Raw genomic sequence first — 144179 nt, 5'->3', positions numbered from 1 at the left:
TTCACCCTCTGGTGTCAGTAGTTTTTATTTTTTTGGTATTTTAATTGTATTCTTTTTTATCATTTTATTTTTTAATAATGTTACTGACTGTGACTCTGTCCATTCAGAAAAGGAAGGAGCTGATAAATTACATATTTACCGACCCCTTCCTGTTTCTCTATTGTGAACATCCCCTGAAGCAGCCAGCAGGAGGGGGAAGGGAGCACAGTCGGTGGGGGGGTCGACCAGGGGAGTACACAGGGGCCCAGAGACAGCAGAACACAAGTGAACTGGATAGGAAGAGTGGCGGGGGCAGCATACAGAGGAACCAATCTCCTCCATTTTCCTCCTGCAGCTACAGGAGGAAAAAGGAGGACAGTGATTTCTCTACATGCTGCCCCTGCCCCCCCCCCCTCCTATCCAGGTGTACAGGGGAGCTGCCCAGGCCCCCCTGGAGCATGGGGCCCGGTTGCAATTGCACCCCCTGCAACCCCTGTAGTTACGCCCCTGGTCTACCATGCACAGCTGCATCAGATTTTGCACTCTCCAGTTTAAGTAAATCAACCCCAAAGTGAGTAGAACAAAATTGGGACATAATGGCAAGAACAACTCACTTCACACTTTCGGGAACTCAGGAGCTGACCACCTATAACTAAAATCTCATTTTTGGGTGACCTAGCTCTTTAATAGAACAATTCTTCAGGTCTAAGACCTTACAGGTTTTTCCACAAGATGTTTTTTTCTATATTCTGAAGAATATACTTATAGCTTATTATACATAAATTACTTATTATATATATAAAAAAAAAAAAAAACCTTAGAGTCTGTACCACTGTTCTATGTTTATAGATCAAAGAAGTAAAAAAGATTATCCCTTTCAGAATCAAGTGACCATAGAAACAAATATCTATTCACACAGGTTTATGGGGGTGATTTCTTAATGTGTGTAGAGTAATTGTTCGATGTTCCCATGGCAACCAGTTAGGTTTTATATGTCATTGTTTGTCTGTGCTGTAATACTGAAAGAAGACTTCTGATTGAGTGCTCTTTGCACCTCAGTTAACTAAGCCCAACTGAGGCTAACAGGAATTAAGCAGGTTCTGGCCCATTGATCGCTGTGGACAATTGCTGCCATAGAAATATAATTATTATTTTTCAATGGTATATATATATATATATATATTGAGATGTTTCTATTACACCACCTGTGGAATTCTCTATATTATGCAAGGCATACGGTGCCATGTAGCTTGTACTGATTTTGGCCATAGGGAACATATCACAAATGTCGCCTAGAGGGGTATGTAATGGAAACCCAGCCCTGATTCTACCTGTTTTCCACCTAAAATACTGCCAACGCTGTTTGGGAAATGGGGGTTGCAATGCATGCTTTGCAGAAGCAGGGTCCATTAAGCAAACCGCTATTGGTTTTGTAACATTTTTATCATTTCATTTTGTTCCTTTTAATACATATGCCTAATCACCACTATTATATCAATCTGGTTTATTTTGCAAACGGACAACGCATTCAGCTTGATTCAGAAGTCTTTTATTTTCTGCTTGTTTCTCTAATTTGTTTCCACGGCAAAAGGGATTCAATCTGCGAATCTTATTCATGTCTGTACTGTCTGCCTTACCTTCCAAAATAATTAAGTAACTGGAGAGGCTGTCAATTAAACAGTGATACTAATCAAAGCAGAATAGATCCTTTAAGAATCCCCAGGTTTGAACACATTTCCTAACATTGTTAGCATTGACTTCATTCAGTCCAATTCTTGCACAATTGAGTGCTCCACATGTTTATGCGTCATCAAGGCAACATTTGTAACATGGATGACCCTTTCTATAGCAAAGGCAGAATAGAAGTCACCTATTGTGTGTCCATGCTGTATGGCAGAAATAAAATGTGTCTATTTTGATCATTAATTAACGCTAGCTTTTTTAATGAGGACACTGTCAAGGACAGTTAAGAAAATGGCTACAAGTGTCCTTGGCAACTTGAATGTAGCATTGCTGAATTTACCTTACTTCCACTAAGTGTGACATAAATGTCAGTTTCTTTGGTGTATGAGGGGCAGCATTCCTTGGATCACACAATCACAATAAATGGAGGAAGCATCTGTCATCTTTTTCTTCTTAAAAAAAAGATCTTTTGCCATTCTTTTTCAACAAATTAAAACATCGTGTTCTTACATTTTCCTTACACACAGTTTAATTGAGATTTTATAGCAGAATGAGGAGGTAATCTATGATTTGCAACAAAAAAGCAATGAAAATCAACCAATATAATGATTAACAGGTGCATGCACTGGGGAAAAAAAGGAAAAGATAATACAAAGCAAGTATAAAGGATTGCAAGTAATTGGCTATAATAAGTGTTCTGATTTCAAAAGTAACATTTGTACCTAACATGAACAGAATAAAACTGATTGGTTGTGTGACTTATAAGATACCCCAACCCTGTTACATGTTTAATTATTAGTTATATAGCAGATGCCTTGTAATATATGGTCATAAATAATAATAAGTTCTGCAAGGTTGTAATTATTAGGATAAAACTCACTGGGCAATTTAAAATGGTCACATGAAAAGGGTATAAGCAGAGGTTACCTAGATACCTTCAGTGAAAAATGTATGACAATGATCCAGAAAAAAGAGCAGCTGGTGTTATATATAAATCTGGACTTTTCTTGTAAAGTAGAAATTTACCCTAATGCTTCTAGATTTTCAGAGCTGTTCAGAGTACTGCACACAAAAAAGACTGCAATGTGGCTGTATATTGTTTTGAACATGTGTTTAAAGCTAAACTCCGAAGTAAAAGTAAAGCTACCCTAGCAGTGGGCTTCCTCCGCACTGCAAAAGTTAAGCCCCGTGCATGCAGGCTGAATGTCCGGGGACATCGGACGGTTAACAAAAAAACTGGCCAACATTCGGCCGTGTGTATGCCAGCCGGTCCAACAGAAGCCGGCCATTTGTCCGGCCTCTGTTGAATGGGCATGCAAGAAAACCAGCAGTCGACCGACTCCCAATCAGCGCTTTCAGCCAATGGGGGAGGCGGGCATCCCCGTGTCAAAACACATAATCTCAGTGGGGGGGGGGTGTTGATCACTGTACTAACATTGGATTGCTAGTACAGCAGCTCAAACCGGAGCTGACAGTTTTAGTATGTACCAGGCTTTAATCCCTCATGTTTTTCTATAGTAGCTCTAAAATCAAGTTTTCCTTGATTGCATTATCACTTGCAGGCTTCCTCCTCTTGATGTGAATAGTCCCCCAAAGTGACTTGTCCTCATGCACCATCAGTCCTGCATTGTCCTGCCAATAACTGGGGGATTAAGGGATGGGGTAAATAAAATTCAAAGCTATCCCAGACAAAAAAAGGAGCACTGCAAAACCCACCGCGAGGGTAGTTAACATTTTCTCCTTGGGTTCAACTTAAAGAATATTCTTACAGAGAAAAAAGCATATGCAGCCATTGTGGACCTCCTTCTGAAAATTCTAGGTCTCTGGCTCTAATTCTTTCTGAATCACTAATCTAGAACACATTTGTAAAAGTAATATCAAAGCAGTGTCAGAAGTGTTTTACCTGCACATGAGCTCTGTGTCAGAAACTGTAAAAACTCAGAAAAGTCTTTGGATAAGCATGACAGTCAGGCATTAAATGTTTTCAGATGGAGAGATAAGTAATGGCAGTCTACATCGATTCTCTCATTGCTTCACTATATACAGTAAAAAAGTGAGTACACCCCCTTCAACAGGCAGGCATTCTGAACTTGGACAAGCTACAGGCTTGTTTCTGCCTGGCGGTCTATGGATTGGCCCTTGTTACAAGCTAACCAGCTTGAACACATTGAGAGTATACCTGCCTCATGATTTGACTAAGACTATTTGCAGCTGTAATCTCCAGCTGTATATACAGGACACAGGATATACGGATACACCTGTTCCAATAAGATGTCCCCATGCACCTTGACTACATGTTGCCATTATAATAGATCAAGTAGCCATTCAGGCCTTTATGTTTCAAGATAGTGGGAGTCTCAATATAGATGTGAATATGCATATATGCATGTCTCCTCATTGAAACCCACAGAATTATTGTGCCAATCTGGTCGTATACTGAGTACTGCATCATCACTGGTCTTGGATAATTTGGTTGCTTGGCCCATTTTTTTCTGCTTTGCCTGCCATGATCTGATTCGCATTGGGAAATATCGGTCTGTCTTGGTCTCTCTGGCCCTGAGGAAGCCTTGTGCGAAACACGTCGGCTTGCTGGGGACCCTTAGACCGTGCTCCATCAGAGACCTTAACATCATCTCCTGATACTAAGTTATCAGCATTCCCATCTGGGAAGTATTTCTACATTTGCATTTCTGTTGTGTTTGATTTTATATATGTCAAACATGGGAACTATTCCTGTGTGTTGTACTATTTTTAACTATGTACAATAAAGTTATATTTTAGACAAATTCTGTGTTGTATATGATCCTCCTCCTCCCATTGGCCCGCAAAGCCCCATCATTTCTAAATTTGGTTGTATACAATAGTCAGGGGTATGGGCCCCCCAACACGGTTATCTGTTGTTTACACCCCCTTCAACAGTTTGACTTTTTCAACATATTAACCGGTTGCAGACCGCCGCACGACTATATACTGCGGCGGTCAGCCCCGGCCAGGCAGAGTGACGTATCGGTACGTCACTCGCCTGTCACTGACTTGCGAGCCTATCGCGGGCGCGCACCCACCGCGGCTCGTTCACAGACAAGTCAGTGCGTGTGACCGGCGGACTCAATGTCCGCCAGTCACACTGCGATCGCTCCTGTGAAGGGAGAAAGACAGAGCGGCTTGTGTAAACAAGCTGCCTGTCAGTTCTCCCTGTGTAAAAGTGAAGATCTGACCGTTCTACTATGTAGAACGGTTGATCTTTGCTTTTACACCAATAGGAATGTCCCTACACAGTTAGAATCACGCCCCTAGGACACACTTAAACCCTCCCTGTCCAATAAATGTAACCCCTTCCCTGCCAGTGTCATTTTTGCAGTAACAGTGCATATGTATAGCACTGATTACTGCAGTAATGTCACTGGTACCCCCAAAAGTGTCAAAAATGTCAGTCAAGGGTCCGATCTGTCCGCCGCAATGTCGCAGTACCGAAAAAAAATCGCAGATCGCCGCCATTATGCGTTAAAAAAAAAAACACCAAAAATGACAAAAATCTTTCCCTTTGTTAGTAAACGCGATAACTTTTGCGCAAACCAATCAAAATACGCTTTTTGCGATTTTTTTTACCAAACATAGGTAGCATAAAACAAATTGGCCGAAAAATGTTAAAAAATTTTGATTTTTACTTTTTTTTTGGGGGAATTTCATATAAAAAAATGTGAAAAATATTGTTATTTTTGCAAAATTTACGCTCTTTTTTTGTTTATAGCGCGTGATCAAAAAATCGCACAGGTGATCAAATACCACCAAAAGAAAGCTCTGTTTGTGGGAAAAAAAGGACGTCAAATTCGTTTAGGTACAGCGTCGCACGACCGCGCAATTGTCCGTTAAAGTCACGCAGTAAAAAATCGCAAAAAAACCCCTGGTCCTTTAGCAGCCAAATCCTCCAGGGCTTAAGTGGTTAAAAGTAAAAATTTAGTAAAAAAAGATAAAAAGGCAACATTTCTAATGCAGAAGAGACATACTTTGTCTCAGAGGCGTAACTAGAACCTTCAGGGTCCTGGTGCAACAAACCATGAAGGGCCCCCCTGGCTCGCGCCCCTGGCCCATCCCACTGATCCCGGGGCCCTCTACTCTCATTGTGGGACCCTTTATTATGGTCCCACAGTGGGCCACCTTCCTGATGTCTTGGGGTCTCCCCACAGTGGTGGAACACCAGAGTCCAGTCACAAGTTTGACCTTTGTGACCCTAGTAGTTCCAAAACTGGTGTCAGTAGTTGTAAGAGGAGGTTTGCTGTTCACATGCAAAGACGTGCTCCTGTTAAATCCCGCAGAGTCTTGGCAAATGCACATGCACGAACGCAAACACGCAATGTGTGACAGATGCTGGCGCCAAATGGGCTATTTAAACCCAGCCTTTGCTCAGCTCCAGTGCTGCTTTGTCTTCAGCCTTGGTTACCTGTTACCTGCTAAATCTGCATCTTGCTTCCTAGTTCCAGACCTGGCTTGTCCTGACCATCCTCTGCTCTCCACCTGCACCGGCCTCGGCTTGTCTTGTGACCTCCGCTTCTGTCTGCTCCCACTGGCTTCTACATCACCGATTGGCTCCTGACTTGGCTTGTCTTACCACGGTCTTGTCTTCCCCAGATCCATCCATCTTGCCTAAGGAGGCTCATCCAGCTCCTCCTGCTATCCTGGCTACTGCCTCCAGCATCTGTTGCCTGCTCATCTTCCTGCTCATTAGACCTTCCAGGCAATCCCTGCTTGTGGCCACCTGTCCACTTCCAGCAACCCTCAGGCACTCGTGCTACTCTCCACTCCGGTGCCTCCTGTCTGCACTATCAGGGGCCCTGAGTCAGACGCGTAAGAGAGGCCTTCCTCACCATATCAGGCTCACCTCCAGGTACATGATAGTAGATTTTTATTTTTGTTGTTTTATTTTTTATTATTTTTTTACCATTTTATTTTATATTTTTTACAATTTTATATTTTATTACTTTTGAAAATATTTTTAAGACCCCCATTGGGGGCTTTGGTGAAGATATCAGGGATCTAAACAGACCCCTGATGTCTCACTTTTGAGACAGAGAAAGGGACTGAGGACAGATTTATCAGTCCCTTTCTCTCCAGCCTCAGCTGCACAGAATGAATGAACAGGAATACCTCTGTACAGAGATTACCGTTCATTCATAAACTGAAGCAAAGTAAGCACAGTTTACTATACCTCAGCTATGATTGAATTAAAAATAAAAAATAAAAACAAAATAGAGTCAGTGATAGGTACCGATCACTGACTCTGTTTATTAAGATGCTCTACATCCTGACAGATCCCCTGCAGCAGCTGGCGGCAGGTGGAAGGGGGAAACCCGGCAGCGCTGGGGGGCAGGGGGGCCAGTAAAGCAAACAGGGGCCCACGATAGCAAGACAGGTAAAGGGAGGTGGCGGAAGCAGCATGTAGAGGAAACAATGCCCCCCATTTCCCTCCTGCAACTGCTGGTTGTCTTTGGGAGGGAGAGGAGGAGAACTAGGCATTCAGCGGCTACATGGAGGGATTGGTTCCTCTACAAGCCACCACCCCTGCCGCCCTCCTATCTAGGTGTAAAGGGGGACACACTTGTGTTAGTGAGCAAACAAGGCTGAAAAAATGCATTTAGAGGAAGCTGCTCCCCCTCTGCTGTGAAAAAATGTTGTTATTGGGCTTCTAGAAGGCTTCAGATTGTACAGTACATTTTAGATAGCATGGTGGAAAATTAGAAGGAGAGTTATACAGAAAAAGATGTTTGATAACAATATCTCTAAATCTGTCTTTTTTTCCTTTTTTTGTTACATTTTGTCAGTGATGGATGGGACATTATTCCTCCCTCTGACACTAATGATGTAATTTTTTTACTCTCAATGACCATTAAGCCTATGGAATTTTCTACTTTCACCTGCCCCTAACGTTTGAAGGGCAGTAAACTGGCCTTTTGTTTCAAAAGTTTGGAGCACCCTGGTTAAGATTATTGAACCAAGGGAGTTACCACTGCAGTACAACCTGAACCATGAGACCATTTCCTAGCTGGGTTCATTTTTCAGCCAGAGAAAGGATAAGCATGTACTCCATCTTTACCTGCCTGAAATTTTGGGAGCTTACTGTGAAGAAACTGGTGATAAATGCAGTGTCAATTTTGACTTCAAATTTTGGTTTCAATTTATTCATAGTCTTTTGACTAAAATGCCATTTTAGTTTTAGACATATTTTAGTCATCTGAATTGTTTTAGTTTTAGTTTTTTTTTAGTGTAAAGGGCTGGTTGGGGGAATATGGAGTTAATTAGTAAGACCGCATCTCGGAACATAGATACAAAGAGGAAAACCCCCAATGGGACTTTTTAGGTCTTTAATAGTGATTCACTGCTATTTGAAGCAATGAAAAATAATAATAGTAGTTTTTATAAAAAATTAAATTTTATTTTACAAAGATATAAAAAAGATAGGGTATACAAAAAATGACATAAATGGACAAGACAACATTTGGATGGCTAGCATTAAAATTACCATTAACATTATCATATAAGTATATAGGTACATAGGCAAGAAGACATATGAATCATGATAATGAATACACCCGACACGTTTCTGGAGGTTATCTGTCTTTTTTTCATGTCTTCATTACCTAGCCGGCGTCGCCGGGCAACGTGACGCTCGCTGCCTGTGACGCTTGTTGCGACCGCACCGCCTCCCTGCTTTGAATGCGGATCCACTTTTGTGACATGGCCGGTGTCGCTGGGCAACGTGGCGTTCGTTGCCTCCCAAGCCGGCCAGTATCTTTCGCCCTCATGCATTCTGGCCTTCCCACCTTATACACTGACCTGCCTCTTTGACGTACGGCGTTGCTATGCAACACGACGCACATCGCTTCCTGAGCTGGCCACCATCTCCTGCTCTGTTAACTTTGGCCCTTTGTGCAACCCATAGTCCTACAAGGCTGGGCGTACTATTTAAGCAGCATAGTAAACACACAATTTAGTCTCACTTTCGGGCTGGTTATGGTTCACATCTTGAGGGAGGACTATACATTTGTTTTTCCATGAGGGAGGTTTTTCCTCTATGGACTTTTCCATGGCTGCTTTTTCCTGGCCACTTTACCATAGGTAAGCTCTCCATTTATTGACTCTTTTTGCAGCTAATCTATTTTGTTGAGTAAAAAAGGGGGGAAGTACCGCGCTTCAGGGGATATATGTATATGATAAAAATACAGAAATTGCGTGAAATAAATAGAATAAGATTTAAAAAAATATATATAAATAGCCAGATAATATATTGGTCTTAATAGATGAACAATAAAATATATAAATATATAAACCAATGCATACAGTGCCTTGCAAAAGTATTCGGCCCCCTTAAACTTTGCGACCTTTTGCCACATTTCAGGCTTCAAACATAAAGATATAAAACTGTCATTTTTTGTGAAGAATTAACAACATGTGGGACACAATCATGAAGTGGAATGAAATTTATTGCATATTTCAAACAAATAAAAAACTGAAAAATTGGGCGTGCAAAATTATTCAGCCCCTTTACTTTCAGTGCAGCAAACTCTCTCCAGAAGTTTAGTGAGGATCCTGAATGATCCAATGTTGACCTAAATAACTAATGATGATAAATAGAAACCACCTGTGTGTAATCAAGTCTCCATATAAATTCACCTGCACTGTGATAGTCTCAGAGGTCCGTTTAAAGCGCAGAGAGCATCATGAAGAACAAGGAACACACCAGGCAGGTCCGAGATACTGTTGTGGAGAAGTTTAAAGCCGGATTTGGATACAAAAAGATTTCCCAAGCTTTAAACATCTCAAGGAGCACTGTGCAAGCGATAATATTGAAATGGAAGGAGTATCAGACCACTGCAAATCTACGAAGACCTGGCCGTCCCTCTAAACTTTCAGCTCATACAAGGAGAAGACTGAACAGAGATGCAGCCAAGAGGCCCATGATCACATTATAAACATAATAAACATATCCAGGTGTTAGAATAGCCAAGTCAAAGTCCAGACCTGAATCCAATCGAGAATCTGTGGAAAGAACTGAAAACTGCTGTTCACAAACGCTCTCCATCCAACCTCACTGAGCTCGAGCTGTTTTGCAAGGAGGAATGGGCAAAAATTTCAGTCTCTCGATGTGCAAAACTAATAGAGACATACCCCAAGCGACTTACAGCTATAATCGCAGCAAAAGGTGGCGCTACAAAGTATTAACTTAAGGGGGATGAATCATTTTGCACGCCCAATTTTTCAGTTTTTTATTTGTTAACAAAGTTTGAAATATCCAATAAATTTCGTTCCACTTCATGATTGTGTCCCACTTGTTGTTGATTCTTCACAAAAAATTACAGTTTTATATCTTTATGTTTGAAGCCTGAAATGTGGCAAAAGGTCGCAAAGTTCAAGGGGGCCGAATACTTTCGCAAGGCACTGTACATTAAGATATATAAAGTGCATAAAGTGATTATGTGATAAAATGTCTAGAAAGTAAATAAATAAATATAAAGTGCACTTGCTTGTCAGTGTATAAATATGCAATGAATTAATTCATAAATCTCAAAATAATCATAAATAGGTGATAATCTTAATAAAATCCTGGTGATGTAAAAACGGTGCTTATGGTGTATATATAAAAATTATAAATCTATATTCCAGTGCTGTTAGTGATCAAGTGCTTCGTGTCAATCTATAAATTATCCCAGCATTTCTTCATTTAAATTAAATCAGGTATAAATTGAAAAAAAAACTCTATAGGTGTAAAGTCCATTTAAAGTGACCAAGTGTCCAAATAAACAATGAATCTTCTTCAGTGTAACAAACGATAATTCCTTCCACCTGTACACCTGGGGCAGTATAGTGATCTTCTGTGTTCAACACATCTAGGTGTGCTAACTGCTCACCTCAATGCTACTAGCAATGTGCCTTTTAGATTTATGTGTTGTGCCTTGCTTCTATATCCTCTCCTCTCTCAGGCTCTCTCAGGTTCAGAGTGTGGTGTACGCTTTCCAGGATCAGCTCCAGGTATAGCGCCCCGATCGCTCCTCGGATCTCAAAATGATAGGGCCCACATAGTGTAGTATTTTCAAGTACTTCTCTTCCGTGTCCCGCAACGTCACTTCCAGTGCTCTGTCTCCCTACGCATTACGTCACGCTACCACGTGACTTCTTCGCTTGGCGTTTAGTCTTTGTACATGAGACTATGATGTTTAGGTGCAGTGGAGGGCACAGGTATACCATCCAGCCCCACTGACTGACAGCTTCTGCAACTGGACTGGGCTGGACAAGGAATTGGGTGTTACTAACATTTAGAGCAGTATGCGAACCCAGGGTCAAATGCCCGGCATGCAAGAAGTCTACATCCTTGTGCACATACTGCCCTATATGTTAGTACCACTAGGTGCATCATCCAGCTTGGTCCAGCCACAGCAGCAGTCAGCCTCTCATAAGGATTTACAGGCTGTCGGCAGCAGGACTTTACGGTGCGCCTTTGCCTTCCACCAACACCTTAACGCTGAAGTCTCATGCATCAGTGCTAAAAGCCAACCATGCAAGTGGCCTTAGGCATTTTGCATCCAGCTTTACTGAAACTGAATACATTTTATTTACAAAATGTGATTAAAAACATTAAGTGCATTATTACAACCACATATTGGTATGCAACAGGCAAGAAGAGTCTCCCATCATGCTTGTAATTCTACATGTTTCGCCATTCTAGCTTCTTCAGAAAAAGCGTGATTGAAATGCTGGCAAGCTCAAGTTCCCTGGAAAAAACCCTGTCCCCAAATGTATTTGGAAATGATAGGGAAAATGATTTGTATGTGTACTGAACAGAGTTTGTCCTATGGCACCACACAGGCCCACCGCCCAGGATATCAAGACCAAACGCCATGACCTCCTGTAGAAGGAAGTAACATGTCACAAGAGTTAGATTGGGTGTGCTATTCTAATCCTCCAGAATAGATGGCGTTATAATGGCTGGATGTTTTCCCAAATACTTTAGGCTTTCTAATAAAGGTGTGCAGATCCTAGGCAGCCACACTGGGAAAAATGACCTGGGCTTGCATGTTTTGACATGTGAAGATTAGGCTCCCTTGGACTCCGGCCACTATAACTCTCAATTCTCTGATGTAGCCTTTTATGGGGAAACACGTCGGAAGGAGATAGGAGCTGTGACATCACTATGTTCCACGCTGAGTGATGTAACCTGCAGTTGGACCCCTCTCTACCACTTGTATCTATTTGTTTTGCTGTAAGTGCATATATATTTTTTTATTAAAAGAACACTCTTTGGAACATGCTGCACGATGAGTTTTCTTTTTATCTATGCATATAACATGGCCCAAGATTAAAGATAGCTGATCCGAGGCTCCTAAAAAGAGCTCTGGAGTGGTGGTTGAGACATCTATGGTGGAACATAAGATCTTACTCCCACACAGTGCCGGTATACACATAAAGTATAGTAATAAGTTATTGGTTCATAAAAGATTATTAGTGGCCTTTCATGAATTAAGCTATCAAAACTTGTCAAGAGCCAAAATGGCCATGGGAATCCTGTACACACTACCTATTTAGTAACAATATTATAAGAAAAATCCAGTTGGAAAAACCAAAATAATAAGGGATGTAACATTTTTTAAATCTACACCTGCAGGCATCATCTCCGTGTTAAAATGTTCAGCCGGCAATGGACTTTCTATTATACAGTAAGTGATATAAGTGTCTATACAGCTGCTCGGATCACTTCTACGGGGCATGGAACGGGGCCCCCCAAAACCGAACACCGCCTTTACCAGGCTCTCCTGAGTGATCGAGGAACCCATTACTGCCAATGCTCGGTGTCTGTGTACTCTCAGAGGGGAGGAAGGTACATCCATACCCGCGACCCTCTGTGATATAAGAAACCAGAAGTGAAGAGAATTTTGTCACCTCCAGGATTAAGTTTGATGTTTTCAAGCTGTTACTGTCTTGTTAAGCATTTGATCAAACTGATGACCTGTCATGCCTATTTCTATCACAAGGTATTTTGTTTATCCCTTGCGATAGAAATAAAGTTGATAATTGCAGTGACAGTGTAACATTTTTTAAATAAAATAAAAAATAAAATAAAAAGAATGAAATCACCCCTGTCCTCCTGAACTCACACGTAAGTCCACGTAAGTCCCACATGCATATGTAAACAGTGATCGCACCAGAGAGCAATAATCCTAGTTTCAGACCTCCTCTGTAACTCTAAAGTGGTAACCTATAAATACTTTTAAATCATTGAGTATGGATAGGCACTGTAGTTTGGCACTGTTCAGGTGTATGAAATTTTAAAGCTTATTTTAGGTATCTATTTACTCAGCGTAACCTCATATTTTATATTTTGCCAAGAAATTGTGTATTATATTGTGTTTGCGTGCACTAAAGTTCATTAAAATGTATTTTTTTCCTAAAAATTAGCATTTTAAAAATGGCTGCGCAAATATTGTGCAAAATAAAACATTGCAACAATTACCATTTTATTCTCCAGTGTGTCTGATTTAAAAATATATATATATATATATATATATATATATATATATAATGTTTGTGAGTTCTAAATAATTTTCCTAGCAAACAAAAACCTGATTTTACATGTACGACAGAAATGTCAGAATTGGCCTGGGATAAAGAGGTTAAATGCTGACTAAAAAAGACACGACATATGTCATGAGTGCTCAACCTGTGGCCCTCCAGCTGTTGCGGAACTTCAAGTCCCATCATGCCTCTGCTTTTGGGAGTTATGCTTGTATCTGTCAGCCTTGCAATGCCTTAATGTAATAAATATTACCTTGAATATTGAATATTATTTTTTAATTCTATGGTTTCACTTTTAAATCATTTACCAATTGGTGCAAAACAAGGGTAGTAGTGCCTCGTTATACTTCATAAATATTACCTTGTTCAGCTTTAATATAACACACCAGAAAAAAAAAATATTTATATATGTTATGCACTATATAAGTCCTGTATAATAAAAATAATCAGTGGTGAAGCTAGGCATTCCTTCATCCAGGGCAAAGACTCAGTTTGGCACCCCCCACCCCAGAGAGAAGTTCTCCATCCATACACTCCCAGCCCCCTGCCCAGAGAGGCAAGTGTAATCAATACGTAGAAAAGCTATTGGATGGTAATAATATTAACATTTTGGTAATAGTGCTTTCAATCCTCTTAGTGGATTAGGATGGGCACCACCAAGAAAGAAGAAGTGAGCCAAGAAGCTGGTCTTCATTAAGTTCTGCTTCTGTGTGGTCTTCTTCCTTCCCAGCAGTGCCCCTCCCATTCCACTGGGGAGGGGAGCCTTGAAATCTCCACATAAAGCGCTGCTTCTTTCTGCTTTCTTTTGGCGTAGCGGCAAGGTTTGCCACCTTTTCTTCAAGCCAACCTTGAACACTTAAGTGGCACACACCAATTTCAATTTTTTTGTATTATACACTAAAGGATGCCCCAAGGAGAGCAGCAATGTGGCGTTCAAAATTGCGTTAAGAATTGCAGGGCTTAAATGGGCATGGTTATATAAAACAAAAGAATTCCTGTACCCATAAAATATACTAAGATTACTAAAACAAATATCACTGTAAAAATATACTTGGCCTACCTTATAAATTGACAGTGTCACTCAGTAGAGCAGTGGACGATGTGTGGACAGTGTCTGTTGGGTAGCGTATTTTGTGTGGACAGTGTCAATTAGGCACAGAATTTGGCACAGATTGGTGTCCATTGGGGAGAGGTTGATGTCAGTAGGGCAGTTGACGGTTTCAGTATAGTAGTGGATGATATCAGAAGAGCAGTGGAAGGGGTCAGTAGGGGTGAAGATGGAGTCAGTAGGGCAGTAAATGGTGTCAGTAGGTCAGTGGACGGTGTCAGTAAATCAGTGCACGGTGTCAGTAGGGCAGGGTACGGTATCTGAAGAGCAGCAGATGATGTCAGTAAGGGAGAGTTTGGTGTCAGTAGGGTGAGAGATTGGTGTCAGTAGGGGAGCGGTTAGTGTCAGTAGGGCAGTGGACAATGTCAGTAGAGCAGTGAACAGTGTCAGTAGGGAAGAGGTTGCCGTCAGTAAGGCAGTGGATTGTGTCTGTAGTTTTTTATTATAATGTTAATTATTTTTTACAATTCATTTTTTTTTTTGTAGCCTGTTGGGGGGATTCAGTGAAATATCAGGGGTCTAAACAGACCCCTGATGCCCTGACTTTTAATACAGAGAAAGGAATTGAGAACACTGGTTCTTCAATTCCTTTCTCTGCAGCTTGAGCTAAGTGAATGGAAAGTGCGGATAAGGGATCGGGGGGGGGGGGGGGGGGATACAGGGTCCCAGGCAGCAGAAAGAGAGGCAGAGGGGTGGCATTTACCTGAACCAATTGCCGTCAGATGTATTTTCCTTCTGCATCCACTGAATCTGGCTTTCAGCGGCTGCAGGAGGAAAATACAGCCAATACAGCAAATGCCACCCCCACGCCATTCCATTCCAGGTCTGGCTTCAAGGTAACAGGCTGAATCCCCCGGGTCCAGATCCTGGTTCCTCTGCGATCAGCAGCAGTGCAGGCTCACAGAACAGCCGGCAGTGTGAATGCAGCTCAGTGGCTCAGCCAGGTCTGTCCAGCCTGTTCCAACCTCCCAATCCCAGCTAGTGTCAGCACTGCAGACAATTTGCCCCCCCCCCCATCTTAAGTTGGTGCCCCTACCTGCCCCCCCCCCCTAGTTTCAACCCTGATCATAATTAAAATAATATCTTATATTCTTATATTCCTGAAAATACAAACAAATGCAAAACCAATACAATAGAAAATCAAGCTAAAAAGAAAAACGTATTAAGGATCCAGCTTTGGGGGCACTGAAACTCTCCCCAAACTAATTGAGGTTCCATCTCACTTGTCAACAGCTAAATAGAGCAGATCCTAAATTTGTCCAAAATGACCAAATCTGAATTCAGTGTTTTTTTGGGTGTTTGAATTCTGAAAACGCTTCTGAGAGAAAGAGAATAGCTTCTTCAAAGGTCGTTTCTGCCTTTTATCACCTTATGTTATTGTCTAACAATCTTTAGCTTGACTGCCTGGGCCACTAGGTCCCACTCTTCTATAATAGTTTCCCTGGTTGAATTTTTAATGGAAATGGCTCATGTTTTTATTCCTCATCATCTTGTCAGAAAGTGCTGGCAGGAGCTTCCTAATCATTCTGTATGCTTTTGCATCACTTTCTACCATAATACTGTATGCACTTTTTGGAGTCTGGAATCCTCATTGACTTCAATTGGACATACAGTTCCGTAATTCTGAAATTTGCAAATGTTTTAAAAGTTTGACTGCACCACAACTATTTAGTCTTTTGATTAATTAATTAACATTTGATTAAATGTTACCACCTCTCCACACAAAAAAATCTATAAACGTACCTTTTTTTTTTTTTAGGCTGGAAATGTAACCACTTGTAACCACTTGCACTCTGGAAGATTTTACCCTCTTCATGACCAGGTCATATTTTGCAATATGGCACTGCGTTAATTTAACTGACAATTGTGTGGTCGTGCGACACTGTACCCAAATAAAAAATCTGTCCTTTTTTTCCAACAAATAGAGCTTTCTTTTGGTGCTATTTGATCACCCCTGTGATTTTTATTTTTTGCGCCATAAACAAAAAAAGACAATTTTGAAAAAATAAAAACACATTTTTTGTTTTACTTTCTGCTACAATGTAAAACATACCCAGTAAAAAAATGTAAAAATCGAATTTCTTCATCAATTTAGGTCAATATGTATTCTGCTACATATTTTTTTTAGGTAAAGCGTATATTCTTTGGTTTGCGCAAAAGGTATAGTCTACAAACTATGGGATATTTTTTTTTTTTACTAGCAATGGCGGCAAACAGCGTGACTGTAATATTGAGGTGGACAAATCAGACACCTATCTGACACTTTTAACACTTTTTGGGGACCTGTGACACTAATACAGTGCTAAACAATGTGCACTGTCACTGAACTAAAATCAGGGGCGATCAAAGGGTTCACTGTGTGCCTAGCTAGTGTTTACTCACTGTGGAGGAGATGCTTTGACTTTGCAGAAACACAGAAACAAAGACATCAACACTGACAGAACGACAATCAGTTTTGTTTAGGATGGTACCGGCGGCTGGGCTCCTGCTGTGTGTGTGATCACAGCGGAGCGGGTCGCCAGCAGCGCGCGTGCACCCCAGGCCCAGAGGTGTCAGATCATGTGCTAGGTACATGATCTGTCTCAGAGCAGCCGCCTTGCCACAGTAAATGTACAGTGAGCGGTCCATAAGTGGTTAATGAGCATCACCAATAGGCTCCCATGGCCCAGTCGTTGTTGGCACTCCTTCGTCTTCCCTGCAGCAGTCGCTCATTGACCCATGGAAACAGAAGCTGCAGGATGATGTGACTGGACTGCAGCAGACTAAAACAAAGGCAAGTATACAGATCTTATTTACACAGGGTAGATTAGAGGAGAGGGGAGGTAGTGTTTTTTTAAATAGTTAGTGTTAGGCCTTAATTTCACGTTAACCAGTCTAGAAGTGGTTGTACTGGGGAGATGCCTGCAGCTGCAGGCATCAATCTGGTATTATTTTTTAGAGCTGGCAGTCGGCTTTCTGGTGATAACAACCGATGCGGCTCAGCAGCCACTCGGCCATTATCCCAGGGAGCAGGAGGGGACCCCCCCCCTTGATCAAGTAACCCGGAAGCGACGTCACAACAATCGGTTGCTAACAGCGCCGATTTAAAAAAACTGACGGTAGTCAAAAATGCCAATTTTGCCATTTTGAATACTTTGAAGTGCATTGGAGGGGTTTAAAGTGCCCCTTCCCTTGGAGCTTGCGCACCAAAGAAAATGCATTCGTAAGTCGCGCCCGCAAATGTAAATGGTGTTCAAATCACACATGTGAGGTATTGCCACGATCGTCAAAGCAAGAGAAATAATTCTAGCAAAAGACCTCCTCTGTAAACTGGTAGCCGCTAAAATCTTTTAAAGCTTTGCCTATAGAGAATTTTAAGTATCGTAGTTTGTCGCCATTTCACAAGTGTGTGCAATTTTAAACTGTAACATGTTAGGTATCTATTTACTTGGCATGACATCATCTTTCATGATATACAAAAAAGTTGGGCAAACTTTACTGTTTTGTTTTTGTTTTGTTTTTTACAATTATGAATTTTTATTAAGGAATTGTGATGAGACTATACAGCGAGGAGAAAAATAAGGAAACACAAACAGTATTCACATATGATCTTACACCAGAACAGAAAAAGACAAATTATAATTTCTTTTATCAACACATAGAACATAATAATCCAATAAATCTTCTCCCCTCTTATCTTATCTAGATCTTCCTATTCTTATCTTCTCGCTGTAATATCATCCTCGTAGTATAGCTACAGGAGGGGAGGGGGGGGGGAGGAAGGGGGAGGGAAATAGGGGGGTTAATCTATTCCCTTTCCTGCCGAGTTATCATTCTAATAAACATAAGTTCCTCATGTTTTCAGCTAACAAAGCTATCCCTTGACTCGAAAGAATAAACGAGTTCCATGCACCCCACGTTTCTGTATATCTTTCTCTTTTGTGTTGGGCTGTCAAGACCAAGTCCTCCATTTTGTTTATTTCCTCTATTTTACGTATCCAACACGCTATTGTTGGAGATGTTTGTTTTTTCCAGTTAAGAGGAATGCAGGATCTAGCAGGATCTAGTACTGTTTTGTTTATCTTTAATTCAGTGAAGTGTATTTTTTCCAAAAAAATTGCGCTTGAAAGACCGCTGCACAAATACCACGTGACAAAAAATATTTCAACAACCGCCATTTTATTTTCCAGAAAGAAAAATATATATAATGCTAAAAAATATATATATATATATTGTTTGGGGGTTTTTTCAAGTAATTTTCAAGCAAAAAATACTGATTTTAACCTGTAAACAACGTGTCAGAAATAGGCTTGGTCCTTAAGTCCTTAAGCAAAATGTTACCTTCTGTCAGCAGAGGAAATTCAGCTATCTTGCTTTTGTCCCTAAAAACATCTCAAATTCAATAATACATCAGTTGCACGTGGCATGTTTTTGCTAAGCTCATACCAATAGGCAAAAGCAAATTCATGTTCACTTGCATTTCACATGCAATAACTCTACACCTAACATCTTGAATAGGCGAAACTGTTAGTGTGTGACAATGTTCGCTCACTGTATTGTATTTATGGAGGTGCAGTATTGTTACCCTAGGACAAGAAATGTGTTAGGACTACAAAACAACCCCTCCTCTTCACGTCCTTCTCTTCTCCCATAACATAAGTGGGTATTGTTCTGTAGTTATAGAGGAGATTTTAGTGCAGCAGAGGTACTGTGTTATCAGCTTAGAACAGGAAGTAGTTTACTGGATTTCTGCCAGGGATAGCTGTTATTTATTATGTAGCACCCTACAGGTAGGTGCTAGGTAAAAGTATAGTGGGGCTTGTCTGCCTAACAACAGGGCTGTGATTTATTTTGTTAGGGTGTCAGGGCTTCCAGATGTGCCTGCTGAGGGGAGAAGTATCCCCACTGGCTCCTGTGAGAGGCTTCTCATAGGGCAGTGTGGGAAGCCCAATCAGGGGACACATCCAAGCTTGTAACTACCCCAGAAGGCAGAGTTTGCTGCAAAGGATTCTGGGAGTGGGTATAAGTTTGGGGGAAGTGCGTGACCCGGTGTCTTTGGCCGGAGCCACTCTGCAAGAGGTTCTGGGATTCAGTGCCAGCTAGCTGAAAGGGGGTACCTAGGTTGAGGATCCTGAAGTTACAGAGGGGGGGTACATAGTCAGTGAACCCCGAAGAGTTCAAGGTTAAAGGGGGCACCTGCATATAGGCCCTGAATTGAACAGAGTGTGACAGTTGAAAGTTGCAGCTTTACAGAAATCTACAGCGTACTACCTTAAGCCAGTGCAAGGCGGAGGGGAGTATTCAGTGACTTTGCAGTACAGCAGTGTCAGTAATTCTACAATTCACAGTCTTGGGTCTTCTGGACTTATTGATGAGGATCCAGCACTTCTATCAAGCTACAGTGTGTTCTCAGTGTTAGTGAGTGTTGGCTGGAGTTGGCTGGCGTCAAGGAAGTGCCAACGGGCATTTTTCTAGGATTGAGTCCCAAGTGTAATTAGTTAAGCCTAAAGGAGTATCCCACTCATTCCCTTCTCCCATCCCCTTTTCTACAATAAAAACCACAAAATCAAGATGCCGGGGTTACATAGTTACATAGTTACATAGTAGGTGAGGTTGAATAAAGACAACAGTCCATCCAGTTGAACCTGTGTAGGTGTGTGTGGCTGCAATCATCTCACATACCCCTGTATGTTCTGATCCTTGAGATGTACGTCTAAGAGTCTTTTGAAAGCCACCACACTACCCGCAGAAACCACCTCTTGTGGTAGAGAATTCCACAATCTTGTAGCCCTAACCGTAAAGAACCCCCCACGTTGCCTGAGGTTAAAACGCTTCTCCTCTAATCACATTGTATGCCCCCGAGTCCTCATGCAATCCCTTCGACTGAACAGCTTTTTTTCTAAGCTGAGATCCCCATTGAGATATTTAAAAATTGCTATCATGTCCCCCCTCAGGCGTCTCTTCTCCAGGGAGAATAAATCAAGCGATTGCAGACGCTCTTCATAATTAAGGTCCTCCAATCCCCTAATTAGTTTAGTTGCCCTTCTCTGGACTCTCTCCAGCTCCAACACATCCCTCCTGAGGACTGGCGTCCAGAACTGGACAGAATACTCCAGATATGGTCGGACCAGAGTTTTATAAAGTGGAAGGATTATAGACTTATCTCTGGAATACATCCCTTTCTTTATGCATGTTAATATTCTGCTGGCCTTGGCAGCTGCCGCTTGACATTGCATGCTGTTGCCTAGTCTATCATCAACCAAGACTCCCAGATCTTTCTCCATTTTTGATTCCCCCAAGGGTTCCCCTCCTAATGTGTATTGTGCTTTTATGTTTCTAATCCCCAAGTGCAAAACCTTACACTTCTCCATGGAGTTATCCATGTCTCAGTCCTCACACCCAGGGTCACAGCTCACATGGGCTGGAGGGCTAACCGGTAACAATGGCAGACCCACATCAGGCCACAGGCCTGGAAACCTGCTACATTTATTTATTACAGGTACTTATATAGCGCTTGAGACATCACGGGCATCTCCCGAGGAGTCTGGTTGTCTGTTACCCTGATCGGCACTGCATTCAGTATACCTGGACATAAGAGGAGACACACACATTCAAGTCCCTCCTTAACCAATATAAACCCTGAGTGAATATGTGAATTTATTGATGAGGAAACAGAGGATATTCACGGCTCCTGCTACCATAACTCCACAGAATTGCCTGAGGAAGCTACGATGCGAAACACGTAGCGATTCTTTGGTCATTATTCCGTTACAAGCGAACCCTGTATATCCAACAAAATTGATAAAAAAGTTTGACCATTTTTATGGTCTGGATATCATGTATTTAATGTTACACTCTTCATTGCAGAAGGGTTCCCTCTGACGGAGGAGCATATTATTTTATGATTGTCTTTGTATCATGATTTTGTATTCTATGATACTTATGTGTCTTTTGTATCAAATAAATTTGGTTTTATCTATATGTTAGTATTAATTCCTTTTGGGATCAGCCAGCAAGATGCCTTAAAAGTCCTGTTATCTTGATATGGGGATGAGGATGATTCTTCTTTCCCCTTTCAATCCTTCAGTACACATTTATTTGGGATGTGGCATCAATACATTGAGAGTATGTCACTTATTCTTCTCTTTACTTATATAGCGCTGTCAATTTACTCAGCACTTCACATATATATTGTACATTCACATTAGTCCTGCCCTCAAGGAGCTTACAATCTATGATCCCGAACTCACATTCAAACATACACATACTAGGGCCAACTTAGACAGGAGCCAATTAACCTACCAGCAGGTCTTTGGAGTGTGGGAGAAAACTGGAGTACCTGGAGGAAACCCATGCAGGCACAGGGAGAACATCCAAACTCCAGGCAGATAGTGTCAGGGTTGGGATTTTTTTCTTTTTTTTAATCAAACAAATATTACAAAATGCTTTCCATGATATAATTAAATACCAAGAGGGAACAAAATAAGACAATTTAATTGTTAGGATTTACATAGACTTTAGCTTTAGCCTACAATAAATAGGCAACAAATGTGTTAAATATGAATATGTTCATAAACCTAATATAAATATAGATAACATATGTGTCCTGTTATCAAAAGAACATTTTTAGTTTGTGATGATGGACAGAAAATAAAATGTTTTTTCAAGCATGCTCTATGATGATTTGTTGACTTGGATGTTTTATTGTGTTTGAATAGCTATGTTTATTACAAGTGCTACTTTCATGTCAGGATACAAGTGAATGCGTTTTTACTGTGCCAAAAATGTAGTGAGATTTCTTAGATATTTGCCACCAATGAGAGAAATGCCTTCAATGTCTGTTAGAGGAGTCCACACACAGTATTACATTGACCTTTTGCTCCATGGAAGTTAAGAGGCATGCACTTGTGGAATTCAATGCCTTGGCAATAGCAAAGGTTCATGAAACGATGGTCATGTTCTTTGGAATATTACGTCTTTCCCTGTAAGATGGAGAAATTTGTACTGTGACTGCATGTTCAGGCAATAATACTGTGGATGATAAATGCATTGTCAGTAATCATTTTATTATTGTGAAAAGCCAGAAACCTCTTTATGAGGGTATTTATTAACTGAACTCAATGGAGATAAAGGCCATGGCAACAATTGTTCGTGTCTTCTACCTTGCTGCCATGCTAAAATAGGCTTTAAAATAACAATGATGAAAGGTCTGCCCTGAAGGTCAGGTTTGAATATATAATCTACTTCTATAATTTCTTTTAACATATTAAACAATTTCAAGGGAGATGTTGGAGGCTTAATATTAGTAGGATTCTCACTTGTACACTACTTTTTCAAAGGTTCAAAAAACAGTTATATTAAAACGTGGTATCTTTAATAAATCATAGTCTATGTTGTGTACATTTCTAAAACTGCTCTTTAATAAATCCTGTACTTCTTGTAAACCAAGAAAACAGGAAGTACAATTGAATTTTAGTTTACCCTTAGTTGCAGCCTGATATAGAGATTACACATGCAAAATAATAATATAGAGCAGGGATCTTCAAACTACGGCCCGCCAGCTGTTGGGGAACTACACGTCCCATGAGGCATTGTAAAACTCCAACATTCACAGACATGACTAGGCATGATGGGAATTGTAGTTCCTGAACAACTGGAGGGCCATAGTTTGGAAACCCCTGATAGAGAGGGTTCAATAATTTGGCGTGATAAAAACTTGTGTTGTAATTTAAATAAAACACTTTGTATAAAATAACTCTGCACACAAGTTATATAAATTTAACATAAACAGAATTCTCCCAGGAAAAACGAATTAGGACTTTTAAGAATTCTTCTCATTATGCATGAAACTTCAAAAATATTTATAATTTGAACAAATAAAACCCAACAGCATCATTTCTCAAACATGTTACCATTGTTACAGATCTTATGTTGGATTTTATATGTTACAATAATAAATTTTTTTGAAGTTTTATACATAATGTGAACAATTTGTGGTACCTTAAAACTCCTAACTAGTTTTCCTCTGATGGATTTTTTGTTTATGTATAAATTACTTAGAGGACAGGTGCGCATTATGACCTTTATTATGGGGGTCATTTTTATAAGATGAAAGTATGCCCAATGGGGAACAATGGTGTAGGTTTTTTTTTACTGCACATATTTTCACTGGATATAACATCATGATGGACTTGATCACGGACTCGTATTTTTATTTAATGATTTTATATTCATTTTATTTATGATTTTGATCACGATTTATGCACGTTAGTATAGATGTAGCACCCTCCTAGGTAGGTGCTAGGAAAAAGCATATATGTGGCCCTGTCTGCTTATCAGTGGGGTCTGATCAGTTAGGTAATCTGTCACATGCTTCCAGGTGTGGTCTGTTGTGTCTGGGGAGTCTCCCCACTGTATCCAATGAGGGATCTTGTTGGACAGTGGAGAAAACCTGGCCAATAGCGCATTAGGGTTTACAGTCAGGTCCATTAATATATTGGGACACAATCGACACGATCCAAATCTTTTTGGCTCTATACAACACCACGATGGATTTGAAATTAAACAAACAAGATATGTTTTAACTGTAGACTTTCAGCTTTAATTTGAGGGTATTTACATCCAAATGAGGTAAACGGTGTAGGAATTACAACAGTTTGTATAGGTGCCTCCCACTTTTTAAGGGACCAAAAGTTGTGGGACAGATTACCAATCATAAATCAAACTTACACTTTTTAATACTTGGTTGCAAATCCTTTGCAGTCAGTTACAGCCTGAAGTCTGGAAAACATAGACATCATCACCAGACGCTGGGTTTCATCCCTGGTGATTCTCTGCCAGGCCTCTACTGCAACTGTCTTCAGTTCCTGCTTGTTCTTGGGGCATTATCCCTTCAGTTTTGTCTTCAACAAGTGAAATGCATGCTCAATCAGATTCAGGTCAGGTGATTGACTTGGCTATTGCATAACATTCGACTTCTTTCCCTTAAAAAACTCTTTGGTTGCTTTCGCAGTATGCTTCGGGTCATTGTCCATCTGCACTGTGAAGCGCCGTTCAATGAGTTCTAAAGCATGTGGCTGAATATGAGCAGATAATATTGCCCAAAACACTTCAGAATTCATCCTGCTGCTTTTGTCAGCAGTCACATCATCAATAAATACAAGAGAACCAGTTCCATTAGCAGCCATAAATGCCCACGCCATGACACTACCACCACCATGCTTCACTGATGAGGTGGTATGCTTTGGATCATGAGCAGTTCCTTTCCTTCTCCATACTCTTCTCTCCCCATCACTCTGGTACAAGTTGATCTTAGTCTCATCTGTCCATAGGATGTTGTTCCAGAACTGTGAAGGCTTTTTTAGATGTTGTTTGGCAAACTCCAATCTAGCCTTTCTGTTTTTGAGGCTCACCAATGGTTTACATATTGTGGTGAACCCTCTGTATTCACTCTGGTGAAGTCTTCTCTTGATTGTTGACTTTGACACACATACACCTACCTCCTGGAGAGTGTTCTTGATCTGGCCAACTGTTGTGAAGGGTGTTTTCTTCACCAGGGAAATAATTCTTTGGTCATCCGCCACAGTTGTTTTCCGTGGTCTTCTGGGTCTTTTGGTGTTGCTGAGCTCAGCGGTGCGTTCTTTCTTTTTAAGGATGTTCCAAAACAGTTGATTTGGCCACACCTAATGTGTTTACTATCTTTCTGATGGGTTTGTTTTATTTTTTTCAGCCTAATGATGGCTTGCTTCATTGATAGTGACAGCTCTTTGGATCTCATATTGAGAGTTGACAGCAACAGATTCCAAATGCAAATAGCACACTTGAAATGAACTCTTTTATATGCTCCTTGTAAATGGGATAATGAGGGAATAACACACACCTGGCCATGGAACAGCTAAGCAGCCAATTGTCCCATTACTTTTGGTCCCTTAAAAACTGGGAGGCACATATACAAACTGTTGTAATTCCTACACCTTTCACCTGATTTGGATGTAGATACCCTCTGATTAAAACTGAATGTCTGCAGTTAAAGCACATCTTGTTTGTTTCATTTCAAATCCATTGTGGTGGTGTATAGAGCCAAAAATATTAGAATTGTGTCGATGTCCCAATATTTATGGACCTGACTGTATGACTGTCCCAGTGGGCGGTGATTGCCGCAGTGCACCTTGGGATTGGAAATAAATCCTGACGGAGCATGTGACAGAGTGTCTTTTGGCAGGAGCATCAGTCCCAGGAGGAGGTGACGGCTGTCTCTCCTCCTGTAAAAGTGAGAAGGTGGTCCAGGCAGTCGGCCTAGGGACCGGAGGTTGAGCTGGGCTGCAAGGGATCCAGAGTTGCTGACTGAGTGGAGCTGCTGGGCAGAGATCTTCAGAAAAAACAGTGTTGTGAGTACTTGAGATCTGCCCAGGGGTCTGCCTAGGAGAAGGGACCACTCCAGTGAGGTCAAAGGGGATCCAGGAGCCAGCTACCCAGGAGTGTACAGTAAAGGGGGTGCCAAGTAATAAAGCCCTGAAGTTTGGAGAGTAAAAGGGCGCCAGGAAGGGCCTTGAAGTGTTTAGCAATACAGTTTGCATTAAAGTCAGCAGTCTACATTGGTAAGACAAAACGCCAACCGAAGGTTAGAATAATGAACACATAACCAGCATCAAAAAGAAGGATGATGATAAAACTATACCTTTACATTTTCTTGAGCATCACAATGCGGACCCAAAAGGCCTAAAGGTGAGGGGCATTGATGCACTCAAACTTCCTCTGCGTAGAGGGGATTTCGACACAATTCTACTACAAAAAGAAAAACTTTCATTCTATAAAATGGGTTCTCTTGCCCATGAGGCTGGAATACGGAGCTTAGCTTACAACCTTTCTTGGAGCAGTAAAGGCACATTTTTGGAGTCATGGCACTTTAAGCAATGGATTTTATATAGGTCCATCTTTCCATCGCTTACTGTAATGTATAATATAGATTACAAGTGACTGATATCCTATAAACCCTATTATGTGACTCCTTTTTCCTCTTCAATTATTATGCATTTGTAATCTATTATGCGTGGTTGTGCACAGATAGGTTGATTAACTAGGAGTAATAAATCAAGTGAAAGTGGGTGATGTGCTTTGCTCCATAGTGGTTGGTTTCATTTTTTCATATTTTCATTTTTTTATTTTTATTTTTTGGTGTCAATAAAATTTTGGTCATCATATACCTCTGTGGATAATGGGGCACTGTTTGGAGTCCTTCTCTATGGGACTAGATCCGGAATGTGGTCACAGATTTATGTATATCCTGTATTTAATATTTTAATTTTAATTGGAGGTTAAAGAGGTTGTAAACCCTTTTATTTTTTATTTTTTTTTCTTTTTGACCCTGCAAGAGAAACACATAATGAGCTAGTATGCATCACATACTAGGTCATTATGATATACTTACCTTAGAATGAGCCCCCGCCGTGCCGCCCGCTTAGCTGGATGACGGGCGACATGTCCAGTCGCCCGTCTTCCGGGATCGCGGCATCCGGGCCATCTGATTGGCTGGATCCGCGGTGACGTCACTCCTGCGCACGCGCGCGGGAGCCGACAGTCACGGCACGGGTCTCTGAAGAAACGGCACCAGCGGCCGTTCCTTCAGAGCGCATGCGCCAGTGACGTCACTGGATGCATCTAAGGTAAATATCTCCTAAACGGTACATGTTTTAGAAAACATTTTAGGAAAAATTTTGGTCATCATATACCTCTGTGGATAATGGGGCACTGTTTGGAGTCCTTCTCTATGGGACTAGATCCGGAATGTGGTCACAGATTTATGTATATCCTGTATTTAATATTTTAATTTTAATTGGAGGTTAAAGAGGTTGTAAACCCTTTTATTTTTTCTTTTTTTTTTCTTTTTGACCCTGCAAGAGAAACACATAATGAGCTAGTATGCATCACATACTAGCTCATTATGAAATACTTACCTTAGAATGAGCCCCCGCCGTGCCGCCCGCTTAGCTGGATGACGGGCGACATGTCCAGTCGCCCGTCTTCCGGGATCGCGGCATCCGGGCCATCTGATTGGCTGGATCCGCGGTGACGTCACTCCTGCGCACGCGCGCGGGAGCCGACAGTCACGGCACGGGTCTCTGAAGAAACGGCACCAGCGGCCGTTCCTTCAGAGCGCATGCGCCAGTGACGTCACTGGATGCATCTAAGGTAAATATCTCCTAAACGGTACATGTTTAGGAGATATTTACAGTACCTATAGGTAAGCCTTATTATATGCTTACCTATAGGTACAAGTGTCAGAGGAGGGTTTACTTCCTCCTAGTATGGCTCCTTCTGGGTGCTCTGATTTGAATGCTGAGAAGTGATCTGCTTTAACTCTCTGAGGGCATCTTGTGGCCATTAAAAGGTATTGCAAGATTATTTTTCCCAAAATTCTCAAAGGTGTTGCCCATCAAGGGCCTATAAAGAGAGGTATCACAGAACTCTCCCCTAGCTCTGATGAAACCAGCGCTCATTGGCTGGTGAAACGCGTCAGAAATTGCATCATTCCGACGGCACCAACCAGGGACACCAGTGTAATTAAGCCTATCTGCTTCGGAGGCCGCAAGCACGGAGTCACGCTGTAGTGACGGCTTGCCGCAAGCCCGCCCCCTCCCATACACGCTCAGTGGAGCCTAGGAGGCAGCGAGGAACTTTCAGGCTGGGCAACAAACACCGATACGCTGCAGACCGATGCTGAATACTCGGATCACTAACAGTGCCGTACCAGATGGAACAGTCCTACTTTTCAAGGAGGTATCGTATTTCTCTCTTAAAATATTCAGAGTCTCTGTGATATCTTATAAATAACTGACCAACATAGCCTCCTATATACCGGACTGCCTATACTCTTACATCTATGGACTGCCGTTCCTAGGACGCTACCACTGGTCAGTCAAGGGGAGGATTCCCTTATATAGTTCATTTGAACTCTGTCTATTGATTCTGGACTGATCTTTGATGTTCTAAGGATCCTTGTTTGTTCAAAAATCAAGCTATCCATGAAGTGCAATATTTACCAGGGACTGTATGTTTTCCCAATGATGAAAAAATATTAATATTTGTGCACATTTTTCAAATATGCTTGGTCGCTGCAGCAACGTCTTTGTTTTTAACAATGTTTTTTATATGAGTTTGTGGTTTGTACTGGGAGTTCACTCAATACATTTTGTGTCATTTTTCAATAAAGTATATTTCATTAATTTTTTTGTGTCCCTAGTTGACCTCTTTGAGGAGAGTTCTTTCTTTTCTCCTCTTTGTGTTTATTCATGCATCTGGAGTTACAGTCTACAGCTCTATGGCATCACTCACCACACCTGGATCACAAAGAAAAATACAGCATCCCATATTTATTCAATACAAGATGAGTTCGTCCTGCATTGTTTTGCATGTCTTTCCAGCCTTCTCATAGTAAATAATTCAAATCTGTAAAGAAAAGCGCACGCAACCTCGGGCAATAACGCTTTAATAAAGGACAATAACACAGTACATTGGAATTGCACTCACACTTTTCCTTTAAGACAATCGCTTTACAGCATTCCAACAGGAGCTACTCGCTCCTCCTGTCCCTCCAGATGGTGACTCTGCGGTCTCCTCATTCGCGGCTGCCGCCGCTGTATCCCCACTCTCCTTCACTTCCTGTGTTGCCTGGTCACCGGATGCCGGTCCCAGTGCGCCTACACACTATACCGACGTGATCTACGGCGCCTCAGGAGAGCCTCAGCCAAAGCCGGAGCCACAAGTTGTTCGGAGCTACGAGGTGGGGGATTCAAGACACAGGTGCACTGCCTCTGCTGTTACTACGGACAAAGCGTTTCGGAGGTAGAGCCTCCTTCTTCAGGTCCCACCTTGCTTCCTGCTAACGCCCCTCCCTATATACCCGGGATACCATCGGCCCTAATTATTTAATTGTGTATTCTTAAAGGGGCCAGTAACCAATAATCCTTATCCACCTTGGCTGGGACGGGAGAAGCAAGGGGCTATCCACTTTTAAAAACATATATTAAAAATACAGTTTAAGATACAATTTAAAATACAATTTAAAACAGTACAATACCAGCGCAGATATTAACCAGAGCTATTATAGATACATGTTTGGATATCACATTCCCTACATAGCAATGGTTGTCTCCTGCTAAAAATACATAAATGTATCCTAAAAGTATATATGTATATAAGACTCTAAGCTACATCAGCAAAGAGTCTGGTTGCTCCAAGCAAAATAAAAAGTATGAAATGCCATAATAGAGCATCCACTATCCCAGTTCTCTTTAATATGGTAGGCTCCTACAAATGCAAGCAGAGCAGATGTAAGGCTTGTGCATTTATGCAACATGGCAAAAGTAGCTTTACATCAGTTGCAGGGCGCTCCTATAATATCAAACAATTCATTAGCTGTGGTACACAGTTTGTGGTCTATGGCTTGAGGTGCCCATGTGGCTTAATTTATGTTGGCAGGAGAGTTAGAGCAAAAAGTGTGAGTGCAATTCCAATGTACTGTGTTATTGTCCTTTATTAAAGCGTTATTGCCCGAGGTTGCGTGCGCTTTTCTTTACAGATTTGAATTGTTTTGATCCGACACCCCCCCCCCCCCAGTGGAGTGAGAGAGGAGCAGCAGCAACCAGGCCATTTCAGCTAAAAAACATACAAACAAAGGAGGTGAACACATGGACAGCGCCATGGGCTGGTGAAGTACTCCTCTTTGTACTTGTTGTATATCAGCATGTGCAGGATCTGTCCTTTTTGATTCTCATAGTAAATAAGCTGGTTTGAACTTGGGCGATCCCAAGTGACATCAGGATTAAAAGGGACCTGCAAGAAGAACTGTTCAGGGCAAAGGTTTAAAAAGCACAACTGTGATCACATTGTTTGTATATATATATATTCCAGGAGACGGCATCCATTCCATCATACTATGCAGCGAGATCATTGGGCCATAGTTCTGTGAACTTTCAGCTCTTATGGATCTCGGTGTTTAGATGGGAATTTTCAATTTGTATTGTTGATTATACAGCTACCAAATTCTGGGATCTGGCTATTGTTTTTACTGGAGGAGGCAAATTCCCTTCTTGGTTGGATTGTATTTTTTGACATCTGCATTGAGGGTTTCAAGTCGCAATTGAGGCTACCAGAACCTCTCCCTAATATATCCCTTATTATATCCCATATGGTATTTTCATCCATACATATATATATAATATCTATATTAGGCTTTTGTGCCTATGCTAATATTACATCACCACCTTTTATGATCCACATATATTGGCCTCCCGGTGCCTGCAGAGGAGATATCCATTCATCTTGTCCATCCTATTTTGAGTGCAGTACCTATTTGGTCTTGGCAATGCCCTGATGAAGCAATGAATGTGAAACGCGTCGACTTATCCAGGGACCAATAGTCTACAAAATACATATTAGGATCCAGTAGTGTGGTATTTTTGGTACACAGTTATCATACACACACGGACCGGTATATCTTTTATGTACTGTATGTCTTGTTGTCATGTTTTTTATTCTTTTGTAATAAAATGAATATATTTTTTTTACATATATGAGTGTTGTATTTGTATTCCTACAACCACCAGTTATGCCGGTATAGTCCCGCTTTCTTGGGTCCTCTCTTGGCCCCTACTACCCCTTGTTTTTTGTTCACATTTTCACAGCTCTTACTGTGAAGAAACTTTCCGTATTTGGAGATGAAAAATCTTTTCCTCTAGATGTACTTACAGTGATTAACTCAACACCAAGTTCTCTATATGGATGTATTTGTACATGTTGATCATATTTCCCCTTAATCTCTTCTCAATAAATTCAGTTCCTCTAATCTATCCTCATAGCTGAGCTCCTCCATGCCTCTTATCAGTTTGGATGCCCTTCTCTGCACTTTCTCCAGTTCCCCCATATCCTTTTTGAGAATTGGTGCCCTAAACTGAACTACATATTCCAAATGAGGTCTTACTAATGATTTGTACAGGGGCAAACTTCTCTCTCTCTCTCTCTCTCGCTCTCTCTGAAGTCTATACCTCTCTTAATATAAGGACTTTGCTTGCTTTGGAAACCGCAGCTTGGCATTGAATGCTATTATTAAGCTTAGGATCTTCCACAACCCCCAGATCCTTCTCCACCATTGATTCCCTGAGTTGAACTCCCCCTAGTATGTATGATGCATGCATATTCTTAGCCCCCAAGTGAATAACTTTACATTTATCAACATTAAACCTCATTTGCCACATAGTTGCCCAATTAAACAGTGCATTGAGGTTGGCTTGTAATTTGGAGACATCCTGTATAGAAGTTATTCCACTGCATAGCTTGGTGTCATCTGCAAAGACTGAAATGGTAATTTTAATCCCAGACCCTATATCATTTATAAACATATTAAAGAGTAAGGGTCCCAACACTGAGCCTTGGGGTACACCACTGATAACCTTAGACCATTCAGAGTAAGAATCATTAACCACTACTCTTTGAATACAGTCTTTTATCCAGTTATCTATCCATTTACAAACTGATTTTTCCAAGCCTGTAGACTTTACCTTAGATCTTCTACTCATCTTCTTACCACCATACCTGATACCTTCCCACCACTGTGTCTTCATGCCAATCCCTGTACTCTCCCACCACCACAGTTCACCCCCATTCTCCACTTCTCGAACTACACCTGCACTTCAACCCCCACTCTAACCACTGTATTTGAACCCCTTTTCTCACCCCCTGCTCTCACCACTTCTACATGCCCACACTCACCTCTACTGCATCAATGCATGCCTCAGCAGTCACTTAGGAGTGTTGATGCACTTAACAACAGTCTCAGTTACTCTGCATGCAGTATAGGAACAGTAAAGGTACGGCATAGTCTTTGCACAGGTGCAAGGTAGATCTGGTTCCGATGCAGTAAAAGTTTACTATAATGTATTATATGTTCAGTCTAGGGAGGCTCAGTCCCTGGTAGCAGTATTAGCAATGGGTGAACAGCCCTCTCACCAGTCCCCAGGATGCTGCGGTGACCTTGTGGTCTCCAGTGATCAGCAGTGGGAAGTAGGAGGGTGAGTTGATGTACCAGTGTCCCTGCGGCAGCAGTGCATGGTGCTGCATTGCCCTTGGGTGTCCTCACTCCCATTATTGGGCTCTGATCTCCACTGGTATAGTCTCCCTTTGGCAGGTGAATATTCAGACAGATGTGATCTCTCTTTCTAACTCCCTCAGTGTGAAGATAAAGAACTCTAGTAGTGTACAATTAAGTAACTTCTAAAAAAAAAAAAGGTAATTTTATTTTACTTTCCGGTATCCTATGTCTTAAAATGCTGCTGCTATGCTGCTCAATTTTTTCCACACTTCCAGGTCTGTAGAACACCCAATGGTGGGAAGAACCCCAGCCAGCAGCTGGGGAAACAGGTATTTGACCAAACCAAAATGATGAATACTTGCAGCAGCAAGTAGGTAGCAGCATTAAAGATATGAGCTACCCAGATGGTGAGTATATTCGCTTTTCCTTTAGCAGGTATGCATCTTCTTTATACAATTTCATTTTTTCAATCCTCCTTTACATGACAAGATTTTAAATATGTGTATGCTTGCAATCTATACAGTGTATGAGTATATATATATTTATAACAGATTTTTTTTTTTTTTTTACCTTGCAGCTGTAATTAGGCTGCAGGTTTTATAGGTTTACACTGAGGTTTCAGTTAGAATTTTCTTGGATGTCTGGCCCAGTTTAGAAGCATTGTCCTACCTTTTGGGTTTACCAGTTCTCCCCTAGTTACACTTCTGCTGCATCACTGAGTGGCACAAGACAAGGTCTAAAATCATGGAATGTAACTTCACTCTACTTAATGCCACTGCAGCTAGCCACAACAGCAACCTAGTTCCCCATCCAGGCACTACAAAACCACTTCACATTAGCTCTAATGCAACCTAGTGCTCTAACCTGGCACTAAAAAAACACTCCAGTCCTTTGCCAATGAAGAAGGTGCATCACTGCATTGTAACATCACAGCCAGCAAGCTTGGAAACGCGTCGCATATGAGAGACAACATCCGCTCTCCAGTCACGGTGTTCCGTGAGAATTTAGGTAATTCTCATGTTACAACGGCTCTTCAGCGCTTCAAGCCTCGTTTTCAGCTAACGTGCATGCCAGTGTATAGTGGGGTCACGGGTCTACACCATATCAAGCCGGCTCTCTTCCATCATGGTGTTAGACCCCGTTGACAGTGCCTAAGTCCACCAAGGAGAATCACGGATGACTCACCCCAGGACATCGATCCACAAGCATTCAACTCATTGTTTGTGAGTTTTTTTATACATTGTCTAAATAAAGCATCCTGATTAGTACACTTCGAGGCACCTCCTGTTCTTTTTCTTTTTCCCAGTGTATTTGGGACTTCACTCCTGGTCCCTATGGATGGCTGCCCTTAGTCATATGCTTTTATTCTGTGGACTCCTGTATTTATATTTATGTTTATATATTTATATTTTATATTCCATATCAGTCGTTATTAGATATGTGCATGGACATTATCTATTGGACCTCTATTTTATCCTTTATCATCCCTTGTTATCATTGTTCCACATTCTAACAACATTTGGGTTAATGCTGAGTTCTGGACAGCTGCACCCTTCTCTTGTATGCGTAACAAAACACTCCACACTACCCCTACTGGAACCTAGTGCCCCATCCTGGCACTACCAAATGACTCCACACTACCTATACTGCAACCTAGCACCCCAGGTTTCACAACTAAACCACCCCACACTCCCATCACTGCAACCTAGTACCCAACCTGTCACTCCTAAATCACTTCATACTGCCTCTACTGCAATGTAGTGCCTCAGTCTTGCACTACTAAATCACTCCACACTCCTTTGACTGCAACCCAGTACCCTGGCACAAACAAATCACTCCACAGTAAATAAACTTTTAAAATGAAAACCTAGGGCACCCGACACCCACAATAACAAAATCACACCCCCATTCGTACACACACCCACAAAATCTTGCTCCATTTGTAACGACAACCACCCTTGTTTTGAACAATTGTTCACAATCTTTTGGAACAAGAAGTGAACATTCAAGGTATAAAGACAAAAACAAAAAAGAGGGTTCAAATAGAAGGCACCAAGATATGCATGCATAGTTAGGATGGACACCTTGCAAGTATAAAAAGAATATATGGCACAGATGGCGCACTGCCCATTGAACAACTGGAGGCATGGCCAATAAAGTGGGTGCCACTTTTACTGTGTATGGCTTGTAGCATGTGAGTAAAATAAGCCCACTCAGTCACTTAGCAGACATACCATATTAATAAATGCTTGGTCAGATCAGAAATTGGTGTCTGTCACTGCATTGATAAACCATATATTGGTGTCATTGACCTTAATAATCCCCACATTGATGTAAATAATTACAATAGTAACATGTTGGTGTCAGTAACTGTAGCAATAAACCCCACATTGGTGTATGTGACAGTAATAATAAACCCCACATTGATGTCAGTGATAGCAATAAAAACAACAACAAAAATGGTATTGGTGACTGCAAGCATACACCCCACATTGGTGTCAGTGACCACAATAATAAATGCCAGATTGATGTCACCTCAATGGTGATCGTAGCATAAGTGATCCCAGCGTAAGTAGGAAACTATTCAGTCTCAGGGAGTGTAAGAAGACATGGGGGCACACAATGTGATTGAAGGAGAAGCGGTTAAACCTTAAGCTGCGTAGGGGGTTTTTCAATGCCAGGGCGTAAAGGATGTGGAACTCTCTTCCATTCCTGGTGGTGTCATCAGGAAATATTGATAGTTTTAAAAGACTCTTGGATGTGCATCTTAGCAAAAACAATATACAAAGATATGGGAAATGATTATCAATACGAACACACACACACAGGTTGAACTGGATGGACTAGTGTCTTTATTAAACCTTACCAACTATGAAACTAAGAAACTATGTCAGTGACTACAATAATAATCCCACATTAGTGTCAGTGACCGCAATAATAACTGAGAATTTGCTGTCATTGAACACAGTAATTAGCCCCACATTGGTGTCAGTGACTGCAGTAATAAACCCTACATTGATTTCAGTCACCACAGTATTACAATTTTTAACTCCCACTTTGGTGTCAGTAAAATGTACCCCCGCACTGGTGTCAGTGGCAGTAAAATATTTACCCCACATGGGTGTGAGTGAATTTTTTTACCTTCCACATTAGTGTCGGTGGCAGTAAAATATAACCCCTCACATTGGTGAAATTTTAACCCCCCGCATTTATGTCAGCGGCAGTGACATTTTTTCTATTTTTTATTGAGCAGAGGATATCTTTTGTAGAAAATGCATGGAAAAATAATCAGTCCATCCAGGAACACTGACAGCTGAATATAAATAAAAATCCTAACTTTTTTTTTTTAGGTCAAGCTTGGCCCTGACTCCAATTGGATAGTGAGACCAACTTTAACATTAAAAGACCAATTGATAGACTTGTAAAACAGGTCCAACCTTGGCTTTTAGAGAAAAAATAAAGATTTGTATGCTTATTTAGCTGCCAATACCTCTGGATCTCTTAAAGGTCCTTCCAAGTGGTTTTCACTGAAGGTAATCTTTGTATAAGCATATTTTCATTGAATGCACAGACTGAATTGCCTACATTTGCTTTCAGTTAAAGGACGCCACATGTATTTTTTGAATGCCCTCCAGTGTTCCATTACTTGACGTATTCAGTCTGTCTGCTTTTTTTCTGTAACTCATGGTGTTGTCTGACATCTAGAGGTAAATAACAGAAATCACATGAAACAAAAAAACGAAATGAAGTTTATATAAGGTAACCATATAAATACGACGTACTTCCAAAAGCTGTGCATAACTTAAATGACTATAGTAATTGCTAACCTAAATGCATATTCGGCCCAGTTTATATTTAGATAAAATACCCTTAAATATTAAAAATGTTCCAGTGTGGATTACAAAATGTAACCAAGGCATGCACGAAAAAATAAAAATTACAATTATCTAGCTGTTTATGCTATTTTTTTTTTTTTTTTTTTGCATTGTCTATTTTATCCTTTTTGTCATGTGTTTAATCTACTTGATTATTACAAGTAAATAGCTAATTCCAACCAATATTGTTGGAAATACAATTAGACTAAAACTCTTATGCATTTCTTAAGCTGTACGGCTACTAAATATTGTTCTCCTATAGTTCACCTTAAAACAATACCTCATCTTCCAGGACCATGTTCTTGGAAATAATGTGCTTGGTGCAAAATGTGTTTAAACTGTTTCCAATGACTCCTCTGTGTCTTTCAAGAATTGCTTACCACACTGCACAACCTAAGGTATAAGCACTCACCAGATAGTGTTGACCACTTATCTCTAAGTTTAGCTTAGCTCGTTCAATTCTCTATTTAACATAAACCTTTCAAAACTTTATTTAAATCAATATATAAAGAATCACATTACCATGTGCTATACAGCACTATTAAACAAACTCCTTACTGGACACCACTACCCCTATGAGAATATTGGATAAATGATCAGCCGTTTTTTTTTTTCTTTGCATGCTAGTCTGATATTGAAAATGAATAGGTTACTAAAGTTACATAAATTCCTGTAAGACAGAATACAACTTCCTGCGATAATGCAATATATTGTTTTGTATTGTAATGTATTATTTGTTTTTTTTGACCATGCACGGGCTTGGTCACACGATTTTTTACTTTTTAAATACTGGTGAAAATTGTTCGCCTGTTATGGTAAGACTAAAATGTTATGCTTGCCCCTTTGGATAACTTTGTATGAACTGTCATGATCAGCACTCAAAAGCTGTGTACTAGCGATCAGATTATCAGACGATCACTCCAAAAGGGGTATTTTTCATCTGATTTTCTCATCGTGTGTACTAGGCATTAGGTTGTGCAGCATAGTGAGAGTTTTATGAAATTGGTGGAAAACAAAGAAGAGTCATTGGAAACTATTTAAACACATTTTGCATTAAGTACATTATTTTCAAGGACATGATCCTGGAAGATGAGGAATTGTTAGACAAAGCCCAATCACACTGCTACTCCCGTTTTTTTTTTTTTTTTTTTTTTTTATCACATCATGGATAATCCAACCTACAGTCTTGATTCACTGTCCCTCTACAGTGACTTGATCACCTCCTACTACCTCTTACCCTCATCAGTACCTTGCCTCACTTTGGGCCTAATTGTTTTTTCCTGCAACATGTCTTTTCAAAGTTGCTCAGAAGACAGCCTGCTGAAATGGGTGACCTTGACCCATACCCTCTACTGTTTATGGGGAAGATTCATTGGTATCCAATGAAAAAGAGCCAACATGTGTCATCTGAATCTAGGGACTCTTGTTTCTATAAGCTTGTCCTCCTTAGCAGCTTCTTTAACCCCACTGAGTGAGCCTAAGACCTCTATTGCAGCAGAGACTTGGTCTGGCCTTACATGGATCAACCTGCTGTACCAGCTATAGGTTCTTTTAGGTTCTTTTAGGGCTTGTGCTGCTGTAAAGATATTCCCAACACACTCAGTATTAAAAATGTCCCTCTGCGAGGACTGGGAACAACCCATCCTCTTTTGGCCTCCTCCTGACAATGTCATGCAGATTTTTCCCTTCGCTAAGGAATTTACTGCTAAATGGTCCCTTTGTTCTTACCTTTAGGGATTTCACAGACAGATAGCTCTCCAATGAAGTCTCAGATTGACTTAACAGGAGTTGCTGTCCGTACGCTGTTGGCAGCAACCTTGATTTGTAAAACATGTCACAATGTATCATATCCCTTAAAGGGGATGCTTCCAACATTAGGCCAAACCTCCGCGTCTTGGAATTTAATGAGCATATATCTTGACCCCTAATGGGGTGGCCTTTATAGGCATCTAAGGTTGCCTCCTGCTTGGGGATGATGTCTGTTCTAATGTGTAGAATGCTTTGATTGTGTTCATGCACTATAGTGGATACATTTAAATAACTCTTTATTCACTTACCACTTAAAAGGGAAGCTATTTCTTCAGTCATGTTCTTAACAGTGGCATTTCCAGTCCTGCTAGTGCCTGCACTGCATGCCTATTTTAATGCAGAAGATCTGTACATGGGGCAGAAGTATCCCAATCTTCATCTACAATCAGGCATCTGGTTTGTTGTCTTTTCCTGCTCTTCTGAGGTTATTTTGAGCCTATCCTTGGGAAAACTATCCAACTCTTGCTCTCAATCTTGCTCTGGTTGTAAACCTGCATCCAAATACATAAAGTCTCTAGCACTATTTAACAGATTATACTACAATAACCCAAACTGCATTGTTTTTATTATTGAAAATTCTTCTTCAGATTTTCTCAGCATTTATAAAGTCACCAGTCTGTAGGTGTGGCTAAGGACAGAAGATTTAGGAGGCGGAGCAATGATGTCACAAGATCCCCTCTACCTTTATCTGCCCTCCTCAAAAGAGACATGTGCCACCTCAGGAGAGTACACAACACAGCTACCTGGTGTCTGCATCACTATGGGCATGTCAGCTAAGTCCAGGGAAATACACAGCTTTGCTTACTGTACTGTACTTATAGCACTCACACACACACACACACACACACACAGCATTACTGGGAGACTCATGGATGTGTCTCAGCTACACAGCCTGTTTACTCACAAGAGAAGAGGAATGCCGCCCCTATATATTTCCTTGTGTTGGCTTTAATCTGTTCAGAAGAGCAGGGGCAATAGCTGGAGAACGGGAGTGCTTCAAGATGCCACAAAAGCTCAAATGCTTAGAACAGGTGACTTTTATTCCATTCAATTGGATTGTTTTTTGTTTTCCAGATTTATTACCACTTTAAAGATGATTGCACTTCTTGCGGTACTCATTTCCCCTCAGCCCTGTCTCATTCCTAGGGGAATGGTTGACCTACTGTGTCTATGAATATCAGTTGCTGCTAATTCTTTCATGAACAAGGACCTGACTATACTGATTCCTGAAGTGGATCTGGACACAATTTACAGCACTGATCATTATGACCACCCTTTTTAACTAATTTTATCTGTGTGAAGCTCTTAGAAATGTTTGCACTTCACATGATATGAGGATCCTGTCCCGAGAGCCTCAAAAACAAGTCCACTCTCTGAACTGTTGGCCCTTACTAAAATCCGTAGATTATTTTCCCAATTACCTCTTCATGGTTTATGAGGTTATTGGTATTACAAAATATTTTTCTACACTTAAATTGGCAATTCTAGTTTTTGAATCAGTCATCTACCTGATCTTTTTAGATTATAAAATCGTATTTATTAATGCTGGACTTTTCAGGGTTGCACGTTCTCTCTATCTGAATAGACTCCCATATTCAGAAGTTTCTTTAACTATGATTCTGTAAACAGACAGTTCTTGTGTCATCAGAAATTTCTTCATGGTCATTCTTTTAACATGACTTTTCCTGCACGTTCGGTTTCCCTCAAAGTTTTTATTTTTTTTAGAACTACCTCTGCAGTACACAGGCTGAACGTTTTCCTTATTTAGTCTCTCTGCAGTCTGTTCTTCATGTCTACATTTTTTTATAGGGACCAGGTAATATTTTCCACTCTCATTGTTTGATCAGTATCTCTCTAGTCAGTGAGGGGTCTTCATTTCTGCACCCCTCTTCTCAATTCCAAGAAAGCATACATCCGTTTCAGATCCCACACTTCTCCGACAGCCAACAAACATGTAATTTTGTTACCCTGCTATGGTTCTCCTAAGGGGACAGGGTAATTCCAAAGGCCCTTTGTGGGACATGCTTATAGAAGAATTTGTTTCTACTGTACTGTGCTACAATCCTGTAAGGAAGACTCCTTAGATTTTTTTCCCTTCTAACTTCTACATGAACCTTCCTAGTGTTGTTTCCCTCCACTCCTCAGCAAAGGTCTTAGCCTGGAGGATTCTGGAATCCTAGTATTAATATTATTAATTCATAGGCAACTGGCTTTGAAGACAGATTTGTTGTGTAACTACCACACACCAGAACACCCTTAGGTGTTCTCTGTTCTCGTCCTTCTACTTCTTTCTTTACCCCCTTTTTATACAAGGGTTCTTTCTCACTCTACCCTCCCTTTCCAAAGGGCTCAGGGGTAGTATGATTAAACGTTGTTTCTCTTTTCAAGTGTACCTTTTTTTAGAATGGCATCCTTTCGTCCCATGGATTTTCTACTCCCTGAAATCAAGGGTTAGGTATATTCTACTGAAGCTTAGCAGTTCCCTCATTGATCTTTCATCTGATCATATCCTGTTCATCCCAGCTTCCGTTCCCTGAACAAAGGTTATTTAAGCTAGGCTTGGCCTCCTTTTGTAGTTATCCAAACGATTTTTCACTATTGCCCACATTTTCTATTTTTTGCTGCTGTCCTTTATAGTATGTATATTAGGGTTTCCACATTGGATAGCTCTCTAATTGTCTATTGATCGTCCCTCAGTTTGACTGCTTTTCGATATCCCATCCCATGTTTAAGGTAATCCACAATTCCAGTGTCCCTCAATGGATGCTAAAAGTTTTTTTCTTGAAGTACAGTAGTCCGGTCCCTCTATATTATTGACCTGCCTGCTGATATGGCATAATAGTTGGTGGCGTGGTTATACATAAAATTTAATTTTCTTGCCCCCACTGGCAGTAATACACCACACACTACTCTCTTCTGTTTGCTTATAGCAGTTTATGTAAGGACACAGAATTTAGAGTTAAACAGAGGTAATTAAAAAGCCAATCCATGTGTGGAGAAGATGACATTGCTGGTGTATTAATTTTATTTTTTTTTTTAAATCTATGAGATTCACGCTATTTATTAATATTTACAACTAGCTTTAAATCAAGCAAAATGCATTTGTAATTTTGTCATGGCTTGAGATTTGAAAAAATTAAAATAGAGAAAACCGGGGGCTATTCTTGTTCATTCAGAGACTTCCCAGGTAAAATGTAATGATACATCTCCCATTTTCTCTTGGAATAGTTTGTCAAATGTTTCACTCTGTGCCACAGTCATTATGTTTTTCCAGTCTCCAACTTGGCCTGAAGAGAAAGTAACACAAATCCACCTTACATTATTTAGCTCAAATACTGTACATTATAAAGTAATTCAGCGTTTTAATGGCTTTCAAGTGAGTCAAAGGAAATATCAATAGATTAGTTGTTATCAAGCGATGCCCACAGATGACAGACCTTATAGACATGGACATTATCTGGGTCTATCCTCAGATCATGAAGACTGGTACTCTTATTTATATTTACAGTAATGCTACTTGAGAGTGTTCGAAGTGATATAGATACATTTTATAGATGATAGTGATAAATCTAAAATCTAACATTAAACATAATCACATACCTGAAGGTGACAGCCCAGTCCAGTCCAGCAAAGAGACAGCCACAGCCCAGTCCAGCAAAGAGACAGCCACAGCCCAGTCCAGCAAAGAGACAGCCCAGTCTAGCACATCAAAAAGACAGTGCAGTCCAGCAAAGAGACAGCCACAGCCCAGTACATCAAAGAAACAGCCACAGTACAGCTCATCGAAGAGACAGCCCAGCCCAGTCCAGTAAAGAGACAGCCACAGTCCAGTGCATCAAGGAGACAGCCCAGTCCAGTACATCAAGGAGACAGCCCAGTCCAATCCAGAAAAGAGACAGCCACAGCCCAGTACATAAAAGAGACAGCACAGTCCAGTCCAGCAAAGAGACAGCCAATCACATCAAAGAGGCAGCCCAGTCCAGCAAAGAGACAGCCACAGCCAAGCACATCAAAGAGACAGCCACAGCCAAGCACATCAAAGAGACAGCCCAGCCCAGTAAAGAGACAGCCACAGTCCAGTGCATCAAGGAGACAGCCCAGTCCAGTACATCAAGGAGACAGCCCAGTCCAATCCAGAAAAGAGACAGCCACAGCCCAGTACATAAAAGAGACAGCCCAGTCCAGTAAGGAGACAGCCCAGTCCAGCACATCAAAAAGGCAGCCCAGTAAAGCACATCAAAAAGACAGCCCAGTCCAGCAAAGAGATGGCAACAGCCAAGCACAAGAAGGAGACAGCCCAGTCCAGTCCAGCAAAGAGACAGCCACAGCCCAGCACATTGAAGAGATATCCCAATCCAGTCCAACAAAGAGACAGCCCAGTCCAGCAAAGAGACAGCCACAGCCCAGTCCAGCAAGGAGACAGCCCAGTCTAGCACATCAAAGAGACAGCCCAGTACATCAAAGATACAGCCACAGCCCAGCACAACAAGGAGACAGCCCAGTCCAGTCCAGCAAAGAGACAGCCACAGCCAAGCACATCAAATAGCCAGTCCAGTCCAGCAAAGAGACAGCCACAGCCCAGTCCAGTACATCAAGGAGACAGTCCAGTCCAGTACATCAAGAAGACAGCCCAGTCCAGTACATCAAGAAGACAGCCCAGTCCAGTACATCAAGAAGACAGCCCAGTCCAGTACATCAAGAAGACAGCCCAGCCCAGTACATCAAGAAGACAGCCCAGCCCAGTACATCAAGAAGACAGCCCAGCCCAGTACATCAAGAAGACAGCCCAGCCCAGTACATCAAGAAGACAGCCCAGCCCAGTACATCAAGAAGACAGCCCAGCCCAGTACATCAAGAAGACAGCCCAATCCAGTACATCAAGGAGACAGCCCAGTCCAGTACATCAAGGAGACAGCCCAGTCCAGTACATCAAGGAGACAGCCCAGTCCAATCCAGCAAAGAGACAGCCACAGCCCAGTACATTAAAGAGACAGCCACAGCCCAGTCCAGCACATCAAAAAGACAGCCCAGTCCAGTACATAAAAGAGACAGCCCAGTACATCAAAGAGACAGCCCAGTCCAGCAAAGAGAAAGCCCAGTCCAGCAAAGAGAAAGCCCAGTCCAGCAAATCAAAAAGACAGGCCAATCCAGTACATCAAAGAGACAGCCCAGTCATGCAAAGACCGCCACAGCCCAGTACATCAAAAAGACAGCCCAGTCCAGTACATCAGAGACAGCCCAGCCCAGTCCAGTACCTCAAAGAGACAGCCCAGTCCAGTACCTCAAAGAGACAGCCCAGCCTAGTCCAGTACATCAAAGAGACAGCCCAGTCCAGTCCAGCAAAGAGACACAGCACAGACCCATTCAGCAGCATTGTTATTTTGTTACCAGAATACTTGTTTCCACAGTCTCCAGCACTGAGGAGGAGGACAGGTTACCTACCCACACCATCTATGATCATCTGTGCGGCCACGCCACACCTCGCTCTTACACATCGAGTAGACTGGCACCAAAAAGACCTTCCGGTCGCTCTGCGGAGCACAGATCACTCCACCTTCCGCTCTCACAAGCTGCAGAGGTTTAATCCCTCAGTGACCACCAGTTTTTTTTTTTGTTATGGGCAGCGCAGCAGTACAGGATATGGGGGGAGTGCTCTGGCAGAGGTGCCTCCACGTTTGATCCCTCCGTGGCTGCTAGGGCTTTTTTACAGGCAGGCTACACAGATTAGGACACAGGGAGTGCTTCGGCAGAGGTGCCGAAACACTGTTCGGGCTTGTTCCGCCAGAAAAAAAAGCCCTCTATATATATATATATATTATATATTATATATATGTAAAATAACTAAATGTAAGCAGCATACTGTGGGAGATGGGGAGATGGGGAGATATCAAATTCTATGTGCCCTCCATTTTGTATGTTCCTACTCCATTTTCTATTTCAATCTTAGTTATACAAGCTATGTAAGTGTGTACGGGTCAAGGTCTAAGTGTGTACGTGTTATAAGACATGGCAAGTTTATGCTGTTCCTGATGAAATCATGTCAGGTGATTCTAGTCACACGATATATGCCCTATATGGTATTATTCCCCGAAGTGATCTTTGGTCTCCTTAAACTGTTTAACCAATAAGAACGTAACAAGTATCCTATATTCATGACATATTTCCTTATCTTTTACTATATAACCCACAACGAGCCTATAATAAACTGAGAGCTTGGTTTCACTATACATCTGTCTCCGTCTGTGTTATTTCCAGAAACCAGCCTCCCAGGCCTGCAGACACAAAACGAGCAAAGAAGTTATAGATAGTCCGGGACTATCATTGGGACCAGGGGTCTCATCTACCTTCAGTTTTGGGGGCTCGTCCGGGATATGAGAATCACTCCCCGCGGACACCCACTCACTCGGTAAGTAGAAAAATCCTTTTCTATGTAACCGATTGTAGTGAGGCTCCGGGGGACCCTGATTAAACTCATATCCAATTGAACCACAGGGGTTGGTGTGTTCCGGGAACACACGCAACATACCTATAATTGAAATATTTCAGGGAAATATTTAGTCTCAGGGAGACTTAAGAAGTGTTAGAAAATTGCTCGTTTTGTGTCTGAAAAATCTTTAAGCTTTCCTTCTCTGTCGCATAGAAGTATAAGATAATCTGTTTGTATGATTCAATGAGTCTGGGTGGTAAGTGAACAGACCTGAGTCATTTACTGAATGTTCTTTCTCTGATGAGAATGCCAGAGTAGTCACGCTGCATTCGAAACGCTCCGTATTGTCAGCACGGCTGAAATACACTGTGACTAGTTCACGTTTTGGGAAGACGCACACAGGGCAACCTGGGTGGCAGTCGAGCACTGTGAACGTTCCATGACTCTGTGATAGATTGTAGCAGATGCCCTGTCCAATCTGCACCCATTGTTTAGATTTTGATATAACTCACCATAACTTAGACTCTGCTAAATTAGTCTGTATTTTGCCACTGAAGAGAAAAAGATTTTTAGGAAGTCAGTTTGTTTCTAGTAACCCTGAATGTAAAATTGTGCATCATAGAGTCAACTTTCACGGACAGATAGATTTTGACCTAGTAGGGGTAACATATAGACAACTTAAAAATATTTACCAGACGCAGACAACAATCTTTTATAATAAATAAAATTGCCAGTTATAAATAGACAGGGAACTTAGAATTAGATTGCTTTAGTCTAATAAGCGCTCGGTCCGTGAACCCCGTTGTCTGCAGCAATGGGTCACGGAGGCAGCAAGCCACCCCCACCTCCCCAAGCAGGAGAAAACTGTAAGGAATATGTAGCGAGAGTCTGCGGTACTGACTATTATTTAATCAACCCATGGATAGATAAAATGGCAGAATGAACTGAGACAATGAAGAGTTCCAGTCCTTTCCCACGAGAGAGCGATGCAACTGGTTTTTTGGATCTGTCTAAAGAAAAACAGCCTGTCAGCGCACATTTCCAAGGACCTTATCAGAAGAGGCAAATCAAAGAGTAGGACATAGGTCCCCCTATAATAATAATATTACCTTACAAATACCCCTGACCACACCTGCACCCCACGGTGTCATTCTCCAAGGCAGGTGTAGTTTTCTTCGTAATGTCAGACGAGCAGAAAATGTTTATATGTCAGATACATTTAAAACTACTACATTTCCTTACACGAGGGGAAAAGAGGGGGGGTCACTGCTGCAAATGCACTTCTGCATTAGTTCCCTAATTCAGAACAGTTGGGAGGACAAACGGTCTCAGCATTCCCATACATATGCAATTATTTATATAGAATTTTTTGAAGTTTTGCCATTTATACATTTGTGCTTATCTCATAAGATAAGGGAGAATAATAGCAATGAACAAACACACTGTTTTATTAGGCAAAACATAGATCGCCATAAATGGCAAGGATACTTTGAGTGATATTTTAGGGGTATCCTCTATTGAAGGAGGGGAACCTCTGGTCAAGATTTTTGATAGATTGGCACAAGGCCAAAAGTTTTTTTTGTAAGACTGGCACCGAGCCAAAAAGTTTTTTTTATCTGATCATAGCATGCAAGTGGTATCTGATATGCCATCTCTACTGACAGCCATACCATCCGATGTTACCCACTTTACAGTGATTGGTTTAAGTAGTGTGTTTTTTTTAAGGTGTCCTATTGGACGAGGAGACACAGCCATCTTTGTTTCTTATTTTTCAGTCCAGGTAACTTACCTGGTGTAGAAATGCCTTAGGGTCAAGTAGACAATTCAATTGTCCGCTCTATAGTTCTCCAGACCATTCAAGAGGGGATGGACACCTGCTCATGGGTCAGTCCCGCTACAATATGTGGATAACATATGTAGTCACTCTGTGGAGGCCAGTCAGAGCGAGTGAGTTTATTGAAATGTACATGTATGTGGACACAAAGTGTCACAGGAATTATGACAGTGGTGTCAGGAAAGTGTTGTTTACCTTGGTTTTGTTCTCACAGGTGATAGTAGAGTCAGTCATATAAGAAGTGGGTCTTGCCAGCCCACAGTGGGTCTTGCCCGCCCACAGGATCATTGATTGTTATGGATCCGGACTGCTCCTATCTATAATAACATTTTGAGACAAACCACAGGTCCAGAAATGTCACAAGTAATGTTGAATGCGTTCATATATCTGAAAAATGCTATGGTTGTAGCGCCTGCACTGGGCCTCCCAAATCATGGAAAAATGTTTTGTGTTTATGCAAGGGACAATTGTAAGACCATGACAGGTGTACTTGCCCAGGAGTATGGTGGTAAACTTTGCCCTATAGTTTTTGTCCAAAGATGGTCGCAGTCCAGGTCTAAGGCATGCCTGAAGTGACTCCGAACATAGTACATAGCATCTTGTGAGATGGTAATAGGGATGGCCACATCATTTACCCTAGGTAGGCCCCAGTTTTAAATGGGCTACTGGTATTAAAGGTTGTGTTACACCACAACATGATTTATAGGCAGCCATAGAAGGAGCAAGAGATGTTTTTGTAGTTCATTTCTTGCTCCAGGCCAAAATATCACATATTGTTAGAAGCCATAAACGCATGCTACAGAACAAGTTTTAAGGAATTGGGTGATGATTTAGAAAAAGTTGAAAATGGCCTTTTTTCTAAAAGAGGGGAGCTCTTGTATGTATCCCCGCAGCTAGTGCCCCACTATTTATTGCCTAGTATTGTGGAATAGGACACAGGGGGTGGGAAAGAACATATACAGTATTACTGGCAGTTTTTTTTATTTGCAAGCCCATCTAAATTCATGAAAGCATATGTTGCTAGATGCATCACCTGTATTAGGTACAAACAATCCAAACATATAAGGCCAAACATGAGCATCTCCAATACCCAACAACCCCATTCACACATCTACAAATAGGTTTTTACATATAGGCCCAAAGCAGGGAAGAAATAAGAGTTCCTTTTAGTCAATAGTAGATGGATTCAGCAGATGATATGGGCCAAGAACCACATGACTGCCTGGAAACTATTGAAAGTGTCACTTAACTCCGTGCAGACATGATGAAAGAGCTCATCACCAACCTTCTTCAGGCTATGTTGTTACCCTCAGAGTTAGCTATCATTCAATGTAGGGCACATACCAGAGGTACTGATGACATCTCCAAGGGCAACGCACTAGCAGACAAAATAGCAAAGGCAGCTGCACAACAGTTACCTTTAGGAGCCCTAAAACAAATGCCTGTCCTAACCCACATCCTCCCCGATGATGCCCAGTTGATCACAGATCTACAAGCCTCAGCCACTGCTGAGGAATTGGAGGACTGGGGTTATCCTGTCTTGCAAAAGAATCCTATAACAGGATTAATTTGCAAAGAGGGGAAACCGTGTATACCCCGTAATAGTGCTCCTATTTGCATTGCCCACTACCATGGAATAGGACACATAGGATGGAAGGCCACTTTAAAACAGATTCAGAAAGATTTTTACATCACGGGCACAGCTCGATTAGTTGAAAATATGTAAAAAAAAAATGCCTTACCTGCATTAGGAGTAATCCGCACATGAACACTTGCCCTATCCCACAACACAATTCACGCATCTGCAGATTGATTTTATACACATCCCTCTCCCAAGAGGGGGAACACAACCAGCATGTGTCATCACTGACATGTTTTCTCGATGGCCGGAAATGTTCCCCACCAAAAAAGAAGATGCCAGAAACTAGTCAAAATCCTGAAAATAGAGCTCAGGAATAGTGGAAAGGATGAAAAGGACAAGTTGAGAAAAGAGTAATTGAAATTTTGAATCAAGTAGAACGAAAAGTTGCTCGCACCTTTTCTTTTCTTTTCACAGATACCAACCCATTCCCTGAAGGAAGGAGATGAAGTGGTGATCAAACTGTACCCCAAAGGAAAGAAACCACAGGATTTCGCCTATGGCCCTCCCACTACCGTTGTTGCAGTAACCAGAACAGCAGTCCTGACTGAAGACAGCCCCACCTGGATCCACGCTACTCGAGTAAAATTGGTGAAGGAGGCTCCACCCCCAGAAGCAAGTCCAGATCCAGACCCAAGAGAGGTACTAACGGGGGCGGACGGCCCTGACCTTGAACAGGAAGGTCCAGAAGCAAGAGAGGTACTAACGGGAGTGGACGACTCTGACCTCGAACAGGATAGTCAAGAAAAGGGGGTTTTTCAGAGGCAGGCGGCCCTGACCCTGTAGAAAAATGACATTCCTAATAGCACCAGATTCTGGAAAACTTTGGCTACTTATAGGACTCGTATCATTTTCAGTCTTCTCTGTAGTATGGGTTACCACTAACTGTATTTATTATCCAGAAGACCTGGTAGGGCTACAGGCCATTTGCAGAGCTTCCAACACCCCAACACAGAGTAATGCACATAACAGACAAAAGAGAGATGAAAGCTCAAAAAGTCTTACAGATAAAATGTCATTGTTGCAATTTAAATATGCCTATGCCCAGAAATCCGGATATGAAAAATGTTGGATATGTAGTAAACTCTATCCTAGCACCGCTAGAATCCCCCTAATAGCGATACCTTTAAACTTCACCCCTTTCCTAAATGGTACACCTCCTGTTGTCCTCACCAATGTCACGAGAACACTCTCAAATGATACCCTCACTTTCCAAATTATTGGTAGGAGTCATTCCCCAGACTGGCGTTTTAGGTTGGGAAACTCCACCAAGGGAGCTGAAGTGTGCCGGCAAACTAAGATTAATTTCTCAATGACCTCGATGGACAGCTCCTTCTGGCACACCTCAGAACCAGCCCTAAACGCCACTCTAATGAACTTTCTTAACTCCAGTTCCACTTCCTCTTCCCCAATAGGACAGTTGTTGTCAAATTTAGCTTGGTCCAGTTATGATGATCAATTAATGGCACTACTTCACAAACATCCCCTAGCTTTGGGAAACAGTACTTATATTTGTTGTGGAAAGATTTGTCACCCTTGGATCCCCATTGAACCCCAAGGGTGGTGTTACCTCGCATCCCTAGTTCCCATCATGGGTGTAGTGGGAGACAACGAAGGAGGACATCTCCTCGAAGCTAGTATGTATCCTAGGTACCCCCTCAAACACCGCAATAAAAGGGAATTATTCCTTGAAAAGGATATGGTATGGGCCTGGTTCCCCTCATGGACCGGATGGGGAATAGACATGATGAAAAGGTTGAATAATTACTCTAAAATTCTCGATGACATCCTAGATAAGAACTCAGGGGACATTACCAAATTAAATATAGAAGTGAGGGCAATTAAGAAACAACTTGAGCTCCATGACCTAGCCATAGAAAGCATGAGTGCTGCTCTTACTGGGTTATGTGAAGTTACGGAGGATTATGAATGTTGCACATGGATACACAATACATCTGTTGAGATACCCGATTATTATGATATTATTGCACAGCACCAGAAAGAAGTAGACAAGTTGCAACAGGAAGCTAGGAATATTGCTAAGACATGGAGTCCTTTTAGTAGTGGGAATTTTGAATTTGGAGGAATATCCTCATGGTTGAAAAATATCGCTATGACTGTTATAATGGTTTTGCTTTTTTTATTATTCCTATATGCATGCTTCAAACTCGTAATGTGTATTATTGCTAGAGTTTCCCGACCAAAAGTGAAAAATGTCTCTATGCTATCCCACCAAGTCCCAGGCTACCAGACCCCCTCGACTAATAACCCTAAAGAATATACTGAGTACATTAAGAGGTATAAACAGAAAGAAAAAAAGAACCTTATTGTTTAAAGCAGGGGTAATGAATTAAAATTCAAGGAGGTCCGGTTGCTAAAATTTTCTTTGGGCCGAGGTCCGAATCTGAAGTCTGAGCTATGACTCAGAAAGATGGGCAAAACAAAAACGTGTCCATCAGCGTTGCTCTTAACATAAAATATGCCCATTTGAGTGCCCCCTAACATAAAATGTGTCCATCAGCGTGCCCCTTAACATAAAATAAGGAGCACGCTGATGGGCACATTTTATGTTAGGGGGCACTCTGATGGGCACATTTTATGTTAGGGGGCACGCTGATGGGCACATTTTATGTTAGGGGGCACTCTGATGGGCACATTTTGTTAGGGGGCACACTGATGGGCAAAACAAAACGTGTCCATCAGTGTTGCTCTTAACATAAAATGTGCCCATCAGAGTGCCCCCTAACATAAAATGTGCCCATCAGCGTGACCCTTAGCATAAAATTTGCCCATCAGCGTGCCCCCTAGCATAAAATTTGCCCATCGGCGTGACCCTTAGCATAAAATTTGCTCATCAGCGTGCCTCCTAGCATAAAATGTGCCCATCGGCGTGACCCTTAGCATAAAATTTGCCCATCAGCATGCCCCTTAACATAAAATATGCCCATCAGTGTGACCCTAACATAAAATAAGGGGAACGCTGATGGGCACATTTTATGTTAGGGGGCACTTTGATGGGCACATTTTATGTTAGGGGGCATTCTGATGGGCACATTTTATGTTAGGGGCACTTTGATGGGCACATTTTATGTTAGGCGGCATTCTGATGGGCATATTTTATGTTAAGGCGAACTCTAATGGGCATATTTTATGTTAAGGGGAACTCTAATGGGCATATTTTATGTTAAGGGGAACTCTAATGGGCATATTTTATGTTAAGGGGCACTCTAATGGGAACATTTTATGTTAAGGGGCACGCTGATGGGCAGAGCGTTGCTCTTAACATAAAATATGCCCATTAGAGTTCCCCTTAACATAAAATATGCCCATTAGAGTTCCCCTTAACATAAAATATGCCCATTAGAGTTCCCCTTAACATAAAATGTGCCCATCAGCGTTCCCCTTATTTTATGTTAGGGTCACACTGATGGGCATATTTTATGTTAAGGGGCATGCTGATGGGCAAATTTTATGCTAAGGGTCACGCCGATGGGCACATTTTATGCTAGGAGGCACGCTGATGAGCAAATTTTATGCTAGGGGGGACTCTAATAGGCATATTTTATGGGGCACTCTAATGGACACAAATGTGTGCCCCTTAACAAAATATGCCCATCAGTCTGCATTTTATAAAAATGTGCCCCACATACCTTTGGGAGCAGAAAATGCGGGAGCCAGGAGCAGCGAACATCAGAGGGGCAGGGCGTGCTCGCGGCTAGGCTGAGTGTGAGAGTCAGGAGCCGCAGTTAGGAGCAGGGGGGCGGGGCCCGCTCGTGACGTCACGCCCCAACTCGCGGCTGGCTGGGAGGGAGCCGAAGAAAGAAGCAGGGGGCGGGGCCCGCTCGTGACGTCTCGCCCCAACTCGCGGCTGGCTGGGAGGGAGCCGAAGAAAGAAGCAGGGGGCGGGACCCGCTCGTGACGTCTCGCCCCAACTCGCGGCTGGCTGGGAGGGAGCCGAAGAAAGAAGCAGGGGGCGGGGCGCACACCCGTAATGTCACTGGTTGCTGGGACACCCGCGGTCCCAGCAAACTAATAACTACTTACAGTGGCGGCCTGACGGGTCCGGGCGGAAGCATCGTGCGGGCCGCTCCTGGACCGCGGGCCGCCATTTAGTGACGGCTGGTTTAAAGGATGATATATGATCTGGTCTTTCAAGCAGCAGGGATATAGAAAATAAATCTGCCAATCGTGGTACTATATTCCTAGGAGGTTTAGGACCCCTGATAATATCCCTAAGAATTATATATTCCAATGACATACAGGGTGACAAGGGAAAATCAATTAAGGGTTAATGATTTTAAGAGGGGCTTGTGGGAGATGGGGAGATATCAAATTCTATGTGCCCTCCATTTTGTATGTTCCTACTCCATTTTCTATTTCAATCTTAGTTATACAAGCTATGTAAGTGTGTACGGGTCAAGGTCTAAGTGTGTACGTGTTATAAGACATGGCAAGTTTATGCTGTTCCTGATGAAATCATGTCAGGTGATTCTAGTCACACGATATATGCCCTATATGGTATTATTCCCCGAAGTGATCTTTGGTCTCCTTAAACTGTTTAACCAATAAGAACGTAACAAGTATCCTATATTCATGACATATTTCCTTATCTTTTACTATATAACCCACAACGAGCCTATAATAAACTGAGAGCTTGGTTTCACTATACATCTGTCTCCGTCTGTGTTATTTCCAGAAACCAGCCTCCCAGGCCTGCAGACACAAAATGAGCAAAGAAGTTATAGATAGTCCGGGACTATCATTGGGACCAGGGGTCTCATCTACCTTCACATACAATATTATAATTTTGAAGCACACTATATATAAGAACAAAACACCTTTACAATATAACTGAATTATTTTACCTTTACGCATAAAAGACCCAAATTTTTTATCTATAATGTGGTCAGGCACGGATTCTTTATTTGCAAGAGGATCCTTTTTCATCTCTTTGAAAGATGCCTTTTTTACCACAATATCTATTGCCTCATCATCTAATTTTTTTCCTAAAAATGTGGAGATTTGCTTGACAACCGACCGAAGGTCCTACAAACATGAGAAAAACAATTTTAACAGAAAAAAAAAAAGTTAATATTATCTGATAAATTAGTTTTGGCACCTTTGAAAAATAAGTTTCAAAGCTAGTTGTTATCTCTTTAAAATATTTAAATATACCATACTGACATACAGAAACATTCATTTTGAGGCAGGGAAAATTATAGTTATAATTAGGGGCAAACATTATAATTTTTCATCACTTCCAGTGCAGTAACATGCGCTTCTGGCTCCTCCTCTTCAGCAATGGGGGGGGGGGGCACCCATGCAGGCTCGATCCATAAACACAGTGAGGCTTAGCTCCACACCCTGCTCCCTCGTCACAGGATTTGATTGGCTCCTGATGCTGCCTCTCTGTCCTGTGCGGAGAGAGCCGCTGCTTCTGAGCACAGCACTGGATCAAGATTGGGCTCAGGTGAGTATTTAAGGGAGCTAGAGGGGATCCTGATCACAGAAGGTTTTTTACCTTAACCACTTTAATACAGGGCACTTCCCTCCCTTCCTGCCCAGGCCAATTTTCCCCTTTTAGCGCTGTTGCAATTTGAATGACAATTGCGCGGTCATGCAACACTGTACCTACACCAAATTTATGTCATTTTCCCCCCACAAATAGAGCTTTCTTTTGGTGGTATTTGATCACCTGTGCGATTTTTACTTTTTGCTAAACAAATAAAAAAAGACCGAAAAGTTTGAAAAAAAAAAAAAGTTTTTTTGTTTATGTTATACAATTTTGTAAATAAATATGTTTTTTCCTGCACTGATGAGACTGCACTGACAGGCACTGATGAGGAGGCACTGATGAGGAGGCACTGATGGGGTGGCACTGATAGGCGGCACTGATAGGCGGCACTGATTGGCACTGATATGCGGCACTGATAGGTAGCACAGATATGCAGCATTGGTGGGCACTGATAGGCGGCACTGCTGGGCACTGATAGGCGGCATTGATGGACACTGATAGGTGGCACTGATGGGCACTGATAGGTGGCACTGACGGGCACTAATGGGCACTGATAGGCGGCACTGGTGGGCACTGATGGGCACTGATGGGTGGCACCGGTGGGCGGCACTGATGGGCACTAATGGGCACTGATAGGCGGCACTGGTGGGCACTGATGGGCACTGATGGGTGGCACTGGTGGGCGGCACTGATGGGCACTAATGGGCACTGATAGGCGGCACTGGTGGGCAATAATGGGCACTGGTGGGCGACACTAAAGGATGGCAATGATGGGCACTTGTGGGCAGCACTGATAGGGAGGACACTGGTGGGCATCACTGATGGGGAGGGCAATGTGGGGCTCCCTGAGCCCTGACTGCCATCCCTGGTGGCCATAGTGGGCATCCCTGGGGTCATAGTGGGCATCCCTGGGGTCATAGTGGGCATCCCTGGTGGATCTAGTGGCATCCCCCCCGAGGGTCTGCACTGGTAATCAATGATCTGATTACCAGTGCCGACCCCCCCCCCCCCTGTCAGGGGAGCCGGCGATCGGCGCTCCTTTGCTCGTGCCTGTCAGGCACGAACTAAGGAAAGCCGATCAGCGGCTGTTCCTATTTACTATGTGACCAGCCGTGATTGGACACGGCTGATCACATGGTAAAGAGCCTCCGTCAGAGGCTCTTTACCGAGATCGGAGATGCAGGGTGTCAGACTGACACCTCGCATCACCGATCGCCGCTCTGCGCGCCCCCGGGGGGCGCCCAGAGCTGTGTTATCCTGCCGCCGTCATATGACGTCCGGTCAGGATAACACAACCACATTCCCGCCATCATTTTGTAATAGGGCGGGCGGGAAGTGGTTAATCAAGAAAATGCATTAAGATAAGAAAAACCTTAAATTGGATGTAAACCCTCTCCTATACCCAGTGAAGCGAATAGACTCAGATGATACACAGAGATGAAAGAAATCTCCATATATAAGTTTTATTTGTATATCTGCTATCTTCAGTTTTATATACTGTTTAGAAAGTATACAGCTGTGGGAGTGTTTCAGCTGTGGGAGTGCAGTCTTGGCATACACTGTGCGACAGCTGTTTGGAGGAAAGGCACACCCCCCCCCCCCCTCCTCCACGTAGGCAGAGGAAAGAATGTTCAGAGCTGTGCTGATAACAGAAGAACGGAGTAGGGATGGGCTCTGTGTTCGTTTCGAATGTAAGTACGACTCGAACATCAGCTGTTCATGTGTTCAGTTAACACACGAACAAATGGGGCACTCGGTGGGTAGTTTGCCCGCCGATGAGCACCTCAAAATGCACTGCGCTGTTGCATTGCATTGATTTCTGATGATTGGCCAAAGCATGCACCTGACCTGTATGCTTTGGCCAATCACAGCACAATGTCCTGTCAGAGCCATGATTGGCCAAAGGCAGGGTGCGTTTAGCCAATCATGGCTCAGGGGCGAAGTCCACGCCCCACACTATATGGGCCTGCTGCTTATACGGCAGCAATGTATAGTGCTTTATAATAGAGATTAGGCAGGTAGTTAGTGGATAGTGTGTTGAGTTAGTTTAGTGCAGTCAGTGTAGTGTACAGGCATTCTCCACTTTTAAAATGTATGGATATGTTGTAGTCCTGGGTCCCCTCTCATTGCTCCCTAAGTTTTGAGTCCCTGTCACTTTGTGAGCAGTGCCATGCCAAGCTGGCCAAAATCTCCTATAGACGCCAATGTTAAAGACAGGGAGCAGTGCCATGTCAAGCTGTCCAATACTTCCCATAAACACCTAGGGTAAAGACGGGGAGCAGTGCCATGCCAAGCTGACCAATATTTCCCATAGACGCCAATTCAAAAGACTGGGAGCTGTGCCATGTCAAGCTTACCAATATTTCCCATAGATGCCAATGCGCACCCGAAAATTGAAAAGTTGAAAATTGGACTGGGCAGAAGGAGGGTGAAAGTGCCCTGTATTTAAGTGGAACCCTATGACAGAATTTTAAAAACAAAATTGCATGGGGTCCCCCAAAATCTATACCATGCCCTTTGAGTCTGGTACAGATTTTAAGGGGAACTCCACGCCAAAATAAATAAAAAAAAAAAAAATGACGAGGGGTCTCCCCAAAATCCATACCAAAGGCCTCTTCACGACGGCCCTGGGCTGTGGTTGTGGGGGGTCTGCAGGTGGGGGGCTTATCGGAATCTGGAAGCCCCCGTTAACAAGGAGGCCCCCAGATCCCGCCCCCCCCATGTGAATGGGTATCGGGTACATTGTACCACTCAAATTAACTACAGGTCCTGTCTGCCACCGTGGCAGTTTTCAATAGAATACAAGCAAAAGTGCATTCATCGCTGCTCTCGTAGTCCATTGACACCTCCTACAGTTTTTTAACTGAAAATCCATATCTAATTTTGAGCTTAGAGCTGGAGAAATTGTCTGCAGAAGCCTGGAATTGCACCTGCCATCCACAGTTGCAATGCTTTTGGGTTGAAAAAAAAACTGGGGGGGGGGGGGGGTCAAACAAGGCAATGTACTTCACCACTGCAATTCACAGAAGTAAACTACAATATGCGGTTTGTGGGGGGTCCCGCTATCATTTCTGTACAGCTTTGATACACTGACTAGAGATGTATAGAACTGTTCGCCGGCGAACAGTTCCCGGCGAACTTAGCATGTTCGCGTTCGCCGCTGCCGGCGAACATATGCGATGTTCGGTCCGCCCCCCATAAGACATCATTGAGGCAAACTTTGACCCTGAACTTTACAGTCAGCAGACACATTTCCAGCCAATCAGCGTACCTCCCTCCCACACCCTCCCACCTCCTATAAATAAGCAAGGGCAGCATCCATCTTAGATCATTCTGAAGCAGTGTGTGTAGTGAGAGTAGGGAGAGCTGCTGCTGCTGCTGCTGCTGCTGTTAAGCTAGGGACAGTTAGTCAGTGTTCCTGGTCTTGCAGTGTTCTTGGTCCACTACTGCTGTAATATCAGCACCCCAAAAAGCCCTTCTAAGGGCTGGTATTTGTGGTTTTTTTTTTTTTATATATATATATATATATATATATATATATATATATATATATATATATATATATATATATATATACCTAGCGTCCCCAAAAGCCCTTTTAAGGGCTGGTAATTGAGTTGTTTCTTCATATATATATATATCTATATCTATCTAGTGTCCCCAAAAGCCCTTTTAAGGGCTGGTAATTGAGGATTTTTTTATTTATATATATACATATATATATATATATATATAGTGTCCCCAAAAGCCCTTTTAAGGGCTGGTAAGGTAATAGATTTTTTTCTTTATATATATATATATTGTACAGGACGCCAAGGTTGGGTCCTGGACAATCGCTATATATCTCCTGTGTTTGGGTTGTGGTCTCTTTAAGGGAAGTTGGGAAATGTTCAGGGGGTCACCCAAGACGGGTGAGAAATTCCTGGAAATAGCTAAAATCAGGAGGACTGAATCGCAGTGCTCTCTGTGTTGAATAGAGCGATATTTGGGACCCGGAATTTGGGGGGCTCTGTAGTGATATTCGGGTGGGAAAGAGCCCCCACCCCTGACCATAAGGGATTCCAGCACATACAGGGTTAAGACCCATGAGAAGCAGTCCTTAAGAGACAGGAAGCAGCAATAGGTGAGTGTGGGGGAGGAGTAGTTTGGTGGTTGCACCTGTCTGAAGGAGCTGCAAGTTTGCTGGAAGCTGCTGAGAGGTCTATTAAGGACTGTTTCAAACCTTGGGGTGAAGACCCATCCACAAAACCGTATGTGCCTTTTTTCTTGCTTTATTCCTTTGTGCTGAAGAAAAGCGGACTTTATTTTGTGTTTGATTTATGCACTGCTGGAAGCCTGTTTAAGTTTGCTGAAATAAAGCCTTTTTGTTTATGTTTTAAACGGTTGTGCACTCAATCCGGTGGAGCTAGAACCCCCAAACTTTACAACTGGTGTCTCGGATGCGGGCAGAGTGCATTTTGCAGCCGCAAAAGCCGTTTAAAACCAAAAACTGACATTTAAAGAGACAGTATACCTATGGCATGTTAAAACAGCTCAGACACTACAAACAGCAGGCATGGAGGAAGTTATTAAAGCACTGGTGCAAGCCACTGTGACCCAGCAGCAAGCCTCAGTAGAGGCAAACCGTCGCCATGAGGAAGCAATGGCTCAGCAGCAGCAAGCCCTGGCACAGGCTGTAAAGGCACAACAGGAAAGCACACGGTTGCTAGCTGCTCAGTTTACTGCCCAGCAGGAGTCCACTCAAGCACAGGTGGCTGCCTTGCAGGAGGCAGTACAGCGTTTGGCTCAGGGACGAGAGCAAGCAGTCATTGCCGATGGCAACCCAGTATCTGTGAGAGCCAGTCATTACTTGCAAAAACTGACCCCCAGTGATGATGTGGAGGCTTTTCTCACAACTTTTGAGAGGATAGCGGAGAGAGAGGGGTGGCCCCGTGACCAATGGGCTGGCATTATCTCCCCTTTCCTTACTGGTGACCCGCAAAAAGCCTACTTTGACCTTCCAACTGAGCACATCAGCGACTATGAGCGTCTGAAGGCAGAGATCTTGGCCCGCCTGGGGGTGACCACAGCTGTCCGGGCTCAGAGGGTGCACCGCTGGAGGTACAAACCTAATCGGCCACCCAGGTCCCAGATGCACGAACTGGTACAGCTGGTGAAAAAATGGCTGCAACCAGAGAAGCTGACAGGCCCGCAAATGGTGGAACGGGTAGTGATGGACTGGTACCTGCGGTCCCTACCAGATGACCTACAGCGCTGGGTAAGCCATGGTGACCCTGCAACCGCTGACCAGCTGGTAGAGTTGGTCGAAAGATACACTGTGGTGGAAGACCTGCTCGGGCCTGCCAAGCATCGGGAACCCACACATAGGGCAACCAGGCCAGCCACAGCACCTAGGAGAGAAGCTCCGCCAGACGTTGTCACCCACAAACCGGTATCTTCTACAGCAGAACCACGGAGGTTGGTTCCTGTCCCAAGGATGGGAGACATACAGTGCTGGCGATGTCGGTCCTGGGGGCATACCCGGGCACAATGCCCACTTCAGGAGGAGCCTATGGAGTGTGGGACTGTTCGGAGAAGCTCTTTTTATGTGCAAAGAGCATGTGTCACCCATCTTGATATAGCGACCGGACAGTTTGAATGTGAACTATGGGTGAACCACCTTCCTGCCAAGGCTCTGCTGGACTCTGGTAGCATGGTAACGCTGGTACATACCAGGGTGATCGGAAGACTCGGCCCAGTAAGTAAGACTCTACGGGTAGTATGTATCCATGGGGACACCAGAGAGTACCCCCTGGTGCCAGTGACTGTTGCCTATGGTGGTACCTCTGTGACACAAGAAGTCGGGGTGGTAAGAAATTTGATACATGATGTCATAGTGGGGCGGGACTGCCCACTGTTTTTTGAACTATGGAACCAGGTACAGTGTGAACAGCCTGGACAACCAAGGGGACTGGGGACCCTCGGCCTCGAAGGAACAGAGTCTGAGGGGTCCGGGCCTGAAATCCCCACAACACAACCCCCTGATGGGGAGGTACCTGTCACTAACAATGACATTGCAGCAAATGTTAAAGTGGACGATATTGTTTCTGTTTCAGGTCGCAAGACCGAGCTGACCTCTGAGGGGGGGGAAGTCTCCCCGTTACAGGTTATGCTGGGAGAGGATGATGAGGAACTCTCCCCACCACAGTCCCAGGTTGAGGAGAGTGAAGGGGAAACCTCCTCAAGGCCAGTGCATCCAGACCTGGACGTATCCAGGGGTGCGTTTGGCACCGCTCAATTGCAGGATCTTACCTTGGTCAATGCTAGAGAGCAGGTTTCTGTTATTGATGGGATCCCACAAATACCAGGTGCAGACCAGAGGTTTCCTCATTTTGCATTGAAAGATAACTTGGTTTATCGAGTGGCTGAAAGCCGAGGGGAAACTGTCGAGCAGTTGCTGGTTCCCCAGCCTTATAGGCGGATGCTTCTCGATCTAGCCCACAATGATGCACTGGGAGGACACCTGGGGGCAGAAAAAACAGAGGCCAGGGTAACTGACCGGTTTTACTGGCCAGGGGTAAAGGCCGAGGTTAAAAGGTATTGTGCGTCCTGTCCGACTTGCCAGTTAACTGCCCCGGTGTCCCATTACAGAAACCCCCTGGTACCCTTGCCAATTATCGAGGTACCATTTGAACGAATTGCAATGGATCTCGTAGGACCCCTGGTGAAGTCAGCAAGGGGGTACCAATATATACTAGTCATCCTAGACTATGCCACTAGATATCCAGAAGCAGTCCCTTTAAGGAAAACTTCCTCTAAGGCCATTGCCAGGGAACTGTTTCAAATGTTTTCCCGAACGGGGTTCCCCAAAGAAATATTGACGGACCAGGGCACCCCTTTTATGTCCAAAGTGATGGCGGACTTGTGCAAACTGTTCCAGATTAAACAGTTGCGGACGTCCGTCTATCACCCGCAGACTGATGGCCTAGTCGAGAGGTTCAATAAAACTTTAAAATGCATGTTAAAAAGAGTGGTCCAGAAAGATGGGAAGGATTGGGATATGTTACTCCCTGCCCTGTTGTTTGCCATCCGGGAGGTTCCACAAGCATCAACGGGTTTCTCACCGTTTGAGTTAGTGTATGGGCGAAGGCCCCGGGGGTTGCTAGATCTAGTAAAGGAGACATGGGAAAGTGAGTCTTCCCCACACAAAACTGTGGTAGAGCATATCTCCCAAATGCGAGAGAGAGTGGCTAAGGTAATGCCGTTGGTGAGGGAGCATCTGCAGAAGGCTCAAGATGCCCAAAGAAGGGTGTACAACCGGTCGGCTAAAATCAGACAATTTCAAATAGGAGACCGGGTGGCCGTCCTAATACCAACGGTGGAGAGCAAGTTCTTGGCCAAGTGGCAAGGTCCGTTTGAGATAGTGGAAAAAATGGGGGAAGTGAACTACAAGGTACACCAGCCTGGGAGAAGAAAGCCATACCAGATCTACCACATAAATTTGTTGAAACCCTGGAGAGATAGAGAACAGGTGTCTGCAGTGATAGGTGTCCAGTCAGGGGACCCTGCAGGGATTGACCTAGTGCAGGTTGCTGCTACCCTGTCTAGGCCCCAGACCCAACAGGCAAAAGAATTTCTGCAAAGAAATAGGGACATGTTTTCAGGGTTACCTGGTCTCACCAATGTCATCGAGCATGACATTGTAACCGAGCCCAATGAAAAAATCCGGTTAAAGCCGTATCGTATCCCAGAAGCTCATAGGGTGGCAGTGTCTGAGGAGGTAAAAAGAATGCTTGAGCTTGATGTCATTGAAGAGTCGCAGAGCGAGTGGTCGAGTCCAATTGTGTTGGTGCCTAAACCCAACGGCACTCTTCGCTTCTGCAATGACTTCAGAAAGCTTAATGAAATCTCCAAGTTCGATGCATATCCTATGCCCCGGATAGACGAGTTAATTGAGAGGTTGGGTCCAGCCAGGTATATCACCACGCTTGACCTCACAAAAGGGTACTGGCAGATTCCCCTAACCAAGGAGGCCAGGGAGAAAACAGCCTTCTCCACCCCGGAAGGCCACTTCCAGTACAAAAGGATGCCATTTGGTCTGCACTCTGCCCCTGCCACATTCCAAAGGGCCATGGATAAAACTTTACGTCCACATCAAAGATATGCTTCCGTCTACCTGGATGACATAGTCGTCTTCAGCACTGATTGGGAGTCCCATCTTCCCCGGGTTCAGGCAGTCGTAGACTCCTTGAGAAGAGCAGGGTTCACCATCAATCCAGAGAAATGTGCAATCGGGATGGAGGAAGCCAAGTACCTAGGGTACATTGTGGGTAGAGGGCTGGTTAAACCCCAAATGAATAAGGTAGAAGCCATACAGGGCTGGCCCCGTCCCCTAACCAAAAAGCAGGTCAGAGCATTTTTGGGCATAGTTGGCTACTACCGGAGGTTTGTCCCCAACTTTGCCACCATTGCTGCACCATTGACTGACTTGACCAAAGGTAGAAAGTCAGTGATGATAAAGTGGAGCGCGAATGCCGAAGAAGCTTTTCAGAAGCTTAAGGCGGCATTATGCCAACATCCGGTGCTCGTAGCTCCCGATTTCTCCAAGGATTTTGTAGTGCAGACAGATGCTTCAAGTGAAGGATTAGGAGCGGTCCTCTCTCAAGTGGTCAATGGGGAAGAACACCCCGTGGTTTTTCTGAGTAGGAAGCTAACGACAGCAGAGAGAAACTACGCTGTGGTGGAGCGGGAGTGTCTTGCCATCAAGTGGGCTTTGGACTCCCTACGGTATTTTCTCCTAGGTAGGAGGTTTCGCCTGGTGTCAGACCATGCCCCATTGACCTGGATGAGACAGAACAAGTACACCAATGCCAGGGTGACAAGGTGGTTCCTTTCTCTCCAGGAGTTCAATTTTGTGGTAGAACACAGACCCGGGAGACAGCATCAGAATGCCGATGCCCTCTCCCGAGTCCACTGTATGCTGTCGTGTGGTGCCTCCAACACCTCCGCGTTGAGGCAGAGGGGGGGGATATGTACAGGACGCCAAGGTTGGGTCCTGGACAATCGCTATATATCTCCTGTGTTTGGGTTGTGGTCTCTTTAAGGGAAGTTGGGAAATGTTCAGGGGGTCACCCAAGACGGGTGAGAAATTCCTGGAAATAGCTAAAATCAGGAGGACTGAATCGCAGTGCTCTCTGTGTTGAATAGAGCGATATTTGGGACCCGGAATTTGGGGGGCTCTGTAGTGATATTCGGGTGGGAAAGAGCCCCCACCCCTGACCATAAGGGATTCCAGCACATACAGGGTTAAGACCCATGAGAAGCAGTCCTTAAGAGACAGGAAGCAGCAATAGGTGAGTGTGGGGGAGGAGTAGTTTGGTGGTTGCACCTGTCTGAAGGAGCTGCAAGTTTGCTGGAAGCTGCTGAGAGGTCTATTAAGGACTGTTTCAAACCTTGGGGTGAAGACCCATCCACAAAACCGTATGTGCCTTTTTTCTTGCTTTATTCCTTTGTGCTGAAGAAAAGCGGACTTTATTTTGTGTTTGATTTATGCACTGCTGGAAGCCTGTTTAAGTTTGCTGAAATAAAGCCTTTTTGTTTATGTTTTAAACGGTTGTGCACTCAATCCGGTGGAGCTAGAACCCCCAAACTTTACAATATATATATATATATATATATCTATTGTACACTGCAGTTGCCTGCCCGCTGTGTGTGAGAGGCCACAGACCTACCACAGACTGTACTGTGTGCACACCACACTCATTTCGGGTGGCACAGGCACAGTACCTGGCATTTTAAAAAATATATTTTTTTCCTCTGTCATAATTGCAGTGAGTGCTGTGTCAGGTCCACAGAGTGCACTGTACCCACTGCAGTGCACTGCCCACCACTGATATATATACGTTGGCACAGCATCTTGTTGCAATAAATTGAAAAAAAAAATATTTTTTATTATTGCAGTTGCCTGGGCTGCCAGTGACTGTCAGGTCCACAGAGTGTACTGTGCCCACTGCAGTGCCACTGTGTGCCCACCCACCACTGATATATAAGGTGGCACAGCAGCTTGCAAAGTAAAAAAAATATATATATTTTTTTAAATTGCAGTTGCCTGGGTGCCAGTGACTGCTGTCAGGTCCACAGAGAGTGTACTGTGCCACTGCCCACCCACCACTGATATATAAGGTGGCACAGCAGCTTGCAAAGTAAAAAAAATATATATATATTTTTTAAATTGCAGTTGCCTGGGTGCCAGTGACTGCTGTCAGGTCCACAGAGAGTGTACTGTGCCACTGCCCACCCACCACTGATATATAAGGTGGCACAGCAGCTTGCAAAGTAAAAAAAATATATATATTTTTTTAAATTGCAGTTGCCTGGGTGCCAGTGACTGCTGTCAGGTCCACAGAGAGTGTACTGTGCCACTGCCCACCCACCACTGATATATAAGGTGGCACAGCAGCTTGCAAAGTAAAAAAAAATATATATTTTTTTAAATTGCAGTTGCCTGGGTGCCAGTGACTGCTGTCAGGTCCACAGAGAGTGTACTGTGCCACTGCCCACCCACCACTGATATATAAAGTGGCACAGCAGCTTGCAAAGTAAAAAAATATATATATATTTTTTAAATTGCAGTTGCCTGGGTGCCAGTGACTGCTGTCAGGTCCACAGAGTGTACTGTGCCACTGCCCACCCACCACTGATATATAAAGTGGCACAGCAGCTTGCAAAGTAAAAAATATATATATATATTTTTTAAATTGCAGTTGCCTGGGTGCCAGTGACTGCTGCCAGGTCCACAGAGAGTGTACTGTGCCACTGCCCACCCACCACTGATATATATGCCTGCAAGAGAAAAAGCCAGCCGCAGAGAAGCCGTATTCCTGAAAATATAAGAAAAATGCTTTTTTTTAGGGGTTCTGGACATGCTACAGAGCTGAAACTTGACAGGTACACTTTTTAGACCCCCCAGACACTAAATACAAAAAATGAGATGCCTGCCTAAAAAAATGCCCGATAAATGCCTGCAAGAGAAAAAGACAGCCGCAGAGAAGCCGTATTCCTGAAAATATAAGAAAAATGCTGTTTTTTAGGGGTTCTGGACATGCTACAGAGCTGAAACTTGACAGGTAAACTTTTGTGACCCCCCAGACACTAAATACAAAAAATGACATGCCTGCCTAAAAAAATGCCCGATAAATGCCTGCAAGAGAAAAAGACAGCCGCAGAGAAGCCGTATTCCTGAAAATATAAGAAAAATGCTGTTTTTTAGGGGTTCTGGACATGCTACAGAGCTGAAACTTGACAGGTACACTTTTGTGACCCCCCAGACACTAAATACAAAAAATGACATGCCTGCCTAAAAAAATGCCCGATAAATGCCTGCAAGAGAAAAAGACAGCCGCAGAGAAGCCGTATTCCTGAAAATATAAGAAAAATGCTGTTTTTTAGGGGTTCTGGACATGCTACAGAGCTGAAACTTGACAGGTACACTTTTTAGACCCCCCAGACACTAAATACAAAAAATGACATGCCTGCCTAAAAAAATGCCCGCTAAATGCCTGCAAGAGAAAAAGCCAGCCGCAGAGAAGCCATATTCCTGAAAATATAAGAAAAATGCTGTTTTTTAGGGGTTCTGGACATGCTACAGAGCTGAAAATTGACAGGTACACTTTTTAGACCCCCCAGACACTAAATACAAAAAATGACATGCCTGCCTAAAAAAATGCCCGATAAATGCCTGCAAGAGAAAAAGACAGCCGCAGAGAAGCCGTATTCCTGAAAATATAAGAAAAATGCTGTTTTTTAGGGGTTCTGGACATGCTACAGAGCTGAAACTTGACAGGTACACTTTTGTGACCCCCCAGACACTAAATACAAAAAATGACATGCCTGCCTAAAAAAATGCCCGATAAATGCCTGCAAGAGAAAAAGACAGCCGCAGAGAAGCCGTATTCCTGAAAATATAAGAAAAATGCTGTTTTTTAGGGGTTCTGGACATGCTACAGAGCTGAAACTTGACAGGTACACTTTTGTGACCCCCCAGACACTAAATACAAAAAATGACATGCCTGCCTAAAAAAATGCCCGCTAAATGCCTGCAAGAGTAAAAGCCAGCCGCAGAGAAGCCATATTCCTGAAAATATAAGAAAAATGCTGTTTTTTAGGGGTTCTGGACATGCTACAGAGCTGAAACTTCACAGGTACACTTTTTAGACCCCCCAGATGCTAAATCCAAAGAAATTTTTTATTTTTATTTTTTTTTAATTTTTCCAATAATTGGCTCTCTATCAAAAAATTATAATTTTTAAGAACTTTTTTTTGCGTGATCCCTCTCCGGCATGCCACAGTCCAGGTGTTAGTCCCCTTGAAACAACTTTTCCATCACTATTGTGGCCAGAAAGAGTCCCTGTGTGTTTTAAAATTCGCCTGCCTATTGAAGTCTATGGCGGTTCGCCCGGTTCGCCGGTTCGCGAACATTTGCCGATGTTCGCGTTCGCCGTTCGCGAACCGCGAATTTTAGGTTCGCGACATCACTAACACTGACACTATGGGGTTGATTTACCAAAAAACTGGAGAGTGCAAAATCTAGTGAAGCTGCACATGATAGACAATCAGCTACTAACTAACTTGTTAAATTAATTTTTGACCAAAAAAAAAAAAACTGGAAGCGGATTGGTTTCTATGCAGAGCTGCACCAGATTTTGCACTTTCTAGTTTTAGCAAATCAACTTCTATGGCTGCAAGTTGTAATGTTTATATGCAAGTGGCAGAATCCACTATGAATTTCACTACTTGAAGAGAAATGTCCAAAGCACAATCTTATAACCATTCATAATTACCGTGCCTAGGTTATCAAATTTTTTAGTTATCTAAAAGACCTCTATAAACAATTGTTTTTGTATTAAATCTCAGATCCTTTACCTTTATCATGTCTTCATATTTTAAGAAAAGGATATTGTATGCATCCTTATGATTGTACCATCCTCGAATGTGATCAAACCATTTGCCTGCAAAAACTGTGAAAATAACAAATCACAATGCATATAACATAATAAGCAACATAAGTATTATAAAAATATTTTTCTAATGCCTCTTAGATGATGATAGATAATAGATATATGGCTAAACTATATCAGGAATATCCAACAAACTGTACTGTATTGAAGCATGAACTTCACCCAGGTAGACCTGAGGTGAGTCCTTAGGGTTCTTTGCTGAGGAATCTTCTACCAACTACCATCATACTTTTACCTCTGTAATCTGTACATTTTGAGGTACATAGTTCCAGGCCTGTTATAGTATGCTTTACAGCAGGGGTGTCAAACTCAATTTCATTGCGGGCCGCATCAGCATTATGGTTGCCCTCAAAGGGCCGGGTGTATCTGTAAATATAAATGTATCTACTGCCAGTCTGAAAAGGAGGGTCGCAAACCGCTGGTATCATCCACAAGAAACTTTACTGGAGACTGCTCAGAGAGAACATGGTTCTGCCATGGTGTTCTGTCTGAAGTCTCCAATAAAGTTTCTTGTGGATGATACCAGCGATGTGCGACCATCCTTTTCACCTGGCATAGAATCATAGTATTCTCATAATATTTATAAGCAGATGTCTAGAGCACCCCCCCCTTTATATCAAATGTCAAGAGCCCCCCCACCACCAGAAGTCAAGAGTCCTCCACCCTCCCTTACACAGTGCACCCACTTACCTTGTGCTGCTGCCAGGAAGAAGTTGGGGGCGTAGCTGCAGAAGAGGTGTGAGAGCCACATGAATTGACCTGGAGGGACGCATTCGGCCCCCGGGCCTTGTGTTTGACACGTGCTTTACAGGAACCAAGTTAGACACTTGCTGCTTTGAAAATAACATATTTAGGAAATCTTAGTCTTTTCCAAGAAGGAATAGTACCACAGAGAAAAGGACTAGATAGAAGAAGGCAAGTGCAGTTTGTTTCCTCCACTGCAGGTGGTGCTCAACTGTAGCAACTCTGCAGCTGGTGAGGAAGTCGGCAGGAAACTGGTTCCTCTATGGTTTTCTGGGTCACTTGGGAAGAGATCCGGTGTTCCGTGAAAAAACCACACCCGTGAGAAAACCATACCCTCGTCACTTCCGGTTCACCTACGGAGGGTATAGATTTATCACGGTAGTGTGTGTGTAACGTTACACTTGCGGCGGTTACATTAAAACAGCTGTGCTGCAATATGAGTCATCTCCGCTCCTATCCCTGACACTTCCCTGATCTTGGCTAATATCTCCGTCATTTACATTTACTACACCCGCCGCTACATCGTTTTCTTATTTTATTTTTTTCCGAATAGGGTTGAGTTATTGAAATATTAGGAAAAGAAAAAAGGAAGATTATGGCATGGTATTTTCATCAACAGTATAAGGCCATGGAGAATATTATTAAAAAACACTGGTACATACTCGTGAAGGACAATACACTTAAAAAATACTCCCTAAAAAACCCAGATTTGTGTACAGAAAACCCCCCACACTGAGGAACAAAACTTGTAAAGAATGTACCATAATCCAAGAAGGTCATGTTTTTAGATTTGGTTGGATTCTGCAGATGCAGGAGAGGTTTACCCTGCAGAACAGTAAAATGGAAAGAAAGAAAGAAAGAAAGAAAGAAAGAAAGAAAGAAAGAAAGAAAGATTTGCATCTTTTTACTCCAAGAAGCAATACAAAATAGAGAAATGTATTACATAACACTACCCACGTGACATATTTACTGGGTTCTCCATGCAAAATTCAATATGTAGGTATAACTACCAGACAATTAAGAGTTAGGCTATTTATGATATTAAAAAGGGCTTCCGCAACCATAGTGTAGCCTGGCCGCAGGATTCATCTAAATTTGTTCGGGGTTGTTCTGTCTTTCACTATTAAAGTTTCTGCAAAGTAACAGAACATTGGATTATGGGCAATGTAGTCCCGGAAGGAATGGAGACTGTGGATCACCTGTCTGATTGGACTATCCTCCCAGGGAGCATTGAGACTCGCAGAGGCAGATGGGAGTGTCTATAAAAAGGGGGCGGGACCAGGATTCGGTCTCTTGCCTCGAGGACAGCGCGCTGTGAGGAGGGAAAGAGCTGATGTGGAGTGCAGAGGAGGATAGGCCAGAGGCCTAACGGAGAGACACCAGGGAGAGAGAGTAGTGTGCGGACGGAGCTCGGTGAGGGACCGGGCGGAAGGATACTCAGAGAGACTGCGGATGCTTCTGAGGAGAGATGGACGCTGGTGATACGGACAGCGGGACGCATAGTTCATCATATTGGGTGAGAGAGATCCAATTTGAAGTATATACAATAGTTACTGGACGGAGCCAGGGTGGGCCTGTGACACAGTCTAGTTTGAACAGAGAGCTGCACTTGTCATACAACGGTTGCCACTGGATACTGCAGTGCTGAATAGTGTTTGGCAGATTAGAAGACCTCACCCCACCTCTTCAGTTTCCCAAGATTGGGTACCAGTTGATTGGGCACAGAAGCTTATTTTCCTTTCTAGTTGGATTACAGTTGATCATTACCTTTATTGTGGATTACAATTGATCATTAACTTTACATTGGATTACAAATATTATTTTTTGGATGACTAAGGATTCCTTTGCCGGCGAAGACTAGCAAGGCCTTGCTCATTCAGGAGACTCTTGCAATCTAAAGTAAAGGGGGCCCCCTATAGGCTACAGAGTGCATTCTGATATATATATAGCCTAGATTCAGGTTAATAGAGTCACTGATATAAGTTAGAAAAATTGTGGTGTTACTCCTTATTACAGTTAAGCACTATTTTCTGTGGTCACTCCCACACTCCCACATTGCATTTGAGGAAGGATCTATTGACAGATTATTAATACATTAATCCTCAACTATATAGCATAATATATATGTGCATTTGTGTTGCTCTATTAGATCCTGAGTGTTGAATCCTATACAACTCTGGGATGAGGATTCAGGATTAGAGTTGAGCGGACACCTGGATGTTCGGGTTCAAGAAGTTCAGCCGAACTTCACGAAAATGTTCGGGTTTGGGATCTGAGATTGACCCCAAACCCCATTGAAGTCAATGGGGACCCAGACTTTTGGGCACTAAAAAGGCTGTTAAATAGCCCTGGAAAGGGCTAGAGGGCTGCAAAAGGCATCAAAATGTAGGTAAATCCCCTGCAAACAAATGTGGATAGGGAAATGACTTAAAATAAAATAAAAATGAACCAATATCAATTGGCAACTTGGAGGAGGAGGTGGAATAGGAGGTTGGGGTGGCGTCAGGTGGGAATGCTATGGGAGTTGAAGTTAACATCACAGCCAAGAAGGATTCATGTCTGCCAGCAGTGTCACAGGCCTCACTCACAGAGTCAGGCCAATGGCAACTAGAGATGGCCTTTCGGTTTGCCCGGCGGTCGGTTAGCGGCAAATTTTGCTTGTTCGCTACCCGCCAAATTTTCGGACACATGGCGTCGTTCGTGGCGGCCATATTTGTTTACATTGGGGAGAACTTTGACCCGTGACACAGCCGTCAGGTGGAACGGGACAGCCAATTGAAACATTCCAGCACATGGACAGTCCCCCTACCCTATAAATAGACCCGATCTGGCGGCCATTTCACATTCCGCTTTTTGCCAGTGTAGGGAGAGGTCTGCTGTGCTCATCAGGGAGAGTTTGCTAGACACATATAGCACTGTGAAGATCCACAAAAGTCATTTTCAGGGCTGGTATTGTTCGGTATAGGTCTACTAGTATCTTTTGAGCTTAGGGAGAGGTATCCAGTGGTTGCTTTAGGGGCAGTTAGAGATTGGCTGCAATGACACAAATCGCTCTGTTAATGTCCACAAAAGTCATTTAAAGTGCTCCAATTTCGTTATAGGATCTATTACAGTCTCTTTACTATAGGGAGAGGTATCCAGTGGTTGCTTTAGGGGCAGTTAGATCTCATCAGCAGTGACACATATGGCTCTGTTAATGTCCACAAAAGTCATTTAAAGTGCTCCAATGTTGTTATAGGATCTATTACAGTCTCTTTACTATAGGGAGAGGTATCCAGTGGTTGCTGTAGGGGCAGTTAGAGATCGTCAGCAGTGACACAAATCGCTGTGTTAATGTCCACAAAAGTAATTTAAAGGGCTGCAAATTTTTTGGTATTGCTGTGCAGTGCACTAAAAAGGGGGGGGGGGGTAATCCACAGTATAATATACTTTGTAGAAAGCATATTATAGTGGATTAGTAGTATTGTGCACTGTGCAGCATTGTGACAGGTTTGGTGGTGAGAATGAGCGTTTCTGCAGCAACACTACACACAGTGACAAAAGCACTTATAATGTATTATAACTGGTGTGATAGACCAATTGCCCCCCCAATGCCACATATTGAAGTGGGGTGTTATTTAACAGTATAATTTTCTAAGAGTGTATTTTAGTCCTGCAAAAATTTGGCCTCTTGCTGTGTAAACAGTGCTACACAGCGCCAAACTCACTGGCCGATTTTTTGAACTGGCGTGCTACACCAATGCCCCCCTCCCCCCCCAATGCCACATATTTAAGTGGGGTGTTATCTGAGTAAACTTTTTCAAGTGTATTTGTGTCATGCAACAATATTGCCTCATTTGCTGAGTGAATTCTTGTACACACAGCAACAAACTCACTGGCCAATTTTTTGAACTGGTGTGCTACACCAATGCCCCTCCCCCCCCCAATGCCACAAATTGAAGTGGGGTGTTATTTAGCAGTTTCATTTTATAAGAGTGTATTTTAGTCCTGCAAAAATTTGGCCTCTCGCTGTGTAAACAGTGCTACACACAGTGACAACAGTTACTGGCCAATTATTTGTAGAACTGGTGTAATAAACCTGTGCCCCCCCCCCCCCCCCATACCACATATTGAATTGAGGTGTTATTTAACAGTATACTTTTCTAAGATTGTATTTTAGTCCTGCAAACATTTGTGATAATATTTTGCTGTGTTAACTGTGCTACACACAGTGACAACAGTTACTGGCCAATTATTTGTAGAACTGGCGGACTGACGGACGGGCAGAACGTAGTATATTATGGCTAGCCATCAACCATGTACAGTCACATCTGGCACTCTCAGGACGCCGGCACATGGCTCCGCAGTGTGGGCTTTTTTTGATGTGTCTGTTGCTGACAACAGTGTTGCCATCTGCAGCCTTTGCAGTCAACGCATAAGTCGCGGTAAGCCCAACACTCACCTAGGGACAACCGCCTTAAGAAGGCACCTGAAATCCCATCACCAAGCCCAGTGGAAGCAACACTGTCAGAACCCACAAAGCCACACTCCATGCTCTCACCGTCCAGCCTCTTCTCCTTCTTCTCCTTCTCCTGTCTCCTCACAGTTGTCCAACACTCCACCTTCCATGATGCCGTTGTCACGTTGTTTTGGAAAAAGGCAGGCTTCTGTGGCTCAAATGTTGGGAGCATAAAAAAAGGTGTCCCGACTACATCGGGTTAACGGCCGATGTGGACGCTCTGAGGAGTGATGAACCCCTGGACTACTGGGTGGGCAGGCTTGACCTCTGGCCAGAGCTTGCACAATTTGCAATGGAACTGTTGGCTTGCCCCCCCTCCAGTGTCCTGTCCGAAAGGACGTTGAGCGCAGCAGGGGGGATCGTGACCGATAAGCGAACTCGCCTAGCTCATGACAGTGTAGACTACCTCACATTTATAAAAATTAATGAGGCATGGATTTCTGAGGAATTCAACACGTGACCAGTAGATCAGGTTTCATCGAAATTCCTCATGCCAGGCCACAAGTATCCGAAAGACCGCCATCCACCCACAAGAATTCCTGGTCCTTGGCTTCGCTAAATACAACGGCATAAAAGGCATTTCATGTCCATTGAATGGCTAATTTTTGCAGCCTATACAGGCCGACACTTACCGTTCTGTGTACTGTGAATGCCTACTGTACCTCTAGCCATAATATACTACGTTCTTTGCTGTAAGTTCAACCCATGTGAGCTAATTTTTGCAGCCTATACAGGCCAACACTTACTGTTCTGTGTACTGTGAATGCCTACTGTACCTCTAGCCATCATATGCTACGTTCTTTGCTGTCAGTTCAACCCATGTGAGCTAATTTTTGGAGCCTATACAGGCCGCTCCTTACTTGTGTATACTGTGAACACCTACTGTACCTCTAGCCATCATATGCTACGTTCTTTGCTGTCAGTTCAACCCATGTGAGATAATTTTTGCGGCCTATATAGGTCGCCACTTACTCGTGTATACTGTGAATGCCTACTGTACCTTTAGCCATCATATACTACGTTCTTTGCTGTCAGTTCAACCCATGTGAGCTAATTTTTGCTGCCTATACAGGTCGCCACTTACTTGTGTATACTGTGAATGCCTACTGTACCTCTAGCCATCATATACTACGTTCTTTGCTGTCAGTTCAACCCATGTGAGCTAAGTTTTGCGGCCTATATAGGTCGCCACTTACTCGTGTATACTGTGAATGCCTACTGTACCTTTAGCCATCATATACTACGTTCTTTGCTGTCAGTTCAACCCATGTGAGCTAATTTTTGCGGCCTATACAGGTCGCCACTTACTCGTGTATACTGTGAATGCCTACTGTACCTCTAGCCATCATATACTGTACCTCTAGCCATCATATACTACGTTCTTTGCTGTCAGTTCAACCCATGTGAGCTAATTTTTGGAGCCTATACAGGCCGCCACTTATTTGTGTATACTGTGAACGCCTACTGTACCTCTAGCCATCATATACTATGTTCTTTGCTGTCAGTTCAACCCATGTGAGCTAATTTTTGCGGCCTATACAGGTCACCACTTACTCGTGTATACTGTGAATGCCTACTGTACCTCTAGGCATCATATACTACGTTCTATGCTGTCAGTTCAACCCATGTGAGCTAATTTTTGCGGCCTATACAGGCCGCACTTATTCCTGTATACTGTGAATGCCTACTGTACCTCTAGCCATCAAAAACGAAGTTCTTTGCTGTCAGTTCAACCTATGTGAGCTAGTTTTTGGAGCCTATACAGGCCGCCACTTATTTGTGTATACTGTGAACGCCTACTGTACCTCTAGCCATCATATACTACGTTCTTTGCTGTCAGTTCAACCCATGTGAGCTAATTTTTGCGGCCTATACAGGTCACCACTTACTCGTGTATACTGTGAATGCCTACTGTACCTCTAGGCATCATATACTACGTTCTATGCTGTCAGTTCAACCCATGTGAGCTAATTTTTGCGGCCTATACAGGCCGCACTTATTCCTGTATACTGTGAATGCCTACTGTACCTCTAGCCATCAAAAACGAAGTTCTTTGCGGTCAGTTCAACCCATGTGAGCTCATTTTTGGAGCCTATACAGGCCGCCACTTACTTGTGTATACTGTGAATGCCTACTGTACCTCTAGCCATCATATACTATGTTCTTTGCGTTCAGTTCAACCCATGTGAGCTACTTTTTGCAGCCTATACAGGCCGACACTTACTTGTGTATACTGTGAATGCCTACTGTACCTCTAGCCATCATATACTACGTTCTTTGCTGTCAGTTCAACCCATGTGAGCTCATTTTTGCAGCCTATACAGGTCGCCACTTACTTCTGTATACTGTGAACGCCTACTGTACCTCTAGCCATCATATACTACGTTCTTTGCTGTCAGTTCAACCCATGTGAGCTAATTTTTGGAGCCTATACAGGCCGCCACTTACTTGTGTATACTGTGAACGCCTACTGTACCTCTAGCCATCATATACTACGTTCTTTGCTGTCAGTTCAACCCATGTGAGGCATTTTTTGGAGCCTATACAGGTCGCCACTTACTTGTGTATACTGTGAACGCCTACTGTACCTCTAGCCATCAAAAACGAAGTTCTTTGCTGTCAGTTCAACCCATGTGAGCTAATTTTTGCCGCCTATACAGGCCGCCACTTCTGTATACTCTGTGAATGCCTAATGTACCTTCAGCCACAGAATACCACGTTCTTAGCTGTCAGGTAAACGCATGTGGGCTAATTTTTGGGGCCTGGAATTGCTGACACTTACTTCTTTATCCTGTGAATGCCTAATTTTTCAGACTGGAAATGAAAAACAATGGGTCTGGAAAGGTTCCGCCAAATTGTGGAATGGATGCGGACCCATTTTACAGATGTGTGAATGGACCCTATATGTATTAGCAGGCAGTAAATACATTGTCTGTCAGCTCTGGCTGACTTATGAAAAAAAAAAACTCGGGGATCGAGTGAGGAAATCCGCCCACTTGTGTAAACAAAGCGGGCGGATTGCCTCTGTGACAGACAGGTAGCATAGCTGAACCTGTGATCTGTGTCTGTGTTACACGATCCCCTCCCCCCACACACGTCAGTAAGCATGAGGCATACATTTAACCCCTTGATCACCAATAAATTTAACCCCTTCCCTGCCAGTGTCATTATTACAGTAACAGTGCATATTTATAGCACAGATTACTGTAGTAATGTCACTGGTACTCCCAAAAGTGTCAAAAATGTCAGTTAGGGGTCCGATCTGTCCGCCGCAATGTCGCAGTCCCGCCAAAAAAAAAAAAAAAAAATCGCAGATCGCCGCCATTACTAGTAAAAAAATAAAAAATAAAAATGACAAATCTTTCCCGTAGTTAGTAAACGCAATAACTTTTGCGCAAACTAATCAAAATACACTTATTTTTACCAAAAATATGTAGCATAAAACAAAATGCCCTCAAAATGTTAAAAAATTTTGATTTTTAATTTTGGGAATGTTATATATCAGAATGTAAAAAATATTGTTTTTTTTTTCAAAATTGTCGCTCTTTTTTTTCAAAAATTAAAAATCGCACAGGTGATCAAATCTTCCCAAAATAAAGCTCTATTTGTGGGAAAAAGACATAAATTTAATTTGGGTACAGCGTCGCACGACCACGCAATTGTCCGTTAAAGTAACGCAGTGCCGAATCGCGAAATATTGCCTGGTCAGGAATAGGGTAAAATCTTCCGGTCTTAAATCGGTTAAAAATACGCTCATTGAGGATTTTTTTGTCAAAGACATGTAGATAAATACATTTTGGCCTAAATATATGACAAAAATTTAATATATTGGATATTTTTTAACTGTCAAAGTAGAAAATGTCAATTTTTTCGCTTTTTTTTTTTTTTTTTTTTTTTAATATCGCAAAAAATGAAAAGCGCATCAAATACCACCAAAAGGAAGCTCTGTGGGGAAAAAAGGACGTCAATTTAGTTTGGGTACAGGGTTGCATGACCGCGCAATTGTCAGTTAAAGTCGTGCAGTGTCAAGTTGCAAAAAGTGGCCTGGACATAAAGCAGGAAAATCCTCCGGTGGTAAAGTGGTTAATGAACGCGAGCTTGTCCACGTTGGCTGCGTCTGTCTGTAATGATGCCCCCTGACGTGCTAAATACACGTTCAGACAATACACTTGCCGCAGGGCAGGCCAGCACTTCCAAGGCATAAAGGGCAAGCTCTGGCCATGTGGACAATTTGGAGACCCAGAAGTTGAATGGGGCAGAACCATCAGTCAGTACGTGGAGGCATGTGCACACGTACTGTTCCACCATGTTGTTGAAATGCTGCCTCCTGCTAACACATTCCCTATCAGCTGGTGGTGCAGTTTGCTGTGGCATGCTGACAAACCGTTTCCACATCTCGGCCATGCTAACCCTGCTGTCTGAGGAGCTGGCCGTGACACAGCTGCGTTGGCGACCTCTTCCTCCTCCTCCTCCGCCTTCGCCTTGCACTTGTCCCCTCGTGTCAGTTGGGAATGCCCTCAGGAGCGCGTCTACCAGCGTGCGCTGGTAGTCGCGCATCTTCCTATCACGCTCCAGTGTGGGAATTAAGGTGGGCACATTGTCCTTGTACCGGGGATCCAGCAGGGTGGCAACCCAGTAGTCAGCACTAGTAAAAATGTGGGCAACTCTGCTGTCGTTGCGCAGGCACTGCAGCTTGTAGTCACTCATGTGTGCCAGGCTGCCCAGAGGGAACGATAAGCTGTCCTCTGTAGGTGGTGTATCATCTGTGTCCTCCGTGTCCCCCCAGCCATGCTCCAGTGATGGCCCTGAGCTGCATAGGGTGCCACCCTGCAGTGAAACCGGTTCCTCCTCCTCTACCTCATGCTCCTCCTCCTCGTCCTCCAGAAGTGTGCCCTGGCTGTCCACATGTGTACCTGGCCTCTGCTGGTGCAGGAACCCACCCTCTGAGCCACTTCTGTATGACCTGCCTGAAACCCTGTGAAATAGCCCCTCTTCCTCCTCCTCCCGTGCCGCATCCTCTTCCATCATCGCCGTAATATTTTTTTCAAGGAAACATAGAAGGGGTATTGTCATGCTAACAATGGCGTCATCAGCACTGGCCATGTTGGTTGAGTATTCCAAAGACCGCAACAAGGTACACAGGTGTCGCATGCAGGCCCAGTCACTGGTGGTGAAGTGGTGCTGATCTGCAGAGCGACTGACCCGTACTTACTGCATCTGAAACTCCACTATCGCCCACTGCTGCTCGCACAGTCCCTCCAGCATATGTAAGGTGGAGTTCCACCTGGTGGGCATGTCGCATATGAGGCGGTGAGCAGGAAGGCCGAAGTTACGCTGCAGCGCAGACAGGTGAGCAGCAGCAGGGTGAGAATGCTGAAAGCGTGCACATACGGACCGCACTTTTATCAGCAGCTCTGACACGTCTGGGTAGTTTTTAAGAAACTTCTGCACCACCAGATTCAGCACATGCGCCAAACAAGGGATGTGCATCAAACCAGATAGCCCCAGAGTTGCAACGAGATTTCGCCCATTATCAAACACCACCAGGCCGGGCTTGAGGCACACCAGCAGTAACCAGTCATCAGTCTGCTGTTCTATGCCCCTCCAAAGCTCCTGTGCGGTGTGGGGTTTGTCACCCAAACACATGAGTTTTAAAATTGCCTGCTGACGTTTACCCTGGGCTGTGCTGAAGTTGGGGATGAGGTTCTTTCGATGACCGGTTGTGGGGGTGGTAGAAGAGGAGTAGGAGGAGGAGGAGGATGATGTGGAGTAGGAGGAGGAAGCAACAGGAGGCAACGAATAATGCCCTGCGATCCTCGGTGGTGGAAGGACATTCGCCAAACCGCTATCCGCCTCAGGCCCAGCCACCACTACGTTTACCCAGTGTGCAGTTAGGGAGATATAGCGACCCTGGCCGTGCTTACTGGTCCATGTATGTGTGGTTATGTGGACCTTACCACAGATTGCGTTGCGCAGCGCACACTTGATTTTATCCTCCACTTGTTTGTGCAGGGAAGGGACGGTTCGCCTGGAAAAGTAGTGGCGGCTGGGAACAACGTACTGGGGGATAGCCACCGTCATCAGCTGTTTGAAACAGTCCGTCTCCACCAGACGGAATGACAGCATTTCAAAGGCCAGTAATTTTGAAATGCTGGCTTTCAGGGCCAGGGCTCGAGGGTAGGTAGGTGGGCATTTCCTCCTTCTCTCCAATGTTTGGGAGATTGACAGCTGAATGCTGCCGCGTGACATGTTGGAGATGCTTGGTGATGGTGTCTTATGTGGTGGTGTTGGTGGAACATCCTCTGTTTGCTGGTCGCCAGGTGCCACGGTGACGCCAGCGGTGGAGGGAGAGGCCGGGGCAGCAGCAGAAGAGGGAGCAAGTGGAGCATGAGAGAGTTCCTTGTTTTTAATGTATTTACTCCAATGCAGTTCATGCTTTGCATGAAGATCCCTGGTCATGCAGGTTGTGCTCAGGTTAAGAACGTTTATGCCTCGATTCAGGCTCTGATGTTACAACATGCAAACCACTCATCTCTTGTCGTCAGGACATTGGGTGGAGAACTGCCACGCCAATGAACTCCTTGGAGCAGGCCTTGGTGTGCTCGGTGCCTGGGTGTGGTGGACAGTAGCAGGCGTACTGTCTCTGGAATGGCCGCTGCGCTTTTGCACCCTGCTCCCTCTTTTGCTGTGCTGTTGCCTCTGTGCGACCACCGCCTCTTCCTCATAACTGCACGCCTCACTAGCACGACCTTCTTTCCAGTCTGGGTCTAGGACTTCATCATCCTCCACATCATCTTCCACCCATTCATGACCCCTCCCCTCCTCGTTGGTCTGCACATTGCAGAAAGCCACAGCAGTTGGCACCTGTGTTTCGTCATCATCAGAGACGTTTTGTGGCGATATTTCCATGTTCTCATCCTGCAACAAAAGTGGTTGAGCATCAGTGCATTGAAGGTCTTCCTCTTCTGGGGCAGGGCAAGGTGGATGGGCCATAAGACTTTCCTGCATGATTCGGGGCTCTGACTGCTTGGCTGATTTGCAAGGGGGTGAGGTGGAAGACTGATGGGCATGGGCTGCAGGTGCCAACTCTGAGCTTTCTGCAGAGGACTGGGTGTTAGATACTGTGAAGGAACTCGAGGCACTGCCAGCCACCCAATCTACTATCACGTGTACATGTTCTGGCTTTACCATCCGTAGAGCGGCATTTGGGCCTATCAAATAACGCTGCAGATTCTGTCACCTACTCGCACCAGAGGAAGGTGTTTGACTTGGAGCGGTAGTTGGCGCTGAATGGCCACTTCCTCTACCAGCAACAGGAGCTCCACCAACACCACCACGACCATGCCCACGTCCCTTATTTGATGTTTCTCCTCATTATTTGCGTTCACCCACCAAGCTGAAAGATTGGTCTCTCTCCGGTGTCAATTTACCTGGCAGTAGTCGAAAATACGTTCGCTAAGGCAGTGCCCGTGTCATAAAAATGCTCTGTGGACCCAAAATAATGTTTTTAGTGCCCAAAATACACTGATTCTCAATTTCTATGCGGAAATGTAAAAAAAAAATTTGGTACGCTGTATGCACAAGTGGTTTGTGGAACAAGAACAAGTATTTTTGTAATAACATACAGAAAATTTGTATTTCACTGCCGTAAATTGAAATTAATTATTTATACGCCGGATGCACAACTGTTTGATCGGCCTAAAATGCGTCTTTTTTCAATAACACCCCAAAATGCAGCTTTTAACTGCTGTACATTAACAGTATATAGTTATACTATGTATGGACACCAGATTTGGGGACCCAGAGCACAGATTTGGTCACCAAAATTCATAAATGCAATAGTGAACTGCTATGTCTTGGAAATAATTATTTAAACGCCGGATGCACAACTGTTTTTACGGCCAAAAGCGCAGCTTTTTTTAAATAACACCCCAAAATGCAGCTTTTTTAAATAACACCCCAAAATGCAGCTTTTACCTGCTGTACATTAACTATAGTACTATACATAGTATAACTATATGTACTATTTGATAGCTGAAATGGAATATACGGTTTAGTGCATTGTATACACAAATGCTCTGTGGCACCACAGATCCCAGGCTAGACAAATGGACTATGTCACCCCTTAAACATACAAAAGGCAATATAGGGGACTTGAGCAGCCAGAAAAAAAAGGTGTTTTTCCTTCACTGAGCTACAAAATAGGATTAGGCTGATGTCCCTGCCTGGCTGGCACACATGCAGTACACTGCAGTGACTAATATGGCCGCCGAGCACCACCTCAGTAACAGATGGATTACAAAAAAACAGATTTCCCTTGCTGTGGCTGGGTACAGAAATGTTGGATTGCTTAAGCTCCCTCCTTCCCTCTCTATTTGCTGTATCTTGTGGATTAAAGTAGCACAGGTTGTTCTCATATGTGCCCTATTCTGTCCCTAATCGCGTGCCACCATCATTTCCCTATGTTCGCAGCAGCAGAGTGACGTGCGGCAGGACGTGACTGCAGCTTATAAAGAGGCTGGGTCACATGCTGCACTCAGCCAATCACAGCCATGCCATTAGTCATTAGTAGGCATGGCTGTGATGGCTTCTTAGGGCAAGAAGTAAAACGCTTGCTGATTGGCTGCTGTGCAGCCCCTCAGAACGCGGGAAAAAAAAAATCACAGAATAACGGACCCGAACCCGGACTTTTTTCAAAATGTCCAGGTTTGGGTCCGTGTACGTGACACCCCGAAATCCGGTACGAACCCAAACTATACAGTTCGGGTATGCTCAACTCTATTCAGGATCTCTCTTGTATTTCTGATCTTTTATACTATTTGTTTTATTGAAATTGTTTGTTCATTCTTCTAACTACAGTTAAAGACAGTAAACCTGATCTTTTATTGAAACCTGGTAGTGTCTAATTATTCAACATGTCTGAGCCTATAGTGTCAAGTGGGTTGGACAATGTGCAGGGCAACAGAAGTGAGGAGGATGTGTATACACTTGGCCACTCCCCAGGGGGCAGGGCTACATTTGGGGGCTCGTCCGGGATCCTCGGTGCCACTTCAGCCCTGAATATCCTTCCCCAGGGACCAGTCATGGGAGAAGATATGAGCCTAACTCTTGCCTGGTCTTGGGCAGGGCCCCAAGGAGATAACTTGGACTGAAGTGTAGTCTTTGAGATAACCGGAAATGAATGCACAGAAGTTGAAATTTGATAGTGGTTGTGGGCCCTAGCCCTAGATCAAGGAGTCTATATCCTGGATGCTCGGGCTGATTATAGCCTAGACACGGTTCAAGCACTTGTGGAATGGAGGGAAAATGTGCCTGAAGTATTTCAAATAGAAGAAGTGATGCTGGATGAGAAGGTTCAGGCTAAGGTGTTCTTCCCTTTAAAGAGGTTGTAAACCGAGAAAAAAAATTTTTCTCTTCTTTACATCCTGAAAGAGAAACACATAATGAGCTAGTATGCATCGCATACTAGCTCATTATGAAATACTTACCTTAGAACGAGCCCCCGCCGTGCCGTCCGCTTACCTGTATGACGGGCGACATGTATAGTCGCCCGTCTTCCGGGATCGCGGCATCCGGCCATCTGATTGGCCGGAGCCGCGGTGACGTCACTCCCGCGCACGCGCGCGGGAGCCGACGGTCACGGCACGGGGCTCTGAAGGAACGGCACGATCTGCCGTTCCTTCAGAGCGCATGCGCCAGTGACGTCACTGGCTGCATTAAAGGTAAATATCTCCTAAACGGTGCATGTTTAGGAGATATTTACAGTACCTATAGGTAAGCCTTAATATAGGCTTACCTATAGGTACAACTTCCTGAGGAGGGTTTACTTCCTCTTTAAAGAAGAAGGAGAACAGGAAAGGGAGATCACCCTCCCCTCTAACCAGCCCTAGTCCAGGACCCAGCCCTATGAGCAAGGAGGGGGGATAAAGCAGTCATACTCCCTGCCTCTTTCTATGCTGATATGAGTAGATTGGTGGATAGTCGTGTGCCAGTGGAGCTGGGCAAAATAAAAAAAAAAAAAATGGAGCCAGTGGAGCTGGGCAAAATTACCGCAAGTTGCATTTCTTTTCTGGGCAGCTGCCCACTACTGTAGAAGAAGAGGACTTTGAAAGCTGGATGAGACAGGCCACTCAGGCAGTGGATTAGTGGAGCATCTCCGAAGCGGTGAAGAGGCAGAGGCTGGGTGAGAGTCTGAGAGGTCCTGCCGCTGAAGTGATGCCCTTTTTGACTTATTTGGACGGGTGGAAAAGACTACTGACTGCTGTACAAATTTAACCACACCCATCAACAGAAGGGAAAGAGATTGTCAGAATACATCTCTCGGGTCGATAAGATGTTGCATTAGATTCTCCTATAGAAGGGCGTTGACCCTAAAGTGGCCGAACAGGTACGGTTGGATCGGGTGCTACAGGGAGCTCAGCCCAATCATCCCATCATCCTGAAGCTGTTGTTGAAGGGAGTCAAGGACACTCCCATCTACCCTGAACTCATGAGGGAGGGGAGGGAGCAAGAAGGCCTGTTGGAAGAGAAAAGCCAAGGGGTAAAGGAGTTGCTGAATAATGAAGGGAAAAGAGAGCGCCACAGCTTGGTTGGTGAGGGTAGAAAATAGCCTCTCGGAAGAAGAAAGTGAAGCAAAGTTGAAAGTGACTCACCAGGAAGACACTGTAGAGAAAAGGAAGTCAGATGATGGCTCTCACTCTGCAGATTTGATGCTTCAGGTAGCCCAGGCACAGACTCAGATGTGCCAGACCCTCATGCAAGTGATGGAAGCCCAAGTGAAGGACTTTTAAAGGATCCAACCTTTTCCCTTCTCGAGAAAGGGGATGCTTTGCTTGTGGAGAAATGGGACACTTTTGGGCCCAGTGCCCAAAACAGGGGCTAAGTCCTGAAATGATGGAGGAACTGTTGAAAGCCTTAACCACTTCAATACAGGGCACTTTCACCCCCTTCCTGCCCAGGCCAATTTTCCCCTTTTAGCACTGTTGCATTTTGAATGACAATTGCGCGGTCATGCAACACTGTACCTACACCAAATTTATGTCATTTTCCCCCCACAAATAGAGCTTTCTTTTGGTGGTATTTGATCACCTCTGGGTTTTTTCCTTTTTGCTAAACAAATAAAAAAAAAACGAAAAGTTTGAAAAAAAAAAACATTTTTTTGTTTATGTTATACAATTTTGTAAATAAATAAGTTTTTTCCTGTACTGATGAGACTGCACTGACAGGCACTGATGAGGAGGCACTGATGGAGTGGCACTGACCGGGTGGCACTGATAGGCGGCACTGATAGGTAGCACAGATATGCAGCATTGGTGGGCACTGATAAGCAGCATTGATGGGCACTGACGGGCACTGATAGGTGGCACTGATGGGCACTAATGGGCAATTATAGGCGGCACTGGTGGGCACTGATAGGTGGCACTGATCGGCACTGACGGGCGGCACTGATGGGCACTAATGGGCACTGATAGGCGGCACTGGTGGGCAATAATGGGCACTGGTGGGCGACATTGAAAGATGGCAATGATGGGCACTGGTGGGCAGCACTGATAGGGAGGGCAATGGGGGGCTCCCTGAGCCCTGATTGCCATCCCTGGTGGCCATAGTGGGCATCCCTGGGGTCATAGGTGGGCATCCCTGGGGTCAGGGGTGGGCATCCCTGGTGGTTCTAGTTGCACCCCCCCGAGGGTCTGCACTGGTAATCAATGATCTGATTACCAGTGCCGACCCCCCCCCCCCCGTCAGGGGAGCCGCCGATCGGCGCTCCTTTACTCGTGCCTGTCAGGCACGAACTAAGGAAAGCTGATCAACGGCTGTTCCTGTTTACTATGTGACCAGCCGTGATTGGACATGGCTGGTCACATGGTAAAGAGCCTACGTCAGAGGCTCTTTACCGAGATCGGAGATGCAGGGTATCAGGCTGACACCTCGCATCACCGATCGCTGCTCTGCGCGCCCCCGGGGGCGTGCAGAGCTGTATTATCCTGCCGCCGTCATATGACGTCCGGTCAGGATAATACAACCACATTCCCGCCGTCAATCTGCAATAGGGCGGGCGGGAAGTGGTTAAAGAAATTTTTCTTCACTAAGAAGGCGGAAAACTTCAGGGAACCTCAGTGAAGGAGCCAATTGAAAGTCCCTCTGAAAGCCTGAGCTCCAGTAGTTATGACAATGGTCACAGTCACTGCGGGGCGGGGTTGGCTCCCCTGTCCCTCCCCAATGCCTCCATAAATTTGTGGGGATCACCTGAGTTTGGCAGAGAGACACAGGGGGTCGATACCTCCACTCCAGCCCCGGAGAAGATATGGAGAACCCCGAGAACCAAGTCGGTCAAGGTACAGACAGTAGAATTTTGTCAGGAAACTGAACCCAGGAGGGTGAGAGACCCCCAAGTCTAAGGCCCATCGGAAGTTATTTCAGTCCACTAAAAAAGCTGTGGCCAAGAAGTTAGTGGGGCCATCTCCTGTGGTGCCGCTCCAAGTGGAAGGCATTTATACCAAGGCCCTGTTAGACACTGGTGCACAAGTGACATTGCTTTATCAAGATTTTTACCTGAAGCATATCCCTCTGTGCAAGCTGGTGGAATTAGAAATCTGGGGTCTGGGCCCTAAAAAAATTCCCTTATGATGGGTACATTCCTGTGAAGATTTCCTTTCAGCCTGCTGCAGGGGCGAAGATGGAAGTGTTTGACACCCTAGCAGTGGTGCGCCCCGCGACCCCCTGGTGCTAAGCAGAACTCGCTGATTATTGGGACCAATACAGACTTGGTCCGGAGAATGCTCACTCCATTAGCAGCAAAGTGTTCATCGGAGGAAGAGGTGCATCCCAAATTGAGGCAAGCCTTTCAGCGAGTTTTGCAAGAGCAAAGGACCCCTGCTGAGGGGGTAGGGAAACTCTGGTGGCTGGACACCAGAGAACGGGTGTTACAACCAGGAGAAAAGGCTTTCATGAAGGCTTTGGTGAAGCTGTCCTGGGACCAGCCAGGCCCCTTTATGATGTTGGAAGGAGATCTGCTAGAAGAAGACAGCGGGACTGAGCTAGTCCCAGAAATAGTCCCGACAAAGGTTCTAAGGAAGAACGGTGGGAAGATTCCCGTTAGTGTCCCAAATGTCACGACCCAGCCTGTCAGTTTGAAACCTACGATGATGTTGAGACCTACGATGATGTTGAGACATGCGAGTGCTGCCTCACCGTTAACTCTGTCGGAATTGGAGGAAGAGAAAGACAAGATGAAAGGGTCAGAAGGTACTTCCCCCTCGCCGCCCGGCTGTTCCCTTCAAGTGGAGGGAGAGGGTGAAGACCCAGTTGTCCAGATGGGGGGAAGCTGTTCTCTAAAAATGATTATGATGTGGGTTGTGCTAAGAGTGCCCACCATTGGATTTGTCTTAGTGAAGACAAACCCTTTAGAGAAAGAGCTTGGAGGCTACCCCTGAGTGACTTGGGAGGATCTTCGGGAGCAATTGGCTGAGCTGAAGAGATTGGGCGTCATTCGGGAGTCTCACAGCCCTTATGCTTCACCCATAGTGGTGGTCTGCAAGAAGAATGGGACTATTCGAATGTGTATTGACTATCGCACTCTGAATCGCAAGACTATCCCTGATCAGTACACTACTCCTCGGATAGAGGATGCCTTGCAGTGCCTGTCTGGGGCCAAATGGTTCAGTGTGTTAGACCTTTAGAGTGGATATTATCAAATACCCATGCACTCGGATAATCGAGAAAAGACTGCCTTCATTAGCCCGTTGGGGTTTTTCGAGTTTAATTGCATGCCGCAAGGATTGGCAGCAGCACCAGCGACCTTCCAGTGGAAAACACTGTGGATGACATGCACTTGGTTGAGGTCCTTGTGTATTTAGACGACATTATGGTCTTTGGAAGGACATTGGAAGAACATGAGGCCCGCTTGGAGAAGGTTTTCCAAAGGCTCTATGAGGAGGGGTTGAAGTTATCCCTAGAAAAATTTCAGTTCTACCAGACTTCTGTTACATATTTGGGCCATGTGGTGTCTGCGGCAGGAGTGTCCACTGACCCAAAGAAGTTGGAGGCCGTCACCACTTGGCCAAGGCCCACGAATCTTACTGAATTGCGATCCTTCTTGGGATTTTGCTGTTATTACAGAAGGTTTGTGAACAATTTCTCACAGATCGCCAGGCCCTTGAATGAATTTCTGAAGAGGGAAACTGAAGAAGAAGATAGTTTGCCCCCCAGAAAGCCAAAGTTTTCAAGCTTTTTGGAAGCTAAAGGAGAATCTCACAAAAGCTCCTGTCTTGGCCTATGCAAGCCGTACGAGTTGCATGTAGACGCTAGTAGAGATGGACTGGGCAGGGTGTTGTACCAAGAAGCCAAATGGAGGCTGCGCCCCATTGCCTACATCAGTCGCAGTTTGTCCCCATCCGAGAAGAATTACCCCATTCATAAGTTGGAATTTCTGGCCCTTAAGTGGGCTGTGGTGGACAAATTGAGAGATTATCTCTATGAAGCGTACTTCATGGTCAAGACTGACAATAACCCTTTAACCTACTTAGTAACCATGGCCAAGTTGGATGCTACAGGGCATAGATGGCTGTCAGCGCTTTCAGAAATCCAATTCAGCTTAAAGTACCGGCCTGGGAAAGGAAACTTGGATGCAGATGCATTATCTAGTATTTGATGGCTGGAGGTACATTAGGCATTCACAGTATACAGAAGTAAGTGTCGGCCTGTATAGGCCCCAAAAATTAGCCCACATGGGTTGACCTGACAGCTAAGAACGTAGCATTTGGTGGCTGGAGGTACATTAGGCATTCACAATATACAGAAGTAAGTGTCGGCCTGTATAGGCCCCAAAAATTAGCCCACATGGGTTCAACTGACAGCTAAGAACGTAGTATTTGGTGGCTGGAGGTACATTAGGCATTCACAGTATACAGAAGTAAGTGTCGGCCTGTATAGGCCCCAAAAATTAGCCCACATGGGTTTAACTGACAGCCAAGAAAGTAGTATTTTGTGGCTGGAGGTACATTAGGCATTCACAGAAAAAATAATTGTCGGCCCTGAAAGGCCCCAAAAATTTGCCATTTAATGGTCATGAAATGCCTTTTATGCCGCTGTATGCAGCAAAGCCAAGAACCAGGAATTGCTGTGGGTGGATGGCGGTCTGGCGGATAATTGTGGCCTGGCATGAGGAATTTCAATGAAACATGGTCTACTGCTCACATGTGTAGAATTCCTCAGAGATCCATGCCTCATTAATTTTTATAAATGTGAGGTAGTCTACACCGTCATGAGCTAGGCGAGTTCGCTTGTCAGTCACGATACCCCCTGCTTCACTGAACGTCCTTTCGGACAGGACACTGGATGGGGGGCAAGCCAACATTTCCATGGCAAATTGTGCAAGCTCTGGCCAGAGGTCAAGCCTGCCCACCCAGTAGTCCAGGGGTTCATCACTGCTCAGAGCGTCCACATCGACCGTTAACCCGATGTAGTCGGACACCTGTCGGACACCTTTTTTTTACGCTCCAACATTTGGGCCACAGAAGCCTGCCTTTTTCCAGAACAACGTGACGACGGCATCATGGAAGGTGGAGTAAAGGACAAATGTGAGGAGAGAGGAGAAGAGGCTGGACGGTGAAGGCCTGGAGTGTGGCTTTGTGGGTTCTGACGGTGTTGCTCCCACTGGGCTCGGTGATGGGATTTCAGGTGCCTTCTTAAGGCGGTTGTCCCTAGGTGAGTGTTGGGCTTTCCGCGACTTATGCGTTGACTGCAAAAGCTGCAGATGGCAACACTGGAGCGCCCGATGTGACTTTACATGGTTGATGGCTCGCTCCTGATACATTTGCAGTCTGCTTTATACCTCTTGTGCAATGCAAGTTCTGCTTGCCTCTCCTCCCTATCTGCCGGTCCGTCTCTCCCTCTGAACTCCCCTCCTCTTCCTCTCTTGTGGCCACCCACGTGACGTCCATAGACACGTCATCATCCACATCACCTTCCCCACTACTAACATTCAAGATCTTGGAGTAGGCAGCAACAGTGGGGACATACCTCCTTGGGCTGATCTGGGTACTGTCGTCAGACTGCTGAGTGGCGGCTGTTGCTACCTCCTATTCCTGATCCGATGCCAACAATGGCTGCGCATCGCAAATGTCTTGTGATGGATCGGAAAATAATTCCAATGACTCAAGCGGAGGGTATGTGGTGGTGGTGGTGATGGTGTTTGTGGTGGTGTCTTTGGTGGTGCACACAGCAGAGAGTGAAGAGGGTGCAGATAGAGAGGATGAGGAGGGTGCAGAAGAGGAAGGCTGAGTGAGCCACTCAAGCTAGTCTGGTGTGTCGGCTTTTGAAACTTTACACTTTGGCTCCGGCCTACTGCTTCTGCCCTACCCCTACCACCCCTGCGTAAGTGTCTCCCTCTTCCTCTGCCTGTCATGTTTTTTAATTACCCTGTGACAAAATCTCTAGAGAATCGCAGTATATCTGGAAAAAGGTATATAACACCCCACTTCCATCTGTGGTATTGGAGGGGGGGGGGGCACAGGTTTATCACACCAGTTCTACAAATAATTGGCCAGTAACTGTTGTCACTGTGTTAACACAGCAAAAGAGGCCAAATTTTTGCAGGACTAAAATACAATCTTAGAAAACTATACTGTTAAATAACACCTCAGTCAGGACATCTATGGAGTGGACAGAGGAAGAAGATACTCCTAGAACTCCTAAGTTGTGGCCTCGGCCTTCACAGGATTCCCAGACTTCTGGTTCACTGGAAGAGGAGGAAGATAGTGAAGATGAAGGAGTTATCTTTGATTGGTTGTGGCCATCACTTGAAAAGGATTCCTCTCCAAATGTTTTTCCATCAACCGTTGATTGGCCTCCTGCCCCACTTCCTGAGTGGAAACCAATTCAGGGACCCAGTGTGCCTGTAACTTTAATGGGGCCGGATCCTTCAGAAGAGGAGATAGTATTGGTTTCTGAGAGTCAGCCACCTGGTGGAGATGTTCCTGCTGATCTCATTTCTCCTGAGGAAGAAGAACCTGTTAGCGGAGAGTTAAAGCGGAGTTCCACCCTGGAATTTTTTTTTTTTTTTAAATACCCCCGGGACAGTCAGGGCTAGTGCATTCCACAATGGCTAGCCTCTGATCTGTCCCGGGTTGCACTTACCTGTTAGGACACATACTTACCTTGAAAAAGTCTTGTCCAGAGCTGCCATCTCAGATGTGGGCAGCTTGAAGACAGCGCAATCCTCTTCGGCATCCTCTTCCGTCCTCTTCGGTCCCACGATGCCCTGCGCCGGCCCCGCCGTCACTTCCGGGGCGCGGGCGTCATCCCTCCACAGCTTCTGGGCATGCCCAGAAGCTGTTTAGAAGGGGATGACGTGCGCGCCCCGGGAACTGACGTCGGGGCCGGTGCAGGCGCAATGATTCCTGGGAGCGATGACGTTCAGCTCCCAGGAATCATTGCAGAGCCAGGAAGTGACGACGGGCCGCGGCCGAGGAAGGAGGAAGAAGGAAGTAAGGTAAGTATTTTTTCTTCGCTACAAGGCAAGTAAAAATTATGACAGCAATATGTGTGACAGGCAATTTTAAACCGTAACATGTTGGGTATCTATTTACTCGGCGTGACATCATCTTTCACAATATACAAAAAAAATGGGCTAACTTTACTGTTTAGTATTTTTTAAATGCAGTGAAATGTGATTTTTCAATTTTTTTCCAAAAAAATGGCGTTTTAAAGACCGCTGCGCAAATACCGCTTGACAAAAAGTTTTGCAATGACCGACATTTTATTCTCCAGAGTCTTTGCTAAAAAAATATACATAATGTTTGGGGGTTCTAAGTAGTTTTCTAGGAAAAAATACTGCTTTTAACTTGTAAACAAAAAGTGTCTGAAATAGGGCTGGGGCTTAAGTGGTTAAGAGGTTGTGCTGGATCCATCCATCCATCCAGGGGACATTGTGTCTGTTCAAGGCTTGCTTTTTTCCTAGATTTGGTGAGTGCATCCCCATAGGGGGATTTTCTTCCTGAGAGCACCCGGGCACATTTGTGGATTATTTAAACACCTTCCAGCACTTTAGTTCCACTGAAGGGAATCATCTTTTGGACTGCACTTTATCTATTTTTTGCACTATTGCATATGGTTGCACAATGGACATATGATTGCACTTTACTTATGCACCTTAATATTTATGAATTTTGTAACTTTTGAGCACATTGTGCACTTTATTTTGTATATAATTTTTATCACAGTATACACGGATTTACTATCTATATATACCTGTTAGCGCTGCCTTCTGATCGATTTTAGTTATTCTGGTGTTTTTACCTAGTGAGTAGCAGCTCCAGGATACACAAAAAAAAAATTATTTATTACCTTTATTCTTATCGATTTATATATTTTTTCTTTTAGTTTTACAAATCATATATATATATATATATATATATATATATATATATATATATATAATATATACGGAGCCCATGAGCCAGTACATAGATTTGATTCTAGGGGAACATGTCATATCTCTCCCATCATATATTCAGGACACACCTGATCTCCTTAAACGTCTGGATGGGCTCACTGTCCCACAGAATACAATTCTAGCAGCTATAGATATTGAAGCCCTCTAGAGTAGCATCCCACATACTAAAGGCTTATCGGTCATGAGAAAATTCCTCTTAGAACGTCCTTTAAGACATCTTGGACACAGTGAATTCATTTTGGAAGCTCTCCAATTTGTTTTAACTGGAAACGCCTTTGTCTTTGACCACTCCCACTACCTCCAGGTGCAGGGGGTAGTGATAGGGACATCATGTGCCCCATCTTATGCCAACCTGTACCTGGGGGGGTGGGAGCGGACTCTTTTTTTTGGACGACAGCCTTTTCTCCTTCTTTCCACATGTCCTCCTCTGGCTCCGCTACATAGACAATGTGTTTATGTTGTGGTCGGGGCCAGAGGAGGACTTGTTAAAGTTTTTTGCATTATTGGACACTAATGATTATAATCTCAAATTTACTACACAATGGGACTATGTCTCCATACCTTTTTTGGACACTAAAATAACTATTACAGATATGGGCAAAATTGAAACAATATTATATTGTAAACCTACGGCAGGAAATACCGTACTTCATGCGACAAGCTTTCATCCCAAACCGCTGCTCCAAAGCATACCATATTCACAATATTTACGCTTGCGATGCATCTTCTCCAATGAGGAGCAATTTGCGATTGAGGCTAACCATCTTCGTACTAGATTACTTGCTAGAGGCTACACAAAAAACACTTTACGAAAAGCATACAATAGGGCTTGCCAGAAAATTAGGGAAGAGATCCTATTTAATAAAAGACAAAAGAACTCCTCAGACAGTGTCCGAATTATTACCCCCTATCACAGACAACACCACATCGTCCGCAGCATCCTGCAACAACATTGGTACTTACTCAAAAATGAAACAATCCTCAGTAAATACCTAAAGGATTTTCCGGAGATAACTTTTAAAAAAGCGAAATCAATTAAGGATAATGTCACTAGAAGTCATTTTGATAATTAAAGAGTTATACAGGATGAGGATATAGCAGGCACTTGGCGCTGTGCGAGTTGTAAATTCTGTGATTGGATATATGTTAACCAATCATTGTACTTGCCAAATGGCCATCTATATTCGATCAAACATTATGTCGATTGCCAAACAATAGGCATCCTATACATTATGTTTTGTGAATGCGGTGTCTTTTACATAGGCAAGACAAAGCGCCAGTTTTGGTGCCGTATCAAAGATCATATAGGTTATGGCAAGAACAATTTATTATCAACACCTATTGGTAGACATCTAGGTTTATCTCATAAAAATAATACAAAAGTGGTCAAATTCGCAGCGCTAGAGAGAATTTGGGAGGATCCTAGGGGTGGTGAGTTTGATAAGATCATACTCCAGCGTGAAGCACACTGGATTTATACCCTTCAAGCCACCTCTAATCCAGGCCTCAACGAGGCCCTAAGCTTTAAACCCTTTCTCTAGCAATTTTCTAGTACCAAACACTCAATAAACACTGTTTCAATTTAATCCCAGATATAAAGAATTCATTCCACCTCTAACTCCCCCATGACATATACCTATCTGGGTATCTAATTAGAATTTCCACCATTCCTCCTTTATTATCCACGCCTGTGTGTCCTTTCCTTTCCCCCTTTTTCATACAGAAATAATATAATAACAAAATTCTTTATATAAATTGTCCGTCAGGAAAATACTCTATTCCAGGGTATTACTATTTTGATTATACATTATGTTGTAACAATTATTGATGTTGATATATAGGCAGATAATTTTAATAGTTGTATGATCATGTATATATACACACAGCATTTTCTGGTCTGTGGACCTTTTCACAATGGCATCACGGATATGTCGCCAGTGTCAGGTAAACATCACATGCACACCACTAAATTGGAGGTTTCCAGTTGGAAGTGTATCTGGGGGTGATGACTCACCCCTTGTGGTTGCTGATGAGAGTCTGTCACTTCCGGAATACCTCCTCTTTTCCGGTCGCCAGCGATGCGTTCCACCGAACGTCATTTCCGGCGGCGGTATATATATATATATACACACACACACACATATACACACACACACAAAAAATACACAAACCGATTCCAAAAAAGTTTGGACACTGTACAAATTGTGAATAAAACTGAATGCAATGATGTGAAAGTTTCAAATTTCAATATTTTATTCAGAATACAACATAGATGACATATCAAATGTTTAAACTGAGAAAATGTATAATTTTAAGGGAAAAATAAGTTGATTTTAAAATTTCATGGCATCAACACATCTCAAAAAAGTTGGGACAAGGCCAAGTTTACCACTGTGTGGCATCCCCTCTTCTTTTTATAACAGTCTGCAAATGTCTGGGGACTGAGGAGACAAGTTTAGGAATAGGAATGTTGTCCCATTCTCGTCAAATACAGGCTTCTAGTTGCTCAACTGTCTTAGGTCTTCTTTATCGCATCTTCTTCTTTATGATGCACCAAATGTTTTCTATGGGTGAAAGATCTCGACTGCAGGCTGGCCATTTCAGTACCCAGGATCTTCTTCTACGCAGCCATGATGTTGTAAATGATGCAGTATATGGTCTGGCATTGTCATTGGAAAATGCAAGGTCTTCCCTGAAAGAGACGACGTCTGGATGGGAGCATATGTTGTTCTAGAACTTGGATATACCTTTCAGCATTGATGGTGCCTTTCCAGATGTGTAAGCTGCCCATGCCACACGCACCCATGCCACACGCACCCATTCCATCAGAGATGCAGTCTTCTGGACTGAGCGCTGATAACAACTTGGGTTGTCCTTGTCCTCTTTAGTCCGGATGACATGGCGTCCCAGTTTTCCAAAGAGAACTTCAAATTTTGATTCGTCTGGCCACAGAACAGTTTTCCACTTTGCCACAGTCCATTTTAAATGAGCCTTGGCCCAGAGAAAACGCCTGCGCTTCTGAATCATGTTTAGAAATGGCTTCTTTTTTGGCCTATATAGTTTTAGCCGGCAATGGCGAATGGCACGGTGGATTATGTTCACCAACAACATTTTCTGGAAGTATTCCTGAGCCCATGTTGTGATTTCCATTACAGTAGCATTCCTGTATGTGATGCAGTGCCGTCTAAGGGCCCGAAGATCACGGGCATCCAGTATGGTTTTCTGGCCTTGACCCTTACACACAGAGATTGTTCCAGATTCTCACAATCTTTGGATGATATTATGCACTGTAGATGATGATACCTTCAAACTTTTTGCAATTTTTCTGAGAAACTCCTTTCTGATATTGCTCCACTATTTTTCGCCGCAGCATTGGGGGAATTGGTGATCCTCTGCCCATCTTGACTTCTGAGAGACACTGCCACTCTGAGCGGCTCTTTTTTATACCCAATCATGTTGCCAATTGACCTAATAAGTTTTCAAATTGGTCCACCAGCTGTTCCTTATATGTACGTTTAACTTTTCCGGCCTCTTATTGCTACCTGTCCCAACTTTTTTGGAATGCGTAACTCTCATGAAATCCAAAAGGAGCATTTCAAAATGTCTCAAGTTTATTAGATTTGTAAATTAATCCGTTTTACTCACAATTTGTACAGTGTCCCAACTTTTTTGGAATTGGGTTTGTATATACAGTACATACACACACATTATATATATATATATATATATATATATATATATATATATATATATATATATATATACATATGTGTGTGTGTGTGTGTCTGTGTATACGAACCCAATTCCAAAAAAGTTGGGACACTGTACAAATTGTGAGTAAAAAAAGGACGGACTAATTTATAAATCTCATAAACTTGTATTTTGTACTTTATCATACCCGAGATGTTATAAAGAACGCACAGTAAAAAAAAAAAAAAAAATCATATGTAAATACTTGGTTTGGGCTGCTCATTCTTAAGAATTACATGCAAAATAATGGTACCGCTTTCAGCACCTAAAATCGGAAAGAATAATACCGCCAGGGAGGTTAAAGTTTCTGCAAAGTAACAGGGGGGCAGGGCCAGGATTCGATCTCTTGCCTCGAGGACAGCGCGCTGTGAGGAGGGAAAGAGCTGCTGCAGAGTGCAGAGGAGGATAGGCTGGAGGCCTAGTGGAGAGACACCAGGGAGAGAGAGCGGTGTACGGACGGAGCTCGATGATGGACTGGGCGGAAGGACACTCAGAGAGACGGCGGGTGCTTCTGAGGAGAGTTGGATGCTGGTGATACGGACAGCGGGATGCAGAGTTCATCATATTGGGTGAGAGAGATCCAATTTGAAGTATATACAGTAGTTACTGGACGGAGCCAGGGTGGGCCTGTGATGCAGTCTAGTATGAACAGAGAGCTGCACTTGTCATACAATGGTTGCCACTGGACACTGCAGTGCTGAATAGTGCGTGACAGATTAGAAGGCCTCACCCCACCTCTTCAGTTTCCCTAGATTGGGTACCAGTTGATTGGGCACGGAAGCCTATTTTCCTTTCTAGTTGGATTACAGTTGATCATTACCTTTATTGTGGATTACAATTGATCATTACCTTTACCGTGGATTACAAATACTATTTCTTGAATGACTAAGGATTCCTTTGCCGGCAAAGACTAGCAAGGCCTTGCTCATTCAGGAGACTCTTGCAATCTAAAGTAAAGGGGGCCCCCTATAGGCTACAGAGTGAACTCTGATATATATAGCCTAGCTTCAGGTTAATAGAGTCACTGATATAAGTTAGACAAATTGTGGTGTTATTCCTTATTACAGTTAAGCACTATTTTCTGTAGTCACTCTCACATTGCATTTGAGAAATGATCTACTGACAGATTATTGATACATTAATCCTCAACTATATAGCATAATATATATGTGCATTTGTTTTGCTCTATTAGATCCTGAGTGTAGAATCCTATACAACTCTGGGTTGAGGATTCAGGATCTCTCGTGTATTTCTGATCTTTTATACTATTTTTTTATTGAAATTGTTTGTTCATTCTTCTAACTATAGTTAAAGACAGTAACAACAAAAATAAAATATACTGGCACAAATAGGATCTGTGCTGGCACCTGTAGGTAATGGGACAGGGCGGGTTGCCAAGAGCAAATATTATCATACATTAATGCATATGAGACCATTTAAGCATAACAAGTCTGATGCAATGGGTATGTCATACATAAGGGAAAAGTGCATAAAAATCCATCAATGTATGGCAAGTCTAATGCAAATTAGAATTTGTGTGTTGATAGGAGATGGGTGCTGGCTCGTGTGACGGCTGCTCTATGTTCAAGCAAGAAGGGGCTTGTTCAGTAACTGGAGAGAAACAAAAAAAGTGCCATCTGAGTGCAGCATAACGCGTTTATTGTAGCAGAAGAAACATAGTTAATCACACTTAACCACTTGCCGACCGCCGCACGACTATTTACTGCGGCGGTCAGCCCCGTACAGGCAAAGTGACGTAGGACTACATCGCTAGCAAATTAATGGAAACCCTATTAAAGGATAGGATTGTGGAACATCTTAAATCCCATGGATTGCAAGATGAAAAACAACATGGGTTTACTTCAGGGAGATCATGTCAAACAAATCTTATAGACTTTTTTGACTGGGTGACTAAAATAATAGACGGTGGAGGTGCAGTAGACATTGCATATCTAGATTTTAGTAAGGCTTTTGACACTGTCCCACATAGAAGACTTATCAATAAACTGCAGTCATTGAGCATGGACTCCCATATTGTTGAGTGGATTAGGCAGTGGCTGAGTGACAGACAACAGAGGGTTGTAGTCAATGGAGAACATTCAGAACAAGGTCATGTTACCAGTGGGGTACCTCAGGGATCTGTACTGGGACCAATTTTGTTTAAGATCTTAAGAAGTGATATTGCAAAAGGCCTCGATGGTAAGGTTTGTCTTTTTGCTGATGACACAAAGATATGTAACAGGGTTGATGTTCCTGGAGGGAAACGCCAAATGGAAAAGGATTTAGGAAAACTAGAAGAATGGTCAGAACTCTGGCAACTGAAATTTAATGTGGATAAGTGCAAGATAATGCACCTGGGACGTAAAAACCCAAGGGCAGAATATAGAATATTTGACACAGTCCTGACCTCAGTATCTGAGGAAAGGGATTTAGGAGTAATTATTTCAGAAGACTTAAAGGTGGGAAGACAATGTAATAGAGCAGCACGAAATGCCAGCAGAATGCTTGGATGTATAGGGAGAGGTATAAGCAGTAGAAAGAGAGAAGTGCTTATGCCGCTGTACAGAACACTGGTGAGACCTCACTTGGAGTATTGTGCGCAGTACTGGAGGCCATATCTCCAGAAGGATATAGATACTCTAGAGAGAGTTCAGAGAAGAGCTACTAAACTAGTACATGGATTGCAGGAAAAAACTTACCAGGAAAGGTTAAAGGACCTTAACATGTATAGCTTGGAAGAAAGAAGAGACAGAGGGGATATGATAGAAACTTTTAAATACATAAAGGGAATCAACTCGGTAAAGGAGGAGAGCATATTTAAAAGAAGAAAAACTACCACAAGAGGACACAGTTTTAAATTAGAGGGGCAAAGGTTTAAAAGTAATATGAGGAAGTATTACTTTACTGAGAGAGTAGTGGATGCATGGAATAACCTTCCTGCAGAAGTGGTAGCTGCAAATACAGTGAAGGAGTTTAAGCATGCATGGGATAGGCATAAGGCTATCCTTCATATAAGATAGGGCCAGGGACTATTCATAGGATTCAGATATATTGGGCAGACTAGATGGGCCAAATGGTTCTTATCTGCCGACACATTCTATGTTTCTATGTTTCTATGTTTCTATGCTAGCCTGTGAGCCTCTAGGGGGCGAGCGAGCACGCGCCGCCGGAGGAGCGCTCCCGCCCCCGCTCATTCCCTAACAAGTCCACGCGTGTGACCGGCGGACCCGATGTCTGCCGGTCACTCGCGATTGTCCGGTGCAGAGGGAGAAAGGTAGGTGGCTAATGTAAACAAAGCTGCCTGTCATTCTCCCTTGTGTAACTGCAGAGATCATATGGTCCTGCTATGTAGGATCGTATATCTCTGTGGTTACACGAAAAGCCACGCCCCTTTACAGTTAGACGCACGCCCCTTGGGACACATTTAACCCCTGCCTCTCCAATAAAGTTAACCCCTTCCCTGCCAGTGTAATTTTTACAGTAACAGTACATATGTATAGCACTGATTACTGTAGTAATGTCACTGGTACCCCCAAAAGTGTAAAAAATGTCAGTCAAGGGTCCGATCTGTCCGTCGCAATGTCGCAGTCCCGCAAAAAAAAAAAAAAAACACAGATCGCCGCCATTACTCGTTAAAAAAACCCCACCAAAAATGACAGAAATATTTCCCTTAGTTAGTAAACGCAATAACTTTTGCGCAAACCAATCAAAATACGCTTATTGTGATTTTTTTTTTACCAAACATATGTAGCAGAAAAAAAATTGGCCAAAAATTTTAAAATATTTTGATTTTTACATTTTTTTTTGGACTTTATGATAAAAAAAATGTGAAAAATTCAAGTTAGACTTACCGGTAACTTGTTTTCCAATAGTCTTTCAGGACAGCACCTTAGAGAGATGGCTCCTCCCTCTCCTCATCAGGAAACACCCCATCCACCAGATTTTAAAAGGAGGCTTCTCCCACCATTCATCAGTTTGTAGAAGAGTACCTCCGGCCCATGCTGGAACACATAAACAGATATGGTTAATCACAGCAATACATTTTATACAATAGGGCGGGATCCTCCTGCTGTCCTGAAAGACTATTGGAAAACAAGTTACCGGTAAGTCTAACTTGAATTTTCCCTAAAACGTCTTTCAGGACAGCACCTTAGAGAGGATTATCGAGACTTACTCAATTTAGGGAGGGACCACAGCTTGCAGGACCTTTCTGCCAAAAGCCTGATCTTCAGCTGCCAAAAGGTCCAACCTATAGTGTCTTGCAAATGTAAAGTAGCTTGACCACGTAGCCGCTTTGCAGATCTGATCTGGAGTGGCACCAGCTTTCTCTGCCCATGTAGTGGCTAACGCTCTAGTAGAGTGAGCTCTGATCCCCTGTGGGGGAGACAATTTCATTTGGGAGTAAGCCTCTGAAATAGCGGATCTGAGCCATCTGGCTATTGATCCTTTTGATGCCTGGCGACCTTTTTTGTTGCCAGAGAAAAGAACAAAAAGAGAGTTTGATGATCTAAACTCTTTAGTAACCTCCAAGTAGTGTATAAGAACCCTTCTTACATCTAGGTAGTGAAAGCTTTCTTCCTTATCTCCTGATGGATTAGGGCAGAAGGTAGGTAACATAATTTCTTGTGAGCGGTTTCTCGTTGAAGCTACTTTTGGGAGAAACCCTGGATCCGTCTTGAGAATTATCCTGTCTGGATATATGGACAAGAAAGGTTCGATAGCTGATAAAGCATGTAATTCACTGATTCTTCTTGCTGATGTTATTGCCACCAAGAAGACCGTCTTGAGGGTAAGGTTTTTTCGTGTAACCGTTTCTAGTGGTTCAAAAGGTTCCTTTGTGAAGGCCTGAAGGACCACCGACAAGTCCCATTTGGGGAAGCTTCTGACAGGCACTGGTCTGGAGCGGGTAAGGGCCCTGAAGAATCTGATGATTAAAGATTCTGAAGAAATGGGCCTTTCCAAGAATACCCCCAGGGCTGTAACTTGTACCTTGAGGGTACTTACTGCCAAACCTTTTCCTGCGCCCTCCTGTAGGAACTCCAAAATTGAAGTAATACTGTTCAATTTTTGATCTTTCGATTCACACCAGGTATTATAGGTTTTCCAAACCTTTGCATATATATTCCTTGTGACTTTTTTCCTACTGGAAAGTAGAGTAGCAATTAATGCGTCTGAAAATCCTTTCCTTTTCAGCAGTTGCTCCTCAGATACCAGGCGGTGAGCTTTAGCTTTTCCACTTCTGGATGATAGACTGGACCTTGAAGCAGTAGGTCTTGACGAAGAGGGAGCTGAAAAGCAGGTTTGACTGATAGTTGAAGGACAGTCGAAAACCAAACCCTTTTGGGCCAATAAGGTGTGATCAGGATCACTGAGGCTCTTTCCATTTGGATTTTTCTCAATACCAACGGAATGAGCTGGAAGGGGGGGAAGGCATACCCCAACCTGAACCTCCAGGGATGTGCCAGGGAATCTACTCCCAGAGAGTTGTCGTTTCTGTGGAGTGAGAAGTAAAGTGGAAGTTTTGCATTTTCTTTCGTTGCAAACAGATCCACCTCTGGCTTTCCCCAAGTCTTGGTTATCAACATGAAGACTTCTGGGTTCAAGCTCCATTCTGCTTCTCGGATCTTCTGCCTGCTTAAATAATCCGCCACACTGTTTAGTGTACCTTTTAGGTGGATTGCTGACAAGGAAAGTAACTGCCTTTCCGCCCATTGCAGAATTTCCGTTGCCAAAAGCTGTAGGGTTTTGCTTCTTGTGCCCCCTTGCTTGTTTAGATATGCCACTGTAGTGGCGTTGTCTGAAAGGACTTGAACATGAGTCCCCTGAAGATTTTGAGAGAAGGCAGTTAGGGCTAGGCCGACTGCCTTTAATTCCTTCCAATTTGAGGATTTTCTTCTCGGTCTGAGACCAAACCCCCTGTGCCAGGTTTTGGTTCCAGTGGGCTCCCCACCCCCACCTGCTGGCATCCGTTGTTAACCTCTGGTCTGCCGGGAAGGACCAGGCCAAACCCTGAGACAAGGTTATCCGATTTCTCCACCACCAAAGGGACCTCTTGACCTTGGTGGGGATTTTTACCTTTAAGTCCAAAGTCTCTGGATTGTGATCCCAGATTCTGAGGAGGAAATATTGGAGTGGTCGAAAATGCAGCCTTGCCCATTGGACAGCTGGAATTGACGCAGTCAGGTTTCCAAGGACTGACATGATCTCTCTGATCGACCACCACTGATTTGTTTGTAGCCTTGCTACCAAATTCTGTATTTTGACCTGTTTGTCTTCTGGTAGGAAGATTCTTTGTTCCACAGAGCATAATTGAAACCCTAGGAACTGAACCCGCTGAGCCGGTGTGAGATTCGATTTCTTGATGTTCACTATCCATCCCAGAGCTTCTAGATGACCTCTTGCCTTGTGCAGGTCCTCTTGAAGTTTTTCCTTTGACGGGGCAAAGAAAAGCAGGTCGTCCAGGTAAGGCACCACAGAGATTCCCTGAAGGCGGAGGGGAGCTAGACACTCTGCCATTACCTTCGTAAAAATACGAGGGGAGGATGATAGCCCGAAAGGGAGTGCTTTGAATTGGATATGGAGCATTTCCTTTCCCAGATTTACTGCCAACCTTAGGAATCTCTGTGAGTGAGGGGCAATAGGGATATGTAGGTAAGCATCCCTTAAGTCGATTGATGCCATGAAGCATCCTTTTGTTAACAGGGTTCTGACTGTAAGAATTGAGTCCATTCGAAACTTTTTGTACAGAACTGACCTGTTTAATGGTTTCAGATTCAGTATAAGACGAAAATCCCCCGATGGTTTCTTTATCAAAAATATGTGGGAATAAAATCCCTGATGTTGTTCCTCCACTGGAACTGGACAGACAACTCCCTGTCGCCTCAGGTCCTTTAACAGGTCCATCATAGCCAGGGCTTTTTCTGCATCTCTTGGGAGGTTTGTGACAAAGAACCTTTCGGGTGGCGTCTCTGAAAACTCTATGTTGTAGCCTTGGGACAGCATACCCAGAATGTATTGATTTTCTGTTATGGCTGCCCAATAGGGGAGGAATTCCCTCAATCTTCCTCCCACCGGCAATGTCTTGTCATTGTGTTTTGTTGGTTGACACAGGAGGATGGAAGAGAACACCTCCTTTCCCTTTGGGTTTTTGTGTCGACCAGTTTCTTCTCTTCTCCTGGGGTCTGCTATTTTGCTGAGCTTTTTGAGGTCGAAAAAGCTTCTTTGCTGCCTGTTTCTTCTTCACAGGAAAAGACTTCTTTTTGTCTGCTGTTCTATCTAGAACAGAGTCTAGCCCAGGCCCGAATAGTAGATCCCCTTAAAAAGGAAGTCCACACAGCTTATTTTTAGAAGCTGTATCTCCAGGCCATGTCTTTAACCAAAGAGCCCTTCTGGCTGAGTTGGATAAAGCTGCAGATCTTGCTGTCATCTTCACTGACTCTGCTGAAGCGTCAGCAATGAAGGCTATGGCCGTGGAGAGCGTGGAAAAGGAATCCAAAATTTCCTGTTTAGGTGAGTCTGCTGTGATGTGTGCTTTTAGCTGGCTAAGCCAGTATTCCAAATTCCTGGACACACAGGTTACTGCCATGGCAGGTTTCAGACTCCCCATGATGGATTGCCAGGATCTCTTAAGTTGCTGGTCCATCTTCTTATCCATGGGATCCCTCAGTATTCCCATGTCTTCAAATGCTAGGTCTGTTGACCTAGAAACCTGGGAGAAGGCTGCATCAATCTTTGGCATCTTATTCCAGGGAGCTCCTGGGTCCTCATCAAAAGGAAATCGCCTTTTAAAGGCTTTAGGGAAGAAGGTTTTCTTTTCCGGATCAGTCCACTCATGTTTAATTGCATCTGAGATGGTCTGATGCACTGGGAAGATACGGCCCTTAGGCTCTTCCAAGCCTGCATACATTTTGTCATGTAGGGACAGTTCCTTCTTTTCCTCCTCTAGACCCAGGGTGATGTAAACTGCCCTCAGGAGACCATCCACTTGCTCTAAGGATAGTTTGTATTTAGTGGGCCTGCTTTGTGCCCCTCCCTCCTCTTCTTCCTCTGAATCCTCCTTGGAATGTGAGGGGGAATTATCTCCTTGGGTGGAAGGAACCCCTTCTGTCCCCACCGAAGGAAGCAATTGTGAACCCTGAGAGGACAGTGAGGCTGATGGCTGACTCAGGGCAGGGTCCTGTAGGGATGACCGAAAAGATTGGATGGTAGCATCCAATTCCTTCCTCACAGATGCGACTAAATCGCCACAAACTGTAGATGCTTCTTCCTTTACTAGTGCATCAATACATCCCTGGCAAAGTGTCTTTTTCCAACTTTCCGACAACTTTGCTTTGCATGAAGGACACTTTCTCTTGAAAACAGTTTCAGAGCTTTTAGCCTGGAAGACATGAATGGGAAAACATACACATGCTTCTTAAAAGTCAGCCTGATTCTCAGGGCCACCAAAGGTGCACAGAAAGACATTTAAAGGGAAGTCCCATGTGCCCTGACAGGCCCCCAGCCACCGGGGGGAAAGATAAAAGGGATGGAGAGAGACCCCACAGTAAGATAGGCCATATAAAGATACCCCTTACCTGGGCCTTACTGGTGCCTGTGCCTGTCCCACTCGCTGAAGAAGCTTCCATCGCTTGGCAGCGGTATCACCCGTGGCTTCGGTACCGGTTCCGGAGACCAAAGCGCACCTGCACTGGACCAGATCCGGAATAAGGCACCAGCTTGCTCCTCCCTTCTTCCTCTGCGTCCGGCGGAAATGACGCCATACGCCCCCTGCAGAACGCTGCCCTTTCCGGAACCTCACTTCCGGTCCGGACGAGCGTCACTCGATCCGGAGAAATGGCGGCAAATTTGAAAAAAAGGCGGCGGACCTAAGAAAAAAACGTTCCGCTCCTCCAAGATGCCTTCCCAGGGCTGTGCTCTGCGGGGTCTTGACTCAGCCTAGAGCACTGAAGAGGAAGAAGGAGCCCATGCACTGCAGTCGGTCGCGTGAATGGGAGAAGCAATCGTCTCCAAAAAAGGGTAGGTGGACGTAGGAAGCCCGGTCTCTCAGGATAGCACCTTAAGAGCCCAGCTCCCCACAGAGGTGTTCCTCGGCCGGAGGAAACACAAAAACTGATGAATGGTGGGAGAAGCCTCCTTTTAAAATCTGGTGGATGGGGTGTTTCCTGATGAGGAGAGGGAGGAGCCATCTCTCTAAGGTGCTGTCCTGAAAGACGTTTTAGGGAAAATATTGTTATTTTTTCAAAATTGTCGCTCTTTTTTTGTTTATAGCACAAAAAGCAAAAATTGCACAGGGGATCAAATACCACCAAAAGAAAGCTCTGTTTGTGGGGGAAAAAAAGACGTCAATTTCATTTGGGTACAGCGTCGCACGACCGCGCAATTGTGCCAAATGAATTGTGCACAGTGCCAAATCGCAAAATAGGGCCTGGTCAGGAAGGGGGTAAAATCTTCCGGGGATTAAGTGGTTAAGTAAAGAGTGTGCTTCCTTGCTCAAATAATCATTCCTAATGTAAAAAGCCTTCCTTCCTCCCAGGGGATTCTTACATTAGGAATGATTCTTTGAGCCAGAAGCACACTCTTTACTTAAGTTTGAGTAACTATGTTTCTTCTGCCAAAATAAACATGTTATGCTGCACTCGGATGGCGCTTTTTGTGTTTCTCCAGTTAAAGACAGTAAACCTGATCTTTTATTGAAACCTGGCAGTGTCTAATTATTTAACATGTCTGAGCCTATAGTGTCAAGTGGGTTGGACAATGCTCAGGGCAACAGAAGTGAGAAGGATGTGTATACACTTGGCCACTCCCCAGGGGGCAGGGCTACAATAGTTTTTCCAACCATTTCTGTCTCCATCATAACAGGGTCCCATCATTGCTTACATTTTGTGGTATTGATAGAGTGGAGAAACATTGGAGAGATACAAACTTAAAACAAGCAATTTCACGTAATGAAACAGGGTGAATATATGCATTCAATACCTTTGGTACTGAAGGGGTTAAATGTAGAAATAGATTTAAATTGCTTTATTACCAACTTCTAATTACATTTTTTTTCTTGTCATAGTTGTAGGGTTAGAACACATTAATATATCACTCTTACCCTACAGTGTATACTAATAATAATAATAATATTTTTATCTAGAGTAGAGTTTATCAATTAATAACAAAAAGATATTGGGGAGCACACCCTAAACACACAATTCTAAGGTTGGTGCTGCTATAAAGACCATACAAATTGAACCATATAATAGCGCACACATACACACACAAAAAAAAAAAGTTCCTTTTAAATCTTGCAAGGCTACTTAAAAACACCTGCTCTTATTAAATAAATATGGGGATTTAGTCACACCATATGGCCATATTGTGCTTACGCCCACCACTACGTCAAAGTACCCCATTTTCAGTGGGTCCTACACTATTCATAGAAAAGATAAATCCAACTTCTCAGAACTATAGGGCATACTCACTCCTTGTGTGGGAGAAGTTTGCTAGCTGCAGATTCCTCTGCTAAAACTGCAATGAAGGGACCCCTCCTATAACTACTCACAGGTGGACAATGATAATGAGGTATTGGTATGGGAGAGTGGGGTGTTCCACCCAGAAGTCTGGTCAGGAGTGAGCATGCCCTATGGTTCTGAGAAGTGGGATTTATCTTTTCTATGAATAGTGTAGGACCCACTGAAAATGGGGTACTTTGACGTAGTGGTGGGCTTAAGCACAATATGGCCATATGGTGTGATTAAATCCCCATATTTACTTAATAAGAGCAGGTGTTTTTAGGTAGCCTTGCAAGATTTGAAATCAACCTTTTTTTTTGTATGTGTGTGCTATTATATGGTTCAATTTATCAATTAATAGTCTTACAGCAGGGACAATAGGATTCAGAGTAACATTTGTTATAGTAACAGCAATATATTATATGAACACAAGAGGGCGCTTAGTGTGCATAACAGTGTATTTGCATAACAGTCCATTTGAAGGTATAACCTAAGAAAATACTAATGGGTTTACTAGCTTAGTAAAGTAAGGCTGGCCATACATTATACCATTTTCTTATTCGATTTTCCTTTAGATTTACCAAAACCATATAATATGAGGTCAAACCTAAACACTTTCAATGTGTATTTAATCAGGCAGGCCCTTCCACTACATAGTTGAAGGTAAAGCCCCGTACACACGTAGCGATTGTCGGCCGAACGATCGGCCGTCTTTTGTCCAGGGCTGTCGTGTCTGTTGAAAAATGCAAAAGACTGCACACGAATTTTGTCGGCCAACAACAGCCTACTGCAGAAGTGATGTCATGTGATGGTTAACTTTCCTTGTCTTTTTTCTTTTCTGAGCATGCCCAGTCTTGCTAATCTGCTGTCTGTCGGCCGAAATCTGTACTGACTGGCGAACAATCGGCCGTTCTGGTGACGGCCAACAAAAATTTTAATGCCTGCACGACAGATTCTGTTCGGCCGAAAATGCGCTGTCGGCTGTCGGAAGCATCATACTAACAAGCCTACAATCGGCCGATCGTGCGGCGGCCGAATATTTACGGCCGACAATCGCTACGTGTGTACGGGGCTTTAATCTAAAGAAAATTGAATAAGAAAATTGTATAGTGTATGGCTAGCCGAAGATTAATAGTTTAGCCTAAAAGTTTTACTTTTAATTTTAGCAGATACCATAATAGATTTATTTTAATTTCCACAAATATAATTATAGGAGTAAAAATAGTCCAGCAAAGTCAGGGCGGAAATGCCCTGTTAAATACAGCACTGAAGCCGAGATGCCCAAACAGGAAGTGAGGTAGGCAGAAGTCTTTTGTAAGTTTATTTTACAAATGGCATTTATCTTATGTATATTTAACTTTAAACAAACATCATAACATATATACTGCAGTTCTTTCTACTTTATTCGCCTAAACATTGTAAATGTAGGAAGATAGACACCGTAGCAAAGTCAGGGCGCCCTAGTAAACATAGCACTGAAGCATACCTCCGAACTGTCCCGGAATCCGCGGGACTGTCCCGCAATTTGGAGTGAGTCCCGAGGTCCCGCGGAGCCGGGCTGAAGTCCCGGTAAATCATCTGGCCGGCCATCTCTTCTCCCCCCTCCTCCTCTCAGCTCCGCCCCCGTCTTTGGCTCCCGATCCTGCCTCTCAGCGCGGGGATCGCTGCAGCGGGGAACAATCAGAGGAACCTGTCTGTCAGGGAAAGATAACTCTGCAGCCGCCTGACACAGACTGTAGTTAAAAAGTACTTTCAGCTGCTGGAGATACAGGGCATGGTTACTGTAAGTGTTCCACCATGCTGCAGCGGGCTGTCCAATTCACTCCTGCACTTTTAAACTAACGTCTGTGTCAGGCGGCCGCGGAGTTATCTTTCCCTGACACATTACATGAGAAGTGCTGAGTGAGAACAGCACCTGCGGGCTGCGGGCGGGACTCGGGAGCAGCCCTGGAAGAGGTACATGCCCTGTGAGTAGACGGCTGTATGTGAGAGAGGCAGAGGCTGGGCGGGATGGCCGTGTGCCCCATTGTAGAGGGGAGGTTGTGAGACTACAATATCCAGCATGCCTATGGAGGAGGAGCTCCCCCCTTTCTCTTCTCTCCTCCCCTCCCCACTTTTTCTCTTCTCTTCTCCCCCCTTTTTCTTCTCTCCTCCCTCCCTTCCATCCTTTACCCCCTCTGTCCTCACTTCCTCTCTGTCCTCCCCCCTCCCTCTCTCTGTACCCTCCCTCCCTCTGCCCCCTCTCTCTCCCACCCTTTCCTCTCCCCTCCTTCCTCTCTCTGTCCTCTCTCTCCCCCCCCCTCTCTCTGTCCTCTCTCCCCCTCTCTCTGTCCTCTCCCCCTCTCTCTGTCCTCTCCCCCCCTCTCTGTCCTCTCTCCCCCCTCTCTGTCCTCTCTCCCCCCCCCTCTCTCTGTCCTCTCTCCCCCCTATCTCTGTCCTCTCTCCCCTCCTCTCTCTGTCCTCTCTCCCCTCCTCTCTCTGTCCTCTCTCCCCTCCTCTTTCTGTCCTCTCCCCCCCTCTCTGTCTTCTCTCCCTCTCCCTCTCTCCGCCCTCTCCCCCCCTCCCACCCCATCTCTGTCCTCTCTCCCTCCATCCCTCCCTCTCTCTGTCCTCTCTCGGTCCTCTCCCCCCCCTCTCCCCCTCCCCCCTCTCTCTCTCTCTGTCCTCTCTCCCCCTCCCTCTCTCCCCCCTTCCTCCCTCGCTCTGTCCTCTCTCCGTTCTCCCTCCCTCTCTGTCCTCTCTCCCCTCCTCCCTCCCTCTGTCTTCTATCCCCCCTCCCCCCCTGTTCTGCATTAAAGGGATCACGCTGGTCATTCTGCATTAAAGGGATCACGCTGGTCATTCTGCATTAAAGGGGTCACGTTGGTTATTCTGCATTGAAAGGGGTCACTCTGGTTATTCTGCTTTAAAGGGGTCACGCTGGTTATTTCCCATTAAAGGGTTCACGCTGGCCATTCTGCATTAAAGGGGTTACGCTGGTTATTCTGCATTGAAAGGGGTCATGCTGGTTATTCTGCATTGAAAGGGATCACGCTGGTTATTCTGCATTGAAAGGGGTCACTCTGGTTATTCTGCATTGAAAGGGGACATGCTGGTTATTCTGAATTAAAGGGGTCATGCTGGTCATTCTGCATTGAAAGGGGTCACGCTGGTTATTCTGAATTAAAGGGGTCAGGCTGGTTATTCTGCATTAAAAGGGGTCACGCTGGTCATTCTGCATTGAAAGGGGTCACGCTGGTTATTCTGCATTAAAGGAGTCATGCTGGTTATTCTGCATTGAAAGGGGTCACGCTGGTTATTCTGCATTGAAAGGGGTCACGTTGGTTATTCTGCATTGAAAGGGGTCACGCTGGCCATCCTGCATTAAAGGGATCTGGGGGGGGGGGTGTATCCTACGTCCCGATGCGTTTAGTCAGCTTGTAATCTGATGTCAGATTACGAGCTGACGAAACGCGTCCGGACGTAGGACCTGTGACTGCGCCAATAGATCACTTCCGGCTCCCGGTGGAACGCAGATGGAACACAGAAGGCGTTTCTGAATCGGAGACCGTGAGTCTATCCTTTATGCCCTGATTTATCTACACATTGTAAGTGCATCCGTCTCTTAATAAACATTATTATTTGGTTAAACGTACTTCACTATCGAGACCCTTCTTTTTTCTCCCAGGTGTATTGTATGGGAGCCCTATCCCCAGGTTAACATTGGAAGTGGAATAATTTTGGAGTACTTTGAGCCGGTGGCTCATCTGATGCCTGGTGTCTGTTCATATATCTGCTTTACTGACCCCCTGTAATTGAAGGGGTCCACGTTTTCCGGTAAGCATATATACACTCTGGGTGATCTGGTGGAGGTGTATATTGCTACCAATTATATTGTCACCAAGTGTCTTCTATCGTTCCTATTCGGATATCCGCTGTCACTTACCACTTCATGGACTGATTTGTTATATACACATTTATGGACACTTTGGAATGATTTTGTACAAGTTTTGAACACACTGCACTTTATTGTTATACTAGATGCGATTTTTGGATTTATTTATTTATTTTGCACCAATTGTTCCTATTTGCATCATTTGCACTTTATTGCATCATCTGTACTTTATTTGCATCATTTTGCACTTTATTGCTTATAATTTAGTCAAGCGCAATCTTTTATTTAGTAATAAGTATTTATTTTGCCATTTTTCACGATCACGTGTTGATTGCTGCTTCTAATTTGGGTTGTCCCACACTAACAATTACTTAATTTTACACATTCCTTGTTTTTTCACCATTCAGCTTTTGTTCTTCCTTTATTCCATTTGCGCGGGTATTTGGTTCATTATCATATTTCATATTTTTAATCTATGTCCTTAGTCTGCTTGTCTTCAGCAAACTGTTTGCAGGCTTTCTTGTGCATCGTCTTTAGAAGAGGCTTCCCTCTGGGACGACAGCCATGCAGACCATTTTGATGCAGAGTGCGGCGTATGGTCTGAGCACTCACAGGCTGACCCCTCACCCCCTTCACCCTCTGCAGCAAAGCTGGCAGCACTCATACGCCTATTTCCCAAAGACAACCTCTGGTCACTTTGCATAAGCATTTCTTGACATTTACTGGGACTTAGAATTTTTTGTTTTTCGTTGTTTACATTTACTGCATAAATGTATATATGATAAGGATATGTGTGATATTAATGCTGTGATATTGTTAGCATGAGAAAGGACAGCCCTGTATATACAGATTAACAGTACAAACAACTGCCTAAGGTTTTCTGGGTATTTGATGAGCAAACAGTCCAAGGTTAATACTCATTCTCTTAAAGTGACAGCGCTGTGGTAACCTTTGTAAGCTGTCTGTAAACAACTGTGCTAAGGAAGCATAAAGACCTCAATAATGGGTGGGACTTTAAGGCACCACAGAAAATTGTTCACAAATTAAAATACATACATTTTATTGTACAAAATTTCAAAAGAAACAAATGGTTCCATTACTAATGGAGGGTTTCCATTGGTAATGAAACCCTTTGGTTCTTTTTAATTTTTGTACAATAAAGTTTGTGTATTTAAATTTGTGAACGTTTTTCTGTGGTGCCGACTCCCACCTATTATTGAGGTCTGGATGCTATAGTACATTTGGGGACGTGGCACTCCTACAAAAAAGGAAGCTGCATGGCTAACATACAGTGCATTGCGAAAGTATTCGGCCCCCTTGAACTTTTCGACCTTTTGCCACCATTCAGGCTTCAAACATAAAGATATAAAACTGTAATTTTTTGTGAAGAATCAACAACAAGTGGGACACAATCAAGAAGTGGAACGAAATTTATTGGATATTTAAAATTTTTTTAACAAATAAAAAACTGAAAAATTAGGCGTGCAAAATTATTCAGCCCACTTAAGTTAATACTTTGTAGCGCCACCTTTTGCTGCGATTACAGCTGTAAGTCGCTTGGGGTATGTCTCTATCAGTTTTGCACATCGAGAGACTGACATTTTTGCCCATTCCTCCTTGCAAAACAGCTCGAGCTCAGTGAGGTTGGATGGAGAACGTTTGTGAACAGCAGTTTTCAGTTCTTTCCACAGATTCTCGATTGGATTCAGGTCTGGACTTTGAATTGGCCATTCTAACACCTGGATATGTTTATTTGTGAACCATTCCATTGTAGATTTTGCTTTATGTTTTGGATCATTGTCTTGTTGAAAGACAAATCTCTGTCCCAGTCTAAGGTCTTTTGCAGACTCCATCAGGTTTTCTTCCAGAATGGTCCTGTATTTGGCTCCATCCATCTTCCCATCAATTTTAACCATCTTCCCTGTCCCTGCTGAAGAAAAGCAGGCCCGAACCATGATGCTGCCACCACCATGTTTGACAGTGGGGATGGTGTGTTCAGGGTGATGAGCTGTGTTGCTTTTAAGCCAAACATAACGTTTTGCATTGTTGCCAAAAAGTTCGATTTTGGTTTCATCTGACCAGAGCACCTTCTTCCACATGTTTGGCGTGTCTCCCAGGTGGCTTGTGGCAAACTTTAAATGACACTTTTTATGGATATCTTTAAGAAATGGCTTCCTTCTTGCCACTCTTCCATAAAGGCCAGATTTGTGCAGTATACGACTGATTGTTGTCCTGTGGACATAGTCTCCCACCTCAGCTGTAGATCTCTGCAGTTCATCCAGAGTGATCATGGGCCTCTTGGCTGCATCTCTGATCAGTCTTCTCCTTGTACGAGCTGAAAGTTTAAAGGGACGGCCAGGTCTTCGTAGATTTGCAGTGGTCTGATACTCCTTCCATTTCAATATTATCGCTTGCACAGTGCTCCTTGGGATGTTTAAAGTTTGGGAAATCTTTTTGTATCCAAATCCGGCTTTAAACTTCTCCACAACAATATCTCGAACCTGCCTGGTGTGTTCCTTGTTCTTCATGATGCTCTCTGCACTTTAAACGGACATCTGAGACTATCACAGTGCAGGTGCATTTATACGGCGACTTGATTACACACAGGTGGATTCTATTTATCAACACTGGATCATTCAGAGATCTTCACTGAACTTCTGGAAAGAGTTTGCTGCACTGAAAGTAAAGGGGCTGAATAATTTTGCACGCCAATTTTTCAGTTTTTTATTTGTTAACAAAGTTTGAAAAATCCAATAAATTTTGTTCCACTTCATGATTGTGTCCCACTTGTTGTTGATTCTTCCAAAAAATTACAGTTTTATATCTTTATGTTTGAAGCCTGAAATGTGGCAAAAGGTCGAAAAGTTCAAGGGGCTGAATACTTTCGCAATACACTGTAGTTAACCGGTTGCCGACCGCCGCACGACTATATACTGCGGCGGTCAGCCCCGGCCAGGCAGAGTGACGTATCGGTACGTCACTCGCCTGTCACTGACTTGCGAGCCTATCGCGGGCGGGCGCGCGCCCGCCGAGGCGCGCGCCCGCCGCGGCTCGTTCACAGACAAGTCAGTGCGTGTGACCGGCGGACTCGATGTCCGCCAGTCACACTGCGATCGCTCCTGTGAAGGGAGAAAGACAGAGCAGCTTGTGTAAACAAGCTGCCTGTCAGTTCTCCCTGTGTAAAAGTGAAGATCTGTCCGTTCTACTATGTAGAACGGTTGATCTTTGCTTTTACACCAATAGGAATGTCCCTACACAGTTAGAATCACGCCCCTAGGACACACTTAACCCCTCCCTGTCCAATAAAGTTAACCCCTTCCCTGCCAGTGTCATTTTTGCAGTAACAGTGCATATGTATAGCACTGATTACTGCAGTAATGTCACTGGTACCCCCAAAAGTGTCAAAAATGTCAGTCAAGGGTCCGATCTGTCCGCCGCAATGTCGCAGTACCGAAAAAAAATCGCAGATCGCCGCCATTACGCGTTAAAAAAAAAACACCAAAAATGACAAAAATCTTTCCCTTTGTTAGTAAACGCGATAACTTTTGCGCAAACCAATCAAAATACGCTTTTTGCGATTTTTTTTTTACCAAACATAGGTAGCATAAAACAAATTGGCCGAAAAATGTTAAAAAATTTTGATTTTTACTTTTTTTTTTGGGGAATTTCATATAAAAAATGTGAAAAATATTGTTATTTTTGCAAAATTTACGCTCTTTTTTTGTTTATAGCGCGTGATCAAAAAATCGCACAGGTGATCAAATACCACCAAAAGAAAGCTCTGTTTGTGGGAAAAAAAGGACGTCAAATTCGTTTAGGTACAGCGTCGCACGACCGCGCAATTGTCCGTTAAAGTCACTCAGTAAAAAATCGCAAAAAAAACCCTGGTCCTTTAGCAGCCAAATCCTCCGGGGCTTAAGTGGTTAAACTGTGCTTTACCTTGTTACTGTCTTTTCTGTGTTACAAATACCCAATCAATATCAGATTTGAAAAATTAAACATTTATTGTAAGCCCAAAGGCTTACTGGAAACAAATAAAGGTTTCTGCAAATCTGATGAAAACTACTCTTTTACTAAATCAGCAATAACGTGAACAGTTGGGACACACATAGTTACCTTCTCCATCCAAAAATCTCTCAAAAAAGTGCTGAAAATCTGGTGACTTCTCTGTTAAAATAACAATGTTATGAAAATGATACCATGAGTTCATCACATCCTTTGGATTCCTCATCACATAGATAACCTGAAATAAGGGATAAACTATAAATTGTATAAAGATGGATTTATGGGTATCTATCAGTTTTTCTAAAACAGTCAGCATACCCTATCCTTATTTTGAAATTGGTGTAGTTTGTTGACGTTTAATAAGCTAATTTATAGGGTTTGCTGTGAACTATTTTGGCATCCAGCAGCTTAAGTACTGTATTTTCTGGCGTATAAGACTACTTTTGAACCTCAAAAAAATCCTCCAAAAATAGGGAGTCGTCTTATATGCCGAGTATAATATCTCCAAGGTACCCTAAGTATAAGTATTACCGGTAGATGTAATCTCTCAAGATGCTGGCTGTGTGGGAATCCTGTACCAGAATACCGTATGTACCGTAGCTTCGGCTACATACAGTATACCGGGCTGAGCCAATCACGGAGAGCGATGTATTCTTATATTGAATGCAAAGCCTGCTCGGATTGGCGGAGTAACATCAGCCCGCCTCTCTGACTCTGCCAATTACATCTACCGTTAATACTTATACTTAGGGTACCTTAGAGATATTATGAGAGATTACATGTATTACAGTACTTGGGGTACCTTGGAGATCTATGCGAAATCTGATGTTTTTCAATGGTGTTGCCTTGCTTCAGAATGGAGGTAGTCTTTTACGGTGAGTATAGCCCAAAACCTATGTTTTATACGCTGGAAAATACGGTAAATATAGCAAGCACATGTTAACCAAAGGTATTATATTATTTTAACTTTCAATCATTCTTATCGAAGGTATTATATTATTTTATTGACTAAAACCAGATCAGTTTCTTCCTCTGAAATTTCAGCTTACTAAAGTGAACATTAATTCTGGACATTTTTATGGCTTTTTGGTAAATTTTGTGAAATAATACACTCTTGTTTTGATTTGCTGGTTAAAACTTGCATCCTAAACTGCAGACGAGTAAAGCTGCTTACATAATGTGCATGCAGTCTGTACATCATTACTGGCTATTGTCTCCTTGAAATAATACACTTTGTGTTTTTAGACCTGCCTGGCCTGGTCTCTTCTTCTTAAATTGTGGCCCTATAAAGCTGCTTATGTACTGCGCAGAGAATGCACAACATTTCTGACTATTGTTTTGTGAAATTATACACTCTAAATTGTACTTCTTGATAAAAACATTGCTTGTCTTTCCTTGTTAAATTGCACTGCTAAATCTGCTACATGGAGGGATCAATGTTTAAAAAAATTGTTTGTGAATGTCTCAGCATTCACACAAAAGTTACATATAACACCTGTAATGTTTGTAATGTGGGAAATGTCAGTTTCTATTTATTGACTTTCACAGGGTTAATGTGACTTAGCTTTAAAAACTTTAGGAAAAGTAAAATAACATCCAAACAATTTAGAAAATACCCTAACATTAAAGGCTAAGAATATCTGACCAGAATAGGAAATAATATGCAGGTCCAGCTTTGTCTGCATTGTGTACAAAGTATATGGAGATTACAGTGCTGCCTAGAGAGAAGCTTCAGGTTTGTATGTTTGGTAGGTTCAATGAATGGCAAAATGAATGGGCTTTAAGTCGAGTGAACATCCAGCTGCAGTGGGAAGTGAAACACCACTGCTAAATGTGACAGCTTCCTGCTTAGAGCTCCAGCTTGTTAGGAAGTCAGTATCTGTTGGTGTCCTAACAACCAGTGACTCATCTCTACCCAGCACATTCAGCTGTCAGCATGTGATGCCTCATCCTCTTTGGGGATGTTTCTCCCTCTCAATTGTGGTCTAATAGATCTGCTTCTTTACTGTGCATTATTTACTACATCAATTTTTCCAGCTATTGTTTGTAAGATAATACACTCTAACTTTTAGCTTCTTAATAAAGCATGCCTTACCTCTTGCTTTGAAACTGCAGCCTAATAAAGTTGCTTACATACTGTACATCAACTGTACAATAATTCTGGCTTTTTTTATTTTTTTTTTATTTTAATACTGGATACATATATATGTGTGTGTATATATATATATATATATATATATATATATATATATATATATATATATATATATATATATATATATATATATATATATATATATATATATATATATATATATATATATTTTTTTTTTTTTTTTTATTTGATGCATACAATAAGAAAAATCTCTCATTGATATGCTTTACAACTCTGTTGTGTATGTTAATGTTTATTTCTTGTTCTATTTCATTGACTTCCTTGAGTAAGACTTTAAATTGCTTTGAAACATCAGTTTCCACTATTTCCATTACGCTATCCATGCCATACCTCCGCATTGTCAGAAAAGCCCACGGATGCTTTTAACAGCAAATGGATAAGCGGTTTTTAATCAGAAAACCATGTGCAGAGAATGCCTTGTGGCCATCATCAACTCTGTGGGGCCAGTTTCTGAGCTGGCAGTCTTATTGCAAGGAACCCATTGTTCAAATGTTTGCATTATTAAAAGGTGCTGCATTAGGCCTGGGATTTTTTAAAAAGGTAGTGTTTAGGTTATACTGCAATTCTTGCCTGTGTTCTCCTCAACACAACAGGGACACTCTTCTAAAAAAAACATAACAAAAATAACATTTAAAATAAAGAGAAATTTAATAAAGTTATGGGTCTATAGGGATCTGGTTTAGTAGCATCTTTACCCAGCTAGGAACTCATTTTATGGTAGAGAGTCCTACATAGAAGTGGGGAATAGGTTGATATTAAATGCATTGTGTCGACTGTATGAGTCAGCTGTCTGAGAGAGGCCATTGCCCTAAAAAGGAAGTGGCTTTTTGGCTGAGGCACTGTTCTGTCATAGAATAGTAGCTGTTTCTTTTGTTCTTTGCATATTACAGAAGATTTATAGAAGGGTTTACCATGATAGCCGAAAGAACTTCTGAGGACTGAGGTAGAATAAAACGGACTAACCCCATCAGACTTGACTTCTCAAGCTAAAGGGTCACTGTAGTCATTACAAAAAGAGTGTTCTAACCTATATGAACAGGCCTTCTAGCAGCTGAAATTGAGCCTTATTTGGCTTATGCTCACTCTGCTCTGTCTTAAAAAAAATGAACATGGGTGCCAGCAGAGAGGGGCTTGGTGAAGTGTGGTATCAAGAGCATGATGGACATTTGAGACCTTTTGCCTATGTGAGTTGGAGCCTCACCCCCACCAGGAAGAATTACCCCACTCACAAGCTAGAGTTCCTTGTTCTGTGGGCAGTGCCAGGCAAACTGAAAGACTACTTGTGTGGAGCAGAATTCACGGTGAAGACTGAAAACTCTTTGCACACATTCATCCTCACCACTGCCAAGTTAGATGCCGCTTGTCATCAGTGGCTAGCAGCTCGATCTGAATTATAATTCAGTCTGAAATATCGACTAGGAATTTAAATTAGGAATACTGACACCTTGTCCAGGAGACTGCTCAATGCTGAAACCTACAAAGGGCTATGGACTCGACTGGCGCTGGAAGGATTACAAGCCCTCTGTCAGAGAGATGAATGTTAAGCCAGAGGAGTGACAAGGGCTGAAGTCCCTGTGGTTACTGCTGCAGGTGTTCATATGCTCCACTGCCTCCGACCCAGGTGAGAGACAAGGGCCTACCCACTTTTAATAAGAAACCTAAGAGAAGCAGAAGATTCCCATCTGCCGTCTAATTTTGGGAGCACTTAAAATTCACCAGTCAGAGCTTCTATTAACTTCATCTCTAGAGGGAGCCAATCTGATTCACCAAGAGTTGAATTGACTGCAACTCAGCAATGGACTGATTTACAGAAGGGCCTCACTGATGGTCTTGAGGAAAGGTAGCACTAATAGCTTTTCATAGTGAACATGACTACCTAGGACTGGAGAGGACTTTCAACAGTTTTACTGCCCTTGCTTGAACTGAGATAGAGAGTTATTGCAACTAATATTTACGATGTATGCAGTAAAAGGCTCTCACATCAAGATCTGTCCCAATGGTCACCTGCAGAGTCAAGTCCAATACAGTTGGTGCATACTAATTTCCTGGGTTTGGAGTCTGAAACAAGTGAACAAGGGAACACCCTGGTGGTGATAGACCACCTTTTCTGGTATGCACAAGGTTTTCCACCAAAAAAATCAAAGTGCTTCTATCATAGGCAAAGTCCAGGTGGAAAAGCTTTTCATTATGGTCTACCCCAGAAGATTCACTCAGACTGATGCAAAGACTTTGAGAGTAGTCTCATCAAAGAACTATTAAACATGATCGGCCCTAAGAAGTCACAAAGTTTAACTGTACCCTTCTTATTATGTTGGGGGTGCGCATGTCTGAATATGAACTGGAGTAGGGACATGTCAGCATGTCATAACAGGGTATACAACTTACATGCTTAAGTTCAGGAGAGAAGCTCAATTGCCATTGATTTGGCCTTTGGCATTTACATCTATGAGACATCAGCTTGACATCACAAAGTTAATGTCGACCAGCTTCAAAAAAAATTTAAAACTTCGAATGAGAAAGCTAAAGCCACCTCCGACAGCCAAGGAGCACACAACACAAGAGGATATGATCTGAGAAGTATACAACTAGGGTTGAGCGAACCCGGACTGTATTGGTCTGGTTCGTACCAGCCTTTTGGGTATTCGGTACCCGGACCCGAACCCGAACATTTCACTGTAACGTTATTTGATGTTTTGGCACGGTTTTAATGGCACGCTTTCAACAGGTGCAAGGCAGCCAATCAGCAAGCGTTTAATTAGTGTGCCCTAGAAGCCATCACAGCCATGCCTACTAATGGCATGGCTGTGATTGGCCAGTGCAGCATGTGACCCAGACTCTATATAAGCTGGAGTCACACAGCGACGCGCGTCACTCTGCTATAACTATACTAGGGAGAGGTTCCTCATACTGCTAAGGGAAAGATAGGAGTTTACCGTAGGGCGAGGCTGGAGAGATTGCTTGTAGGGAAAGCATAGGAACAATCTGCTTTAATCATACAGCGATCTACATTGATTTGATAGTGTGGGGGTGCAGTGCACAATCTTTTTGCCCGGAGGGAGAGATAGGAGTTTACTGTAGGGCCAGGCTGGAGATATTGCTTGTAGGGAAAGCATAGGATAGGAACCATCTGCTTTAATCAGACAGCGATCTACATTGATTTGATTGTGTTGGGGTGCAGTGCACGATCTTTATGCCCTGACCTGAGCCAAGTGAGGAGGAGAAAGGAGAAAAAAAAAAACTTTTATCAGTCTGTTAGGCGTGCGGTGCTGCACATTTCATGCAACCTCAGTGCATATGTGTCCGCTTAATCTGCATTTAAAAAAGAAAAAACATTTTTTCCTTCATATTTAACTTTGACATACAGTGTTTAGACAGACACTGCTTTTCTAACCTGCTCTTCAAAAAGCACCAATGTGAGGGGGAAAATAATTCTTTTTCAGTTTTTAGGGTAAAAAAAAATAATTTTTCAGTTTTTCATTCAAATGTTTTTTTTTTAAATTCAATAGCGGAATAGAACAACAGTATCCAACCTGTTAGGCGTGTGGTGTGTAGCGGGCATTTCCTGCAACCTCAGTGCATATGTGTCTGCTTAATCTGCATTTTAAAAAGAAAAAATCTTTTTTCCTTCATATTTTACTGTGACTTACAGCGTTTAGACAGACACTGCATTTCAAATCTGCTATTTAACAAGCACCAAGTAAGGGGACAATTATTTTTCAATTTTTCATTCAAACGTTACAGTGCGATACACCCATTGCATACTGTTGTATTGCGTATTGGAATAAAAAAGACCATTTAGGGGCAAAAAAAAGTTTATTGCGGCCCTGTCTGCATATGTTACAGTGAGATACACCCATTGCATACTGTTGTATTGCGCCTTGCAATAAAAAAAAAAACATTTAGGGGACAAAAGAGTTTATTGCGGCCCTGTCTGCATATGTTACAGTGAGATACACCCATTGCATACTGTTATATTGCGCATTGCAATAAAAAAAACGTTAAGGGGCAAAAAGAGTTGATTGCGGCCCTGTCTGCATATGTTACAGTGAGATACACCCATTGCATACTGTTGTATTGCGCCTTGCAATAAAAAAAAAACATTTAGGGGACAAAAGAGTTTATTGCAGCCCTGTCCGCATATGTTACAGTGCGATACACCCATTGCATACTGTTGTATTGCGCATTGCAATAAAAAAAAATTTAGGGGCAAAAAAAGTTGACTGCGGCCCTGTCTGCATATGTTACAGTGAGATACACCCATTGCATACTGTTGTATTGCGCCTTGCAATAAAAAAAAACATTTAGGGGACAAAAGAGTTTATTGCGGCCCTGTCCGCATATGTTACAGTGCGATACACCCATTGCATACTCTTGTATTGCGCATTGCAATAAAAAAAAACATTAAGGGGCAAAAAAAGTTGATTGCGGCCCTGTCTGCATATGTTACAGTGAGATACACCCATTGCATACTGTTGTATTGCGCATTGCAATAAAAAAAAACATTTAGGGGCAAAAAAAGTTGATTGCGCCCTGGCTGCATATGTTACAGTGAGATACACCCATTGTTTACTGTTGTATTGCGCCTTGCAATAAAAAAAACTATTTAGGGGACAAAAAAGTTTATTGCGGCCCTGTCCATATATGTTACAGTGAGATACACCCATTGCATACTGTTGTATTGCGCCTTGCAATAAAAAAAAACATTTAGGGGACAAAAGAGTTTATTGCGGCCCTGTCCGCCTCTGTTACAGCAAGATACACCCATTGCATACTGTTGTATTGCGCCTTGCAATAAAAAAAAAACATTTAGGGGACAAAAGAGTTTATTGCGGCCCTGTCCACATATGTTACAGTGAGATACACCCATTGCATACTGTTGTATTGCGCCTTGCAATAAAAAAAAAACATTTAGGGGACAAAATAGTTTATTGCGGCCCTATCCGCATATGTTACAGTGACATACATCCATTGCAATACTGTTGTATTGCGCATTGCAATAAAAAAAAACATTTAGGGGACAGAAAGATATTAAATTGCGGCTTAGTCTGTATCTGTACGTGTGAGATACACTCGTTGGATACTGTTGTTCTAGTTCGCTATTCAATAAACACCCATTTAGGGAAAAAATATTAAATTGCGGCCTAGTCTGTATCTGTACGTGTGAGATACATCCATTGTATACTGTTGTTCTAGTCCGCTATTCAATAAACACCCATTTTGGGAAAAAATATTACATTGCGGCCTATTCTGCATAGTTTACTGTGAGATACACCCTTTGGATACTGCTGTTCTATTCCGCTATTCAATAAACACCCATAAAGGGAAAAAATATTACATTGCGGCCTAGTCTGCATATTTTACTGTGGGATACACCCTTTGGTTACTGTTGTTCTATTCCGATATTCAATAAACACCCATTTTGGGAAAAAATATTACATTGCGGCCTACTCTGCATATGTTAAAGCGCAACAAGGCACACAGGTCTCGCATGGAGGCCCAGTTACTGGTGGTGAAGTGGTGCTGTTCCGCAGAGCGACTCACGCGTGTGTGCTGCAGCTGAAACTCCACTATGGCCTGCTGCTGCTCGCACAGTCTGGCCAGCATGTGCAAGGTGGCGTTCCACCTTGTGGGCACGTCACATATGAGGCAGTGAGCGGGAAGGCCGAAGTTACGCTGCAGCACTGACAGGTGAGCAGCAGCAGGGTGAGAACGCCGAAAGTGCATACAGACGGCCCGCACTTTCTGCAGCAGCTCTGACATATCGGGGTCATTTCTAAGGAACCTCTGCACCACCAAATTCAGCACATGTGCCAGGCAAGGGATGTGTGTACGGCTAGGCCCAGAGCTGCTACGAGATTTTTCCCATTATCGCACACCACCAGGCTGGGCTTGAGGCTCACTGGCACCAACCACTCATCGGTCTGCTGTTCAATGCCCCTGCTCAACTCCTGCGTGGTGTGTGGTTTTTCCCCCAAACAGGCAAGTTGTAAAACTGCCTGCTGTCGTTTACCCCTGGCTGTGTTGAAGTTGGTGGTGAAGGTGTTACCCTGACCGGATGAGGAGGCGGTAGAGGATGAGGAAGTGGAGTAGGAGGAGTTAGGAATAGGAGGCAAACTGAAGCGCACTGCAATCCTCGGTGGTGGAAGGACATGCGCCAAACTGCTAACCGCCTCAGGCCCAGCCGCCACTGCAATTACCCAGTGTGCTCTTAGGGAGATATAACGTCCCTGACCATGCTTACTGGTCCACGTATCCGTAGTTAGGTGGATGGCGTTGCGCAGTGCACACCTGATTTTGTCCCACCCACTTGCTTGTGCAGGGAAGGGATGGCTTGCCTGGAAAAGTAGTGGCGGCTGGGCACGAGGTACTGTGGGACAGCCACCGCCACAAGGCTTTTAAAACTCTGCGTCTCCACCAGACGGAATGAAAGCATTTCAAAGGCCAGGAATTTTGAAATGCTGGCATTCAGGGCCAGGGATCCTGGGTGGGTAGGGGTGGTACTTCCTCTTCCGCTCCAGTGTTTGGGACATAGAAAGCTGAATGCTTCCACAGGACATTGTCGAGATGGTTGTTGGTGACCCAGGTGGTGGTGTTGCTGCAGGTCCTCTGTTTGCGGGGTGGCAGGTGCCGGTCTCTCTAGAGGTGGATGAAGAGGCCAAGACTGCAGCAGCAGAATAGGAAACAGGAGGAGCCAGAGACCTTTCTTGGTTTTTGAGGTGTCTACTCCACTGCAGCTCATGCTTTGCACTTAGATGCCTGGTCATGCAGGTTGTGCTCAGGTTGAGAAGGTTTATGCCTCGCTTCAGGCTCTGATTGCACAGCGTGCAAACCACTCGTGTCCTGTCATCATCACATTGTCTGATGAACTGCCACGTTAGGGAACTCCTTTGAGCTGGCTTTGGTGTGCTCGGTCCCTTGCTGCATTGGGCAGTGGCAGGCGTAGTGTCTAGGGCACGGCCGCTCCACTTTTGCACCCTGCTCCCTCTTCTGCTGTGCTGGTGGCTCTGTGCGACCACCGCCTCTTCCTCCAAACCACTCAGGTCACCTGCATGACGTTCATTCCACGTGGGGTCGAGGACCTCATCATCCTCCACATCATCTTCCACCCAGTCTTCACCCCTTCCAGTGTTGGGGTAGTTACTCAAAAAATGTAACTAGTTACTAGTTACTTCTGTAAATTGTAATGAGATTACTTTACTAGTTACTGCATTTGAAAAGTAACTTCACTACTTATTACTTTACTATACTCTTTCTTAATTGACCGTGTAGAAGAAGATACATGACACTCTTTCTGCATAGAGTTTATTGTATAAACACAGGCTTTGGGAAACATGAGAACAAAACCTGAAAAAAACAGAATAAAACATAAAAGTGCAACAAAAAGTCATAAACTTCATCCCTCTCTATTCTTCGAAATAACGATTGTATTGCACGGCTTGGGTAACGCAGGAAAGCGCGTTCCTATAGCCTAGTAAAGTAGTGTAGTTACTTCCTATAGCCTAGTAAAGTAGTGTAGTTACCAATATTAGTATTGTAACTAGTTACATTACTTAGTTACCAAAAAAAGTAATGTAGTTACTGTAATCAGTTACTTTGTAACTAGTTACCCCCAACACTGACCCCTTCCCTCCTTGTCGGTCTCCACAATTCGGAATTCCGCAGCAGTTGGCACCTGTGTTTCGTCATCATCCGAGACGTGCTGCGATGGTCCTCCCATGTACTCATCTTGAGACATGGTCCTCCCATGTACTCATCTTGAGACATAAGTGGTTGGGCATCGGTGCACTCAATCTCTTCCACTTCTGGGGCAGGGCTAGATGGATGGCCCTGGGAAACCATGCTAACAGAGTCATCAAAAAGAAGAAGAGACTGCTGAATGACTTGGGGCTCAGACTGCTTGGCTGATTTGCAAGGGGGTGAGGTGAAAGATTGATGGACATCGGCTGCAGGTGCCAACTCTGACCTTTCAGCAGAAGACTGGGTGGGAGATAATGTGAAGGAACTGGAGGCACTGTCAGCAACCCAATTTACTATCGCCTGTACTTTTTCTGGCCTCAACATTTGTAGAGGCACATAAAGCCCTGCCAAATACTGCTGTAAGGTTCTGTTGCCTACTCGCAGCTTAGAAAGGTGTTTTACTTGTGCGTGTAGCTGCCACAGATCGACCACATATTCTCCTTGCAACAGGAGCTCCACCAGCAGCACCACGACCCAGCACTAACCTGGTGGAGCAGTATGTGTGCACATGCCTAGACGTACTGAATGACGGGTCTGCCCCCTTCAACATCTGGGTCTCCAAATTGGGCACATGGTCTGAGCTTGCCCTTTACGCCTTGGAGGTGCTGGCCTGCCCTGCATCCAGTGTATTATCTGAATGTGTATTTAGCACGGCTGGGGGCATTATCACAGACAAGCGCAGCTGCCTGTCCATAGCCAATGTGGACAAGCTCACGTTCATTAAAATGAACCAGGCATGGATCCCACAGGACTTGTCCATACCTTGTGCAGAATAGACATGTATACCGGCCTTACCCAGCCATTGTTGTATTTTTGATCTTTCTCACTCTTTTTGGGGTGAACCCTAATTTAAAAAGAAATAAAATTAAAAACAAAAACCAGTGTTGGCTACCTCGTCCTCCTCCACCGCCACTTCCTCCTACACCGCCACATCCACCACCATATCCTCCGCCACCTCAACCTCCTACTCCATATGGGCCTCGTCGTCCTCCTACATCTTTCAAGATGATTTTTTTTTTTTTTTCTATTTTTTATGTTATTTTAAGTTATTTCCCTATCCACATTTGTTTGCAGAGCACTTGCCATGCTCCTAATATGATTTTGCTGCCATTTGCAGCCCTCTAGCCCTTTCCATGTTCGTTTTAGAGGCATTTTAGTGCTCAAAAGTTCGGGTCTCCATTGACTTCAATGGGGTTCGGGATTGGGGCAAAGTTCGGGTTCAGTCCGGACTTTTTTTTTCAAGTTCGGCCGAACCCACCGAACACGACATCCAGGTGTTCGCTCAACTCTATATACAACCTTAAATTAGGACACAAAGGGGGATTTATTAAAACTGATGCACAAAGAATCTGGTGTAGCTGTGCATAGTACCTAATCAGCTACTAGGATTTATTGTCAAAGCTTAATTAAACAAGCTAAATCTAAAAGCTAATTGGTTACTATTCACCAGATTCTGTGTGCACCAGTTTTAATAAATTACCCTCAAAGTGTTTCAGGAAAACCTGGGTCCTCATGAAAAACACAAACTAGTTGACTGATGGAGCTCAGAGTCATACTTCATCTGTGTTTAATTTTGTGGTCTGACTGTGTATCAGATAGAGGATGACAAGGTATTTGAAAATGTGAAAATACCACCACCTCTTACCATTGAGTGAGGCAGTATAGATACCCATCCAGACTCACCTCCAACTAATTCATCCCCTCCTAGAAGAGCCCCAAAGACCTGGTAACAGCAGCCGTCTACAAAGATGAGGATAAAGGTGACTGGGGAGAGACATAAAGATGAGATGACTGTGGAAATCTGATTCCACTGTTGTCACCTAATTCATGGTTGAGAACTACTCTGGAGGGTTAAGAGCTGATGTGCCAGAACTTGTGCCACAGCCTCATATTAAGAGTGCCCAAAGAGGTGCCCTTTGAACTTGAATGAGAAACAGAGACTCTAGGTCTACAGGAAAACCCTCTTTACAATTTCAAGGCTATGGTGGAATCATCTGTTCATGAGTCATCTGGGCATGGGCTTGAGAGATGGATTCATCCTCAAATAATAATGACTTAGGAGAGTTTAAAAAAAAATCCTCACCACTGTGCACAGGTTCCCTGATGCACGATTACACTTAGTCACTGTACCAGTGGAAGATATACCCCACCCATATCCTGACACACAATGGTGGGAATTCTCACTGTCTGTACCTTTTTATAATTGAAAGTTTCACAAAACATTTCTGTTACAAAATGTGTTTATTCTGGGACCAAAGGCTTTTAGTGGGGGGACAGTGTAGTCTTGACTGGCAGTCCCTTTAAGGGGTGGGAGCTGAACAGCCTGGGCATTCCTGAGGTCACCCACTGCAGCTTGTCTCTCTCCCCTGCCATGATAGAAAAGCATGGCAGGCAGAAGGACACTGATTTGCGGCAAGTGTATGTGTACAGTGACCCTGTCCAAAAAAGGGCAAGGGAAATTGAGCCACGTGATAGTGCACAGTGCAGCCAGGGGTAGAGAGTTGTGAGGTTGCCAGGAGCATGTAGGATTTAATTCTTTGGGGACTGTGTGCTTAATGCTGCAGTATAATCAAAAAAACTGCAGCAGGGATACCAATCCAGGCTGCAGAAGGCAGTGCAGTCTGACTTCAGAGCTATGCTTATAGCAGAGAGAGGCAATAGGGGAGAGAGACAAAAGGCTGCCATGTTCTTTGAGAGGAGAGACTGTTCTTTGTACAGAACTATGTGGATTATGAAAACCACAGAGAGGGAGGTCCAAGGACACACCTGACACAGGCTTGAGAGAGGAACCCTACTTATGGTGTGACCTCTTGCCTCAAAATAAAAAGGCCACTGAATCTTGGACAACTGAATGGCATTGGTTTTGGGGATCTCTCTCTCTCTCTCTCTCTTTCTCTCTCTCTCTCTCTCTGTCTGTCTGTCTGTCTGTCTCTCCTTCTCTGTCTGTCTCTCCTTCTCTGTCTCTCTCTCCTTCTCTGTCTCTCTCTCCTTCTCTGTCTTTCTCTCTCCTTCTCTCTCTCTCTCTCCTTCTCTCTCTCTCTCTCTCTCTCTCCTTCTCTCTCTCTCTCTCTCTCCTTCTCTCTCTCGCTCCTTCTATCTCTCTCTCTCTCTCTCTCTCTCTCTCTCTCTCTCTCTCTCTCCTTCTCTCTCTCTCTCTCTCTCTCTCTCCTTCCATCGAGTTATAAATGTGTTTGTTTCCAAAATGATTGTATGTAAAGCTGTATTACACCCAAAAACAAAACTTTATTAAATTGGAGCTCACCAATTCTTAGATGTGGTGGCTGCATTTGTTTTCTTTTTAAGACATGCTTCTTTTATTTTTAAATTACTCTAACAGACCAAGCTGTCCAGACAAAGTAGTCTTTAGGGGGTTGAGGCAAACTATTTATCACTGGCGAGGGTACTTACAGTGGCTCACTTTTATTCATTTATGCAAAACCTTTATGCTAAAAAGAAAAAAATGTTTTCTGCAATGGCTTATAAAGTGTTAGTTTGAGTTCAGCTTCAATTTGTTAGTCAAGTCCATCTCTAGTTTAACATTATCCTCTCCCCAGACTATGTGCTTTCTATGACTCATTGTCTAAATCATACTTTGCCTCACATGTTAAAACTGTATAACACTTAAAGTGACATAAAAAGGCTCAGTAGAAAAAAAAAGTCACAAACCTGTCACACTTACCTGCTCTGTGCAACAGTTTTGCACAGAGCAGCCCCGATCCTCCTCTTTTTGGGGTCCCCCACCAGCGCTCCTGGCACCTCCTCTTCACCCAGTGCCCCCAATAGCAAGCCGCTTGCTCTGGGGCACTAGTGCAGGCTCACTCCTGAGCTCCGCTCTATGCATTCATTCATGGCCCGCCCCCCCACTCTCTCCTCATTGGCTCACTGGCTGTGATTGGCAGGAGCCAATTGCTCCTGCTGCTGTCTCAGCCAATGATGAATGAGAGACCCGGGAGAAGCTCAGCTCTTGTGCACATCGCTAGATCAAGAGGGAGCTCAGGTGACTATTAGGGGGACTGGGGAGGCCACTGCACACAGAAGATTTTTTACCTTCATGCATAGAATACATGAAGGTGTAAAACCTTGAGTCTTTAAAGTCACTTTAAAGCAGGATTCCAGGTATATACAGATATACACATTTAAACCCAGGTATCATTCAAAACAATCATCAATAATTAGTGTAGACAACTGAAATATACTCATGATCAGTTAAAGTTTGCAGTGTTGTCTTGCTGACATATTTCTGGTACTTTGAGCTTGGGTGGGAAACGGCAGGATAAAGAGAAGAGCGAACGAAAGACCTCTAGTTGTTCAATATACACTATATTACCAAAGGTATTGGGACACCTGCCTTTACATTCACATGAACTTTATTGGCATCCCAGTCTTAGTCAGTAGGGTTCAATATTGAGTTGGCCCACCCTTCGCAGCTATAACTGCTTCAACTCTTCCAGGAAGGCTATTCACAAGGTTTAGGAGTGTGTCTATGGGAATGTTTGACCATTCTTCAAGAAGTGCATTTGTGAGGTTAGGCACTGATGTTGAACAAGAAGGCCTGGCTTGCAGTCTCCTCTCTAATTCATCCCATTCAAATCCATGGTGGAGGGGGGATTATGGCATGGGGTTGTTTTTCAGGGATTGGACTTGGCCCCTTAGTTCAAGTGAAGGGAAATCGTTATAACGTTTATTTATTATGGTCTGTATACATTAGCTAATATATTCCAGTAACATCACCAGCCCAAAATGGTGCAACTTACTTTTGCCTTTGTATTTTTCAGTCCTCGGGGTACAAATGTTTCTGACAAATGAGATACAAACAGACGAGGTGAAGGACAACTGTTGTAATCTACATCCAGATTAAGTTCTCGAAACTCAAGCCATTGCACTATTTCAGAAGTTTCCATCTCTTCAGTACCATTTCGGTGCCCTTCGCTGCATATTAGGCTTAATATTTGCTGAGACCAGATGGTTCCTTTTAGTGTGAAAAGAAAATGAATGCATTCATTTGTACATATACAATAACATGGCCTTCACTGTATCTTTTCTTGTTGCTCTATGATAGGGTGCATATTTGCCAATGTTTCAAAAAACATTCCAGGGACACCTATTTTTGCTGTGCTTCCAGCAAACCATTATAGGTGGATGATGTACACTAATTAGGGGAGGGGCATTCATTTAAATAGGGTGTGGTTTTACAAGAGGCATTTTGTTAACTAATGTCATACTTTATAATTAAATATTAAACATTTTTACTGCCCCAACCACTCCCCCTAAAGCGGCAAAAATAGCCCCCCCTGTTGCGTTCAGTGGGCAGTAATGCTGCTGAAAAATGACTGATTCAAGTGAATGGGGCCATGCTGTAACAGTGAGCCTACTATAGGTTTGCAGTTGTAAAGCAAGTCTGAAAACAAATTAAACTAATTTAACTAAACAGATTTATGTAAATAATGAAACAAAACACATTTTTTTTGTTCTGTACATGTCTAGTTTTTGTTGTATTTTCTATAGATTTCCATGTGAGGGATGTTTTTGGCGCGGTTTTTAACCACTTGCTAACCGTCAACTGTGGATATACTGCAGTAGGCTGGCTCGACTGCGCAAAACGCCGTATCCATACGTCGCTCCTCAGGAACAAACCTGGGGGTATGTGCGCCGATTCGAGAGGTTAAGTTGATCTGTCACAGCTACTTGCCAGGAGTACTGACTATGTTTGCCCTTTCTGCCCCCCCTATGACAGGTCCAGCACTTGCATTACCTCCTGCAGCCCAGAATATGGCTGCAGGGGTATGGAGCAGGGAGAGGACTTTGGATTTTAGATAGGACAGCCAGCACCAGAACAAGGGATACTTCTCATCAATGTAAATACTGTCCCTTGTGCTAACTTTTTTTATTTTAATTTGGCCTAAACGTAGGCTTTAGCATACTCAAGAAATTGTGTCATAACAATTTGATTTGCATTAACACTTGTAATATAACGGTAGAAGATAGAGTCCAGGTGTGATAGTGAAAAATGAAGGCAAAGGGACACTGGGAACAATAGGGGGAATGTGATCTAGCACACCTGGGCAAACATGGATTTAATTGTGCCACATAATCATTAGAAAAGATTCATTAAAAAATAACAATATTTTATTTATATACAGAGTTTTACATATAAACCATTAAAACATATGTGGTCAAGATAATGATACATGTATACACATGCATATCCTAATAGAGAAGTATACAATATGGTTCACTGACGGATCAATGCGTTTCGCTGATGCAGCCTCTTCAGGTAGTCTTTGTTCTTTCACTTTTTGGATTAAACCCAAATAATTCAAATGGCCATGTTGTTTAACTAAATGAAGAAATGTGTTGTGAAACAGAATCAGTTTTTACTGGCTTGTTTAATCAGATATCTGAACAGAGTCCACACTTTGATAAAATTCCGAAACACACAAACTTGTTAAAGCAAATAAATGTGATTAAAAGAATTTATAGTGTTTTTTTTCTGAGAAAAATCTATAAATCAAATTAGCGGTGGTTATATTATAAGTGGAAACGCGTTGATCCATCAGTGAACCATATTGTATACTTCTCTGTTAGGATATGCGTGTGCATACATGTATCATTATCTTGACCACATATGTTTTAATGATTTAATGATTTATATGTAAAACTCTGTGAATAAATAAAATATTGCTAGTTTTTAATGAATCTTCTCTAATGATTATGTGGCACAATTAAATCCCCGTTTGCCCAGGTGTGCTAGATCATATTCCCCCTATTGTTCCCAGTGTCCATTTGACTTCATTTTTTACTATCACACCTGGACTCTATCTACTTCCCGTTTACGTCTGGAGAGGGTGCCTTGAATTAGCCCGACCACTCTCCATACAATTTCCACTTATAATATAACCACCGCTAATTTGATTTATAGATTATTCCCAGAAAAAACACTATAAATTCTTTTATTCACATTTTATTTGCTTTAACGAGTTTGTGTGTTTCGGAATTTTATCAAAGTGTGGACTCTGTTCACATATCTGATTAAACAAGCCAGCAAAAACTGATTCTGTTTCACAACACATTTCTTCATTTAGTTAAACAACATGGCCATCTGAATTATTTGGGTTTAATCCAAAAAGTGAAAGAACAAAGACTCTCTAGGACTGAATGGGAAATGTACCAATCCATATGAAGATTCTGCCAAGTGGCTCAGTCTTTTGGGAGTGAATCAGTGACAAACAAGTATAAGACTTGCAGAGGGGCTGGGGGTGGGCTAAGGTACATTAAATGAGTAACTGCAAATACAGTGCAGTTACAATGTATGGCAGGGCTCCATTTCACCTTGCAAGTAGAGATGGCAAAAAGAGAATTGTATCACAATAGCGCAACAAAGTTATCCGAGGGTCTTTCTGAAAGCAGTGTTAAAAGAATCGACTTTTAAAGTGGTCCTAAAGCCTAGTACACACCATTCGTTTTTCTTTTCATTTGCTTTATCAATCACTTTTGATCAATGTTAGTACAGCGATCTCCTCAGCTGAGCTATTGGGTTCTGACAGTCCCCCCCCCCTCCGCTTAAACACTGAAATTAGTGCAGATCGGGAGCTGGTCGGCGCGCTGGTTTTCCAGCATGCACTGTCAGCCCGGCTGCCATACATGCGGGCCGAATGTCGGTTGGTTTTTATTGAACCAGCCGATGTCACCCAACATTCAGCCCGTGTGTACTAGGCTTTAAGGTAAAAACTTTCTGTGTCACAAATCCAATCTCGATCCAATGCTCTGCCCAAGAGCAGTAGCTCTCTCCGCCCTTCTTATCCTCACAAGGCAGAACAGAATAACAGTCAATCAAATTTTGTGATGAGGGATAGGGGGCGGGAACAAGCCATGCTGTGTGAGTCTATGGACACAGGCTTGGGATTGAGCCCGCATGAGTGCCCCCATAGAAAGGCTTTCTATGGGGGCACTTGCCAAGTAGGAGGAGCCAGGTACATCAGCAACGGACTCCAGAAGGAAAAGATCGGGTTTCACTGTGCAAAACCATTACACAGTGCAGGTATGACACTTTTAAACCCACCTGATTTTGGATATGTAATCAAGAGAACATCATCATCTCTTATTTTGAAATCCTTTAGGGAGTCTATAAACTCTGGTGACATACTTTCCTTTAGGAAACAGAATCCTTTATAACAGTACAGATTACGGTCACGTGGCACAGGAGTGATTGCAGCCATTGTTAGTAATGTTACCTGTAATATAAAGGAATTAATTAGTGGAGTAAGGGAATGACTAATGCTAAATGTAATAAAAAGGAATTAATAAGTGGAGTATGGGAAAGACTAATGCTAAATGTATGTTATTTCTTAGATACTATAATGTTTGACAATTCTGTCATAATTTACAGCAGTGATCTCCAAACTGAGGCCCGCAGGCTAGATGTGCTTGCCTTTATCCAGCCATTCCTCCCACTGATACGAGGCATTATTCCTCCTACTGATGCCAACTTTGAGGCACCATTCCTTCAAATGACACCCATTGTGGGGCATAATTCCTCCAACTCCCACTATTCAAAGATAGGGCAATATTCCTTCTACTGTCACCTCACCAACAATGGGGCATATTTTCTCCCAGTGACACCACAAATGGGGCACTATTCCCTCCAGTGATACCAAGTATGGGGCACTTTTCCTTCAATTGACACCAAAGATGGGGCACTATTGTATCTTTTTTTACCCCCACTAATGCCAGGACATGTTCTACTCCAACTGGTCATAATCCAGCCCCCCTTAAGTCTAAAGACAATGAACTTGCCCTTTATCTGGAAAGTTTGGAGACCCCTGATTTAAAAGATAAGTGGTTTTTAAATATGTCTTTCATGGAAGCCCTCCTTTAGACCCCAGTAAGAACACCATTGGCCCATTTAACTTTTCTGTTAAATAGTTTTTTTTTCTTTAGTGGGGTCTAATTGTTGTTTTTTATTGAATGTATTGATAAGAAAATTTGAGAGAGCAGGAAATAAATGTTTTCTTTAATTAACAAATTTCTAATTGTGTATGCAGTTCTTGTTCGGGAAATTACACTCATTCCAAAATCGAATATTAAAAGCTAATGAAATTTTGAAGTACATTTAAACGGCATTTTTGTAGTCATCGAATGTACTAAGAATTTTTGTATAAGTATTCCTGTTGATGTTTGTTTGAAAGTCTACTAGTGTATGGCTAACCTAAGCATGCTGCACCTTGCATTCCCTTTCAGCTAAATTCAGAGCAGAACCAACATACACTGGGGTGATAAAAAAAAGTACTGTAACTAATAATATCAGTCCGCGTTTGGACCTCAGTACATTGACTGGTGGACACATATTATACTCCATAGCAGATTCTGTCTTGTGTAAGACACATATAATTTTTTGTCAGTTTATTTTATTTTTAAGTTGAAATTTTTTCATACCATGTTCAGTTTATAAAACCATTATTTATACAAATAAACATTTATTAGTAGGTGGCATCATACATAATGGGTTTTTAAAGAGACAGCACAGTAGATGATGTTTCAAACAGATTTTTTTTTCTCTTTAATTGCAATTTTGCATAAAGCCTTACAGAGCAGACAAGGATTAGTCTATTGAGTTCAATTTTGGTCTTGCTAAATACGTGAACAGCTTCACCCGCTGGCAGGTAATGTAATTATTTATGAAATATTACTTTGTAAAAAGTGAAATAAGTCTATTTAATAACAAACACAATGTACAGTATATATATACTGTATATCATTCAGTCCTCAACATAATACTGTAAATACTGAAAATCTGTAAAAAAATATATACATTCCCTTTAAAGTGTCCATAGCCTACTTGGCTTAGATACTAGGCAGCTTTCACTTAAAGATGTCACAGGATGCAAAAGCACCAAACTGTCTATACCTAATTAAACACCTAATTCCTTATCCTTTTTTGTCAACCCTTGTATGCAAACGGTCACAATGACCAAACACTTTGGATTTCTTTTCTCTAGGACCGAACCATGCTATATCAAAAACTTGAACATCCAGAATAGTATTTTTTGCCAGAATACTTTTCTTATTTGGGCAAAAATTACTACGTGGATCTATTTCACAATCTTTTTTCCAACTAAATGTTTACATCTTACAATAATATTTTTCTCTATTTTGTATAATTATAAAAATCAGTTTAAATGTCAAACAAAACTACACATTTACTTTTTTGGATATATTTAAAGTTTGGAATATTAAAAGCAACCAAGCATGCATAACATCTGGTAATACATGAAGATAAAACACAGCATTGTTAATAAGACTGACCTTTACACCTGTTTTTAGCTCCAAGATTTGTAGCTTGTACTAAACTCACAGCATTTCAAAGGAGCGATTTTTATTCCTCTCTTCCAACTGGGTACATAACCAATCAGTTACGACATTACAAAATACACCCCCTTTCCCATGGTTACAGTCCCTGGGCTTTAACTAATGAGCTCCCAGCACTTTCAATAGTAGACAGTATGTACAGTTCATTGCAGATTTTAATGCCTAATATTTATAAGCTTTGTAGAGAATCAGGCTCAAGGCATAAACTCACAGTTTATTTAACAAAGTGTCATGTTTAATCCAAAGGATAGTCACAAACAGAAGGAAAAGGCCTCTTGTCATAACTCATAAGAAAGTAAACTTCTGCTCTACTGTGCCTTACTGTATCCATGGTCTGACAAAGTCCTTGGTTAAAGTGTCCTTTACAAAACAAACTATTGCAGCCAAGTTCAACTTCAAGCAGCCATGCTCTTAGTTGCCTCATTCAAGGAGACACTCTCTCCCCCAAAGCTAGGACCAGCTGCTTTAATCAAAAGACCTAGGCAGAAAACATCAAAATACAGTCCACGTTATTGGGAATCTGTCCCTCCCAGAGCCCCCTCAGACTCCCAGTAAAACCAGCCTCGGAACAGGCTTTACTAACACAGTGTAAAGAACTATCTTTCTTTACCATGAACTCTTTGTTGGCATTACCATAAATTGCAAAACTAAGAATCCGTGGAGAAACATAAATCCCACTGATCACTTTTCCTGCCACTTTAAAGGGTAACTCCACTTTTGTGGCAAAAAAAAAAGCAAATAAAGAAAAAAACAATATAGCATATACAATCGCGAAACAAATCATATTGTAATTGAATGTTAATAAAAATGACCTTTTCAATCTGCAGCTGTTGCAATTTTCTGGAAATGCAATGCAATATGGCTACCTGGAGCTGTTCTGTAGACAGAATGTGTACTGACCACAGCCCAGAAACATAATTTCCTGCTTGTGTGATTGGCTCACCAATTTTCCCAGAAGTCTGCCTAAGATACAAGTCAGATTTATGGCATCCCCTGCAACAAAAATGTCATTTTTGGTGATATACTCCCAATAGGAACATGTCTAAAGTGATGCAGGTCCAGCAGCTTCCCTCATTAGAGCTTTGCAGTTGCCACAGCTGACAGATAATTATGAAACCACTCCCATTAGACCCATTCAGCACAGAGGCAACAAACAATGATTTCTTCTGAATAACAAAAGGTAGGAATCTGCAACAAAGTTTGTTACAATTCCTGTAATGTACAGAGATCACCCAGAGGGTATTTTTTTTTTTTTCATAACAAAAGTGGAGTTACGCTTTAACTGATTTCACAGGCACCCCTCTACATTTCCTCCCTCTGCTCAAACTTGGGGGGGATTGAGCACCCTGGGCAATCAAACTGTAAACTCTGGAGAAGGCATCAGCATTAGCTTGTTGGCTACCTGGTCTATGTTCTACTAAAGATTTGAAATTCTGTAGAGCCAAGAACCATCTGGTAACTCTTGAATTTTTCTCCTTTTTGAGACATCCACTTTGAGAACCTAAACTGTAGCCCTAACAGATAGTGTTTTAAACTCCAAAGAGCCCATTTGATGGCTAGACATTCCTGTTGTACAATTGCGTACAGTACATCCTAGAAGTATTCACAGCACTTCAATTTTGCACATTTTGTTATGTTTTATAGCCTTATTCCAAAATGGATTAAATTCATTTTTTTTCTCAAAATTCTAAAAACAATACCCCATAATGACTGACAATGTGAAAGAAGTTTGTTTGAATCTTTGCAAATTTATTAAAACTAAAAAAAAGGGTAAAAAAACACATGTAGTATTGTAAGTATGTAATTATGTAAGTATTCACAGCCTTTGCTCAATACTTTGTTGAAGCACATTTGGCACCAATTACAGCCTCAAGTATTTTTGAGTATGATGCTACAAGCTTGGCACAACAATTTTTTGGGCAGTTTCTTCCATTCTTCTTTGCAAGCCTCTCAAGTTCCATCTGGTTGGATGGGGAGCATCGGTGCACAGCCATTTTCAGATCTCTCCAGAGATGTTCAATCAGATTCAAGTCTGGGCTCTGGCTGGGCCAAATTTACATTACAATACATTTACAGAGTTGTCCCATAGCCACTCCTTCATTATCTTTGCTGTGTGAGCAGGGTCTTTGTCCTGTTGGAAGATGAACCTTTGCCCCAATCTGAGGTCCCAGAGCATTTTGGAGCAGGTTTTCATCAAGAATGTCTCTGTATATTGCTGCATTCATCTTTCCCTTGATCCCGAATAGTCTCCCAGTTCCTGGCGCTGAAAAACGTCCCCACAGCATGATGTTGTCATCACCATGCTTCACTGTAGGGATAGTATTGGCCAGGTGATAGGGATGAGCCTAACATCCCCCCCCCCCGGTTCGGTTCGCACCAGAACACCGTGAACAGAGGAAAAGTTTGTTCAAATAAACAAACCCCATTGAGGTCTATGAGACTCAAACCTCGAGAATCAAATGGCCTCATTTTGAAGGCTTAAATGCAAGTTATTGTCCCAAAAAGTGTATGGGGGTCCAAGTTCTGACCTGGGGAACATGTAGCAATGAAAAAAATGTTTTTAAAAACGATCATTTTTAAAGGAGCAGTGATTTACTAATTTTAATGAGGCTTAAAGTGAAACTATAAAAATGAAAAATTCCTTCAATATCATGCCTGGGGGGTCCCCTGAATGTGCCTGTAAAGTAGTGCATCTCTACGATGTATGTAGCCTGCTGCAGCAATGCTGGCATTTCTAAAGCAAAAAATGTCATATACAAATATACATATGTAGCACCCTGCAGGTAGGTGCTAGGTAAATGTGTAGTGGCCTTGTCTGCCTAACAGCAGGGCTTTGATTTGTTTCGTTAGGGTGTCATGGTTTTCAGGTGTGCCTGCTGAAGGGGGAGTCTCCCCACTGGCTCCTGTGAGAGGCTTCTCATAGGGAGTGGAGGAAACCCAATCAGGGGACATATCCAGGCTTGTAGCTACCCCAGAAAGCAGATTGCGCTGCAAAGGATTCTGGGAGTGGGTATAAGTTTGGGGGTGGCGCATGACACAATGTCTTTGGTGGGAGCAGAGTCCCAGGAGGGAGAGTCTCTCTCCTCCTGCCTGAGGAAGAGGATCTTGGGGGTGTCGCCTGAGAATCCAGAGAGTGCGGAGCTGAGGGGATCCAGTGTGCTGAGAACCTGCGGAGAGTCAGAGGGGCCCAGTGCCAGGAAAGCCTACACAGTTCATGAGTACTGAGGATTGCCCCTGGGGGTCTGCCTGAAGTTAGAGGGGACCACTCCGGAAAAGAGTCTGGGATCTGGTGCCAGCTAGCGGTGAAAGGGGGTACCTAGGTTGAGGACCCTGAAGTGACAGAGGGGGTACATAGTCAGTGGACCCTGAAGAGTTCAAGGTTAAAGGGCCCTGAAGTGTTAGTGCACAGTGTGAAGTGTGCAGTTCAGTGTGTGCAGCGTGAGGTACACAGTGTCAAGAGTTTCAGCCATACAGGAATCTACGCAATACTACCTCAAGCCAGTGCTCGGCCTGAGGGGGCATTCAGTAACTTTGCAGTGCAGCAGTGTCAGTAATTCTACAGTATTCAGTCCTGGATTGTCATGGTCTTACCTTCTTGCTGTTCTCCTTCGTTTGACATGTGCTGGCGGCCATCTTGGTTTCTGGGTTTCTTGTAGCCTCCCACCCTGCGGCTCCTCCTTCCCACTGGGAGGAGCTGGATGCCTAGCTCATATATATAGGAGGTCTGTGGCTTCAGTTCCTTGCTTGGTCCTCCTGTGTTCACATGCTTCCAAGACTGCTGCTGCTTCTGGTCCCTGATCCTGGCTTCGTCTGACTACCCTGCTGGTTCCTGATCCTGGCTTCGTCTGACTACCCTGCTGGTTCCTGATCCTGGCTTCGTCTGACTACCCTGCTGGTTCCTGATCCTGGCTTCGTCTGACTACCCTCCTGGTTCCTGACCTCTGGCTTCGCAAGGACTCTGCCTCGGTTTCGCCATCCGTTTGGACTTTTGCTTTACAGCTTGATTTTCAATAAAGCCTTCTTATTTTCACTTATCTGTTGTTGTACGTCTGCTTCATGGTTCCGTGACATGGATCTTCTGGACTCCAAGTCGAGGATTCAGCTACAGTGAGTGTTCTGAGAGTCAGTGAGCGTTGGCTGGCGTCGGCTGGCGTCAAGACAGCGTTGACCGACTGTTTCTGGAGAAAGTCCCATGTGTATCTAGTTAAAGCCTAAAGGAGTATCCCACTCAAATCCTTTCTCCCATCCCCTTTAAATCAAATAAAACCACAAACAAAGATGCCGGAGTTGTTAATGTCTCAGTGCTCACACCCAGGGCCGCAGCTCACGCGGGCTGAAGAGGTAACCGGTACTGATGGCAAACCTACATCAGGCCACAGGCCTGGAAAACCTGCTACATTTGGGGGCTCATCCGGGATTTTTTCATTGGTTACTGGGCCGGTTGTCCCTGGCAACAGCAAACTAAAAAGTCAATTTTTGTGTCCGGAGTTGCTATTTAAATGCCAGGCCAGGTGTGAGGCTGCAACGGCGGGAGACAGGGAGAGTGGGTTGAAGTTGGAAGCCCACATGGAAGGATGCTTGTGGCAACGAAAGTGTTCCAGTAAAAGTTGTAAAGTGATTAACTTTTGAAATGAACTGGGAAATGTATTCTGCTATCAGAAGATGGAGAGCAGGAGGCAAATGTGTCCGGATGTATGAGTGCTGCAACTGCTTAACAGTAAGAAGTCCCAAGGAGGGCAGTGATGGAGGCATCGGGGGTCCTGGGGAGGACAGAGAAGAGGATGCCGGAGGTCCTAGTGTGGACAGTAAAAATGGAGGCCCGGGGCACGGGAAGAGAGGTGCCAGGGGCTTGGTGGTGGTGCACGCTATGTGGAAGGATGTTGACCGTGCCTTTGACAGCGGGACATTTATTCTCTATAGTTGCTGCACACATACTGTGGGGATCGTAGTCAGCCATGCCGAGGTAGGCAATGGGGCTAGTCCCGGAGCCAGTATGGAAAATGTGGATTGCACGTGTGTGGCGAGGAAGAAAAGTATCGGCTGTGCGACCGACAGCGGGATGCTACTCTTGCCGAGCAAGGAGGGACAGCTGACTTTAGTGAAGAAAAGTGCAGTTGTGGCCCTAGTGCAATTGAGATAGGTAAATGCAGGTCTAGCAAGTGACATGATCCGCTTAGCAGCTACTTCCCCAGAGTTTGCAGCGAGGAAGCATGGCATGGGAAGAGTTACAGTACCGTGCAGGAAAGCGTGCCACGTTCAGGACTGCCCAGTGGGAGGAGTAACCGCCCAATATAGCGGAAGGGTTATCGGGAACATCCGGCCAATCAGGAGTGATACAGGGGACCCTATTAATATCCCCTCCTCTGGGCGCGGCCGTGCGGGAGACACATGCAGGTGAAGGAGGCATGTTGTTCACGAAAGAAGCGTAGGGTGTTCCCGCTATTACTGCCATGATGGGCGAAAACCCTGCGGAGCAAAGCCAAGAGCAGATCCACCAGCCCAATCCCCCGCTAGTTTGGGATACCAGTATCCGGATGGTGCCTGATGGCGGACTCACGTTATGCACTGGAGGAGGTCGGGAGTTCCTTGGAGTGGTATGTCCCCAGTGTGCCACTGTTACTCTGAGGGTGCCGGAGTGGATTCAATGTGGGCAATGTGGGGATTTGCTGCTCAGGGCAATGAAGAGCGAGGGCCGTCCCAAGAAGCTGACAGTTATGTGGGAGACAGGCCTCACTCAGAAGGTGATGGGGAACGAGTCAAAGTTCCTCCGCGGAGCAGGAAGAGGCATATTCAGGCTGATGATGCAGCTGGAGGGCCTGCCAGCAGTCGGTGGGCCTACAGTCTGCAGGAAGGGAGTTTGGTCGCAGAACTCCATAGGGAGGGGATCCGTGTCCACCCAAACAGTAGGAACCTGGCCAGAGGTATCAGCGGTCAGGGCCATAACGCAATCCGCCCCTGTAAGTATCCCCCAGCCTGTCAAGACAGAAGTTGCCCAAGTGTCTTCTTCCAGCGCCAGCAGTGAGTGTGGGAAATGTCCTGTTAGAGTGGATTCCCCATCCTTCTACATGAAATATTGATCTGTGGAAGAAGGTATGGATGACTGGGGATCCATTGAGGAGACTGAGTGGGAATGAGGATCAGAGACTGGAAGCAGCTCCCCAGGTCCCGAAGTTGTTGTACCCCTAGACCAGGAGGCTAAGGAGGCTATTGAAAGAGGGGAACTGGCCCAGAAATTGGGGTTCTGCGATGCCTATGTCGCAAGGGTCCCAGACCTCACCCCACGGGGGAATATTGCTAAGGCCAGGGACCAGAACACCGCTTATGAGGAGATGATTCAAAGAGTGTACACCCCATTTTCTCCACCAGGGAGAGGTAACCGGAGAACCCTCCCCAGGTTATCTAGGATGCAGCGGTGGATGCAAAAGAAGGTGGCATTAGAGTATGGCTAAGACTACCCTTATGCTCCCAGGGAAATCATGCTCCTAGTAGAAAATATCAGAGACTGGTGGTGCGATGAACTTATCTGGGACTACCTTTTTGTCCCAAAGCCTTACCAGAACTCTATCCAGAGGAAGGGTTAAAAGAGAAATTTGCTAAAGTTAAAGCTCAGTGGTACTATGGGCGCTTCATTTACATAGACAGAGTGGAAGTCCGTCGCCCGGACGGGTCAAGAGATGCTTGGTCTATCCGGGTCAAAAATGAACAAGGAGAGTATGTCCAAGTGTCCCACCCGTAGTATTACATTTGAGTTTGTCAGCATTCATTAAAAGCAGGAGGAGTTTGAGGAGCAGCTAAACAGGAAAAATTTGTGTGGCCGGCTGGCTACCACAACTGACCAAGGAAACCTTTTTGTGAAATGATATGATGCTGAATTCAAGTGTAACGTGTTGAAAGTTCAATCAGACCCCTTGGGCCATCGGGCCAGGGTCCCTTTTTGCAAAGTCAAGTGTTGTGATGTCATGCCTTTGGGACCATCGGGACCAGGGCTTTTGGAAAGTTATTTGTGAGCTAGGTCCCTTGGGCCATCGGGCCGGGGCCTTCTGTGGATTACAAATGGCTGTGTGGGACTTCATCGTCTGTACAGATGAAGATGTTGCTACCAATTTTCGAGAGGGTCTAGGAACTTTGGTGTGGGGTGCCCTGCTAGACCCCTGTGGTGTTCCCTGACCCAGCAGGACTGTAGGTCATGAGAGACTGTGACCTGCCCTGTTTCCTCACTGAAGTACTTGGAGGGACAGCAGAGGACGCTGTTCTTCACTTCAACAAAGAGGACTCTGTCTAGACAGCTAGTGTGAGGGGATCAGCTCTCCCAAGTTAAAGGAGGACCCCGGCGTGTCAAGACACTGGTTGGCAGAGGCAGTCAGGGAGGGAGTGGAAAGGTCGCCCTTGTATTTTTGAAGGAGGGTCTTTCCATTCAACTCTTCAGCTAGTTAAACATGTGATGTAATTTCTATGTGATGTGATGAGATTGACTAACTTTTGCTTCCTTTCTCTATACAGGTGGGCCCATCTTAGAGTTAGACAGTCAGGATGTTGTATTGTATTTTCATTTGTTGTTCTCCACCAGGTGAGTTTATTTGGTGGGGGGTGCATCAGTTTCATGCACCTTAAACTGTGTATCATACATGTACAGCAGATTGGTGTTTGGTGTTGTTGGTGCCTGAACACCGTAACCCCTCATAGTTAGCAGGGCACAGGGACAGGGCTTGCTGTTAAAAATTACATACAACATTTAAATTGTATGCACCTGTCATACAAGTGCAAAAAAATTAGGCCTTGGGGGTTGGTAGTGACCTAAACCAAAAACATTGTTGGAAGCTAGCAGAATCAAGGTAGAGGAATAGGGTAGGCAGCATATGCAGTCTTCAAGGGATGGCAGACCCCTAGGAAATTCAATCAGTTACATCAACATCAGGGGCTTGATAGCTCTAGTTGATCCAGGACTGGTTCATTTTGATAAAAGTCAGCTGGTCAACAGAGTCTGTGGACAGACACACTCTTTTGTCCGTCACAAAACCTCCTGCAGCACTAAATGTCCATTCGGAAAGCATGCTGGAAGCAGGACAGGCCAGTAGCTCCAGTTCATATTGAGCAAGTTCTGGCCAGTTGTCCAACCTCAAGACCCAGTAACCCAGTGGATGCTCAGCTGGAAAGGTCTCCAAGTCTGCTCTTGCGCCTAGATAATCATGCACCATATGATGGAGACGCTGCCGATGGTTGTTTAAACCTAACAGCCCTGGGTGCTGCTGAGGACTAAAGAACTGTTTAGAAGCATCGGTCAGCCTGCCGCCTTCTCCACTGCTCCTCCTTTGGCTGAACGATGCCTCAGAAACACGTCCAGAGAATGTTGACCTCCCAGTATCTGGAAAGGTGATACACAATTTTTTTTTCAAGTCCTCCTCAAGATGTTTCATCCTCTGCTCCCTCAGCGAAGTCAGGATGAGCTCTGCAACTTTACCCTTGTAACGTGGATCAAGAAGGATTGCCAACAAGAAATTATCCCTCTCCTTGATAGCACAAACCTTCGGGTCCTTTTGCAGGCTTTGCAGAATCAGGGAGCCCATGCAACATAAGTTAGAGGAGGCAAGAGCTTCTGAGTCCTCTGGGTCACTAAGGATGACATTGTCAGCAGGAGCAACCTCTCCCCAACCACATACAACTCCTGGGGTTTCTGGGGAATCAGAACCATCCCTTGAAGACTGCTGTATGCTATCCTCTACATCCATGCTGCTGAAATCCTCCTCCTCCTCTTCCTCCTGTGTGTTTTGTGGCCCTGCAGGAATGATATCTGCATAAAGGGGGCCTTGTGAGGAAAAGAAGTCCTCCTCTTCCTCCCGCTGTTCTACCTCAAGTACCCTGTCCATGATTCCACGCAGTGTGTGCTCCAGCAGGTAGACTAGAGGGATCATGTCACTGATGCATGCATCGTCCCGGCTCACCATCCTTGTGGCCTCCTCAAATGGTGACATGACGATGCATGCATCCTTTATCAAAAGCCACCGGCGTGGCAAAAAAAAGCCAAGCTCCTCTGACCCTGTCCTTGTGCCATACTCACACAGGTAGTCATTGATGGCCCTCTGCTGCATGTTCAGTCGCTGCAGCATTGCCAACGTTGAGTTCCACCTGGTGGGCATGTCACAAATGAGGCAGTTGGTGGGCAGGTTGAATTCCCGTTAAATGTCAGATAAGCGAGCACTGGCATTGAACGAACGACGGAAATGGCCACAGACTTTTCTGGCCTGCATCAGGAGATCTTGGAAGCCCGGGTATCTGCTCAAGAAATGCTGCACCACCAGATTCAGAACATGTGCCAAGCATGGAACATGTGTCAAGTGTCCCTGTCGGAGGGCGGAAAGAAGGTTGGTGCCATTGTCACATACAACCATTCCTGGCTCAATCTGTCATTGCTTCAACCATCTCTGAGCCTGCCCCTATACACAAATCGAAATAAAGTTGAAAGAAGGGGGGGGTTTACCTCTAAAGTGCCCAAATATTAAAGTGATTGTGCAAATATTGCTTTATAAGTAACAGTCCTTATAATTACAATGTGCAGGTGCAAAAACGTGCAGCAAATAAAATTATGTGTTTATTCTTAAAGTGCTTCATGTGCAGAAAAAGTGCATTTCTTCATGCAGATGGGGGAATCCGTCACCATGTGCTCAGCCCACTTACCAGACGACCCCTTGGGATCTAACGTAGGTAAATGGTGTCTTTAATCCCAGTATCTTTTATCTCCCCGCTGAAAATGTCTCTGGGATCTCCTACTGCTGGTTTAGAGGAGGGCTGGCCCAGGATCCCATTATCCGTCCCATTCAGACGTAGGGCGGTTTTAACATGTCATGAAAGATGCAAGGAATCTCATGCTATAGTATGCATAAACTCAGATTTAATGAAAAAGTAGTCACTTACAGTTTAAGTATCAGGAACAGCTGTGGAGCAGCGCCACGGGCGGTTTGCGTTCCGGCTGCGTTCCAAAACCCGGAAGTGACGTAGGGCCCAACGCGTTTCGTCATCAAGCGTATGACATCATCAGGGATCACGTGCTACGTTCGATGTTAGCTTATTTATATACCTCTGGAATAAATCTCGGCCAATAGGAGAATGCGCGGGGAATGCATAAATAATCAATGGCCCTCTGGTGGACGTTTAAAGATTGTGCACAGGATGGACACTTGTAACCATATATAGTGCACCATCTAGTGGGGGATTTAGCTAATTCGCCCGGCCACAAAACCACCATATTTGTTCTCTTTATGTTTAATTAATTTGATTATCTGAGGTATATAAATAACTTATCATACATAAAATACCAAAATTGTAACATTAATAACTATACATACATTTTAACCATGAATATTGCACATACAATTTATTATATTTATTTTTATTAACTGATCATTAAAAACTCCTAAAATATATTAGTTTAATTATAAACGCTTAAAATTGGATAAATTGTTTATGAAATATAGTATGGAACTAAATGTTTTTATAAATTAAATTAATATTCTATTTTTAATACAATTGATGTCTATATAGTACTGATGTTGTTATTGGATGATATAGAATTGTTAATCGATGTTGATACTAGTTGGATATAAAAACGAAATTAAAGTTAAAAACATTAGTTTGTTGATGAGGATAAATGGATGCCGGTATATGCTAAAATATATAATATAATATAGATGTTGAATATATAAATAAAAGGTATATTAATAAAATATTTTAAAATTGATAAATATTAGTAATTAGATCTAAAACAATTAAGATCTATGTCTACATTCATCCCATATGGTTGGATCTTGTTTAAACGATAGATCCATTCTGTCTCGTTTCTGGAAATCATTTGGACTTTGTTTCCCCCCCCTCCAATGCGGTTCTATTTTATCCATTCCGAAAAAGTGGAGTCGTGATGGGTCTTTGTTGTGATTCGAGATGCTGTGTTTTGGGAAGACTTTAACAATATTGCTGATATGTTCATTAATTCGTACGCACAATTTCCTAGTTGTTCTACCTATATATTCCAAACCACAAGGACACCTTAGCTGGTATGTCACGGAGGTGGATTGGCATGTGATAAAATTTCTGATTTCATAGTCCTTTTTTGTGCTATTTGATAGGAAATAATTAATATTCCTAGGTTTGTTCTTCAAAGTGCTTTTGCAGGCTTTGCATCTCTTACAATAATAAAATCCATTTTGAGTTAAAAGTACTGGTCCTTTTTGGTGGGTCTGGTATATTTGTAGCCAAAATGTGCCTAAGACTCTTTGCTAAGCTTTCTTTTCTTTTCTTTATATATATAAAAGTTTACTCATTTATTAATTTATCACGAATAATACCTTGGCGCGATCACGCGAGTAAACAATACTCACAATTTGTTCCAGGATATGTGGATGCTGACTGGGCAGGAGACACCAGCGACAGGAAATCTGCAAGTGGCTACTTATCAGTTGGACTAGTAAAAAGCACCTCTCTGTTACACTGTCATCTACTGAAGCAGAATACGTTGCTGCAGCGCAGGCAAGCCAAGAAGTTATATGGCTGAGACAGCTATTAACAGACTTGGGTCAACCACCGTTGGGACCAACAGAAATCT

The 144179-nt window shown here is 43.5% G+C and overlaps 1 protein-coding gene across 1 annotated transcript; it reads right to left on the bottom strand.

Moving 5' to 3' along the window:
• Positions 1-41183: 41183 nt before the first annotated feature.
• On the bottom strand, positions 41184-130448 carry LOC309551823 (amine sulfotransferase-like). Its single transcript, XM_082252519.1, has 6 exons — positions 130281-130448; positions 126976-127190; positions 112420-112546; positions 66393-66487; positions 52843-53023; positions 41184-41364 (listed from the first exon to the last, which is right to left on the bottom strand). Exons 1-6 carry the CDS (start codon positions 130435-130437, stop codon positions 41246-41248), a joined length of 894 nt encoding a protein of 297 aa, XP_082108645.1. The 5' UTR covers positions 130438-130448; the 3' UTR covers positions 41184-41245.
• Between the last annotated feature and the right edge of the window lie 13731 nt (positions 130449-144179).

The sequence above is a fragment of the Pelophylax lessonae genome (genome assembly GCF_965119305.1).
Source record: "Pelophylax lessonae genome assembly, chromosome: 3".
NCBI lineage: Eukaryota > Metazoa > Chordata > Amphibia > Anura > Ranidae > Pelophylax > Pelophylax lessonae.
Note: the sequence above shows the minus strand (reverse complement) of the source record. Positions and strands in the feature narration are given on the sequence as shown.

Bases quoted from the DNA above. Each gene is read 5' to 3' on its own strand.
- LOC309551823 (XM_082252519.1), bottom strand. From the start codon at position 130,437: ATGGCTGCAATCACTCCTGTGCCACGTGACCGTAATCTGTACTGTTAT. The intron at 127,191-130,280 runs GTGGGTTTAAAA...TCACACTAAAAG, and splicing joins GATTACATATCCAAAATCAG to GAACCATCTGGTCTCAGCAA. The intron at 112,547-126,975 runs GTAAGTTGCACC...CCCTTATTTCAG, and splicing joins TGAAAAATACAAAGGCAAAA to GTTATCTATGTGATGAGGAA.